A 144,179-nucleotide genomic window follows, 5' to 3' on the forward strand; every position below is an offset into this window, starting at 1 on the left:
TTAAACAAAAAGCTGCCATAACAATTTTTACAAAATTTAATTCCATAAAAGAATCAGTAGGAGAGTTAAAAAAATACAAGAAAAATGAGGAATGGATATCACACAATAAGATATACGTTTGTTTTCTATTGTTCAAGTATATTCCAATCATATACGCACGCATTAAATTAATTGTACGTACCTCAAGGAAAAACGAAATATTTTCTTTCATCGAATCCATAATCCATAACTTGATAATGGATGTTCACATGTTACAATATCTACTTTTAACTATTTTAATTAAAGATTTATTAAAAACAGTTAATCGTCATTTCAAAAGTATTTTTGTAAATTCTAGTAGTGTTGTGAGAGTAAGTTGTGCCGATAAACGACCAAAGTTGCAGACCATATTTAAACTGCAAAAAATGTACACGTCAATAATTGAAATATCTAACGATATATCTAATTTTTACTCTTTGAACACATTTTTATCTATCATGGATAATTTTACGTTTACTTTATTTTCCGTTAGAAGAATGATAGCAATTCTGATTAAAAGTCCTTATGCAATACACAACTTGAAAATGAGATTACTCTGTATTATTAATACTTTTATACCGCTTCTACTGTTGGTAAAGTCTGCAAACTCGGTAATCAAACAGGTAATATAATATGTATTATAATACTCAATAAAAAACTTTAATTTCTAATAATATAATTTTACATACCTTCTTAAATTATACAGAGTAATAAAATTAAGGTCACATTGATGAAGTGCTTGATGTATAATGATAGTGTGGAATACCAAAATGTAACATTTCAGGTAAGAATTTAAAGATAAAAAATTTTAGCAACATATAATTAATTAAGAGGAAACTTTTATTTTAAGCTACTGATATTTTTATACCGATGCAGAAAATCAGTTATCAAGTTTAAAATTTTCAATATTTTTCAAATAAATGAATTACTCATTATTTCGGTAAGTATTCTTTCAACATTCTCAATTAAATTACAATGTCAAATATCATTAGAGTATACACAAAAGTGTAACATTTATTTTTAACAAAGGGTATTAGTATATTAACCTTTTTTTTTATAGATGATAAGCATAAACATATCGTATGCGTTCACAGTACATAAAATATTATAAAAATACAATAAAAAATCTATGTTGGAATTAGTACAGATGGTAGATAGCTGAAAAATATTAAAGTATGGACTGTTTAAGCAATTGTTTATTTTTCGCACCGTTGAATAACACAACATCTTTTTTATGATGTTCAAACAGTATTTTTTATAATTGCACCCTTTAGTTTTAAGTTACTGTAATGTTTAAACCAACGTATTATCGTTTGTAAGACATGTCGTTTCCAGTAAATACAAATAAATCGTGTGAATCATAAAAAAATGTTGTTACTCTATTGAATACATCTTTTATTCATAATATTAATTTTTTTTTCTCACATTAAAATAAATCTAAATGGAATAAAAAATTTTCGCTTTGTCAAGGATGAACAAGTAATCATAACCATCAGTATTGTGAGCTAAAACAGTTATATCATCTAATTTTGATGTACAATTTTTGACTTGATCTTATCTAGTCTCAAGTTTTTGTACAGTCTGCTCTAAATAATTTATGTGAAAGTCATTACAAATATTTATCTAAACTACAGATCCTTAATTTGTTTTACCGTAAGTAAATGGCATATGAAAGTACTAGCAGGTGCGTTAGTTAGTTTACAATTGAACTATGAACAAATTTACTAAAATCTTTAATTATTGCTTGATTCAAGCTATCAACAAGGTTGCCTATTAATACCGTTTTCCTTGTTTACAGGCACTTTGTTGATAGCGTGCATGGCTTTTTTTATTCTTACGAAAGTGATTTTCTCTCCGTTTTATTGTAGCCTGTGTTAAAAAATGTTATCAACAATATCGAAAATTACAAAAACACTAAATTAGTGCCATTGTTTTTTATTATTAATTATTCAGAATCCCAAGCCAGCACCAACAAATAAAATCCACCGATCCAATCTAAATCACCCATCCCTCCATTAAAAAAAAAAAAAAAAAGCAACGCACCATCTACACCGCCTTTAAGCACGACCCACCTCGCCCCGTCGACAAATTGCAAAAGTATTTTTCAAGTCCCTCCTCGTCGCGAAACGATCGTCCCTTTCCTTCGTCGCCTGACCCAATTACGATTCCCTAAGATTGCGCGAGCGAAACTTTTGAAGCGGCAGCCGATTCGCAGCAAAATTAAAGCCAACTCTCGCGAAGAAGAACCGAAGCGAGTACATCCCGATGAAACCCCGCGATACACGCGTCGTTAGTAATTACGAGTTAACGCAAGTTTCCGCGGCTGCTGCGTAACGAGTCCACCCCCGCCGCCGATTTCCATTCGTATACTTTACCGAGTGAGCTCAGACGTGTATACCTATATACCCACACAACTTGCGAATATATGAACAACTCGAGCTCCTCCGTCCGTGTGGTTGGCTTCGAGTAAAGACGCGGGCCGCCGATAGCCCGACTCCGATCTCCTCCTCTCGGGACACTGCCAATTAGGTAAATTCAATATAATTAAGTGCATATGCCATCTCGAGCCGAAGATCTGCGGACCGTCAGTGGTCCGAAGTACGCCATTGGCCACTTCGTGAGCTCTTCTTCCTTTTGACTTGGTTGTACGTGTAGGTGGTAGAGAGAGAGAGAGAGAGAGTGCGACGTCACGATTTTTCATGAGAATGTAGGCTAATCGTTTTCTATTGGCTAAATAAACGCTTTTATTTTGATCTTTGACTGCTCTGTTAGCCGATGTTTTTATGTGTACCCTACTTCTAGATTGAGGCATCCGTGTGGTTGCTTTATTTAGGGATTCGGGTAACTTGCTAAATATTTGTTAAGTGCATATTATATCTTAGAATATAGATAATTTCGGTATCATATACTTTCAGACGAATGAAAAAAGGATTTCTCACAATTTTTTTTCTAAATTTGAACAAAATTTGAATTGTTCGCGAGAAAAAAAACGTTAGTCTTATGTTTTTGTGTACATCTTATACTTTACCATACTTTGGTATCATTAATTTAACAACGAAATACACCATTACCAGATAGAAAACTAGGGCTTTTACAATTCTATCTTCATGTTTATCCGATTGATGTATCCGATTTAATATGGATCCAACACTTTTTTTTCATAAAATAATGATGTCTTTGTTAAGTAGTTAATGAAATAATCATCGAACATGTTAATTTTCAGATTTTAAATTTTCTAACAAAATTATTATTATTTATTAGCCAGAGAAAATGTAATCAGTACAGAAAAATCTATTTAAAAAAATAATTTTTCTCCAATATCATTAAGTATCTCTTTTGCAATACGCTACTTCAAAAAAAAATGTAAAAAATGCCACTAACGATCCCATTGCAAACAGATAACATTAATCGCATTCAAAGTGCATTCGAACTACTTTCATTTACAGATAATTTATTTTTGATAACACCCTTTCCGGCCAAGATTAATAAAACCATTCGCTCGGTATCGCTGGAGTTCCCAGTAATCGTCATGAGAAGCGTATATTCTTCATGTTTTAATTTTGCTTTGAATACTTCACGATAACTACTGAAAAAAGAGTAACTCTCGTAAAAGTAGCCAATGCCCGATTAGAAAATTCTACATTGCAATGTATTGAATTTGCGAGTAAAAGGCGATTGCAGCCGATGTACCAACGTATACAACGTTCTTCGGGGATCAACGGATTTGGAGACAACATCTATTTTTGAGTCAGTATTGTTGTTCTTATAAACGTATTCCATTAATTTTCCATGATAAAATTGATGGATAATCAGATTGATTTTCGAAGTGTGCATCATCATGTGAACTTGCTCGTTGGAGGTGTTATTTTGAACGACGACTTTAACTTTTTGTAAAAGAGGTGCATACAATTTCGAATGGACACTGTTGAGTATCAATAGTTTGTGTCTAGCCCAGTAATCCACGTTAAACGTCATTTTTGAGTTTAAAATATCATCAATGGTATCGAACTTATCGAATTTCGATGCACTGTAACTTGCATTAAAAATCTGCTGTACGATTTCCGTTGTTAATGTTACCAACAGGCACACAAGGAACAAAAACATAATTCTTTTAACGTATCCCGTAGAAATTGCGGCTTCTGATCTGCCTATCAAAATGAGCATTATATTGTAGGCTTTCCAAAAATGCAAAAAAAGTTTGTTCTAATGACGTAGGGCATAGTTCTTGGCTTTTTGCAATAAAAATTGTGATGCGTCTCACTTGCATTTCATTCTTCATTTATTTTTTCAGTTCCACCCCAATATTGTTCTCGCATATAATGTTCCACATATTTGAAAAAGTAATGTAGCAAAATAGTGTAAAAAGCTTTATAATCGTTGTACTAGATTTTTGTTTTTGAAAGTTGCAAAATAACTTTATTTAAAGTCGTCAAATGTCACCAAAAAGATTTTTTGCTAATAAAAATTTTAGATGCAACCATGAAGCCACTATTTTTACTGATGAAAACTTTAACTGATAAGTTAGTTGTAGCATAAACAGTAAAAACAATTATCTCATGTAATAGCTACACAATAAACATGAAGACCACTAGAGTAACTATAAATTAAATCTAATAGAAGAGCAAGCTATTAAAAGAAAGCAAGAGATGTAAGGGAACTAAAACATACAAAATGTAACTCACAACTGATAAACCTCAAATAATTATGCTCGCAAAGTAACTAATCGATAACTCTTGATAAAAAGCGAAAATTATCGGTCAGTTTTTCAGATTTAATTAATACAAGTTAGAAAGTTCCAGTAATAATTAGAGTCAGAGATTACATTGATTCCACAGAATCGATTCTCGTGTGTGTAGGCGATGAGGTAGGCAATCTCTCATTCTATGCTATTCATACTATAGCTTGTATTAATAAATCAAACTCTATAATTGCATACTATTTTAACGTGTATGATTAATATGTATTCATACATTACTGTAAGTAACTGTTAGATCAATTTATTAAAACATTAACTGCACATACCTTAATAGTAAATGAGAATGATTCCATTTGAAAACTAACATTTATCAATAGGCTTTTCTTGGAAATTAATGGAACAATTAAGGCGAAAAAATTTGTTTCAGGTCATATCTTTACATAATCTGATTTCTGATGTAGGTAAGTTTGATGTCACGAAAATATGGATACAATGTTTCATGATTAAGTTTGAGCAAAATTTTTCAATGCCCAATAACCCTAAAGTTATTAATCTACAAATTAATGAACTATTACGATTTTTATTTTTGGACCAAAACTGTTTTGTATTTTCATTTACTATCAATTTTATTATCACATAATTCTTTAAAATTAAGGTTGTCTAAATTAATGTTACAATGAAAATTTCCTGTATACAAAAATATTAATATTACAAAGAATTAAAATTTTCGCTAATGATGGGCATATCTTCTACTGTAGGAAAAAATATGATGCTTAACGAAAAATTTTATTAAAATATGAGAATGCAAATCAGAAATCAAGATTGTTGTTTAGCGTTTTCATATCAGAAAAAGATACATAAATTTCTACTATCTCTGTGGATAAACCAAAATTTATGCGGTAAGATTAGATAGTACATATTTATTCAAAAAGCTGTACCGGATTTTCCTGTAGAAAAACTGTGTGTAAATATGTTTGCAAAAGAAATTTTTGGTGGAACTACTTTTAGTGAACATTACATTTTTACACTTGCTCAGCAAAGTACTCAAATTGTTGACGATAATGAAATTACAATACATTTTATTCTTTATTGTCGTTTTTGTTGCGGGTACTGTCACTGCAAATAATGGTAAGATTTTTTTTCAGCATAATATTTGTTTTATAAAAAATGTAATACGTTTCACACAAAAATTTCAGTTTATTGTGTTGGTTAATAAAGCATCTTATTTAACTCAGCTCAAGAAAATGCAGGGTATTACCAAATAGGATCGAAATACATCCTTGAACCCATCACAAATTTTGCCGGAGCTGCTCTAAACAGTACGAGGAAACTGATTGCAATTGGTAAAGATGCCTTTAACGTTGCGTATTATACATGGACAATGCGGGGAAAATAAAGTATTATTTTGAAATTGTTACTGACATACTTAGAAATTATTATAACTAAACTTTATACAGTTGCTGGAGTCACTTACATTAGAAAGAATATAAAAAAATGTTAATTCAAACGTACTCAAAAAAAAAAATACCTCGAATTGTTGAGGAAATCAAACATATTTTTTATTCTGGGTTTGAAAAAGTAATATAGTTTATTTCAACTTTTCTTTTTTTAATGAAACGATGATGCAAAGGTTTTTTTTTCTTATCCTGCTTTGCCTTTCAAACTTTTTGCACATTGATTTGATTATATATTTAATATTTAATATATATTTCCTACGGAAAAAAAAAATATTTTAACCTCATGTATTGTCAATCAAGTGTTGAATAAATTAATTGCTGCATTCAAAAGTTGCAGTTAATATTAATACACCAACCTTAATTATCCATGTCCAATGATCTTTTGTATCTATACGAGAAACGTCACGTGCAGTAAAGTTTTCAATGTCAAGGTCACCAAAATTTCTTGCACATTTATTTGGCACAGAAAATCATACTTTTAAATAAAATTAGATCAAAATAAGTTGTAACGTTACAATAAAAAATTTGTAACATTAATGGTGAGCTTTAAAAAATAAGGGAATAAATCTCAAACACTGCTGATAGCACTTTTCAAATCTTGAACTGTCAGTATCCTGAAAATTATGAACTCTGGAAAAGTAATGCTTATGGAATTTTGAAAAAAATTTTAGTACTTGTAGACGTACGAAGTAAGGATCTTCAATAATTTTATCCCCTTCCAGATCGTATTGGCCCAAAAGCTCGATTGTTGCTGAACTACCTTGGGGCTGTATCTGACCTAAATGCTGGATGTTGTAATAATCCATTCCTAAAATCCAATCGAAATTGTCAAAGTCTTCCTTGGTTATCTGGAAAGATAATTTTTTTTTTTCTTACTTTTCACTTGAATTTAAAAAAGGTCAAGCTTTATTCTTTTTTTAAACAATTTTAAATACTAACTAAGTAGAGTTTCTTATAATTTTTATCAAGTGAGACGTGGGTACAACTGTTTGTGCGAAAATTAAAGTTTTTACTATTTATTAGGTGTTAAATATTTTTTTTTAATTTTCTATCACAATAAGCCTTCTTTCTAAGATTCTTTAAAAATTAAAAATGTATGAAAAAATCAGATTAAATTTTGTTAGTGAATTTTCTTATTTTTGGAAAGTATTTACTGACGCAATAATAAATAAAGAATCAAATTCAGCATTGATTGTAAGTGTTTTTTTTTTTTTTTTTTTTTTCAACGAAAAAGAAGAAAAAAGACTTACTGTGCGAGCCAAGTGTCGATAGCTCGTGATACCGTGCTTTTCAAGGACTTCCCTTGATTTTGTATTGATGTTTTTCCCCTCGTGGTAATCGTATAGGGCAGCGCTATCGACTTCCCAGTCGTCTTGGATGTTGTGATCTTCTATGTATTTACGAAAAAGTGCTTCAGCTATCGGAGATCGACACGTGTTGCCTAAGAGTCCGAGTGATTTTTTTTTTTTTATGACTATATTTTTATTAAATAAGTTAAATTAAATTACATACAAATAAAAATATACGAGAAAATTGAATTGTCGGTGATTTCAGTGTTACCAATAGACAAGTGTACATGGTACAAGAGCAAGCTTACCATAGTAAAAAAAAATAAGTATCCTTATAGCAAAAGTTTAAAAATAAACAACAATTTTACAAATGGAAAAAAATCAATTGTCGATTTACTGTGAACATGATTGAAACAAGAAGTGTAAGTTAATCAAGGGGAAGATTATTCCCTTGAATTTTAAAGTAATTTGAAAGTTATGTTAACCTCAGATAATGAGAACCAGGCAATGCAAAAGTAATACATGTATGTATGAATGCATGCGTTGGTAAAACAAACATGTTGCACACTTATCCTTACCAAAACACACCATGAGAACTTTTTTTCTACGCGACATTTTGGTAAATACGTTAATTATTAGAAGTGAAAAACAGCAATAACGAGAAAGTTGACGATTGCGCAAGTTTGCGAAGTTTTCAGAGCCAATGGGCACGAAACTAGGCTAGATTCACAAGTTCACAGAAAAATATGCACCATCATCCATTTCGGAACATCATTTTCGAGCTTTCGCGCATTCGCAGATTTTTATACATTCGTAAAGGTATCTTGTAGATGTTTTTGAGAAAGAATTAGGGATTCTGTGCGTTTTTCTGGATAAAATAATTTAGAAAAACAGTCAAAATATTTGGAAAAAGTATTTAAACGTTTTAATTAAAATACTTCATGATCAACTTTCTTATCTAAAATGTATTGCACTAATCTGCTATAAGAACGTTTTTTTAGTTTTTTCAATATGAATCTAGTGGCAAAAAAAATTTGTTTGCAACAAAAATAATTTTTTTTTATGTTTACCAAACATTATTTTCTTCTAAAGTATTCAGATATCTATAAAATAATTGTGCCCATGTCTGACTAAAAAGAATTTTTTTGAAATTTCAGAAAAAAGTTAATAAAAAAAAAGCTTAAAAAGTTGTATCATGGCGGTTTTCTCCTATTAAAAGTCTCACAAACCTTAAAATATTTTTACTTGTGAAAAATACCGTACTTTAACATTGTAGTTTTTTTGATGTAGAAGTTGCTGAACATTTTTTAATCATATCAACTAGTTGAAAAATTTGGATAAATTATTAACATCGATGAGTACATTTTTATAAATATTTATAGAACAAAAATAATTTTCATGTAGTAACGATTGTAATTTTTTTGTGTAATAAAATATTTTTCAGTTACTTTTAATTAATTTTTATTAGTCTTTGATGAGGTACAGTTTTTAAATGACAGTTTCATTAAGCTTTTAGTTCTCTACGTGGGTGTTGACAAAATTTGCTTCGATTTAAGAAGTCATGCCTCTTAATTTTAATAACAAGTTCAACAGCTGAAGCAACTTAACAACGAACACTCGAACTGCGTAAACTATTGTAGTGATATCGAGAGAATTTCCTCCTCCTGGAATTACACCTCCATCACCTAAAAGTATGTAGAAAAATGTGTCTTTTGCTTGGAAAAGGTATAAAAAATTACTCTCGTAAATCTTACCTGAAGTATAAAAGTATAATTAATGTTTGGGCTAGAATGGTATGGAAATTACTTAAAAAATTTGAATAATAATTACCTTCACGCTGGGCTGAAATTTTAAAAGCCATTACAGTCAGAAAAAGAAAAGTTACCAAGAGTCTCGACATCTTAAATTTTTTTTGCAACACTACTTACAGATGGCAAAAGAAAAATGAATTTGTAGCCAGCGAATTTTAGACTAGTCAAAACCGCACGTACTTTTTACCACAATGCGAATTTAGTAAATGTTATCGCATTCGCGAAACAACTAATAGTTTCACGCAGACAATGTACGTACGTTTATAAAATTATTATTGTTTGCTCGTCAAAAAGGCAATTATAACATTTTTTAACTATTTTTGCACACGCAACACAAAATTTTGTACGATTACGTGCTAATTTTTTTTATCAGTGAAACATACATTTTTTTTTAATCATGCATGAAAACTTTTTGTTTCCTCACAGTTTTCTTCCAGGAACATATTTGTTTTTCTTACTATTTCTTTATATTTGCATGATAGTTTGATGAAAAAATGTACAAAAAAATCCATTAAACATATACTTTTATTACAAATGTATTTTTTATGATTGTTCATAAATTATTATAACTAAAAAATTCTTACTTTTCAAGCAGTAAAGTAAGCACTCAATATTGGGTAAGAAAATTATATTATTAAAAAAGCCGCCTTTTTCAGTTTTAAAGAGATAGAATTGCGCATGCGCATTAAACAATTTTACATTTCTCTCTTTTTGAGTAGTGCTTTCTGCTACTCTGTTGTTTTCAATGGACCATGTGCTTGGTTATAGCGTGATTTGTTGAGGAATAAAAAATAATTGCTAAACTCGTGTTACGAAAAAATGTCGTTTTTCATTCGAAGTGCCGGTAGTAGTAAGGGGGCAAAAAGAAAGGTAATTCTTTGCTTGCTACTCCATTGTCTACGTTAAAAGTACAGTGTTATGAGTGTATTCGTAGGTTAACGCGAGCTTTGTATCGTTAGATTCCTTTCACCTTTTTTTTTTGTTCTTCACAACTTGACACTTCATTTGACAGCCAAAAACCACTAAGCTTTGTTTTATATGCAATACGTTCACTATAACAACCAACAGATGACAGCCTTACTTGACAATAGATTACCCGTTGGCTGGGAAACCAAGTTTCTAAAAATTTTTATTGCAGGTCAATGGGATTGCTTCAAAGTTCAAGGGTTCAAAACCAAAGGGTAAACCCAGCACAAAGAAAGATGAGGATGACGAGAGCATTGCCAGTTCAGATGAAGAATTTGCAGAAGAACAACACAGGTATGCATTAATTTAATCATACATTCATCGCAAAAGTCAGGCATGTCTGTAGAGATGACTGATCTCATTTGGAAACTTTTTTAAATAGACAGACCTAACTTCAAATTCAACCTGTATGCTTTCAATTAATATAGCCCCTATATTATTTTTCAGGAACAAAAAGATTGAGGATTACGAGCAGAGTGATTCTGAAATAGAGGAAACTGCACAGGAAAAACGAATTAGGTTAGCGAATAAATATTTAGAAGAAATAGCAGAACAAGGTAAGCAAAGTATTGATAATGATACGTAGACTGTGGAATTACAAACAGACGAATGTATATGGTATTTCTTCTAAGAGAGGGACAGAAAGGAGTTTGAAGAAGGAGCTATTGAAAAAAGGTTGAAAGAAGAGTATCTGGAAGAAAAAGGGAGATTGAGAAAAGTTGTTGCCAACACTTACATGGGACATGGAGAACCGCAGATTCTCAAATGTAAAGACCACAAAAATTCGGTTACCTGCGTTTGTCTATCCAACGACGGTCAATTTTTATTCTCTGGATCGAAAGATGGCTCTTTGGTCAAGTGTGAGAAAAACCTCTTTCTATATCGTTGTATACTTTAACAATGTTTTTCTGTGTTGCTGCAATGTTTCACTCTTGTCTATAGGGTCACTATCCAATAGGCAAAAGCTTAAATCTCTGAAAGGGAAGACGAAAAATCAAGATGGATTGAAATGCATTAGGTGCATAGCAGTCAGCACAGATGGGAAATTTTTGGTCAGTTTAAATTAGATAATTGATGGTAAATTGGTCGGATTATTTTTTTAAAATTTTTTAAAATATTTTATGTAAATTTTTCACAGGTGGTTGGAGCGGAAGGGACCAAAAATATAACAGTACTCTCAGCATCGGACCTCAGTCACATCAAAGACTTGCAAGGTCATAGAGACATCGTCTCTGGGTTGGTGTTCCGAAAAAATACGCATACACTTTATTCAGCATCGCTCGATCGGTGTGTGAAAGTATGGAATCTCGACGAAATGGCTTACGTTGAATCTCTGTTTGGCCATCAAAGCAGCATAACTTCGATCGACGCTCTGGCTCGCGAAAGAGCCATCACCAGTGGTGGTTACGAATGTACAATAAAAATATGGAAAATAGTCGAAGAGTCTCAACTTACCTATAATGGACACACTGGCTCGATCGATGCCGTCAAGCTGATAAATGAGGAAAATTTTCTTAGTTGTGGAGACGATGGACAACTGTGTTTGTGGGGCTGTATGAAAAAGAAACCACTGTGTACTATTCGAGAGGCGCATGGCAGGGATGAGGAAAACAAATTGCCAATGTGGATATCCAGTATTGCCACTTTTCTCAACACAGATTTAGTAGCTTCAGGTATTTATTTATTTATTTTTTTTTTTTTTTCTTGTAGTTTAAAATCACCGTTTAATGATACCAGATTTTTTGTACTTTAATTATTCTCTAATGCAGATGCTAATAAAAGTAAGATACAAAAAATCCTTCGTTTCAATCATCAGTGGTTTTCAATTTTTTTTATTTATTTATATATTTAACTGAATATTTACAACATTAGTATCTCTTTCAGGTTCCAGGGATGGCATCATAAGGCTTTGGAAATGTGGAGAATCTTTCAGGAGCTTGGAACCTTTGTTCGATGTAAAGGTTACAGGTTTCGTTAACTCGTTAGTTTTTACACCTGATGGAAAATATCTCATTGCTGGTATCGGACAGGAGCACAAACTGGGGAGATGGTGGCGAGTTCCAGAGGCAAAGAACAGCATAGCCATAATACCACTGATACAGAACAAAGAAGGCACGTAATTCTTTAGAAAATTCAAACTTGAAATCGTGGTTATTTATTGCCTGTTAACATTTTGAAGTGCTCAACATTCTACTAAAAAAAGTTGTTTAATATTATCAAAATGGTCTCAGCTAGAACTTTACTGCTAAGGTCATGCTGTACAGTAGAATTTATGAATTTTTTTTTTAATCTGCATTTGTACATTATAAATGTAGTAAATAAGAATAAAATATAAAAAATGTTTTTCTTTTTTTTAACAAAACTATCTACATCTCTGTATTTTTATAAATCTTTTTGAGAATATTTAAATATGTTACTCTACGTGGTAAAGCATTTTTCCCAGAACTTGTAAACAAATTTTTTTAATACATAACAATTCTTCAATATTTTGTACAATGAAATACAAGTAATTTTAATAAATAAATTCGTACGAAATAGTGAAATTAAAAATAGATGTTAATAGAAAATATGAAATTATTTTGTATGGATGAGACGTAGGGTAAATAAATGCAAGAATAATGTTGAAGTTGTGTTTTTTTTTTATTTTCTTTCACTCTCATCGTTTTTTACATTCTCTTCACACTAACTTCTACGTGTTTTAGAAAATTATCAAATTTTTACAGTCGTCTTGTATAATATGTATACGAGTACGTAAATTTATTTATTCATTTTCCTCATATCGTCAAACCGTTACATCGTTTCTTTCATCTTTTACTTTTTATTTTTTAAGAAAAATATAAACAAGTTTCCACTTTATGAATGTATAATAGCAGATTACAAGCATTTCGCGAAAACAATTTATTTTTTTGTTCTTCTCATTTATCATGTTCGCGTCGTCACCATCGAGAAAACAAATATTGTTACATACGAAAATTCGTTTTCCATACGTTTATTATAATATTAATAATAATTATTATTATATCTCTCTCTCGCTCTCCCCCTTTTTTACTCTTTTATTTTTCGAAGAACACCGAAGATCTATATACGAATAATAATTACACATGCGAACAATAAATTCCTCGGTCTTATTTATTTTACTTAATATTTGTTTTTGTTTTTCCTTAATTTTCAAATAAACTTTCTTGACGTCGCCCAGCCGAGATCTCTCGTATTTTCGTTTTATTTTCCCTTTGTTTCTGTATTTTTTATTTTATTTCATTTTTTTATATTTCGCTATATGTAACTGTATAATCGCTCCCCTCGCGCTGTTGCACGTGTACATGCGTTTTTTTTTTTTTTTTTTTTTTTTACATTAAAAACGAGAAAAAAAGAAAAACGAAAATCTGCTTCCGGTGATAACCTGCCTTTGTTTATCGTGTGACCATAAAATTTCTCTTTATTTTGTTTTCCTTTTTCGTACGTGGACATGAATATTTTCCAAAAGTTATTTTTTATTTCACTCTAGTTACGTCATATTTATTTAATCATCAATACTCCATGAAGAGGTTTATATTATACGCGCGCGTTGATGCGCGCGAGACACTATTGAACGATCTGCTTATGCTTTGTAGTTTATTTCTTACGGTAATATAATAGTATAAGATACTGAGCTGCAATTTTTACTTGTGGTTTGTTGGGGGAAGGGTTGGATTTATTATTTTTTTTTTTCGTTTTTGTTTTTTTTTGTTTTTTTTGTTTTTTGCTTTTTTATGATTGTGTGTCGTATTGGGTGGTGGTTATTAGTTTTCTGCTTGGCTTTCCGGTTTCATTATTCATAATCATCTCTTTTTTTTTTTCGTATTTTCGTTTTTTTTTTTTCGTTTTCCGTTTAAACACTATTTCGCTACGATGGACTACTGTTTATGAACTCTACGCTATACTTTGTAATTCTGTTTAATTGTTTTAAATGCAATTGAATTGTTATTGAACGACTGTTAACTGCGGTAAATGTGCTGCTGCATCTGTTTCAACGTTTTTTATTTTTGCTTGAAAAAAAAAAAAAAAAAAAAAAAAAGAAAAAAAATGCTACTGCATATCTCTTGCGAGTATAAAATTACAAAAAAAAAACAAAATGAGAAATCGGCCCTTGCAAGCTGCTGACGATCCACTGCCGACTGCATCTGCTCCTTTTTTTCCCCGACTCGTTCTTCCTTTTGCTTCTGCGAAAGTATTTTCGTACCGTTGCGAATCGATCGATAAACCATCAACGTTTACATTATTTATTTACCCGGTCAAGTTCGGCTCGTGGCTTTCAAGTTATTTCATTTTTTTTTGCACAGGTGACCCTATTTTTTTCACGTTTAATTTTGCATGCTCGTAAAATTTCGCAACCACCACATTGAATTCTTGGTTTTTATACACGTACGAAGCCGTATACACGTGTTGCGCGCTGATGGTGAGTTTGAATATATCTTTGCGAGAATCTGCACCGTAGCAGGACACAAAGGGAATTATTCATCAGCATAAGTGACATTTGCCGAACGCGAAAAAATACACACGTACAGCGCTCGCTTGCACAAAGCCGATCGAATTGCGCAATCGGCTCCCGCGACTCCTGTACGCCGATCTGATCGCGAGTATCGTGAGAAATGTACCTGGTATCGGCTCATGCTCGCGAACGAGTGCACTTTTCAACGAGAGTTTAAAAAAAAAAAAAAAAAAAAGAAGTTACACGGATCCCGTGCTTTTGTCGTTCGCAGTGCACGTGCTTTTGTGTGCAGTAATTATCGTACGGAGTATCAAGATGGTGTACCGATGATGCCGATTTTGCGGGCTTTTATCGTCATTTGAGCACAACGGTTTTGTAGATTTTCAAAGCAGTTGAAGAAAAAGAAATTGTTTCTGATAATCGAATTAGTTTCTGCATGCTTTTTTTCGACAATAAATGCGTTTTTAGCGAATCGAGTGTGTCATACAAAGCTTTTTTTTTTTTTTTTTAATACGCATAGTGAATTAGTTTAGCGAAACAAGTTTTTTTTAAAACTGTATTACAAAAAAAAAAAAAAAAAATTCCAGCCCAAATTATGTATTAAATGTCGAGGGACGATTTTTATTGCCTGTCACATTTTTCGGCGGATCGAGCGGCTACCAGGGCAACAATATTAATTTTCATCTCGTGTTATAATCACAGATCGTTTTATTAAATTATTTTTCTTTTGCCCAAGTCCAAGCAAAAATGTATACGAAGAAACAAAAGCAAACAAAATCATCATGTATATGAGAAAACAACACGTGCACGATCGTTTTAACGTGTTAGTCCGATGCTCATTGCTGCACGGGAAATGCGAGCGTATGTCTTAAACCTCGGACTTTATCATTGCAGTACACATTTACTTATTAATTGTTCGGTGGAGGAGGAGGGAAAATAAGTACTTATATCATTGTTTCCGTTATTTACTCTTAATCATATATCGGCTGTATAAGTGTCACTGTATGTTTTGCGTGTGTGTGTGTGTGTGTGTGTGAGTGAGTGTGTCTATACTTTGTGAACTTGTCGATTTTATTTATAAAATTGAACGTTCGATCGATAAGATCTGGCTAAGTGTGACTTTCTTTCTTTCAATCACTCGCGCAAGCAACTCTTGTCGTTCTTATATGCTCTCGTTTAATTAGTACCTGCTGATTTACGAATAATAATTATATAATTAGCGGATGAGTCCTCTCCGAGACATATCCACGCCCGACCCTTCCCTCCCACCCACTACTGATTGTACCCCGAGTTTACTCAATTTTTATGTTCTCTTTCTCTTTTTTTTTTTTTTTTTTTTTTTTGTATCCACGCACCTTGTCGTTCTCCGTTACATGTATACATCTCCAGTGCGCCAATCAGTGTTTAATTGTTTCAAGGTGTGAAAGTTTGGTTTCAAGATTGTATCTAACCCCATGCCTGAGTTCAACTGTAGAGCTTCACAAGAGTTACGAGTAATCTGGGACTTACGTTGTATACTGTCTTAAATTTTAAGACAATACTATATAAGATTCGGGCTGCAGTTACAAGACAGTACCAGTACGACTATCTCAAAAATGTGTTATTGGTGGCCAATTATTCTCGTTTTTTTTTTTTTTTTTCTTTACTTCCGAGAAGTTGGAGGAACTTTAAAAAAAAAATAATTTTCGATAAAATTTAAGCCATAATTTTTATCAACAAATTTTATAGGAAGTACAATTTGTGTATTTAATTTTTTTCAATCGATTGTATACTTTGCGCGTAGGAATTACGTTCTTCAAAGGGTCACAACTTTTTTACTTTGAAAAATCAAGTGCGCCATCAATATTTCAAACATAAACTTCAAGTTTTTTAAACAAAAATTCTCCAAATATTGCAAGACACCTGTAACTGTGAGATCAAGACAAAACTCACTTTATCAATATTTTTCAAGAAAGTTACAATACTATTGTTACAAGTGTAGTATTGGTTGTGTTTTACTCTTCTGAAGCTCCAAGCCCAATCCCGTGAATGACTTCTTCGTATAGTAATATGCATATATTTATATATATATTTATCCCTCAAATATCCCACGGCGCTTTAAAAATCTTAGACATCAACGTACATTCACTTTTTTTTTCTTCTTTTATAATAAATCGTAAGTATAAACCTAATTTTGTATCTACTATGTATTTTAATCATATATATATTTATATAAACTTCGTGGCAATTACTTTATTTTTTTTCCTCCACTCTATTCTCACACTTTCTCTTTCCTTGCCTTTTTCTTTTTAATTTTTTTCATATATCTTTCATTTTTCATTTGTTTACTTTGTTATTATCATATTGTAATCCCTTGACGTTCACTCGATCTCCTTTTCTACATCCCTTTCACTCGGTTTGACGCATTTACTCCATCATACCTTTTTTATCTTCAATTTCACACAATAATAATAATAATGATCATGTTAATAATATTAATATACTCACACCTCGTCGTTCAATGCAAGTATATCTATGTACAAGTTTTCGACAATTCGTACGCTCCTCTCGATATTTATAATTGTATTTATACTTTTTTTTCGACTTTTTTTCTTCTTCTCTATATTTATATATATAATAACGTACATCGTTGATCTGACAAAACAACAATCGGTTGACATAATATGTTTGTTCCGTAAACAAGTGGTTCATTACGATTATTCGTGTAATCTCTATTCATTAATTTTCCCTTATTTTTTTTTATACTATTATATTTTCTTTTCCACTATTTTTTCATTTATTTATTTTTTTGTTCGTTTCACAAACGCTAGCGCCGTTTTATTTTCTTCTGTATTTGACAATTTTATTCATACTTATGTAACGTATATTATTATATTGTATAATATGACTTCAACTAGGTCAGACGTGGGCTGTTTTCAATTTATTTTACTTTATTATTATTTTTTCCTTCATCTTGTACACCATTAAACTCTGCATTTAGGTTTTTTTTTTTCTGTATATCGTTATATAGTGTATATAAAAATTTGTATGTATAAATCTTAATAGGTGCTATTTTTTTCGCTATCATATTTTATAAACTATTGGTTTTTAGAGCCTATACATATCTGTTTTATCCAGCGATGCACTAAATAATTTTGTACTCGTTCTGTTTCTATTGTTTTTTTTGTTTTTGCCATTAATTATTTTTTCCTTATAAAAAAATGTGAAAAAAAAAGAAAAAAAAAAAATAGTACTTGACGAGACAAACAATAGTTGCTCTGTGTAAAACAAATTAAAAGTCAGATGAACGACCTATTAATTGACTAGACTTTGTTAAACCGTGATTAATCTACAAACAGTCTTTTTTTATTTTTTTATTTTCACCTCGTCAAGTCATTCACAAAAACGGAAGGTTCAACTTCCGAGGCGTAAATTTCCCCCAAAAACGGAATAATTTTCGAAAGAGTTTGTCGTAACTTGAAAAAAGCAACATTTCCAACTTTCGAAACGATCGTATGTGCCCACGTCTGTTCTAGACGTTACTGCACACATCGTACCAAATATATATATATATATATATATATATATATATATATATATACATACACACATATGCAAAAAGTCGACGAAGCGCCATTGGATCATTGATATTCGGCAAAGGAACGGCGAGTCTTTTTTTTTTTGTTTTCTCTTTCGTATTGTTTCGGACGTGCAAGGATTTAGCAATGAAAACGACGTCAAATGCAGTTTTCCAATGAAATATTCGATCAAATGTAAAAAAAAAAAAAAAAAAAGAAAAAAATCATCCGTCCAAGTACACTACTTACTTTCAAAGCGTCAAGGTACACATAGGCCGTTCGTGAAAAATTCGTTATTCAACCGCCCAACTCGTTTTATTAGTCTCAATTTTCGCACACACCCCCGCACGCATACACACTCGGCGCGCGATTTCAAACAAAACAATCGGTGAAAAAGCTCGTCCACCAATCCAAGCGAGTCCTCATCGAATGCGTTTTTTCCCTTCGCGCGAATCTACGAAAATCGTCGTCGTCGCCGTCGTTGCGGGTAAACGAACAAATACATATTTTTTTTTTTTATTTACCACAACGAAACAAATTTTCATCACATGCTGAGAGTCACAAAACTAAGTAAAACCTCCAAGGCTGGAACAAAGATGTCACGAATTTCTAAATTGCACAACAAAGAGTCCAGTATCTAATAAATCAATCAAAGTGTATTTTTGTACGAAAATTAAAAAAAAAAAAAAAATCCAAATCCCGCGAGGATGCACTCACGTGCTCGCTCGGCTGAGTGGCAACAATATACCCTCTTCTGATGCAAACGGAGCACTCGACTTTATTTCTTTTTCGTTCCAATCACTAGATTAACAATTTACTTGAATAAAATTACTTGTGCGGCTGGATTTAAAATTTTTAGTTTGTGAAAACCACGTGAATTATCTTCGGTTGATTTATCAGTGTCGTACACATACAAGCGGATCGGTACGGGAGTGCTTTAGTCGGTGCACAATTGCGCTATCTACGTTTGTGAATGGACGGTTCTAGATATACGGTTTCAGTCATGTACTTCAATGCTTTAACAAAGATATTACGAAATTTCACTTTCCAATGTACAAGTGGTGCAAACTAGCTATCGACTACTAATCATCTATGTAAATACGAGTGTGCAAGAAAAAAGGGATGAAATGGATGAAGGATGAAAAATAAAAGTAGAATGCATGCAGGGAGTGCGTGGCAAGAGATGACGAAGCAAAAATAAAAACAACTAAAAAATTAATTTTTAAATAATAATTTTATAATTTCGTAAATATATATATTTTTTTTATGTATATACGTGTGGGTATGGGTGTGTGTGTGTGTGTGTGTTTGTGTTTGTATGTGATAATGCTACATATTTTACAATTTTTATGTACACATATAAAAATTATTTTCTAAGTAGGTAAGTGTCATAGGAGTAAAATAATTTTTATACATCCTAGATAAAAATCGTAAAATTTCGCGCGCGATTGATTTTGCTATAATCGGCGCAAAAACAGTCAACGACACCTCGAACGATATTACTGATAATTGAGGGGTGGAGAAAAACGATTAATAAAAAAAAAAAAAAAAAAAAAAACAATAGTCTTTTCAACAACTGTGGTCAGCTATTACAGAGTTTCATGCAAATACAATACTTTATTGCGTGTATGTGTTTTTACGGCAAAATGAAATCGCAGTGTTTACAATTACTTGATTATGATAGTTAATACTTCACGTCTGTGTGTGTATTTTTTTTTTAATTACTGTATCTAATATTGAGAATCGGCAAAAAATTACGTATTTATCGTGGTAAGCCAATAATATTATAATAATAGAGTTGTAGTATCGTAATGCAAAAACATCATTTTTATCATAATGTACAATGCACTGTTGCGAATAATGTTGATGGGCGCGTGTTTTTGTGTACAATATAGTTCGGAGTTTACATAAAATCGCATACGATGATGATCGCTCGGATGTACAATTATTGTTGTGTCGCTTTTACCCTCGTAAACGCTGAATAAATGAGAAAAAAAAAATTTTCAGGGGAAAAAAGGAGGCGAGGGAATGGGACAGTATAACAAAATGCCTCGTCGGTTTTTCAAATACGCAGTAAAAAAAAAAAAGGAAAAAAAAAATACAATCTCAACGAGAAAAACGGAGCAAAACACACACTTGTTTCTCTCGCTCGTTTGTTCATTTGGACGTGCTCCTTTTCTCACTCTCTTCATTTTCTTTTTTTTTACTAATATAATTAATTATAATATCGAGTAAATGTTTATTTCGTAGTTCTCGTTAATATTACTGGATAATAAATATAATACAAATCTATATGGATATAGATGTCTCGGTATATGTATGTACAACACAGCTATGATACAATTTCATTTGTTCGTTAATCCACCTTTTTTCTTCCTTTTTTTATTCTGCTCTCCCCCGCTCGCTCGTACATATAGTCTTCGGTCGACGCATTCACGCACTCACACACGTTCACTCGCACCGCGTAGTCGTCGCTCACTAAATTTAATTTGATCATACATAAATTAGAATGAAAAAAAAAAAAAGAAGAAACTAAAAATTAAAAAACAGTCAAGTTTTTTTGTTTCCTTCCTCTCAACGCGCGGGGAGGAATATCGCGAAATCGACGCGGTCCCGGAGAGTCAATAATACCTTTCAATTATCTTATTTTTTTTTTTTTTTAATCTCAATCGCGCGATCGATTTCGCCCCAATATTCATCCTCGCTTCGATGTTTCCCTATTTACACGGAGGCCTGCACTGGCGGCCTCGCGGGACCTCCTTATATTAATCACCTTCTCGCGCATGGAATGATGTGCGGTCTACCGATTTTTCTATACGCTTTTACACTCGCGCGCTTCGGCCGATCGAGTCGCTCTGTGTTGGGATGAAAAAGAAAGAAAAAAAAATCGGGATCTACAGGACTCGCGGAAATCGACTCGATCGGCCGATTCAGACAACGCGAGGCGTATCGACAATCGGTACCAAGGTTAATACATACATATATATTTATATATACTTGTGTACGGAGAGAGAGATAGCGCGCACGAGACGACGATTTTCGCGCGCATTTAGGAGCTTTCACGAAAGAGGCACGTTGATTTTGTTTTTTACCATTAAACAATACAAAATCGGCTTTTCGCTACTGGCGGCAATTAAACGCATACACATAAATATACAATAATCAATAATAATCGAAGTAGTGATCGATACGTAATAGTCAATAGCGATCTGGCGCTCGAGGACACTTGTGTCGGTGTGCATATGTGTACGTACGCGCATGTAAGTAAAACGCATAATATAATATGAGCACACTCGCGTGTACCATGTACAAATATACCTAAGAAAAACACACGCGCGCATAATCGAATGACTCGCGTATTTTTTTTTTTTGCTTTTTTTTTTGCGTTTCGTAAAAAAGTATAAGTAGTGCGTGACAATCATATGAATGGGCGTACCATGAAATGCAGTGCCTAACAACAGTCCGTCGCATACTCTCACGTTTAACAATTAATATGGCTTGTTTGGGGGGAGGGGGACAACGTATATAATGTATACAGCCTTTGGCCGAAAAAACCCTTTTTTTCTTTTATTTTTCCTCTCCCTTATCCATCGCGAGACTATCATCGGTTTGCTGCCGCCTCGTCTCTCCCGTTTTTCTGTCGAACGCGCGTACACAGTGTCATTATTCACGCGGTGTAGTACGATTGACGCCATTTCGATGTCTTCGAAGAACAAATGAACCAAAAACTGTGAAAAATCAGAGTATAACTTGATTGGGTGGGTGTCGCGCGTGCAACATCGTTGATCGTGTCTCTTCAGTAATTGACGGTGGCAAAGCGCTCGGCGACGAGGGCGACGACGGGGTACGAGGACGGCAGGAGCAGGAGCGTCAGGTCAACAAGATCCGCCAGGAGGGGGGCCCCTTGGCGTCGATCCCCTTGGCGTGAGTCGCTTCACCGGAGCATCAGCAGTTGGGGCAGGAAGGCGCTGCACAGCAGCGCGAGCGTCCACGCGGCCAGCCACTGTTGCTGCTGTCGTTGGCTCGTTGGGCTTATGAGGGCGCGCGCCGTGCCGCCGCTGTTGTACGTCAGCTCCTCGTTCTTCACCACTTCGTTCGGGTGGTCCGAGTACTCTTCTGTGGGAAATAACGATTTTAGATTTTTTTTCTTCTTTTTTTTCAATGGTTTAAAATATCATATATGTATAACACAAAAACGTTAATAATAGTAAAGCTATAGGGTCAGCCGTACAATTAGTATACCGTACAGCTTTACACGGTGTTTTTTTTCTTCTAGCAAAATCCCAGTCGGTTGTTATTTTTACTCCCGATTGACCACCAAATTCATCAGTGAGAGAGACACCGATCTTGTTCACACCGTTTTATTTATCCTCAATCGAGAGTAAAAATAACTGTGGAGTAGCTATACGGTAAAAATGACAGCTAAGATTCGTTGGCCACCCAAATTACCCCGCATGGTTATTTTCCCGGTGTGAGCAAAAAAGTTCCCATGTTTGGTTTGTGTATTACTTGTGAGCGAAATTGCGGCATTTTCCCTTACACCGAGTCTCGATATTTTTTTCTTTTCTCTGCGGAAAGCGGCTGTTTTTGTCGAGAGACGCGCGTATACTCTTACACACACGGGATCGGGAAACAATGAACTGGCTCCCTAATCAACAAGAGCCCCGTGTATAATACGTTGCAGGCCAAAAAAAGGACGGGCGAAAGGCAGGCTTTTATGTATTTATTTATTTATTTTTTTTCTATTTTCGCAAAACAGAAAGACAGAGAGAGAGAGAGGAAGAGGGAGGGGAAAAAAAAAAAAAAAAGAAGAAGCCGGAGGTAGTATGTGAAATGGCGCGGAAAACGTGCAGTGCTGCAGAGACGGGGAAAAATAGAGTAGCTCTCGTGTGTGTACGTGTCATCCCCCAGCCATGCAGAGTCTCGACGGCGGACGAATTTCGCAAGGGTCTCTCTTATATACTCGCTGTACACGGCACATGTGTGTGTGTACATTCATTATGCAGAAAAGCGGCGCAGAAGAGAAGAGAGACTACTCAGACTGTGCACGTCGGGGGATTTCTGACGTATACGGTGCTCTCTTAAATACACACGTATATGTATATAATAGTACTCGCTCTCTCTCTCTTTCGAGTCAGACACCGTATATATATATTATATAGAGCCACTGTGGAGCCGAGATTGAGCTTTTATTAATCCTTTTTTCCCTCTCTTTCTCTCGGTGAATTCACATGTTACCGATTTTCACGTTTCTCTACATGTAAGCGATTTATGGAAAAGAAAAAGAGAAAGGGGTACTATAGGGTTGCACGGGAGCTCGGTAGGTGCAGTGACAATGCAAATGAGGACAAGAGAGAGGTGGTCTCGGCCGCACTTGGAAGTCAAATTACCGGGCGATGATGACGAGGAAAGATCGATCGGACAGATGGCCGGCGTCCCCATGTACATACACCCGTGTGTATGTATACATGGAAGCACCACTGTGGAGCGTCTATTTTTTTCTTTCTGTTTTTTTTTTTTTTTTTTTTTTTTCGAGGTATAAGTACGTACATAGTGTACAAGAGGAAGGGCTACGCGTTTGTGTATATAATCGCGTGCTCCGTCTATTCTTCGGAAATAGGGCTTCTCTTTCGCGCACGCACGGGCTATTAAAAATGATTGTGCTCACTCGCGAGAGTATACATATACCATGTTATGTTACGTAGGTACATTCATTATTGCGAGGCGATGGCTTACAAGAAAGGGGCGGCCGATGGCTCCGTGGGTACGTTACCGATCTTGGACGATTTTTTCGCAGTTTCGTCCGAAAAACAAATAGGCCGAGAGAAGTTTTCCAGCTTCGAAAGCGGGGGTTTTTTGTTGAAAAACTCTGGGTGGCGAAAGGCCGTTCGATCGACTCGGCGAGTACCGTTTTATACGAGAGTATGTCCGATGCACGGGAGCGAGAATTTCTTTTACTCGTACGTTGAATAACTTCATCCAGTAGTTGGAGAGTTGCGTCGACTCCAAGGATCGGAGGGTGGACCCGCCTCTGTAACCCTCGTACGCAGGAAGGGAAGCAGTAAACACCCCCCCCCCCCCAACTTACTTTTTTGTACAAGACGCTCTTTATTTTTTCATCGTGGATTAATTTGCTGCGCCTCCACATTGATTCCTTCGCTCGCGTGTAACTGTCGTCATCGATTCAGATGGTGTCTTCCGTTGACCCGTAAGTTATACCCATAATGAAAAAAAACAAACTTGTGGCACGATATATATAATATCTTGATCAAAAGGAAGCTTTTAATCAATCAGTTTCTTATACCCAATTACACGACCCAGCGACAAATGGTTATCGCGTAGTAGTACCATGGAACTATTCGATGGTACTTGGTTAACCAGAATTGCCTCTCTTTTCCCGTATACCACAAGTAATACACAAACAGCAAAAAAATGATAAAAGTAAAGTACGTACTGTTCTTCTTCTTCTGCGTGACGGTGTTCTTGGGTGGCTGCGACGCTGGGGGCACGTAAGTCTGATGGGGCGGGTAGCCGAGGTACGTGGGCTGTTGGGGCACGTGGGCCGGGAGGTCGGGCTGCTGTTGGCTGTGCTCGTTGCGGTGGATGGGGTTGTGCGGGTTGACGGGGTACAGGCGCTCGCCACCCTTGTACACAGCGGGCGAGTTGGCCGAGCCGGGCTGCTGGTAGCCGTGGTTAGCGTTGATGTTGCCGTTCAACACCGCGACGCTCGTCGAGCTGCTGCTGCTGCTGCTGCTCACTGTGCTGCTCGTCACCGCCACCGCTGAAAAAGACGATTGGGTTATCATTGCGGGACTCTTTATCAAAAAATACAGCGAGTACTGGGATTATCTGGTACGATATATCTGTATACGGTATACGAAATTCAGGGTGACAGTGTCAAGTAATAACAATCGGACAGTAATTGGATGAAAAATTTGAAATTGCTTTGTTTATTTATTCACCACGTCAGTTTTATCATTTCAATTAACCCGTCAATGTCAAAACAATCATTAAATACTTATTAATAGTTATCAGTATCTATATTATGCTACAAAAGTTTAATACTATTTTTATCATAATTACGACTATGTATTTATAAATAATTATTTAGTTTGGAATTAGTTTTATGGATTAATGTACAATTCTTAGTATTGTAAAAATGTTTTTTTTTTTTTTTTAATTACTGCTCCTACAACGCTGTACTTGACCAAATATTAAAGTTCCTTTATTTCTCTGTGACCCTTTTTCCTCATTAGTTATGAAAATCTATTTTTTCCAGCATCAATGATACTCCGTATTTAAAAAAAAAAAAAAAAATTACATCGCACAAATATCGCTGTGTAAGTGTAGTTACAAGTACTGACTTGCGGCTCGTAAGATCGAGTGCTCTCGCCTGATTGACACTATTGTAATGGTTGCGCCACGAAACCAATTAAAGACGTCCGGCTTTTATCGATCAGAAATTATGTTTTAACGAGAGAACAGATGGAAAAAACGCGAGCGTCAAAGTTAACGTGGTGTATACCACAGTAGGATTGATTTTATATAAACCTGAAGGTACATTCACACTAATGCTTTGGGTATATATACACGTTATATACACTCGACTCTCGTCAAGGCACCAAAGTAATAATAATAAAAGGAAAAAAGAAAAACAAAATGAACCAGCACAATGGGATCGAGTGTAATGCCCGTACATATATATTCAGTTCGAAATAGACGTGAAGCCTCAGGCAATGTCGAACTGCGCCGAGGCGCATTAGATGATTCCGTCAAACGAAAGCCGCTCGCTCGAAAAAAAAAAAAAAAAGAAAAAATCATATAACCACACGTACACATGATGGCTTTTGGTTCCTCGTTAGGGTTACCTGAGCGTATAGGCCGTCCGTGGATTATAATAGAAAGCAAAGGCGGCGAGTCACGCCGAGGGCGAGGATGTGTATTAAAAAAGAGAAAAAGAAACGCGCGAGGGGAGAGCGAACGAATTTGGCTGATGGAAGCAGGTGTGTGCTGTCGATCGTACGCGTATACGTGGGTCTCGTGCATTCATGTAAGTGCATACTGCTTCGTGGCTTTCTTCTTCTTCTCCTCTCTTACATTTTTTTTTTTTTTTTTTTTTTCCAAAGGGAGCTCTCGAGGACCACTATACTGTGTGCCTCCTCGCCGCGATATTTGATCGATGGAGCTCGCGGTGGTGAGGAGCTTTCTTTCTTTCTTTCTTTTATTTTCTTTTTCTTTTCTTTTTTCCATCATACTGACTTTGTTTCTCTTGTTTATCATGAATTACCGAGAATTTCACATACTCTCGTGTACCAGAGTGCGCGTACTTCTTTTTTTTGCTCTGAATTTTTTTTTTTTTCTTTTTTTTTTCCATCTCCACTGAACTGAGAGAAAGAAGGGATTTTATGTATTCACGAGAAGAGCGCGTGCGTTGAAAAATGGTAAAGAGTTTTTTATACATTTTACCATCCTAAAGATGTAATATTTTATCGTTTTTTAAAAATAATTGTTGTAATTTTTCACGTGAGATCGACTTTATAGCTACTTGATCCTGTGACTTTAAACTAGGGTCCTTAAAAGATAAAAAAAAAAATAAATAAACAATTTGAAAAATGCTGTAATGCACATTAACTGTATGTTTTTAGTTAAATCATCGCATTATTGTTTCCTCTGTTTAACATAGGTAACAAAATATATTGAATTGTCAAAAAAAAAACAAAAATAACTTACAATTGTTGCGCGACGTCGCCGGGTACGAGGACGAGTCGGCCTCATTGCCGCAGCAGACCTTGAAAACGACCTTCATGTTGTGGGTGGTGCAGCGTCCGCCAATGCGCCTGTGCAGGTCGTCCTTCGAGGATGTGCTGATGAAGTAATAGTCGCGGCCGGGATGGAACTCCAGGCCGCCCGGTTGGGGCGTGAACGGCCTGAAGGTTATCGTGAAGTAGACCGTCTTGAAGGGCTTGTCGCAATTGGCTATTATCCGAGGCGTTGGATTCGTTATCCGGCACGTCTCGTACTCTTCTTTCGACACCTGCATTTTGGACCCCATGGATTTAGAAATATACGTACATGTAGGTGGGAAAATGAGCTAAGATTTCAAAGTGCTTTCATCGGGTAGCTTTTAGGAAAAAATTGAAACGATTATAATATTCAAGTCGTTTCACGCAATTTTTGTACTAATGACTTCCATAACGATTTCATGACGTATAAATGATTTTCGTCGGTTCCAGCCCGATTTCGTCAAGGAGGACCGCAAGATTTTAACTCGTAATACCCCCCCAAACGACTTTCAATCAAATAATCGTCCTTAACTACGAAATGAAAAAAAAATTTAAAAAAAACTATAGCTACTAGAAATTAAGCAGAGTCAATTTCGAATCTCAAGTGCAGAACGAAGAGGGGGGGGGGGAAGGGAATCGCACGAAAATCGCAGCAACGAAAACAATGAACGCGCAGCGAGGGGAGGGGGGTTTTGCAAGTAAACGTCGCGCTCCCGCTCTCCACGTGCGCACGGAGCGAAGGACGAAACAATCACCCGCGCTCGCTCGCGTTTTTTTCTTCATCTTATATGTGGCGTATAAAAAAACAAAAAAAAAAAAAAAAAAAAAAAACAAGGCGTGTGTCCCGAAAAGCCGCGCGACACGTGTTTTTCGTTAGGTGTATTCGTAAGAAGCCGTAATTTATAGCTCGGCGCGCGCAGCTGTCTAAACAAGCTCACCGAGCTTGAGCTTTTTTTCGTCATCTGCTGTGTGGGAACGGGAAAAAAAAACTTAATTTTCCAACCCAAGCTTATACGTGTCGGAGTTAATTTTAATAAGGCCGGGAGATCAATATCCGAGCTTTTTCCTCTCGCGGAGCGGATGTTCCGTCTATAGCTTTTTTCTATTTTCACGTGCGACCGATTGCCAAAGGCTCATTGGCAGCTGAAACCCTGCGCAGGGAGGGGGCTCCCGAGTTGCTACGGTAAATCAAGCTTACAACACCGCTCGGATGTATATTTGAAAGCTCACAGGGGTCGTTGTTATGAATATCATTGTTTTTTTTTTTTTCAAGCCGGCTATCTATTCAAATTTTTATCTATGCATATATATATATATGTGTACACTTACGTTGTAAATGATGTACTTCTCAGCTTCGTCATCGTACGTGCCCGGCTGGTAAACCGGGCAGATTATGTTCACCTGGTCGTACTCGAACTTTGCGTTGTTCTTGTTCACGTCTATTATGTGATCCGTATTGTCTATCCGAAATCTGAAACAAAAGTGAAAAAAAGAAACGCGTCAGTTCACTTGCTTCACGTGATTTGCATCAATTGGTACATTTATTATATTTTATTTTCTCTCACAGTATCATCGAACTCAACTTTTCGCAAACTCTTGAAAAACCAGGGGGTGTAACTGGGGGTGTAAAAACCATTCTAGCCCCTATTTTCTCTTTCTGAATGATTCGTTGAAAAAAAAAACCGGTACATATGAGATGGAGAATCCGCACTCCAGAAAAGGACGAGCGGGGTGTCGTTAATTACCAACTCATATATATAGGTATACACACGCGTGCAATTTTGAGCACTCATATGTGATATAAACTACATCCATATTACAGACGTGCAGAAGTAAAAAGAGATAAAACGAAAGAAATCCGGAGATGGGGGGCAAAGGGGGGCTAAAAGAACGAGATGTATCCCGATCGGCGCCAGCGAAGCGGACACAAGTGCTTGCGCAGAGGGGGTAGGGGGGGGGGGAGGAGGGCTCGAATTCCATCGGGCCGCGACAGGAGCAACAACGGCAGCATGTATGTAACCGGGAGCTGTGTGTATATACATACACACATGGGAGGGGGCTGGGGGGAGGCGGTGTAGTGTTTTGTTGGCCGAAAAAGAAACAGGGATTTTTTCTCGCAAGCTTTCACGACGCATTAACATCCAGCGCGAACGAGGAGCCAGGGATAAGGAAGGGAGTGTCGAAGGAGGAGGTGGGCCGCGGCGAAGGAATAACATCGTGAGAGTAGCTGCTGCGGCCGGAGAGATGCGGGTGAAAACGAAGGCGCAAAAACACGCCTGCACCTCCTCCTCCTCTTTTGTATGTATACCTTTTCCTTCCCTCTTTCGCATCCTCCTGCTTTGTATAGCATACCTACGCTTCTTCGTAATCCCGTACATGTATATATACATATTCGTGCACTTTATAACGAAAGTGCCCGGGAGATGGATGACCAACGGGGGGTCAAGGGTACATCTGGATGGATACAGAATTTTTTTTTCATTTTATTCTTCTATTAAACGAGTTATTGTCATGTATTAAACCTTCATGCGGTGTACTATTCTAAACAACCGATTTCAAGACGCTCGTAAATTTCAAATTGCCGGTCGCGCGCGCGCGCTGTACACCAAAAAAAGAGAAAAGAAAAGAAGAGGGTGAAAAAAAGGGTATACCTACAACAGCAGCAACAACGCCCCGCAGTAAATAAATCTCCCCTCCGGCCCTCCGAGTTACGCGCGAGCGCGTTGTTTTTACCCGCGGAATAATGAGGCGGGACTAGTTTTTGCCCCGCGTCGCGTTATGTTCCCCCACCCCCCCTCCTCGTGCGTATGTACACGTATATGTGTGTACTTAATACCCAATCGATATTTACAACTGAAAAGGAAAGACAGCGAGTGTAGGTATGTATATACATGCGAAGGGAATCAGAATCGAAAAAGAATACGTCGGGCGTATGATGTAAAAGAAGAAACGTATAGGAGAGAAGAAGTCAGGATGAAAAAGAGCGGAGAGGAGAAATGAGCGCCTGCATGTATAGTGTGCATGTATACTCTGGAAGAGGAGAACACCGAGGGCCTTTCTCGCGGGGTGAGAAAGGAGCTCCTGCGGGGCACAACCGGTTCTGCTGCTCCTCGCTCTCTCTCAACTATTATGTGTGTGTAAGGTACATTATACGTGTGTGTGGACCCCAGCACACCGTATACCCTAAGTATCCCCATATGTACCCCCTGCACCTCCTCGGCAGGATATAGAACTTATTTCAACCTCCCCCGCGACTTTTTTTTTTTCTTTTCCTTTTGGTCATCTTTGCGCTCGTGGCGAGGAGAGCTGTCCCTCCCTCCCTTTTTTTCCTTTCTTTTTTGTCTTGCCAGGTCCATATTATAAATACCGTGACGTGCTTGTGCGCGTACATTGGAGTAGGCTTATTTTTTACATTACTTTATTTATTTTATTTTTATTTTTTTATTTTTTTGCCACCTCAACTTGGTGCTCAATTTCCGCAATCAAAACTGCGAGAAAGTTAATCTCGAGTACAACTGTCTGGTATACACATACGCCCATTGCCATCCACTTGACAAAACTAGCAATCTCAAAGTGAATATCCCGCCCAGTCAGAGCTGACAATAGTACCTATAATGTCTAAATTTCGCAAAACACCATAATACTCCAAATATAACTTCCTCGAAGCTATTGTATATATATACACGTGTTGCAGGTCGAAGCCAACGCTCACGCGATGGCAAGCGGAAACGGGGCGACTTTGGCTGAGAAAAAGCGTGTAATTTTCGTAAAAGTGGCCTTAACGAGACTCCACGCGCAGTGGGCGATCGTAAAGGGGTATACCCGTCGTAAAAAAAAAAAAAAGTAGGAACAAAAGACAAACGAAGAAATACGAGAAAGGGTATGAATTTTGCAGACGTGCGTCCACGCGCGTGTCGAGTCGTCGGGAAGGGTGTATACTCGATGCAAAAGAAAAATTGGAAGGTGTGTACCAGCGAGCTCGCCCCTCTCGCGCGTGCTACGCTGCCATTACTTTTTTTTTGTGCGTCGACTATTCGCTTTTTTTATGCGCTTCGCTCATCGTTTCTCGGAAATGGGCGACCAATCGTGCTTGATCTAATTTTTTTTCTAGCACGTTGTAATAAAAATAACGACACAACTGTCCGCGAGCATAATAGCCGGGCCCTATAGAGAATACCTCGATAATTGCCACACCCACGGACGGAGCCGAGCGAGGGAGCGCGTACATATACGATACGATTTTAGAGAGAAAGGGAGAAACCTAAGGGGGAACGGGCGAGTATGGCTCTCGGATGCGTTTCTCTCTGCCCGCCCTCTTTTTTCTTTTTTTCCTTTCGGCATCAGAGTGTACGAGTCGGCCGAAAAAAGAAGAGCACGAGCGCACCCACTCGACTCTATACAACGCAAAGATGACGATCTTCTTTCTCTTACCGATTTCCCTTCGGTCCCACGTAGACCCAAAAATCGCTGTATAATACGACCCTCGTTATGCGACTCGCGCCACAGATGAGCCCGATAATCGGCGGCAGCGACTATGGGTCTTTTTTCCTCGAAACAAAAGAAAAAAAACAGAGAAAACTCGGGTGCAGCTAATGAAATATATATATATTACACCTCGGTGCGTGATCGTTCCTATACCTCGCAGGAGTAATAAAATAAAAAAAGGGGGATTGTTTTAATTGAAATCGCGGGCTCGGGACAAATTGTAAATACGCGGGGTTCATTTGAAAAATAGAGGTGTATGTGATCGTTATTTTTGTTGTTGTGGCGATTTGTTCTTCCAGCGCGTATAGGTTGATTAAATCGATACCGATCTCATCTGCGCGATGTACCGTTGCTCGAAGGACGCCGTATTAATTAGCCCTTCTTTCCCCCCATATGTATACACACTTCTTCGAGCGGATATGATAAGACGCCTATATAATTGCAGGGCAGGATTGATATTATATTGTAGCCGTACGTGCACAAATTGATATTTATACGTCTATATATATACATGTAGCACCTGCTGTGGCCCGCTCTCTGGGGGAAATTGATGGAGGTTAAGGCTTCGATCGGGTTAATGGGCTCGATATTTCAAGCTGATTGTTTTGGGCCGATGCCGATTTTCGAAGTTTCAAGCTACAGTATCGATTTGATTACATCGTTCAAATGACTCGAAAATTTGTCTCCACAAAAGGGCATATCAATTATCGCCAGCTAGTAGAACAAAAAAGAGAGAGAGATCGGTATATTAGAGGCAGAAGGTGAGCACTGGAAAATCGATTGAACGTTCACCTGGAGAGACGCGCGCGGATTTAAACGGAACGAAGGACGAACCGATCTGTACAAGAGGAGGGGTTGAAAAGCTGTGCACACGTGTGTATAGCATCAGTTTGACGGAAGAGACGAAAGGGAGTTCTAGAAATAGGAGGCACCGCGAGCTCGAGACTTGGAAAAAGAGGATGAGCTGCGAGGTATGCGAGAGCGAGTGAAAAGCAACACATGCGTCCCGGACCACAAAAGGTGAGAGCCAAGAAGGAGCCTTTGGTGCGCAGCTCTTTCATCTTGACACTGATTTCATTCCTTTTACTTGCTTTGCGAGTTTTCGGATGCACGTGGGTATATATATACACACATATCGTCCGGAGTCTTTAATTGCGCGATATACACGGAGCGAGAGAGGAGGATTATTTTTAAGCGCGTTGAACCGACTCTATATGCGTACCTATATACTCTTTCTCTCTTTCGAGGAATCGGACCAAAAACAGAGGGTATTTATCGAAAAGAAAAAGAATTACATCCGACAACAATGCTTTCTGTCACACATACATTCGCCATACCGATCACGCAAATAACACACCATATCATGCAGGACGATGCGAGAAACCCTGTCATTACACTGTATACCCACACACAGGCAGACAGAGTGCACACGTGTGCATGCCGAGTGCGAAAGAGCCGCACAGTAAATAACGATCGGCCGAAATGCCGTTTCCGCGTACGGTTAACGATCTCGGCGAAAATCGGTTTCTCTCCTCGCACTTGCCGCCGATGCGCGCATGGTAGCCGGGTCGAGGTGTGGCGCATCAGACGAGGATTTCGCGCCCGTTTGCACCTGCCTCGTATACATATATATATATACATATACATACCGATCATCGGTAGTTAAGGGCGCGAGGAGGGAGAGGCGGAGGACTCTTCGATTGCTTCCCTCGGGTATACATATATATGTGTATTGCGGACGCTCGGGTTTCGTTGAACGAAAACTGAAGGATGATGGAGAGAAGGATGCGCGCGGGTATAATATACGTATACGCGCCGATCCATTCCCACGGAGGCGAAGACGTCGCCACGGGGCAGCGCTGATGCTCCTCTCTCTCGCTTCTCATTCATTCATCTTTCTCTCTCTCTCTCTCTCTCTCTGCTTCTCCCTGTGTGTGTATAAATATATGTATATACGTGCGAGTATTATATTATATTATACCTTGGTGAAATTATCGCCGTGCCGATACATACATATATATATATATATATATATATATATATATATATATATATATATATATATATATATATATATATATGTATATACGTATATATTACATATGCACGAGAATGTGTCTGACTATTGCGCCGATATACGTGTGTATATGTAGAGAAAGGGAGGATGGACGGGAAGAGAAGAGCCCCCATCAAAGCAAAACGCACATAGTGTGTATATTATATATATTGTACACCGGATGCCTTGCTTCATTTTTTTTTTTTCTTTTTTTCTCGATTTGCGACGATTTCCTTGCGGTGCCCTCGAGGCTATATACGTGGAAGAGAGTCGTATCGCACTTGTATGTATATACATTTTGTTATAACAATAATAATGATAACAATGCGAAGGAGAGAGAGGGCGAGCGGTGCAATTTGATTTTGAATTATATAGGTGCGATGTATGCTCTCTGTGTACACCTCGGGCTCTCTCTTTTTCTTCGAATTTCGTGGTAATAATATGACAACGAGAGGGTTTTATTGTTGCACTGGGTACAACCTGCGGTGTAAATATATTTATATAGATACATATGGACACAATTTTTCCGTCGATGTGTCTTTGAAAACGCCTTCCCCTGAGATGATACGGAGTTTTCAGACTAATGCCGCGAGTGCACGTGGTAACTGTTTTGTCGCTCGCGCGAGAGAGAAAGAAAAAAAAAAAAAAAAAAAAAAAAAGGAACGAAGGCGCACAACGCTGGCAAAAGAGATGCAGCGGCGGCGCAGCAGAGAGGGGAAGGATGTAATACGAGAAACAGTTACGCGGAGTGTAAAACGCGGCGGCCTTTCAAGCTCCTTCCTCCCTTCCTCGTCTCGAGTCGTGGTTGTTACAGTTTGCCTTCAAACAACATTTATCCAAATATACTTTATTTCGGGTGTGACATATCTTCGGGTGCATACACACGTAATACGACACATGCACGCAAGTGTAGAGCACGTCTTTTCAACCACGAAAGTATATAATTATACACTCCAGGTCACCTCTCCCTTTTTTTTTTCATTTCTTTTTCTTTTCCTTCGCACCGGCCGCAATTCACGGTGCTTACTAAGCACGTTGCATTGTCTCTCGTGATTGGGATTTGAGGAGGAAAACAAAAAGTGACGAGGTCCGGCAAAAAACCGGTATCGGATGACCATCGTGTTTATCTCAAATTAATGATAACAGCGTAAATAACTATAGGCAACCTCCACAAAGGCACTCCCGAGCGTATGTATGTGTCGTTGGGGCACGGATGCGCCCGTGAAATTCGGCGAGAGCGCGACGGCTCATTAGCGGCGGCAAAAGTGAGACGTTTCTTTGGAAGAAAAAAAAAAAAAAGAAGGGGGACGAGATTAAAGGAGCCGAGCAGAGCTTTGGTTTGCTGATCGATCATGCGTATTTACATGCGTGTTGTACGAGTTAAGCGGACCGGTCGCCGAGAGCCACGGGTGCGCGTACGAGGATCGGTAAAAAAAAAAAAAATATATATGTATATTTGTGCGGTTTCTTTTTTAACGCGTGTATCAAAGGAGATACGTATGAGGCCCGGTATGCGCAAGTACGTATATATACCTGCACCACGGAATAATCGGACAGCCGAAAAAAAAAAAAATATATATATATATGGGGCGTCGATTAGTATACATACAATGTGATGCGCGTATACGTGGGGCGCGACGAGCCGGAAAAAATCGCTACTGCAGGCGAAGGCGCTCGGGCGCAAGATTCTCCATACCTGCGAAGGGACGTCTGAAATTTCGGGAGCCTATGGCACGCTTGGACGGACGATTCTCTGGCTCCGATGCTTGCTCTTGATAAGCTCTGGGGGGGAGAGGGGGGTTCTTATTTTTAATCCTCGGAACTTTTTTTGGGGGGAGGGTAGAAAAATTTGCTCCCACTTATGGGCACCTAATAAGAAACTAGTATGTGTACGGTTGATGGCTAGTTGGTTCGACACGGGAGAGAATATCAGCGAGAGAGAGAGAGGGGCCTTGTATCGCACGACGAGGGGGGAAGATACTTAGATGCACTATAGTGTAGGATAAAATGGCTCCCCGAGCGGAGGATGAGGAGGCGATGAAAGGAATATATGTATATATCCCCCTTTTTTTTCACCCTCGATCGGACACACCTGTCGGCTGTGTACTGCCCCAACGAAGACGGTGTGTCTAGTCCGTAGGGTATACATGTAGTGATGGGGGTTTTTTTTTTCGTTTCTACGAGACACGGGTACCATCGCAACGTGTAAGTACGGAACGGAGGGTACAAAAACACAACAGAGACGGGGGGAAACGAGCGCTCATTGACGCGCGTGTGGGTAGATACATGGATCTTTTTCTTTCTTTTTTTTTTTTACTAAAAAGTGAATGAGGCGGCTGAAGAAGAATAATCACGTGTCCCTATACATATATATATACACACGGATATTGTCGTCAGCAGCATTTTACACTTTAAAAGGATATAGAGAGGGGGATGGGACTTATTTTTTTTAAAAAGTGCAAGCATACGAGAGTACTGCTTTTTTGATTTTTGTGCTCCTCAAGGCAACAGCCTGACCCACCCCGCAAATGAGAATATCCTATGTTAAGTTTCTACTTCTTCTTCTAACCTCGTAGGTTTGCAACACAACCACAACAATGACTCGTTGTTCTGGTATACGTATACGCAGGTAGAGAAAAAAAAAAAAAAAAGTGTACTCGTAGGGGGAAGAAAAAAAAGCTCTCGATGGCGCTGGAAAAACGGAATGGCCGCGCTCTCCGTTAATCGGTAGGTACATAGGCCTGAAAGTGCCCCAGAGGGGGGGAGATTTCGCAATTGGAGAACGCGGACATATAATATAGCTATAGTATATAAGCGCGGTGTAGAATATATAAGCCGAAGGCGCGTAATTGACGGTTGCAGGGGTCCCTCGCGCGCGGAGATGGTTGTAAGCGCGGAGAGGTAAAAACCAGCCGAGAGCTGTACAGGATACTTTTCTCTCTCTCTTTTTTTTTTTTCACGAGGATGAGGGGGCCGTGAGTTTTTTTTGTTTTTTTACCGGTCGAGTTTTCCGCTTACCATTAAAATTTCGCAAGAATAACCTCTTGAGCGGCGATGGGGGGGGGGCAGAGTTGCGTAAAACCCCGGGAATTGGGGGGGTTTTTATTTTCCTTTTTTTTTTTTTTGCTATCCGCAGTGTATAATATATAATTACGTTTTTCCGTGAGCGGTACTATAAAACGAGGAAAGTGTGGTAACTGCGCGCATATCCTCCGATAAGTAAATTCGAGATCCAGATGGAAAGAGAGAAAAAAATTCCCAGATGTTTCATAAAAATAACTCGTCACGCGGGGCGAAAGAGAGGCATCATCGTCGAGACGCGCGTTTTCCTTGACAGTAAAAATAAAAAAAGGTGGAGGGTTGGGCGGGTAGGGGGTCCCAAGGAAAAACCACATGAAACGTTCCCATGCGCGGCAAAGATCTCACCCTCGCCACCGAGATCAATCCCCTCGTGCAACGTCATCATCGTCCCTCCACACCCCCCCAGTCGTATCCTCGATGTACACGCGATGAGAAAGATCAGAGACTCTCGCCGTCGAATATTTTTTTTTTTTTTTTTACGCGCACACACCCCAGCCCCCTTTTTCTCTCCCAAACGCGCGCGCACGCGTAAGAATCCGAAAAATTCTTTCCCCGTAAAGATCGAAATCTCTCGGTCTCGCGCCCAAACGAGCCAGATGCACGGAGATACATCCCCAGAGCGCTGCGGTCGAGGGGTTATCGATAAATCACGGCCCCAGTTTGGTCATCTCACCCCACCCCCCCTTGCTGACACCTTCATATTAAGCGTAATGTATAGATAAATTCTCCGTTGCACACCCGAGTTTTTTTTTCTTCATTTCTACTGCCTCTCGCGAGCATCCACGGTGTCTCTTTTTCTCACTGGAGAACAACGAAAGTAATAAAGCACACCACGCCAGCATCAAGACGTTCCAGGCGCACGATAAGCCAGGGGACACGTAGAGAGAAGCTGATGGTTGATACGAGAGGTCAGGTCTTCGGGCGGTCTTACCCTCGTCGTGTTTTCACATATACACATGGACGATGGCTCCATTGCTTACGTGCTCCATTGTCGTACATGGTATGCACATCATATTCGTATATACGACACGAGGAGTATGAGATCGGTAAATTTACGAGACGGTGGCGTTTTTGGGTCATACTCGTACCCTTTATACGTATATCTATATAATATGTATAAAAGAGGATGCGCTTACACGAGATGTACACCTATACGTACAGAGGGAGGCCAGAGATCACGAGAGAGGGTCTCTCGTGACCGCCGCTTCCTTAGGTGCCCACAGATGGGTAGATCGAGGGGGGGTTTCGCCGAGGCGCGAGAGCCTCTCTCCAGGGACACGTGTCATTTGTCGCCACGGCGCCGATAAATTCGCGCCGGCTCTTTAACGGCGTCTCTAGGTTCTTCGGGGGGGCTTTTTTTCACCAGAGAACCATGTATATATATATATATATATATACCTGCACAGTACACCAAACGCCAAAGACGACAGCTGAGGATGCTCCGGAGGAAAGATCGGTCAGTCCTCTCCTGCACGTGCATCGAGATGCTGGGGGCAAGTAGAGCCGAAGAGGAATCACCGTAACGTAACCCACTTGCCTATACACGTGGGTATATGTATAAACCCCTGTACCGATTTTTATCCACCCACCTAACCCATATATAAACTCCTCTTGCCGATCTCATCGGGCATGTATACAGTGGCGTCGTCGTACGATCGCCTTTTTTTCGCCCCCGTTTCCATTTTACCGGTAACTACCACTTATGTGTATACATATAGCAATAAGAAGAGAACCAAGACCGGAGATTTCAACGTGTGTCCCTCTTCCATCCGAACTTGGTGAGACGTGTGTGTGTGTGTGTGTGTGTGTGCATACAAACTTCTCGGTCTCTCTGTACTTGTGCGCGCCGTTACTCGGGGGTATATACATACCCTGAAATCCGGTAAACCGTGTAGCTATGCCGATTTTTCGTCTTACACTTGTACACCTGTACGTAGATATACCTATATCGGTGGGCGATGTACTGTGCTTGATTATATTTACGTACAATATCGAATGATTTTCGGCAGTGTCCGGTGACGCCTAACAACGCGCCATCGTGTTCCCCGAGAACAAAGAAAATCCTGTAACGTGCAAGCGCGACGGAAAACACGCGAGAGCCAAGAAACACCCGGACCACTTGGGCGACCGTGTGCGCGAGTGTCTGTATTATAGTGCACGCGTCTTCGAGGTGCCATCTCAGGATTGGTAAATAGCCCGTGTACGTACATAGCGGCTTGGTCAAACACGACGACGAGGACCTCTCGGAACGAAAGATGAGGAGAATATACACTTGGAAGTAGAAAAGGGACCCTGTTTTATTAACCATATACGTGTGTGCTAAGCGCACTCGTGTAGGTGTGCCAACAGGAGGGGCCCAACAAGAAAAAGCGTCCGATTATTTCGCACTTGCGGGGGTCGTGTGTTGAACGAAACGACGCCGACGACGACTTAACGACGTTCGGGATAAGGAAAAGACGGAGGGAACGCTCGAGTGGAATTTCGGGGGTTCCCCTTTTTATATCCTCCGTCCGCGTTCGCTGTTTCTTCGCGATCGAGGGGGATGATGTGTACATACTATAGCGTCATCTACCTCACATAATATATATATATATGAGACGCGAGTACCTACCAAAGTATGTATACTGTATGAACTCAAATCTCTTTCTAGAGCCTAGGACAAATGGGAAGCCATCAAGTACACGTGCGACCTTTCCTTTTGCTCCTTATTCTTTGGCTCCTTTTTTCCCCTTTTTTGTACACCCCACATGCGACAACGACGTCTTTTGGTGTACGTAATACGCATAGCTTTGCGCCATTGAGATCCGAACCACCTTAAAGAGAACACGCGCGTACAATATATTGCGTATATATACCTGCGTTTCTCCCTCGCCTACATGAGATATTCTCTATTCACTCCTGCTGCCGCTTTTATTATAAAGTGTATACGCACTAGGGGCATTATGAACTCTCCTGTGCTCTGCTCTCTCGAGAGATCTTTCCTGGTATTACCTATAATACGGGACGCTTGGATTTATTTTTTTTTTTTTTCCCTCTCCCTCCCCTTCGTGCACAGAAAATCGCCGGCCGGTGTGCGTCGTCTACATAATCTATACACACAAGCAACTTCTAAGGTGACGCGAACCTTTTTTTCTCCTCTTCTTCATTCATCCACCTCTCTCTTGGAGTCGATAAATGCTCGCATGCACTCTTGAAAAGCTGCGTGACAAATGTTACATGTGAACGTCGTTATACCCACACACGCGCGCGCGCTGTGTCATTGAGAAAAGCGTCTTGGGCCACTCGAGGAAACGCGATTTTGTGCGTGCGATACATCACGTGTGCGCAGTGTTCGAGAGCTTTTCACTCTCGTCTCCTCCTCCTTTTTGCCCTCGAGATTTCTCAACAATGGACATTGTGGAAAAAAAGGAGCCATGTATATAAGTAGCAGCAACTTTTGCTGCTCTGCGCGTATGGGTAACTCTTCTCGGAGCTCGAGTGTGCCTTTTTCTCCCCTCCCACCGATGTTTCGAGGAATGACGCTTTTGTTGCTGGCCCTCTCTTTGCGCGTGTGGGTGTGGATACACGGCGTGGGGAAATTTTTAGTTTTGATAAATCGATCGCAAGTATTTTTTTTCCACCGAGGAGCAACTGTGTCCATCGGTCGAGGGTGCCGATTTGTCGGGGAAAAAACCGATCGAAAGTATAATAACGATCAGCCGAGCGCGCCCGACGAAAAACCCCCTGTCGTTGACCCCTTTGACGACATTATCGGCATCGCGCGTAATAAATGGACTCCCGTGCCGCGTGTAATTAGAATTTCAATTAAAAAACCCGGCCGTTCTCGCTGAGGGAAGAAAATAAAAGAGGAGCGCCGAAGCTTCCGAGAAAGAGTCCCCCGATCGTCGATCCGAAAAACCGAGTGCCCGGCAAAAAATGCGCTCCCTGAAAGCAACGACAAAAAAAAAAAAAAAAAGGACTCGTTGGCCGATCGCGATTTCCCTCGGCGCGAGAGGGGACCCGGTCTGCGATACTCATCGGTAATTTCGAGTGGCTGGCTATGCCCCGGTGGAACGGGAAACGGTATACTCGTTAATCGCGCTGCTTAATCATATATTCATGCAAGACGTCCGCCTATTCTTCAAAATTATGTCGAAAAAAAGCGTATTTGGTCAACGGTGGGGCCCCCCGGGGGATTGCTCCTCGTCTGCTCCCTCCACTATTACGATTTTTGGGTTTTGGTCCCTCCGCGGGTGCTCTTTACTCGATCGGCCAAAAGATTCTCAAAACCGAAATTTTCGAGATCGGAAATTTTGGGGAAATTATTCACCTTTGAGCAGTTGATTGCAATAATTTTGCCGAACCGTCCCGTATACTACATATATACCGCGCAACTTACTCCACCTACTCTCTGTGAGGGTATTTCGGAACAATGCTCGTAATAAAAAATAATAAAAAAAAAAAAAAAAAAAAAAACATTGTAATTATACTTTGATCATTATGTATGAATAAAATCTACATCATCCATCGTCATTTTTCTCAGCGTTATCCAGATTGTATAAAAAAAAAAAGGTAATACAAACCCTTGGTGCTTCATCTCCCACACTACACGGTCAAAACACGAGTCACCGTCATCCACATCATAACGATTATCAAAAGAAAACGAGACGCTCGAGGTAGCGTGTATACGCACCAAAACATACACCGCGAGAGCCGCGTCATTTCGGCGACTTCATTCGTCATCAGAATATATAATCTAGAGCTCGGCTTTGCCGCTGCACCAAACGGGGGGGTTGGGGGGGGGACCACCCGAGGAACCTCTCCTCCCTGCCGATCGCGCGCTCCGATATTATAATACCCGCGACGGCACGAGCATATGTTACAGCATACCCACGCAATACTCCCGAGTCGGCCGAACGATTGCTCACCACCACCACGCGCACGTGGGTATATATGTGTCTCTCGCGAGCGCAGGAGGGATCCGTCATTAGGCATCTCTCTCCTGTTGCGGTGCAATATACATTTCTTTCGACAGTGTCCATTTCTACTTTAAAAAAAAAAAAAATAAAGCGAGGGATGAAGGAGAGAGAGAGAGAGGAGGGCTACAGATGCGCGCCGGGCCCTCTCGCATTAATCTTCGGGGGCGCTCGAAAATTCAAAGAATCCATTCTCCCCTTGGAAATCGCGGCCGGCCCTTCTTCTTTTTTTTTCTTCAACCTCATAATACGCCCTGTCCCTCGTCTTCGCTTCCAGGCCTACTATTTTTTCTTCTCCTAACGTTCATGTACACAAAAATCGGTCCGTTTCCCTTTGGAAACCATATATTTTTCGCTTCGAGCGCTTCACACACACACGTGCATATACGTCTCTGATGGCTTCCCCTATGGCCGTTCTCTCCCACAGCAGACGTGTATAATAGGTACGACCCATATATACATACATATCTCCCTCTGTCCGGCAGTGGACGTAGGGCCCAAAGTGGAGCGACTATACGTGAGGGTATAAATTTCGGGCCCTATGTAAGGGGAGCGCCGAGATAGTTGACCTGTATTGCCGTTCTGAAATAAATATACATTAGATACTCGTGTATTTAGGAGTGTACACTCCTTTCGTCACTTGACCCGTTCGGACAGCACGAATGATTCAGCTTCTTCTGTATGCCTACAAAAATAATCTCGAGCGTATACACACGCATTATTCCCCAACGATGATGACAACGGCGCCGAGCACCCACTCCCACAAATACCCACCGAAATGCACGACCACGCCTATACAGCTTGGAGGAAAGAAAAGAGCGGACGCAAAAACAAAGAAAAAAACGGCCGAGGTGTTCGTTAACGACTTTCTCTCTCCCTCGCCTCCTTTTTCGGGACTTATCGTCGCGCCGGAAATTTACTTTCGGCGCCCTCCTCCCCCGTTTTTTTCTTGATGCGCTTAATAAGATGATTGGCCACGGGGACATTTTTCAAACGCTAAGCGCGTGCCTCCGTCCGCGTGCCTTGGAATGCTCGGCGCGCAATCATCCCAAGTGCCGTGTATTAGTAGGGAATTATTGTTTTACACCGGGGAGGTTCGGTTGGCGCGCGATTAATTGAAATTACTCGACCGACCTGCCCTTCATTGAGCAACTCCTGCGAGTGACGCTTTTTGATTTATTGCGCGCGCGCGCGATGAATTATTACCACACGGCATTGATAATTTTAATACCATTGTGGGGGGGGGAGGGGGGTCCCAACTGAATTGAATCGTGCTCGCGCGCGGGCAAAGTGAGTCATCATCAAAAATCCTTTTTTATTTATTATTCATACGCACACGTGGCTCGTTATTACCCCACAGCGCGAATCGGATAAAAAAAAGGAGACGAAAAAGTGCGATCTCCCCACCACCCCCCGCGCGACGTAATAAACCAAGTTGTTGACTCGATAATTCAGCCACGTTTATGTACATTATATGTGAAATGTGTGTATACAACGCATACACGTGTATGTACATGTGAACGTGCGGCGCGCGAGTCGCATACTAAACAGAAAATCCTTCATCGCCGTCGTCATCATCATGCAGGTATTATCATCGCCCATCGTCAGTTCTCGCTTTATGTATTCGGATTGAAACGTCACGTCCAAGGGGGGCCCGTGCGTTCGGTCCAGTTATATAAATCCAGCATACTTTTTGGTTCGACATTGGGTGAAAAAAAAGAGATGGTCCGTTAAGTAGAAGGGGGTGGGGGGGGGGTTCTACAGCGGTGGCTAATGAAGCGTCATTAGAGTCGAGAGAGGCCCGTGAATTTACGGCGCGCGACGTCGGATTCACACTGTACATAGGAAGCGTGCACGGCGGTCCCATGGAAAACCGTTCGTTTATCGCTCGCTCACGCTGGTCTTTGCTATATGGCTGTGTGCTGTGTATACATGGGGGGAAGGGGGGGGGCTGTGGAAATAAAAAATCGCTCCCTACGGCGGAACTTCCCCGTAGCGTATATATGTATATACCTGCGCGGTTTATGGCTTGCACAGTTTGTGTATACATACGATGTTGTACCCTGTACGATGTGTGTACTAGTAAAGCTGAATCGGTTGATTCGCTAATTGTGCCTATATATAGGAACGCGTGCATGCGTGTGTTACGCGATCTATCGACGATTAAGAGAAAATTCGTTGGAGACTCATGGTGAATATCGATTTTGAAAGAATAACAGAAATCTCAACTACATGTAAAAGAACTGTCTTGGGGGAAACGAGATTTTTTCTTTATTAAACAAAAAGGAGGGTGGGGGGGGGGAGAAAAAAAACACGTGTAACAACACTGTGCGCCCACTGCAGCTGTCCGGCTTTTTCATCGCCTTTCCTTCGACCGCATCTGCCTTCCTTTCCCACCATAACGTGCATATGCCTCTTTTCCCTCTTCTCCTTTTGGTACCCGATACACGTATGTGTATATACATATACACACATGTATTATATTATTACACGCATATAGCAGCACTGCAGGGGCGCACTTGCGAAACGGCCCGGTCATCCTCATTATGGCTCGGTCTTTTCAGAAGGAATCCTTATACGCTTCAGCATATATATTACATACACTGTACGGTCCCATTTTAACTTGGCTGGTGTGTGTAACTATATGTACAAGACGGGGCCGGACATCGGCGTTACAGTGTATCTCGTCTCTTTCTCCTGTTCTCCCATACATGTATATTCTCCCCTGGGCATCATCTAAGGTTGTACACCGATGCCCTATTTACGTTACACGCGTTTTGTCGCCATTTAATCGTCGCACATGTATTAGGGAGATGATGGCCCTTTTTTTGCGCATGAATGGGTCCGACCTGCAAACGCGTGTTTGTGTATATATGTGTATTCCGGGAGGAGAGGCGAATATTATACCTTATTTGTCCAAGGAGAAGATGACCCCCTGTCTGTATACTATTCACACACTGTATTCACGCCTATGGCATTACATAAACACGAACGTATCAAACGTAGGTGAGGATGTTTTTGCATTCTTTTACTGGGTCGTGTTGTTTTTTTTTTCAAACATCTGATGAACATAGATTGATTTTTTATTGACAAATTAAAACAAAGGGACAACAGAATTCATTGTGTCGATGCAACGGAGACTCGGAGATTGCAGGGGGTATCGGTATTACGCGCTCAAATATCACATTGTATACACAAAACCTTGTTTATGGCTCCTATATCAGTCTTGGCAAATCAATTTTTTTCCTTTGGCTTTATTTATATACAAGTATCTTGCCGTCCACGTACGTACAATACCTCTCATGAAAAGCCCGACGACACACTGCATGTCCCTGTATATGTATGAAAACCAGCGACGAACTCTCGAAAAGTCGATCCCTGCACGTGTCACGGGAAATCGAATCAAACCTCCACTCCGCATGCATTATGCAAATATAAATGGACCCGAGGGATCATCCGAACTTTGAAAATCTCGGTCAACATCGCAGCCTCCCTATACTTACGTATACCCTATTCAAAGGGAAGAGAAGGAAGAGCATAAAAAGGAGGAGCGATCACCGAAAATCCGCCCGAGGCAGCATTGTGCGTTGCGCCGAGACTCACTTTTCCTTCATGTGTATATACCTATGCGTCGGAGTGGAAAAGCCGTGCGAGTACACACAAAAGCTTACACGCATTGAGGACCAGTACGCTGCGTTGTTGGGTTTTCCGATGAATCCTGAATCGTCCTGCGGGTATTGTATGTACACAGCAAGCATCACACATTGACTCCCCAACCCGCGTCCTTTTCTCCGGTGCTTTCGTTGTTTAAGCCACCTCCCTTTCGCGCTCTAACGTGCATGCATAATAATACTACCTTATACCATCCACACGAGTCCACTTCCTGTCCCCAGGACTCTCTCACCCTCTGTTATTTTATACACACTTTTTTATTTATTTTTTTTTTTACTAGCGAGTCCTGCTTGTATACGTACATCTGTCATCGGGACATCTCCTACAGGTAGACACAAAAAACCTCGCTCGCGAATTTTTCTTCGCAAGTACAAGTAACGTTTCCATATGATGCACCATCGCCTTATAGTTTAAAGGGGAGGAAAAAACCAGAGCCGAGCTTGAAAAATTCAGTGCTGGATTGTTCCCTTTATACCCGATACGGGTCCTTTTCGTTTTTTCTTACACGCAAGCTCCGTGTACTATAGCCCCATGCGCGCGAAAATGATGATTTACAATCCGACCTCGTGGAGGAAGGAACGGCCGAGCTCGTGATTTAAAGTTACGTGCGTATACACCTACATCGTTATTACCCCCTCCCCACCCCTAGAGGAGAGTGAAGGAAAGGAAGATATACCATAGATATTTCACCATAAATTGCGCGCTTATCTGTATCTAATGTGTATTTAATGTTGCGTATACAGAAGAAGTAGAGAAAAAGAAACAATCGCGCGCAGTGACCCCTAGGGTATAATAATATCACATCACCGCAGCTTTATCCGATGAACCGAATTATTAATTAACGTCTAATCTCGCTCCGCTGAGATGTATCAGTCCATACGCCCGGGATATATATAATAAATACCAGCCAAGAGAGAGTAGGAGAGGAGGGATGGGTTAAGTGATCGGCGCTTTAAGGCTAATGCCGGCCGGTTGCCGCGGCCTCGGTAAAAAGAGGTGGTATAGGCTATAGCCTTAAAAGGACCTTTTTTTTTTTTTTTCTTTCCTTCCTTCTTCTTCTCTTTTCATCGGAGAGTTGCATTCCCGCGGCGATGCTTCGTAAAAAGTATAGGCACATACAGGAAGAGCGTGTATACGAGACAGGCTGCTCTCTCGATTATAGCCGCAAGCTCAGGGGGGGGGGAGTGAGATACGAGGATAAGGGGAGGGAGGTTCTCGGGCGAGAAACGAGAAATAGCTGCTTCTCCGCGTGCGATATCGCGCGCACTATGGTCGGGGCGTCGGGAAACCTGTTGAATTAGACTTTGAATGGAACCCTAAGGAATAGGGCTCAAATGAGGGATCTTTGTCAGCCATGACAAATATTGCGACGAGCGAGGTCAGCGTCATTTGAATAATATGACTTTCTCCTCAATATATATCAAAGAAACTGTTGTTTGCGGTAAAAAAAAAAAGTTCAATATGGAAAAAGTTGTTCGGGTGCGAGGGTAGCCCTTGCAAAACCGTAATATGCATTGATACCTTTGGTTTAAGCCCTACCTCTTGGGGTTAGATTATCAGCACCATATTAAAAATTTCTGACGTTCCGGCTCTTTACCAGAATTACCACCAATTGTCGATAAGTTATCGCGAACCAGAGATGAATAGGGAAGGAGGGGGGGGTTGAATCAACTCCTCCCCTCCTTATTTCTGTCCTTGACGCCGGAAGGTGATGATCGAGCTTGCTATGTGGAGAGAGGGTATATCCACTTATGACTTATACCCGACAATTTGTCGGTGATTTACGGAAAGCCAGTTTTTCCTCGTTATTCCTTCCCTACGGCCTTTTTTTGCGCATGCGTTGATGTGGATACCACAGGATTTTATGCATTTTTTTTTTTATTTTGCTACCAGTGACGTGCCACAGGAATCCACAGCGACTTTTTATTTGCAGTCAAGTTCAGTGTTGTGATATTCTCGTTCGATAAGTTTATTCGTGGCGTGTTTGACAAATAGTAAATGCTGCGATCAACAATTGAAAAGTCTCTTTTTGGTACTCATCCAGTGCACGAGGCAATACCCTTCTAATCTGATAGTCTCTGGTATCTGCATTTAATTACCTACAAAAGTCACAATTTGCTCATCTCTTGTCATCGTGAGATCGTAGGATCTTTGACATGTTCCTCTTAAACGATTGACATTGTGGTACATTTGTTCTTTGCTTCACTAACACAGCGATCGATATTCCTCTGGCTTGTGGCATTAACTCAATGGTAACACGAAATTCTTCGATACTTGTTTGAATCAATGTTACTCTACGGACTAAACAAAAGGATTATTGTACCAGAAAACAAAAGTAGGAATAAACAAATGTTAAAAAAAAAAGAAAAAAAAATACATCACCAATGTCAGTCCCAAGCCACTGATAACGATATGGCTTATACCTCGTATCGAGAATTAATTGTACTTTGTTGCGTTCTCTTAATCCAAGGGGAAAAGTCCAAGGGGTCCCGCGCGCTCGGCTGGACAGGTACAACTACCCGCGACGTGTAAGCTGCCAGGCAGTGATCCTCCGCTCTCTCTTCATCTGCGTTTTCCGCTTGACGCGCACAATCGAAAACGGTACTCCCCGAGCTTGTGTATATATGTATACACGTACAGCTGCGGGCTGCGGACGCTCGCGTCTCCCGCGATGCACAGCCCAAACTCCCTGGGACGAGGAGGAAGAAGCGCCGTGATTGAGATATTACGGGATTGCATTCGAATTTAACGCTTCGCCGTGTGTGCCGTATACGCGAGCGCGTAATGAGTTACGTATCATATACGTGGTATATATATGTAATACATGTTAAGAGGAGGAGGAGTAGTCCCTCCGGCACACCCGTCAGCTCTTCTTAGGGACGACTCGACGTTTCATTCCTGCGCGATATCCTTTTCATTTTTTCCTTTTTCTTCTCGGTTTCTCGCTTTCTTTTTAATACGCGTTCGGGGCGATGCTCAATTTTCGTTGTCCCGTTTTATTTTCGGGACGCACGCTCGCTCGGCCGAACCATTCCGATCTCCCTTGCCGATTGCACCGCGTTTCTTTTTTTTTTTCTTTTTTTTTTTTTTTCAATATACGTACACCTTTACTCTTGGCACTCGAGAGCGTATGTATCTTGACATCGGTATTTTCGGGGCCCCATAACAGATCCACAATTGCATTAAAATTCATACGTTCGCGGCTCGTTAAATCGACGTATACACGCGCAGATTACACTCGTACACATCTCCCTGAGCGGCATCACGTTATTATCAGAGATACCCTCTCATAACTTTGCAAAAGGTCCACTTGATCGCACATGCGCGATTTACCATCACATCGGCGAATGACCAATCACCATAGAGTCATCTGCTTATTCGTTAAACTATAATGAAAAACCAACGCAAGATCCTTGAGTGCCCCCACGTGCATCATTGTACTTGCTGCTGCGTAAAACGGGCTTTATATTTTTTACGCGCATATACATACACTCGCTCGCAAAACGGTCCGTCGCGTAATTTGATTAATCGGTCGATCGGTTTTTCGATCTTGCAACGATACGAAGGCATTGCGCGCGAGACGGTCCGAGACGGTGATGGAACGGATGTCGGTATCCCTTTTGCGTGGTTTTGACGGTGAAGTGTGTCATATATATGCGCGTGCATCGAGACTCGGACAGACCTAAAGTGAATACCGCGAGCACCAAGAGTTCCGCAAGAGAAGCTACGAGGACTCCCGGAAAGGAACAGCTCACATGTATATTAAATACTCATCTCTCCCGAGTTTTTAAACAATACCGCGGTGCAGGGGCAAAGTTTGGCGAGCCCTCGAGTCCCTACTTTTTTTCTGGTGTACGTACAGATGCGGCAGTGCACAGCCCAAGGGATCTAAAGACATACATGGTAGTTCTTCCCCCCGACGCTGAAAAAAATGGGGGATGATATGTACATACATATATACGTAAGGTATGGTCGTAATTAGCGCTCTTCACCAATCTCGACAGCTCGCGTGTACGTACGAGTGTGCTCGTTATATGATGCACATATTGGAATTTCTTGTATGTGTATGTACAAGCGCGGTAATGACGTTTCGCTGTTCCCTATGTATGTACATACACATGAAGATGGCCCATTTGTATTCAATATATGGCCCATCCCTTCGCTCTTTTTCTCCGTCAGTGGAGCTTCTTGCGCGCCGGCGTGCCTTCGATCCTCGATGCGTCGACAGTCGCGTGATTTATATAAATCGGATGGTTTTGCTCTATACCTGCGTGTATGTATGTATGTATGGGGTTTTAGGTACGTCAAAAGAAGGGAACTGATGCACGCTCTCTCTCTCTCTTCGAGGCTCGAAGGCCGATTGATGGGCTTTTAATGTATTTTAATTTATTGTGATTATGCTCGTCGGCCCCTCCACAACCCCCCACCAGACGCCGCTTGAATATCATCGTCTCATCGCCGATTTAATGGGCCGTATCGGAGATTTAATTAACACTAGCCGTAGAAAAACGCGTACGTGCGCGGAAAAAATAATGTGCCCCCCCCAACTCCCCCTTTTTGGGGGGGAATGGCGTTGGCGCTTGCTTTTACCTTTGGGGATCGCAAAGAGCCAGCAAAAAACGATGGCTCCGGTCTCGTTCTCGGAAAGTCCGATAGTGCGCGAAAAACACCGAACTCGCCGCGTATTACGATATACCACGTATGCGACTCATCGTCGAACCGGTGTCGAATGATGCAGCGGATGAGCGAAAAAGGTGCAGTGTCGGGTATATAAATATATTGTTATCGCATTATGCGCACACAGGCGCATCGTTATCGGTATATACCGTATACCAATACGTGTAGAGCCTTTCGTGAAATTTTTGCCGCGAGAGAAGGGATCGGCCCGCGTGTAATCTGTATACCGCGTATGTACAATGCCACCGCGGATATGCCGTGCACACGGGGAGATAATCGGAGGCTGCTGTGTAGATGCCGGTTGACCACGAGGAAGCTGCTCGCTCACGCGTCGCGTATACACGTACGAGGGTGTATACTCATATATATAAGCATGTGCGGTGATCCGATATCGCGGCGGCTCCCGCGCGAGCGGTTACTCCCATACAGTCGCCGCGTCGTGTAAACGCCTATCTCCGTGAGAGAAGCCAGATATGCGTGCAGGCTCCGTTGTTGTCTACTCGTCTATCTGTCCTCTCTCTTTTTTTTCTTCCATTTTCATCTTAGGTTTTGTAGCTTTACGCGCTAAAAGCGATGCTACCAGGAGGTCTCTGTGCGTGTCTGTAGGTAATACCTCCCCCCACCCGCCCTCCTTCAGTGTCTTTCAATCTCGACTTTGAGGGAATACCTATCGGAGCGAGGTCTAATGTTTGGCCGCGCGGAATTTAATAGAGCTCGATTTTATCGGCTATGGCCTCTTTCCTCGAATTGTATCGCGTACCTGTGCTCGATTACCAACGAAGAATCTTACACGGGGTGGAGGTATTTTTTTTTCTTTTTTTTTTTACTACACGAGGACTATGTATAGTTTGATGCGCCACTCCCCTCCGTTTCTCCTCGATGATGACCACGTGTCACTGGGCCATCACTATTATACACACGACAACTCCATACGGACTAAAATCCACACGGCCCATCTGAATAACAAAACCCTGCACTCTCTTCTATATGGCGCGTTCAAACGGTTACGAGGTAAGAAACGTGTTTTTTTTTTTTTTTTACATCCTTTTTACTTCCCGGATCACTAAAATTCGACTATAATCTTATGAACTTACTTGGACGCCATCGAAAATTTCCATACAAATGTCGCATGTATGTACCTGCGTCTATGAAAAAAAAAAAAAAAAAAAAAAAAATGTAAACGACCTCTCAGCTGCACAGCTCCAGCGTCGTCGAGAGATGAAAAATGAAACATACATGTATATATAATATGCAGCCCGTCCTCTTCTTTTCCTCCCTGATGCCGCTTATTATGGAAATATATACGTGCCATCGGAATTAATGAAATGGCCTCTTACGGGATCTGGATTATGTAAATTAATCGTACGGGGTGGAGGGGGGGGGGGTGTCGCCTATGGGATTTTAATTCGCGACGGAGGAGAGGATTCGGCGAAAAAGGAGGCGCCGTGTGTTATTTAATTAGTTATTCCCGGCGTATACATCGATACGCGTGTATGCGACTGTGGTGGAGCGAATTGAAGAATTAACGCGAGAGAGAGAGAGATAGGGAGCTGATTTATAATACGGCGTGTGTATAACGGGGCGAATTATCAATCGACTCTGGGGGGGCGAGAAACGAGAGTCGAATTGTGCGAGCCCTAGTGCCGAGTAATTAATAGAAACTCGATAAAAATCTCGACACGTCGATACCACCCTCCTACTCCTGCTCTTTTTTTTTTTTTGCTCAATACACCTACAGGCGCTTCTCTCGCGATATTGCGACTATTCATCTTTTGAGACTCCAACTCCTCTCCGGCGGGAAGGAAATTAATTTCTCCCGTGCACAAAAGGCTGTACGGTGGGGGGAGGGGGAGAAAAAAAAGGGAGGGCCAAACGAAAAGAGATCGCCCCCCCGAATAATCCAAAAAGTGCAAGAGGAGGAGCCAATGATTGCCCGGCCTGGAATTTATCTCTAATTAAAATCGCGGCTGCCGCTTCATCTGCCCATGCTACGGTACATTCGATACATCAGACACACAAACGCGTGTATATACGTATATGGTGTATGAAATATATCGCGGACGCGCGGCTCCTTCCCTCGTCTGGATGGGTGGTGTGCTCCCGCAAAACTGACCCTCGGGTACTTTCATGCACGCACGTAAGGACGAACCCTCCTGTGTTGGGTGCTAGCCCCTCGGTTTTGTGTATATATATATTATATCGGAAAAAGGGGCGAAGCCCCACACGGTGGAGCAAAAATTTTTCCTGCCTTGCGGGAAAATAATACGCAAGAAACGACGACGTATTATAAAGTTAACGCACTACGTTTCCGCTCGAGAGAACTTTTTTTTCATCTTCATTTCGACTCAAATGGGTATAGAGTGTACACGCGGCCCGATGGGCAAAGTGGTCGTAAAAAAAGGGTACCGAGACCTGTGTTTCCCGAAAACCTCGACTCGCTAATTGGTCGAAGGAGCGTCACGTGCGCGTATTTATAACCCTTGGAAGCGCCCGATGGAGCCTTCACTTTTCGTGAGCCTGCACCGTAGAGGTAGGGGAGGGGTGAGGGGGGGGGAGAAAAAAAGGTAAACTCTCTCGTTATCAGGGTCTTGTACGGCCGCTTCGGTATCTCCGTGTGGCAGCGAGCAAAGTGGCCGAGGAGTAGGAGGAGGAGAACAAGACAGGGATCTCGGGGGGCGAGTATATATATACACGGGAGGGAGGGAGGGAGGGACGAAAAATCGAGGAGCCAGATAAAGAGGGAAGCGCTGAGGCGTCGTCGTCGCAGCTGCAGGTATATATATATATATATATATTCCATTATGGCCGCGCTGGGTTATCTAGATTATGGGCATTCCTGGCTTCGGGGAAGCTGTGGGGGCCCACGGAGAGAGAGATGAGGCCCAAATCGGCTGGACGGAGATGTAGGGGCGCTGGCCTCTGAGGATGAAAAAATCCTGATAAATATGAGGAGGGGGGCGGCTAAGAAGATGGAAGAATATAAAAAAAAGGGGTGGGGAAGGGTGTGTACGGCGCGCAAGATCCGAGAGAAAACGATGCCCCCCCCCCTTCTCTGTTAATCCGCCTCCTCATCCTCGCTCGAGCGAGAGTCCAAAATTAAGAGAGAAGAAGAAGAAGAAGAAAGCAGGGATTGCGCTCTTCTCGTTCTGCACGGGGACGTGTGTCAGAAGGAAAGACAGGAAGATTTACTCTTTCATACACGTATATACTTTTTTGTTTTTTTAGCTGCGAGCAGGTAGCTTCGCGATTGAACGCGTACCTATATACATGTAAGCGGCGACACACGACGACAAAAGTTGGCCGGAAAAAAACGAGGTAAGGTGTGTGTATTGTACGCATGTTTCGCGCATTCACGCCCAGATGGTCCGAACTGCTTGCCGTCTCGTTTGTTTGGTGTGAACGAGAGGTAAAGAAGAAGAAGAAAAAAAATGATGGGAGATGAGAGAGAGAAGAATTAGCACGTGCTTGAGGCCCCCCCTTCTTTGATTAGGACATTAGCGGTTAGGCTTCTTTCGTTTGGGCGGACGAGTCGTGCGTATTGTACTCCTTATGATGATGATGATGATGTTGGTCGGTCGGCTCTATGTGTACCACTGTAGTGTCCGCGTGGGAAAGTCGGACTGGGCGCTCACTTTTTTTTTTTTTTTTTTTTAATGGAGCTGGGTGTGTTGTTGTTTTTTTTTTTTTTTTAAAAAGGCTGTTTCAAGTTCTGGGTACACCACGATACAGGTAATGATCCTGCGACGGAGATACACACTCATTCGTTTTTATGCAGGTTTTTATTTATATTGCGTACTATGTATACTTCAATGGGGGGAAAAAAAAACCACACCGCCGCGGGAAAACGTTTTTCAAAGCTCTACGATGCATTAGCGGCTACTCAGGTTATTGGACCCATGATAATGTTATAACGATCCGATGCCATCACGGGGCGACGATTGGGTTATAACGAGATCGGCCGAGAAGAGACGATATTAATTTCTCGGGGAGAAAGGGACGAGCCGTGAAAAATCGACTAAACGACAAGGACCCGATGTAGAGTTCGTATGCATTATGCATTAGTTGGGAAAAACATTGTGCTCTCAGTGGGTGCACCTGTGAATCTATACAACGACGAAAACCACGTAAACCACCTACAGGTGTTGAGAAGAAAGAAAAAAAAAAAAAAAAAAGGAAAAGTTCCATCAGGGGCGCCAGGGTCTCCCTAATTACGCTATGAATCTCCGGTCCCGTTCATCGGAAGCGTCGAACGAAAAGATCGACGGCGAGCCTTTAGCGTATAATACACACACACACACACAGGCGCGCGTGCATTATCGATTCGGCATACGCAGGTAATAACAGCTCCCCGAAAAAGAGGCCGAGCGTGTAAATCCCCCCCCCCCCCGCCGGGAGAGCACATTACTTTTCGATCGCGCGCGAGGGAATCATACCCTAGGCGACGAGAGATCGGTAAAAAATATAAAAAAAAGGGGGGGTCGAGAGCGCTCCAAGTCGTAACTTTTTGTAAGGGGAGGGGGAAAAAGAGAGGGTCCGCTGAATTACCGCGGGCGTTGATTAACGATCGGCCGTGCCCGGCTATTGCGTCACTATTACACACACGGGCGGCATCAGCGGATAGTATAACACCGGCAGGTAACGGCCGCCCGGCCGGGGTTAGTTCGAGCAAGCGCCGAGAGATGGCGCCAGGGGTACCGATGCGGCTGCTCGTCATTCATGATCACAAACGCTTTTCTTCAGGTAAGTATCTATGATCATGTTTTTTATGTTCAAGGTGGGAGAGGATATGGGCACGAAATTTATTCATTAAATCGCAAAAGCGCCCTCATCATCGTGAGAGTGTGTATTCTTGAAAGAGAAGGAAACGAAGGAAGAGACAAGGAAAAAAAAGCCAAACTCATGCCCCAGGAATGCGGGTAAAGAGCACGCCGGAGAGAAAGGGTATCCATAATGCGAAGATGACGGCGTAATTTTCATGTAAAATGGTCATTTTTACCGTAAAATCGGGACGAGCGGTGTAATATGCGATACGCGATACCTAAAATTACACTCCTCAAAACGTTGCAATCACGCGGATCATTAAGAAAAATAAGATGAAAAAAAAAAAAGGGGGGAAACAAGAGGAAGGGGGGGGGGGAAGAGGAGGACTTGTCCGCGAAATTATAGCGGAACTTTTTCAAGAAGAAGGGGGGCCCTCCAATAAAAGCCGTCTCGCATCTCTCGCGCCGAGTGCAGTATAGTAGCCGAGCGGATGAATAATTTTCGCCGAAGCCAGAAAGAAAGAAAGAGAGCCGGACGAAGCGCTAAAGACGCGGATGCCGGCGCGGAGAAAATTATCAAGAGATGAATTGAAAAGGAGCTCACGCAGGGGTTGCAGGCCACTCGGTGCTCACGTATACACGTGTGCGTGTATAACGGGGTTTGCCATTTTTTTTCTCCATGTATATATACATACACACGCGTGTTGGCGATGGTAGCCATACGGTGCTGCTTTTGCGAATATACGCGCCGCTCATTACTGCAGGGTAATGGGTTGTTTTCGATCCTCCTCGAATTACCGAGTCGACAATGAGGGATTCAGCAGAGAGAGAGGGGGGGGGACAACCTGCAAAAAGGAATCCCTTCTCTTTTTCTTCAAAAACGATCGAGGGAAGAAAAAACCTCTGTGGCCCTTATATATGTATAATAAACACGAGGGCGGCATCGGAAGACAAATGGGGGGGGGGGGGCACTCCAGCCTCCACGTGCGCCAGGACACCATTGCCATCGCACTGTCTCCTCGAGCTGTAATCTTGCCTTCTCGTCCGAGTGATGATGATGCACAGCTTCACGCACGAGGACGCCGGAAGTCGCGTGTAAGACACTGGAGAGCGGAAGGTTCGTATACAGTTTGTAGGGATGCTAGACGAGAAGCAGAGAGTTGGCTCTCTCGCGGGGAAACGGGAAAAAGTCGTGAGGACTATAATATATACATATAATATACGGTGCTTCACTTATACACAATAATATACCCCTTCGATTTTCGTCTTGAAAGCTTTTTTATGTCGCGAGTGCATCACATAATATGCGTTGTTTATCGGCGTTGTACAGCTTTTGGAGAGGATGAGAGATGTTTTTGAAGCGCGTGTGTTATAGGTGTGGTTCTCTTTTTGTGACGAAACGCGATACAAGCGATGGGGGGAGACTAATAGACGAATCGGAGCTTTTAATGGACGCCGTCACGAAGGGAATTTTTTTTTTTAGAGGCGCTCATCGGGGCTTACATGGCCAAGGGAATTGGACTGGTATATACCAGTCTAGAGTGGTACCGTCAATCAACAAATTCTACCTTGGACACACACCCTTGAAACTAACACAGTTACCCCTTGATTTTACTAACCCATTTGTCATTTGACGGTACAGCTGCTGCAATTTGTCTGCTAGTTTGAGCTCTATTTAAATGCACATCATCGAACGCTATATATCTATGCAACGGCCGAATCGTAAAAAACACGCGAAGCGCTCGAAAGCAATCAAAATAAGCGTATGTACATACGCACGTATTTACATTCGCGTCGAATCAAAAAGGCGTCGCGTCGAGAGTGCGAGGAAAAACTCATTGGCACACGAAATATTCCCATCGGCCATCAGAAGAGCGAAAGGACAATAGAGAAAAACAAGGAGGGGGGGGGGACAGAGACCCCCGTGGCGCGCACACACACTCGAGAGAGAGAGGGATATCCTTCGGGCCCCGCGTCTTTTCCCCCGAGTGCCCTCGGGCTCTTTTTTGTGTTTACAACAGGAAACAGCTGGCTGTACGTGTACATCACTACATTGTGCGTAGTTTGTCGTCACTCCTTCGCATCCCTCGTGTCGTATATACAGAGACGCGCGACGATTATTGTATACTTATACAGCTTTCACGTTTAATCGCGAGAAGAAGTAACCATTACACCCGATATCGCGTGCTTTATTACACGCACGTATCTGTACCCGAACCATTATAAACGATAGGTGCGTGCCTTTTTTTCTCCATTTTCTTTCATTTTGCCACTATACGGTTTCCCACTGCAGCGCGGAATGAATGCGTGTGCAAGTGCGTTATGTATACACCCGTACATCGTTAAAAAGGTCTAGGAGAGACGCGTGGAGAGAGAGAGAGAGAGCGAGCTTATGGGGACTCTGGGCGAGTTTCTCCTTGTTTCGAGTGCCAATTATCGGCGCTGCTCCGGCTGTTGCTAACAACGAGCCGCGGCAACGAGAATGAACTGTATGTAGCTTTGGTAAATTCGCCGCTCTGGAATTAAAACGTCATTACCCGTACGGACGGGGTATAGGCGATCATTCGAGTTTTCCGCCCAATGATTATATAGGTATGTTTGTGTATAAAATGAGCGTTGCGTCAAAACCAAGGACGTGTGCCTTTTTTTTTTCGATTCACACGAATTATAACTAGGTGCATAGAAAATCGGTATCGCGTGCCCAACAGAGATGTGTAATGGCCGATCCCTTTTTTTTTTTTTTTTTCTCCCCCCTACAAGTACACATCATAGTAAGTGCAAGGAGGCAAGAAGAAGAGGAGGAGGAAACACCGGGGTGCAAACGATCGCGCTCCTCCGGTTAATCGATCCTAAACAAGGGGCCGATCGCGCCTCTCGGGGCTCCTGATTACACGCGTTGCGCAGTTGTGCACGTATACATATACATAAAAGCCAAGGAGCAAGGAGAGAGAGAGCGTTTATTGCACGGGGGTTGCACGGAGCGACGAGGATGAAAAAGCACGCGATGGGCCTCTTTTCCGATCGCGTGAGACGTTCCCGGGGACGGTACTTCCGGCGCGCGCGGGGAGATGTACTGTACGTGTAGTGGCTTCTCTCTCTCGCGCAACCTGTTCCCTCTCTGTCTCGCTCGTTCCATCCGGCCCGCCAGAAACCTCACCGAAAGACCGCCGTCATTACTGTGCCCCGCGGCTAGGGTAATGTGTGTGTATGTGTTGTCTATCCTGGAACGCAACCTTATATATATATATATATATATATATATATATATATATATATATATATATATATATATATATATGTACGTGTGCCCTTTGGCCGATCAGGGAGAAACCATAATAGCTAAGAGGGGACCGAGGGCGTCTATCTCTCTTTTTGGGACCGTTGCGCTTTCGGAGGTCATCCTCCCGGCCGATTCGCGGAAAGTGACACGATAGACGTGGTGCCATTTTTTATTAAATGTATACGGTGCTGCGAAACCGGGCATTATAATGATTCATGGGTTCTTTTTTTTTTTGTTTCATTCTCAAGAAATCGGTATACGATACACGCGATTCGGGGTCTCTCCCTCTCTGTGTATATATGTGCAGGGGTATCTTTGGCAATTTTCTGTGAACAGTCGTCACCTGCGTTATTCTCTCGAGCAGTCGAATTCGCTGCGTGTCGGCGTGTAATTTTGTGACCACATGCATGTATATACGGTACGTATACAGCCGATGCAGCAAAAGAAGCTGATGGTTCACGCGCGTCGTGTACGCGCTTAAATGAACGAGAGCCAAAGAGAGAGAGTGAAAAAAAAGGAGGAGGAGAGCAAGGTGACGGTATAATAAATGTAAATCGGCGCCGCGCACGCCATGCGTCCCCTCTGTGTGTACGTACAAGAAATCCGAAGGATGACTTTTTCACCGCTTGCAGCGAGCGTATTATACACATATATATGGGAGTCGAAATTAATTATTGAATTATTCCCTCGCACTTGCGTATTTTTTTTTTTTACATGTGTGCGTATGCGTATAAAGAGCACACGTATATAAAAGAAGAAAAAAAAAAAAAAGAGGGCGTATATAGGTTGACGGAATGCAAATTTGTCATTGCTACGGGGCATGATGTCGTCGAGCGAGGAAATTCACGTACGCGCGCGCGAAGAGTGCCGCTGGGGATTTTCTCAGTAATTTAATGTAATAAGGCGCGTATACCTGCGCTGCACTATCTCTCTCGATGATGATGATTGAATATACACCCGTGAATACACGTAGATGCGCGAGTTTTTTTTTCAATACCCATTGAACGCGACTTTTAGCTGTTGATTTTTTTTTCATTTTTTAAAAATAAAGGATGTAATGTAGAGCGATTGAGATTACATCGCGATTACATCGGTATATATATATGCTGTGCGAGTTCAATGGGTGTTCCGATGGTTAAGAGGAAAAGTCTCGTTTTATCTTATAGAAAGTCCCAACAAATCTCTCTTTCTATATAATATGTATTCGTGCTGCGACGTAACGAAATTCAATGTATATATATATATAACTGCACGGGCTCGTTTAAAACAACTGATTAGCCGATATTATCGTACACACGCACACACACATATATACATTTGTACACATTTATACATATATTATAGGATCGCGTTTAATTAAACGCTCACGTAACGATCCCATCCGTCAATTTAACGCGTGGGTCCACACACAAAAGAGCGCGTTATCGGCCATCTCGCGCTTACGTATACGTAAATTAATCGTTCTTTTTTATCCTCCAACTCGCCGATGGAGCGTGAAAAGTTTTCAATTTATACACACTCTCTCGAGCCTACATGTATTACGTTTGTGTATCGCACTACGGTTGAAGAAGAAGAAGGGCCTTTCGGACCCGTCGTTGTTCCAGCTACATTGAAGCGGAGGGTATTTAATTTTTTCCCCCGTATATTAAATACATACGTGCAGGTCCGTCGAGAGATTATGTTTTAAAACATTTTTTGTCCGTAATGATACGGGGACAGATGCAGCTGTGGAGTGAGGAAGGCTTAAAGTGCCCCAGGGCGGTCTAATTGACGGCAATTAGGATCGTTGACGCCGTTATGTAATTATGGACTGAGAGAAAGAGAGTCCGGCGCCACGACATGAGGAATCGACGAGATACGCGTGTGTTGGTACAATTGGTCTCGAGTGGAATTTCGATGCGTCCGCGAGGTCGCTGGGTGACCTTGTGCGATAACAGCTACCCCCATAATATATACTTTAATGTTTGGGTTTTCTTCGTATCTCCGAGTACATGAATTTTTATGGTCATAATTGAGCGTAAAAAACACATATTGTTCAAACTGTACATTCATACATACCGATCACAACAATGCGAAAGTGGAAGAAGAAGGTGTTGTCTGTGTGTGTTCCGCGATGGTAATTAGCGTATCGTTCTCTAATGAAGACGTTACACTGTCACCTTTTACGGGGGTCTTTCAGCAGCAAGGATTATTTACTATTCTTACAGAATCGAGATTTACGTGCTGTGTGGGCATGTTATGTTTACCAATTACGCCACGACCTGCATGTATTTTATTTTTTTTATTGGAAAATATCTCGGTGATGGATATGTATAAATGTACAGTCGTCGTTGAAACTATACGCGTTAATTGCGTATAACGAGGCAGTAACACATGGTTTTAACAGAGATGCACATAAACCGTGCAATTATGAATACACGTACTCTTTAACGACGTACGGTGTGCGATTCGTATGTACGAGTTTGTAATTTATGATTTTTACAATGCACACTTTACTTCCCCCCCCTGCACCACGATCGACGTAATGTACGTTTGTACGATATCCCACGTCGTAAATGTATATGTATCCATAAGTGGATCGAAACAAGGGGAGATTATTTTAATAAGCGACGCAGCGAGTGGGAAAAGTTTACTTTTTTTTGTAAAAATATCAGCGTGGGGCTAATTTCCACGGGGGGACGCACGAAATACGTAATGTCGTAATGGAGAGAAAATTACAATCCTACCGCGAAGAGTACCGTTGACGGGGAAACAACAGAGAGCGCCGGGAAAGGAAAAAAAAAAAAAAAATAATAACCGATCCAACGGTATACTCGACAAATCGATCCCAATTCGGTATAGGTGGCAGGAAAAAACAAGGGCCAAAATATCACACAAGGAGGAGGAAGATGAACTCTGGCCTGAGCCACCGCGTTTTGTGTCTACGACCGCGGAAGCGCACGAGAGGAGAGTTCAACCTCACTCGGTGCTCTGTACGGTACCGCTGCCTCTCGTCCTAGCATCGAAGTCTCCTGCCTCTCTGCACTCTATGTATACGTGTACGTGTGTGTGTTGGAACTTGCCGCGCCGCGCCTCCCCCCTGCCCCGTGGTATACGTGATAACGGACCAACTGTGTACGAGGCAAGTGCGCGACGGTGATTTTCCCGATGCCCCCCACGCCCCCCCCTTTTTTTTTTTTTTTTTTTTTTTTCGTTCAGGTGTGGGCGTAAGCGAGCTCGTTGACATGATATTTCAGTTGATTCATTTGGCCGAGTGTGCAAACTCCTTTCTTCAGTTTTAACGAGAGTGTTTTTCAGAACAAGGCCTCGCTGGGGCTTGGGAAAATCATACCGAGCACTCGACCTGTTCTCTTTTCCGAAACTTAACACAAGGATATTTATTCATGCGGGGAAATGGGGCGTTACGCGTAATTTTTCACCTCGGAGTTTCTACTTTTACCGGGACTCATGTAGATGGAGTTGATTAACAAGCTCCACACTTGCAAGCATTTAATTGAATCGGTTTGGCACATCCCGTGTGATGTTTGTCATTGTTCTCGTCCAAAGTGCAATTATTGGCGAATTTTAGATTTAGGTTTCAATTACGATCGTACAAATATTCGTAAGTAAAATCTGTCTTCTCTCTGTACGCTATACCGATACTCTGAGAGAGAAAAATTGTAAGAAATGGCTGTGCTAGAATGGTAGAGACTTTTTTCTATTTGAACAATCAGTTTTACCGATTACAACAGTGAGTACAGTGATTTTTTAATGTTTGTGTAATAGAATCAAACTAATATGATGAAAATTCCTTGCACGGCGGAATTACACCAGATTACCATTCTAGCACTGTCATTTTTATTGTTTTTTTTTCTCTTGGTGTACAGGAAGAGCATAAAGTGGCATACATCGATACGTGATTCACCAAGTCGCTGAACTGAACAAAACTCTAAACATATGTACGTCTTTGAACCTTTTTTTCCTCTCAAGCCTCCGCGAGCCTGTATATTTTTCACCGACGTGTGTACACCCCCAAAAATCCTCGCGATCCTTTTCTCTCTCTCTCTGGCGATACGCAAACGATTATTCGAGAAATAAGAGAAACAAAGTCACGCGCGCGAGATGTATCTTTTTCCCCATTGTTCGGGCGCGAGCACAAAGGAGCCCACATACGCGCTCTTTCTCCTTCTTCTTTCGATTTCTCTATTTTTTTTTTTTTTTTTGTTTTCGCATTGTTTCCTCCTCTCGGGCGTGTACGCGAGAGCCACCACCCCGCCCCTGTACGCGCATTATGTGTTCTTGGTCCCGCAGCAGCGCACCAGAAAACGATTTCAAAGGTCCGTATACGCGGCGGGAGAAGAGGGAGACGGTGAAAAACTCAATGGGGCGTAATTCATCATCGTTAAAAAATTTTGTAGGAATTAATCACAATTTTGCTTCTCGCCTCTTATTCCTTCTCTTTCTCTCTCTCTCGAGCGATATGATTGATGCCGATTTTTATTTCTTTTGGCCCATTTTTTGTGTTTTGTACGCACGCCGTGATGCTCGATTCGTCCGACGTAACAAGTGTCACACGAAGCTGACAAAAGTTGGTAAACAATTATTCATCAGAAACGCGTCTCGTTGCAGAACGGTACACTTTTTTCCTTTCCGATTTTCGACAGCGCACCGTCACCCACACCCGCTGTTTTCGATCGAAACTTGCTTCTCGCACAACCGACTCATTACCGAGGAGCCCGAAAAGCGTGGGTCTCCTAATCGCGCGGATTTGCATGCGAAGTTTCTTACGAACGAAAACAGGTCCAACACTGGTTTCGGGCGTTTCTTCCCGAGGCGCATTCCCGCGACGGATGAAAAAAAAAAAAAAAAATCCCCCGCATTCCACCTTGTCTTTTGACGCGACGGTGTACAACACGTATAGTACGCGCCTTCGCTTTTAATTGTCGGGTATTTGCATTAACAGAGCGACGCGCTTGCGAAACCCCGCGCCCTCGATGCAAATGCGACGCGGCCGATTGGCTTGTTCGCGCGCGTCCGACTCGCGTGTATACAAGAGAGAGAGAGAGGAAAGAAAAAGGGAGTCGAAAAATCTCTCGCGTTTATTGAATTTTCGAAAATGTGTGTTCACGGTGCAGCGAAGATCGGCCGGGGTTGTGGAAATTTGCCGTTCGGATATCGACACTTTTGCGTGTGAATTGGCTTTGCGAATCGTCGACTGAAACAGCAAAGTGAGGGCGCGTTTTTTGTTGTTGGCACGTATGTGTCTTTACCGTATCTATAGGGAACTTTTTTTTTAAACAAGCGCCTTGAAAACCGATCTTTTGCGAAAAAACGAAACTCTTTGGGGTTCAGTATAGAATATTCATGTTTTTCCGTACACTCGATTGATTCTAAGCGACAAGTATTGCAACTTTACCGTGTTTACTCAAAGTCGGGCCATTTCACCGAAACAATCGAATTTAGCAAACGGCACCAATTCACACGCGACATAGTGACCCAAAGTATCGTCCTTAGGAAAATTTCGACAGCCACAGATGTGATTTTCACCCCAACGAAGAAAACGCATAGTTCCCTCATCCCTGAGGATGCAGATTATCCTGATTCAAGGACTAGCAGTCACCACACCTCACCCACTGAAACTTCAACGAAACGCTGGATCACCAAACTCTCGCTTTTTCTCTCGATCCTGTCTCACTGTGGGGACCGATTTTCATCATACTCGCGCACTCAAGAGCTTTTTTGCCCTCGCACACATCACTTGAGCACTTTTTTCTCCCCACCCAACTTTGAGGGACAACTAATTCCATGGTGTTATCCACCACACACACATCAATGGAAGTTTGCGCAGAATCACCGCACCAGTGTACGGCGCGCGAATTTCCGAAGCAAAACCAGCGCGTACACCTCAAACAACAAAAAAAAACAAAAAACCACTACGGGGGCACTTACATAGAGTTCGTCGTGTTCCAGTACATGCTGATGGTCTTGGCGCAATTGCTGATTGTCGACAGCAGCACCGTTTGCAAACACACGAGGAACAACAAGGTGACTATGGACGAGGATACCATTGTCGCTCGCTCCACCTCCTCCACTTGGCTGCCGTTGCTCTCGCCCCGTCGTCTTCGTCCACCTCTGCAGGCAGTCACACCTGGCACCACTTTTTACGACACACAGCCACATCCACGGACACTCTGCACCCAACCTTTTGCCGAGAGATTTTTTTTTTTTTTTTTTTCTATTTTATTCCTCTATCTCTCGCGCAACGGAACATCCCTCGTCATCGACATCGTTTGATCCTCACTGAACTCCCCGCGGTGCACACTGTGTTACATGCTTTGTACTCCCTTGGACGATATCTCACAAAACCACTCGATTTCCTTCCAACAAAACGGAAAGGAAGAGGGAAAAAAAAAAAAAAAAACAAACAAACCACACTGTGTACAAAACAAACGTCACGATGATCCAGCAGTGCAGGGGTGGTGGCGGCTCGATTCGCAGATCAACGATCGTGGGGACCGTCGCATCAGTCGAGCCCCATACGCGCGCACAGACGCGGCATCCGACGGACCGCTGATGCTGCGCACAGCGCGACTCCAAACTTCGGAGCGACTGTTCTGCGGTGCAGTTCACCTTTGCTCTCGGAGCTTGCGCATCGTCTCACGTGTAAGCTCCGGATTAATTTAAAAAAAAAAACGAGGCACTCGCGCTATCAACAACTTCGACTGGCAGGTGGGTGTGATGAAACAAAAAAAAACAAAAAAAAGAAAAGTGGAACCAACCAAACAAAAAAAAAAAAAAAGACACGCGAGTGGTGAGCTCTCGCGGACTACATCACCGGGGAGCGTGGCCCGGGCTGTGGACCAGCTCTGGAAGCACACATAGCAGACACGAGCGGAGCACTGTAATTTGCACGACTCACCGAGGGGCAAGACCCTCACCCTCTCTCCGGGCGTGTGTGTGTGTACACATGTACTAGTCGCGGCAAAATATCCAAACCCACGGCCTCTTGGCACGGGCTCGCGAACGCGTCTGCCGGGTTGGGAGAGCGACTGGCTGCCGCGGAGCGCCGAGAGCGCGCGCCGCCGCCGCTCCCGCCGGAACCGACCGACCGGCGACGGAGACGACCGAGTGCCACGGGGTTTTTGTACACACCGGTGCGAGAGCCGCGGCGAGGGGGTGCGAGATATCGGAGGGGGTGGGGGGGGGTTCGACTACCTCGCGGTGGAGAGCCGGAGATCAGTCGCCGAGCGGCGTTGCGCCGCGATCCTCTGCTCCTCGTGGGGAGGAACTGCCAAGGGGTGGTTTTCGCGGAATCGGCATTATACTCGCCGCGATCCCATTATATACTCATGCGACAGCTTCAAATGAGGAATCAAAAGAGATGTCCAAGTGGCGTTCTGTACTTACCTATGCGTCTTGCTGAGGGTTGCGTCACTTGGAGCAAAAAAAGCCAACAGGTCGTCCATACCGATTTTCGTGCTTGGAAATTGTCAAAAAAACTCTTGCACCCCCCGCGATACTCACCCTCGGGATCGGCTTTCCCACGCGACGCACACCCATATCGAAAAAAACAAGACGAGGGTGTCAATGTTTGCGACAAAACGCGAATATAAAACCCGATTGTTTTCGGTAAACACGGCACAGGCACGCGCCTCGTACGTACGTAAGCGGAGACTCTGCCGATAATCCAATAATATTGAAAAATGGTACGGCGTGGGTGTGTATTGTAGAGGCTAAACCGAATTTCATTAACAATGTGTCCAAACACGACGGGATATGGGATATCATGTATGTAGAATAGCCAAAAGAGAGGATACGGAGCGCGCGTGTGTGTTGTAATAATAGTGCACAGTGAATATATATATATATGTATTTGGGGGGGGGAGTCGACCCATCCTCTTTGTATACGCGCGTACATGTGTATATAGGGTAAAGTGAAGCCAAACGTCCTAAACACACAAAGTGTCCCTATACACGGCAGCATCGAGAGAAAAGTGGAAGGCCAGGCGCGTGTGTAGATAAACCGGGAAATCGTGTATAGCACACGGGAAAAGGGAGGCGAGGGAAAAGAAACAGAGCTTCCTTCGATCTTCGTCTATGTGTGTGCGCACGGAAAACAACGCGCATTAATCTCCAGTCGATACATATACTCCTAAGTGGTTTTCCATCTCTTCCTCCCCCCAACCCCCCCTTTTTTTCGGCTTTCCGTCTTTTGTGTTATACGCGGATGATGACGGCACTCCCTCTACCCGCTGTTCTTTCATTTTCGGACGCTCGTGTGCATCTCCACAAGTTCTCGGGACCTGTTTTTTCGGAGACTGGAAGCAAAATCCTCCTTTTTTTTTTTTTTTATCACTCGTTCCAAGAGATCGAGAATACAAAAATGCCCACCGCGAACCGCTTCATCCGAGAAGAGCTCCGTCGCGATGTGTAACAAACGGAACGAAAAAAGAGAAAAAAAAAAAGTCGTTTTCGGTGCAGATCCGTGATCGTCACGTGGTGTACATTACTTGTAAGTATCATAAGCGAGAGAGGATCTATCGGAAATGGATGTGTGCACGAGAGGGGCCGATGCGTCTAAAAACGATGATTAATGGGCCGCTTATCTAATGATTGATCAATCGTTACGCGCGAGAATTCACGAGCCGCAATATTACTGCAGCACTGATGGGCTGTTTTTTTTTTTTTTTTTTCTGATCGAAAAAAACAGTGCGAGGGGCAGGGAGGGAGAATTTTGAGCAAAGACGATTATCGAGCGGAGCAGCTGAGCCAGACATCAGCGACGGTGCAGCTGAATGGAGAGAAAGAGAGAGCAGCCGCGGCCTTGGTCAAGAAGGTGGCGCCCTCTCGAGCGGCTTTCGCTTGCGGTTCGGCGAGTTGAGAGTTTTCTTGCGCTATACGCTTGCTCTCGCGCGTGCAATTGCAATCTTACGTACCCATATATGTATATCTATGATCCTCCAATGTGTCCACGCGTATAAAAAACGATTAAATTCTGTACGACAATTATTAAGGTGGTTCTTCACCTAACCCATTTACTTAAACTTACAGGGAAACTTGAAGGGATTGTTATTAAAGTTATAAGGCATCTTCTCTTAAAATTTCAAGTCCCTTTATCAGGCAAATTTTTGAAAACAAGTCAGTCAAAAAATGCACTTTTAACATGTATTCTTATGTAGGTTACTTTTCCATACTACGATATCATGTAATATCTCGTAAAGTAGACTTAAGATCGTAATAGAAAAAGTTTGTAGTGAAAGAAGAACTTTTCAGCTTTCTAATAACATAATAAAAGTTTGGGCTGATCAGGGAATTAGTATACGATATTTAATCGTAAACGAAATGTCTGCCGTGTAAACTGCGGCAACGTCTGCTTGAGTAGGAGCGTACATGCCATTTTCAGAACCTTGCATCAAAAAAAAATTTTTTCATAACTCTTACTCTGACTTTATTAGCTTGTTTATTTGTACGTAAATGCAATGATATTATAGTCAAGTGCCAGTAAAACATATTTTAGGTTGCAAATAATAAGCTAATTGAAAATTAGAAAATCACAGGGTCCCGTGTCGCTTTGATACGGCACCATCGTGAAGAACCACCTTAAACGTTTCGTTTATGCCCAAAAACCTTTTGTACTGTATCGGTATATCTCCTTTTTTTGGGTGATTTTTCAGAAAGATTAAAAGTCTCCGTCTATCGCTATATTTATTCAGTAGTCCAAATAGCGTCAGCAGAATATGCTGTTGTTTACGTTATCCCAGGTAATGGGACAGATCTAATATACCGATCTATATAATACAATTTGTTTATTGCAATCACGTGAACGAAATTACTAAAAAAAGTTTGATTGATTAATTGGGGCTGTAAATAAGGAGGACATTATAGGAATGTCCTATGTAAGTCGCTTGTCATGGCCGTGTCAAACATAATTTTTATGTATAAAAAAAGGGACTACACGGGTAAATGGAGAATCTTAATCTCGGGCGTATTCGTTGGTGCAATTTTTTAAACAAAAGGAAAAGAGAGAACAAATATAAAACAGCTTTACGATTAATGAGAATATCTTGCTTCAGGGAGCTTTAATACATAAAAAAAAAAAACGCCTTGGTTTGAAGATTTAGAATAACCGCTTAGCCTCAAGGTATGTATATATTTACAAACCAAGCATTATAGTATATACATTATCTGTCCTAAACGTTTAAGGGTACAATATTGGGAAGAATGCACTGTGTTATTTACAAATGAATATCACGTTATGGATTCTTAGGTGAACGATACTCTCTTGAAACATTATTTGGATTCCCATTGCAATAATCGAGAATAGAAATGGATATGAAATATTGCATCTATTATTATCGATTTTCTATGTCATTATTTGTACCACTTTTTTATATTGATCTATAATAAAATTTAATTAATCTAACTTGATGCTTCCAAATTGATTGTATCTATAATAATAATAGCACCCCTACTCATCAACATGCCACCGTCACTATCTAACAATTTGTCAGCAGCAGCACCGTTTTCCCGTGTACAATCAATAGTTCAAACGAAGCGACGTCGACACGCACTGTTTCTTGGGTGTATACATATATTAGGCACTCGTCGAGCGTAACAATCATTTATTGGTGTAATCGAATTGCCAGCGACGAAGGGAGAAAAGACTCGTGCACAAACGCGTGCCGATGAGAAATCGCTGCTATGTATGCACGCGGGGACCACTTAGTTCGAGGGTTTCGGGTGCACGCGGGGGAACAACCGTTACAGGGAGAGAGAGAGAGGGAGAGGAAACCCAGTGGCAAACTACCGTGTATTTACGTGGGGTGTATACATATACGGTGAAAGTATAGTTTTGTCGGAAAACGCTGGAATTTCTAGCCGCGTCGTCCCCCTAACGCTCGTACCATTTGGGGTTTTATGGGCGTGGTACAGGTGACGTCGGTGTGCGCATTTACGATGCTCTTTTGGCGCAAAGCTTATTAGTTTATTGTACGGAAAAACTTATGCCTCGTATTTTTTTAAGGAATTTATTTTTCCCTCGCCCCCTCCCCCACCTGTATATATACTGTTCTCGGTATATTTATGAGAAAAAAGACGTCGGATGTTGTTTTACCACCGTTTCTAGTCCTTTATGGGGACGACGGTCTGCGAAAAGCTAAGGGCCTGGAATGCGCGTACATACGCGTGTATACGACGTGTTTTAAATCATTTTCCAGGTGGAAAGTGAAATTTTTACAGCAGCGTACCCTTAAGTAACGGTAAGGCTGTTTTTTTTTTTTTTTTTATCGCACGGCACGAAGCGACAGTTCTATAAAAACTTCAATTACGACTTTTCAATCATCGGTGAAGGCATCGGAAATTTTTATCTCGGAGCACACGGACTTGGGCGCGGATACTTTTCGGATCTTTTTGCTGAGTAATATTTTAGTTAAACTCCATTGCGCTTATAATGGAAAAATATAACTAAAATTTATTTCAAACGCTGTAACTAATTTTAAATCTAGATAAGTAATTTAAATAAATTATCCAAATGCTTTGACTACTTTTCATTCCTAAATTGTTTTTCTTTAAATTTTTAATGCATTGTTTAACAAGTACTATGTTCAAAGCAGCACTTTTTTTCATCATAAACAATATTTCGGTGTTTTAACGATCATTGACACGTCATAATGGATCTTTTATTGTGAATAGTGACGAATAAATAATGTTTTAAACAATACAATAACGTATGTAACTCGGGAAAAACCAAGTCTTCTGTAAGACCTATGAACAATCGTGCCCCAATCCGCGAGTGCACTTTACACCTCTATACGAGTCCTCCCACCACACGTGTGTTTTTTTTCTCCTTTCGACGGTACACCAGCGGTGCAGGACAAAACTCATGTTTGGCGAGCAACAGGTGGTCGCGCGGAAAATAATGCACCCATCAGTGGCCAACTAGCAACGACTTGATCCGATAATCCCCCGACAACAAATGATAATCCGGTAAACGCCCAAAAAAAAATCCTCCCTTATATATACGTATACTCTTCTGAACTACCGAAAAAATGCGCACCAGCATTCTTCCGCGAAACCCCTATATACCTTTTGGGCATTGTGTCTCGTGGAGGCGTTCATCCGGATCCAAACAAAAACGCCCCCTTTTTTCGCCAAAAGCAGCGCTTCCTCCTATACGTATTGTCCTTCGGTAAAGGGTTTACGGGGAAAATCGGCAAAAATAAACACAGCCATCCACAGGACTCGAGTCGATGCGGTTTTTCCTCATTGTTTGCTCAGCCTGTGCGGACAAGTTATACCGATGAATCACCACCAACGCGTATACACACACACATATATAAACTACTTTTTGTTTCCTCTTTGGGGTAGTGTAAGCCCTTAAACGATGTCGCTTAGGTGCTTCTTTATCTCCGCCGCGCAGCATCGTGGTTGCACGGAAAGAGGTGGTTGGAAGTTAGGGTGTCGCGATCGAGGGAAGGGAGTGTCACGCTGGTGACGTTTTTGCGGCCATACACAGACCCCGACACGGTATATAATACATATATGTATATTATAAGCGCGGGGATTGATGATTCTCACCCGTACGGAGTGATGTATTGGACGCTTTCTACATCGAGTGTTTGTGCAGCGCGAGCGCTCGATTTTTATTAGAAAACCCCGTAACGCGTCAACCTTTCTTTTTTCCCTTCCTTTGTGTGTACATATTTTTTGGGGAGGGAGATGGCGGAATAAAAAATATCCAACCGAAGGGGGGGGGAATCGGAGTGGGTATACATGGCGAGATAATATTTTCCTTCGACTGCACGCGCGTTTAATTTTTGTACCCTGGAGGTGGTTGAATTTCGTGGCTTTGGTGTACCTTTTTTCTTCTCTCCGCGATGGAAAAGCGAGGCGTGACTTACCGAGAGATGCGGGAAAGAAGCTTTTTTTTTCCCGCGTTTATTGTGCAGGGAGGTGGTGAACTAGTTTTCGTGGATCATGTACGTACCTGAAACAGAAAACGAAAACGCCGGCTTTAGCCGAGGGTGCATGTATAGGATATACTGCAGAAAATTATTTTTAATAGCGCGCCGTCTCGTGACTCATTAAACGTAACACCGTTACACATATACGGTGGGGCGCAGACGCATGGGTGTAGTATATGTACAGTTGATAATTGTTCCGGGAAGTAAATGGAAAATTGTGCGCGGTCGTAAAATTTTTAGTGCGTGGGTGGAGTTTTCAGGGCTGATTTTATTGGGGCTGCGATGTAATATTGGGTTGTTTTTTCTCACGAACTGGAAATTCTCCCTGTAGGGTCGTTGTGTTGATTCTCAATGGGGAGGATGTGGTTTTCGAAAATCACACAATATATGGATGGTTGATACAAGTGTCAATGCCATGAGTCAAGTTTCGACGAAAAACCTTATATATTTCCATTAAGCCCTTGGCGATAGTTTGGTGGGAATTGTTTCAGCGTAAAACGTTGTTTCAAAGTTGTTGGAAGAAAAAGGTTGCACTGTGACATTGGTCAATATAAATCTTAATTTCAATAATTTTTTAAATCTATGTACGTATTTTCGAAACATTTTTTATTGAAATTTATGTAAAATAAACTATATCTACTGCGTGCAATAGTTAACATTCACACCCGTATAACGTCGAGTAATCATTATAAACTCTTTTTTTTTTTTTTCAATTTGTACTAGAGTCTTGACGATTCTGTTTTAGCATGTGTAAATAAAGATATCCACTCTCTGAATTTAAAATGGTTATTGGTACACAATATATTAAAATAGTAAATATGCACTGCTAAAATAGCGACTATGTACTTTTTCGTAATGAAATTTTACCATCCAAGTAATTTCACTTTCACGGTCAATTACACTATTTCCTAGTTGTGTATGTATAATTTTCGTAAAAATATTGAATCTTTACCAGCAAATATAGTCAATATTAACTATTCCTGCAAATTACAATCTCACTAATTTACGTATAGTTAACCAACTAATTGTACGTGGCACTCAAAACAATAATATTTGTATAGGCTGTACAGTTTTTTTCGATCGAACAAAGATTTCTTATGAAATCATCAATAAACACGTGGAATACAAAACCGTATTGTGTCTATAAACAGATAAATACCACTCCTTTTTCACTGCTTTACTACTGAAAATGTTCACTATTTCCAATTGAAAGAGATTTGATATTCAAATTCAATCTAATGCAATTAGATAAACGTTTATGTTATACACATTCATTTCGCACACCTGAAACCAGTTACAAAAATTATAAAACCTCGTACAACGTTTTTTCACTCTATTTTATCCGTAATCGTTTGTCCCCAAACAATATAATTCCCCAACGACGGTTCGTCACGTATACGCCGCGGTACCAAAAATAAGAGTCCAAACTGGGATCATTTGAATCATCACCCGCGCACTCGGTGCATCGTTAAAGAGTATCCCAATACACACACACCCGCGGCCGAAAAAACATATTATGGGGATGGGGTGAAAAAAAAAAAAAAAACAAAAGCCCTTCGCTAAAAATCTCTTCTGCGAAGCGAGTCCCGCGCGCACATCCCGCGAACCGAATCCAAGAATGCAGAGAAAACAGAAGCGGACCCACATACGTCCGCTCCCGCAAACAGGTTCGAAACCACAATCGGCTCGCTTGATACACCCCCTCCCCCCCTTGGATGCGTATACGCGTGTATAGTGTTCCTCTGCTCTCTCTCTCTCTCTCTCTGGAATGCCAGGGGATTAACTTCTCAAAAGAAGAAAGGAGACGCGCTACTGCCACCGTTGCACACACGGGCTCCCCGATCGAGCGGAGGAATCGAAATCGCAGAGAGAGGGACACCCGTAAGTGTATATGCATCCATCACCCCCTATGGCTGTCGTTCTGCGGCGATATCGCGATGTCCATGTAAAACATATACATACATGTACACGTGTGACCTCGCGGGAGGACACGCCTCGAATATACATGGGGTTGGTATATGCATACACACACACCTTGTGGACGTGGATACAGGATAGGGGGATATGTGTACGGAGACGCGCCCCTTCTCCCTCGCCGTAGGTACATATACCCGTGCGGATCGTATCTGAGGAGTAGCCGCGACCTTGCGTACATATATATATATACATACACCTTACCTTACTCGCTTCTCTCGACTGCTGTTGTTGCCCGTTGGCAAACATATATATACATTATAAGCTCGCGGTTACTACGTTTTTCCTTATTTTCCGTCCGAAGATTATACGTATGCATTGAGCCTGAAACTTGATTTTGTTCATGCCTGGTACTTTGTTGTTTTTGTTGTTTTCGACATCAGACCGGGGGGATAAAACTAGTTTGGGAGTTTATAGCGATAATCAAGTCACTCGTGTGGGGCACAATCGGCGCGGGAAGTGCGCGGTATATTCTGCTAATTTGTCGGGGAATAAAATGTTAATGAGACGACGAGGAGGCCGCGGATCCTCGGATAAGATTGAGAGATGCCGCGGCGGAGCGATACGTGTGCATGTGTACTCGGGGAAAGTAGTATCGTTCGGATGCGGATTAATTCGCTTGGTAACTTGTACATGTATATATGGGTGTAGACTCTTGGGTGACTCTCTGCCGCACGAATTTATCGGAGTATAAATTTGTAAGGAGATACGCGCACAGTGGCTTGAAAGGGCGTACGATCGTTTTTATGGGGTTTTCAACACTTTCGAGCGAAAATCTCTTGATGCGTGATTTTTTTACTGGAAATACACATTTTGTCGAGTACCGAGTAATAATACATCAGATTTTGGTACTTGCACTGAGAGGATAAAATAATAAGTATTATAGAGAAATTCGGTATGAATAACAGTGAGAATTACCATAATGGAACAGCAAACCTTAAAAGGATCGGTTGATGAATTTTACTTTTCCGCATAAAAATTTTTACTGTCCCTACTGTTACTCTTACTTTTTGAAGCATAATTTTAACTGTTAAAACAATAATTTTTACGATTAAAATTACAATCATTTTTTCCTTTTTTGTCAACTTGCAACTAATTTACTGTGCGGAATGGTAATTTTTGCTGGAATTTCTCTATTACTATTTTTTTTTTCTCCCCCAGTAAGGGTACGATGATTTTACAAAATGTTCAACACTTCCCCAGAACTGAATGAATTATTTTTCCTCACAAAAATTTGCGATACCATATAAAACTGATGAAATTATTTTAAGTTTAGAGTTCATTGTAAAGAAAAGTACTAAAATACTTTTTCTCCTCGTCCGGATTGTTTTTACTGGAAAAAGTTGTCGTTTCCACTGTGCCATGAGAAGTGCTGAAAAAAATTTTTTTTCCAGCACAAACCATGCATCACACTTTTGGCAAAAAATTAAAAAAATCATTCTTATGTGCCAAAATCTGCATGCTTGAAAAAAAAAAAAAAACACTTTTTCAAAGAACCCACAAATCGAGTCTGTGCGAGAGATGAAAAAAGAGTCGAATGTCGCGAGTTATGCATCTAAAATGGACAGCGAATAAAGCACATATTTACCAACTAAAAATAGTTTATTCAACAACGGGAACGACGTGACGCGCCATTAATCGCAAAGCAGCGTTTCTCAAATTCGGGAACCCCTGCTCGGCCCCTACATCAATTGTTTTTTTTTTTTCTCCTTCGTCCTCCCATGATATATATTATGCAAATCACGCGAGCCAATCCTTCTCAACGAGCAGCTTATTTATCCACTCCCGCCGTTTTTTTCATCTCTCCGAGCGACTATGCAGTTTTGCGCTCGAAAGCAAAAAAAAAAAAAAATGCGTGGGTCGCTAGACGACGTCCGTCCATTAGCCACATTAGCTAGCTATCCTATACCTATAAGTATATGTTATTATTATACCGGAGACGTGTCCATCGCTTTAAGAAACAGAGTTCGCGTTTCTCGAGTCTAATGCGACACTTTTCGGACACGGCCCCTCCTGTTGCTTCCACTCGCTTCGGCCTCCGCGTGTATATATTATATATACTGGATTTTAGGCGTGACAAGCATATATATATAGTCAGCGGACGCTAAGTAGACGATTTCTCTCTTGAGTGTCAAAAGAAAGAAAAAAAAAAAAATAGATAACGAATGGACACCCGAAAGACTAGTTTTTGAAGAAGCACCGCTGTGTGTACGAACGCGCGTAAATGTATATCGGAAAAAGCTAGCTTCGACGCCCGAGAGCGTTTTAATATACGACGGCGATAAAGTCTCGTCTATTTTTTTTTTTTTTTTTTTCGTGACTTCCCAGATATAGCGAGTGAATCAAAATTACTGCCCGTGATTTATACGATCCCCTCGTACGTACAAGGTTCACGTGAAATTAGATTCAAGATCCGTCAGGCTGCAGAGTGCACTCGCGTATACTTTCACCATATCGACTCTCCCCGGGCATTGTTCGATATTTGGGGTGTTTAATACGCGCGGGTGTCCTTTTCGGAGGAAAAAGGTGTTTGGTCGATTACATCGCGTATTGTTTCCTGGAGAAAAAGGGGGACACTGGCAGGGAGACAATGGGCAAGTCTCCGTTGCGGCACCGTTTTTTTTTTTTTCTCTTCTTCAAGTACTGGCGAGCGGAGGAAAATAAAAGGGATGGGGGGGCAGAGGAAGTCCGAAAAGTTGGAGCGAGAAACGCGAGATTTTGGGCTTGATTGGGCTTTTTTTGTTTTTTGATCGCAATTGTGAGATTTTGGCCTCTCCCTCCCTCGGCAACCCTTCTTTGTTTGGCGAGGGGAGGATTTTGGAGAAATATTGCAAACTGGACAAAATTTTGATCCAACCGTTACAAGGACACCGATTATCCTTGACTCATCGGTTCAAGCGTGGTGATCGAACTTCTTATTTCTGGGTTAGAAATGATTTCGTGATGCTATTACATACACCTGGACATTGTGAATTACTTTGATGCATCGAGGAAAGATGATTCCACATGGAGTATCGAGTATCACTTTGTACAACTTTAATGGGTTTCATGAAATCTCGGGTTCAACACGATACTAATTTACGGTGACGATATACTTTTATAAAGATAATTTCTAATGTTTTTGGAAAATAGTAGCCCCAAACTAGTTTCACCATATTATTCTTTATAAATAGCTCATGAAAACACACGTTTGTAATTTTTTTTTTCTTCCAAAGTAACCATAAAATGGTGATTTGATTTCAAATGATTCGAGCCCCACTCGAGGGTAGATTCTGAAAACACCAAACATATTATTCACGAATTTCAAGCCATCAGTAAAACGGCATTTAAAAAGACGGATACTTTTGAAATTCAAAAACGATGAGTGATTGGCAAAAAAATGAGAGAACTGAGAGAATCCATATACATATACGCTATTGAAATTGAAAAAACGAATCAATTTCCATGACCGTTGAGTTTGCCGAATCGAGAACATAATAGTAATAACGTTCGGAACAATGAGCGACACCGTCGAGAGCCTCCTGACCAAACAATGGTAATTAATTGGAACTCCCTCGCACGCCTCGTTAGCCGGGAAATTAATCAACCGAGGCGGGAGAGAAGGAAAGAAAAACAGATCCAACGGATCGCACGTAGCGCAAATACACATACCTGTGTGGAAGGGAAGGGAGGGAAAAAAGAGATAAGGGAACGAATGACGAGGCGGGAAGGAACATCCCACGCGTGCGTGAATCGATGGTTCGATATTTAAAAAAAAAAAAAAGAAGAAAAATGAAAGGGAAAGGAAAGATTCGAGGTGGCGATATGCGCTAGGAAAAGCCCCCGCAGTGGTCCCTTTTTTTGCCCGAGAAATTCGAGCATTGTGTCCCTTGGACCCTCGCTTCATTCGATGCGTATATATATATGTATTGATTTGTGAATCGGCCGCGTGTGCGTGAGGGCGGTCCATTATATACTAATCGCGCGTGTGGAGGAGAGTGGATTTTGGGGTTTCTTTTCTTCCGTTCGTTATACGCGGGGAGAGCGAGAAATCATACCTTTATTGAGGCGCGCGTTCTCGGCCGGGCCGAACAACAACTTCTCGAGAGGCAGCGGAAATTTATGCCCTTTTTCTCTCGAGAGTGTAATTTTAAAACGCCGTGGAAACTCCCTCCCTCTTTCTCTCCTTTTTCTTTTTTTTTTCTCCCTCGTCGCTTTTGACTGTATGGTCTTTCGCTTATTCTTTTTCCCGTGAAATCCCAGTGTGCGTATATGTTTTTTAAATAGACTCTCCGCCCCCCTTGGGCCACTCTCGAGTGCCTGACAAAGGAGGGCCGAGATGTTCAATGCGAGAATCCGAATTTATTTCGATTCGGAAAGTTTACGGTGCTCAATGCCGGGAGTTTGCTTTATTAATGGACTGGTATTGTGGGTACACCCTCCCTCTCTATGCGTTTCAAAGTCCCACCTGTTTTTGGTTTTCCATGGTCGCGTTGGATGGATTTCCAGTCACGTGTATGGGATTTTTCCAAGATTACCACACTCGCGCGGCCGATGGTGGTGCGTTTTCCGTGCAGATTATGGCGAGTCGTTGCTTAGGTGTTTATTTAAATTATAATTACTCTCGTAAAAGATTTTTCACTGGCTTTTCTTTTCCTCATTTTTCCCATCTTTGCTGTATTTATTTACAGTTGTACTGAAAATGAGTGTGCTCTATTGTATATACGTGTGATTCTTTGTGCAAAACATTACTTTTTTTTTTTTTTTTTCATCGTATCATTGTTTTCCATACGTGGCATGAAAACTTAATTGATGAGATAGTGGATCAAAGCCTAAAAGTTGGAATATGAAAATATACAAAACACAAAACACTCTAGAATACGAAAATCAGAGTATCATGTGGAATGACAAAAATTATTTTATACCTTACTTTCCTCTAAGAAATGGCATTTGTTTTTGCTTAAAATTATTTTTATTTATCACTATACACGATACAATTTTCAGTAGATAAGTGTAACACATCTAGTATATCATATATTATTGTAATGCATTTAAAAACAAGTAATTTAAACACTTCATCAAATACTTGGACCTCTTTTTTTTTTTACATTATTTTTGTTGTAAAATTTGTTGCCCAAGTCCAAAACTCCAATTCTAGTATACTTTTAGAAACAGAAAAAAAAAAGAAACATCGATGTGGACGAAAATCTCCGGCCTTGTTTAAAAACTCATCAAACTCTATAGGATGTACGAGAGCCCATGTGCCATCACCAATAGTCAAGACGTGCACTCGAGGCCCCGTGGCAAGGCTAAACGTCAGGAATACACCATAATCCTCAGTCGCAGTCCCCAAAGCAAAGGAAAAAAAAAAAAAAAAAAAAAAAAAAAACCGATCGCGCAGACATCGCAGGTATATATACATATACCATCAGCAGCGTTTTTCTCTTTTCCCCCGAGACACGTACACTCGAGAGGGGGCTGCGCGTCGTATAGGTAGGTTCTTTTTTGTCTCCCAAAATCTATGGCAGTAGTCCATAATGCCCTTGTAAATACACTCGGCCCATCGCCCCGGTGCAACAGAGCTTGGAATGCGCACGTATACGTGTATACACATGGACGAGGCGAGGGCGAGAAGAAGGAAACGGACCGTGGAAAAGAAGCACAATAACAGCGGTCCAAGGTCGGGGCCCACCTACGGGCGCACTTTGTGCGTGCGGGAGAGAGGGGCCCCGGAGGACCCGTCGGGAGAGGCTGCGACTCTCTCTCTCTCTTTCGGCTTTTTCCTTTCAGTCGAGCTATAATCGTGCTATTTTCTCCGCTCTCTCGAGCCTCTCGACCGTGTCCTCCTTTTCCCTATTTTTTTTCTTTTTTTTTTTTTTTTTTTTTTTTTTTCTCTGTATACATATTTATACGTGTATACGTGTGTGCATCTTTTCATTCTTGTCTTCCTCTCCTTATTTTTCCAAGGGGACTCTTTCTTCCTTTTTTTTTTTTCTTTTTATACTCTTTCAATATGGACCCTTCGCTCGTGCATACAGTACGTATACTTTTGTCATCCCCAGCGCCTTTACCTTCTCGACTGATTGTTGTTTTTCAAGGGCCATTCGTGCATTTCGATTCATTTCGTATACATTTTTAACGCTCCTTTAATCGACACGTAAGAGGATTTTCGTGTTGATCTTTTCCTTTTTCTTTTCTTTTTTTTTTTTTTTTTTTTTTTTTATGTATACCTGTACACATGAAACTTCTGTACCAATACGAAATGACTAATGCCTGATTTTGCACACTTTATCGTTTAATATTAAACTCAAATCGGAACAACTATTTCGATGTTCGTCAAATGACTGCTCTAGTTTGTCTATTACCGTGCAAAATCAATTAGTTAACGACGTGATTGAAACATAATCACGCCACCTTGATGACAATTTGTCGGATATCAATAATTGACTGATTTCGATAACTTATTATGATGATCTATGTTATATACCTATGTGTCATTTCGGAAGTACGAATTTCTATTAAATTAGCCATAGATGACATACATCACTTGTGGAATAATAAAATAATCCTGTTTTTACTGTAAATGTGATGATAAAAGGATTCTCGTTTTTACTTGAATCGATTATATAGTTTCCAATTTATCCCATTGTTTATACACGATTAATTCTTGTACTTTATAACTCGTTCAAATTATTCATTCGTACAAGATTTCATTCACTTTAATAACGACGATCCGTCACTTAGCATAACAATATCGTCAATGCACTCATCGCGTACTGCAAATCAACGAACCGATAAATATACTAAAGTACCAACCAAAAAAAAAAAAAAAAAAAAAATCCCTAACAGATCTCCGGTGATCCTAAACACATCAGCCTCCCCGAGCTGCAACAATGAAAGACAGCCCGACGAGCTCTACATATATAGTATATGTACCCGCGACCCACTAAAACCGTAAGGGTATATATACACTGCACATTCACAAGGCCCCGAGCTCATCTCTCTTTTTCCATGCTCTGCTCCACATTTGCATACCAGCCCTGCCACCGTCTCTCTCGTGTCGATCCCTCTTTTTTTTTCTCCAACACTCGCGCTCACATACATTATACGTACAGGTACGAGAAAGGAACAAAAAAAAAAAAAAAAAACGATTTGCATTATACCGCGTCGTCTAGCTTTCCCTCGAATTTCACGGCTGTAGGCTGCACTTCAAAACCACACCGCGCCTCTTCGCCCCTCTCGAACCATCACAGGACCATCCACGTCCATGTATAGCATTGTGCCCTACATACTACACACACATATATGTTATCCACTCGGTTGGAGCGGCGGAAATTTTTTTTATACACGCGTAGCCCCTCTTGCCTATGTATGGGGCGCATCTTCCCGAGATCACGGGGCAACAATGAAAAAAATGGCGCTCAACTGTCCCAGATGGGGCCCATCGGTCCCGCCTCTACACGTGTCTCCCTTATACTCGCTTTTTGCCCGGCAAGACTCGTGTCACATAGAATCGACACGAAATACGCGTACATCTCCAGACGCGCGCTTATCGTCGCGGGAATTTTCGCTCCTCTATACGCCCTTCTTCCAATGGCACCCCCTGATAATGGCCCACGCACATATACGCACTTGGGCTCCCTCGCGGTTATACATACAGCCGTGGGCGCCGGGTTCATTCATCACTCTCTCGTCTAATAATCCTCGGCGCTCTCTCCTCCGTATATTGTATACATCTCCCAAAGTAATGGTGCACGTTTAACGCGCAGTGTGTCTATCCCCCCAACCCCTCCAAAGTACGCGCATTCCACCCAATACGAGTTTCTATATGAGGAATAACATTGGCTCGATCGCGCACACAACGTGTATATATATATATATATACACCTATACGTAATAAAAGTATAGGTTGCTCGATAAATGTGTATACGTGTGTACACACAAACACATACCTATACGGTTCTTTCTTTCCGAAATTTAATCGATTTATCAAGAGCACACGCGGGAGATTTGTGGCCGTGACGAAATCGCGAGGAAACATCCTGCAGGGGGATACAGCAATATTGCCCACGTTTGCCTCATCGAGGGTTGCTCTCTTTCCTTTTTTTTTTTTTTTTTTTTTTTTTTTTTTTTTTTTTTTTTTTTCATGCATAGGGGCGAGTGTATGTACAGGGTGCGCGTGGTCTCATTTTTTTTCCTCCCCCGCCTGTCCATCTAATCGTTGCGGACGCTCAGTGCTGACCACCAATGTTTTTTTTCTTTATTTTCCCAACGAATCGATACGATTGGGTATAAGCGGCGCGTTGACGGGGCACTTCTGATGTGTATTCATGGGTTGTACGCACCACCAGTCGTTTTTTTTTTTTTTTTTTTTCTTTTTATTATCTCCGACGGCAAATGAAATGCTTGTACGTGATAAAGAGAGAGTCTTTATATAGCGGGTAATATATTTATTGTATCTGATTCGGGAAATCGTGTTGGAGTCGGTGTTGGGTGCTGCTTATACTTGTCTAATTGCCGTATTGCTTATGTGTACCTTATATATGTATACACGTGGCGATACAAGAGAGGATATGAGTGCATTAGAGAGGGGAGGGAGAAAATCGTAAATAAGCTCTTGGGAGTTTTATCGGAGGTAATTGTTTAATTGCCATTGTAAGCGCGACGCGTGTATGTATATATATGTTTATGCACCGCGAACGGTTTGCTTGTTTTTCGCTACTGTATAGAGAAGTGTACGTATAATGGGCATCGGGTGTATCGGTAAATCAACAAATGATAACGGGCTTATATTTATATATTATATATACACCCTGTGGCGTGCGAGTTGTATTGTTGTACGCATACAAGAGGCCCTGGACACTCTGGTTATGCAGTGGAACCGAGTGCGAGAACGCGATACGTTATGTGTGTATTATATAGAATCGAGAGATACAGCGTATACACAATGTGGTTGTAGAAGCCTGTGTCAAACATTTTTCTTCTTGGACACGCATCCAAAGGACTTTTTATTTGGTGACTCCCATCGAATACTCCCAGTACGCCGTAGTCCTTAGCCAACCAATGATCCTCATGTGAAATGAGTGCGGTGAAAAAAATGTTTTCGATTTGTCCAAAAACACGAGACAGGTAATTTTTATTGTTTTACACAAACAATTATTGGCAAAGATCGAGCTCAACTAATGATTGTATCTGTATGATATTATTTAGTAACAGTCTACTCGACGGACCTGATAGGTTTTTTTGGTAATTTTCCCTACTTATTAGGCATTCTTTAACTTTCTCACTTCAAACCCTCGATACCACACCCATAAGTTACCACAAAAACACCGAATAGTAAACATATATTGATCATTCACCTCCAACAGTGTACAACCACAAGCATTGAATTCTTAAATCAATCGGCCCTCATTCCGAAAGCACCCCCGTCCCAAAAGCCGAAAGAGCCGGGGCCACGTCGTCGTCGCCGGTGTAATTAAATTCCGCGCGCGCGCACAGGTGCAGCGTATGTACAACCATCACCTACATATATGTGATGCCCAATAAACGCAACTCGCATACTTACATACAACGCCATACCATCACGATCTTCTGGGGTGCACCTTCGTATATATATATACCATCGTGTGCTCTTCTTCTCACACCTGCTGTATCTACTTGTATACGACAAACGCGCTCTCCACTCCCGCGAGCGCAAGTGTTAAACTCCAAGGCGTGAGGATTTTTTCAAACGTAGGTTAAGTGTACGGTCGTCGCTTTCGTGGGACTTGGCCCGAGTATAGAAGGGAAATGTTTGCTTTTCTTCACTTTGAAATTACCTTTTTCTTGTAATAAGGTACGCTCACTTTAGAATACCAATGATTTTTTCTACAATTTTACTACCGAGTGACATGAAATGTAATCATTTTAATTATTACTGATATGTCTAGTCTTTTTTAATTGTCTAAAAAAGAGAATATATCAGTGTGGCTTTTAGTAATGGAACGATGTTACCAACGTATATGTCATTTGAATGAAGTTGGGACAGCAATACACAAAAAACTATAAAAATCACTATTTACACTTTTATCCATATGAGAAACGATACTATTATGAATCTCTAAAAACAAATTTCATTAGTTCTTGGCTGCATCATTACTAGAACAGAATACACTTCATCATTGATATTTTTACTTTACTTGCTCTTTAAATTTGAAATAGTGACAAATATGCACAACATGTTAAAATGCTGCATGTATACATTGTTGAAATAGTGACTATTTACTTTTTCGTAGTGAAATTCCACTCTGAAAGTAGTTCGGAGTAGTTTCACTTTCACAGTCAACCACACTATTTTCTTGTAATAGGTGTATAACTTGTATAAATAGTGGATTTTCATTAAGAAATATAGTCAATACTTACTATTTTTACTAGCTGTACTATTTACTAGTTTACTAAATAATATTGCTGTATACAGTTCTTTTCGATCGGATGACCGATTTTTTATGAAATCATCGATAAAAATTTGGAATATAAAACTTATGCAGTAGATCAATGCAGATAAATACCACGTGTTTCACTACATAATTTGTTAAAATCTTGTTCACTACGCAAATAGCGAAAATTCTTACTTTTTAAAATTTAGAAAGAGATAGGTGGATAAATCAAATGCTTATGGGTATCATGCGTTCTTTCACCCAACTTAACCTCACCTCATGCACATTACTCTTCCAACGACTATTTTGACGGCTCTGCAAAACGAACTTTCATACCGTTTGGGTGAATTATTCACGCACAGCCAGTCGCGATTAAGACACGTGAGGGTATTACATACTTTCAGCCCAAACAATTTTCCACCCATCGATTGTATACATTACCGACCATTAGCTCGCTCACTCCCGTATAATACCCGCAAACGTAACCTTTACAGCGACTTTTTCCAACGAATAAATTTCGCCCCGTTCGTACGTGTACATATATATATATATATATATATGTTTGTTCGTTCGTTAGTCAGTTGGTTAACTAGCCGCAGTCCCGCGAGCGAAATAAACGATCGCAATCCTTTAGTTAGCTTTTCGCATTTCGAAATTTCACGTCTCAACCGCTTGCCCCGCCGCACGCCCGACACTGCCGTATCAATCAAATCTGATCGAAGTATCCTTATACAGGTATACGCGCGCGGCGGTGCCTGGAAAATACATTTCTTCGCACGTTTTTCAACCTCAGTAACATTTGTATACACCAATATAATACACATATGCGAAAGAGACAACGGCTTTTTTAGGAGTGACGCTCAATTTTATTCTTGTCAATCTTTTTTTTCACATAATCCCTTATGTATATAAATATATGACCGACGTGTACACACGTGTATGGGTGCTCTCGGAAAATCTAAGGCTCGCGGTGATAAATTAACGCGGCGCGATCGAAATATTCGCAGCGCATGCGCGCGTCGTTAATTAATTTAAATCGAGTGGGGTCGTCTATACAGGGTATACCGGACAGTCGACTGCTACTACAAGTATTCTACTACGCTGCTGTGTACCCTAGTTCTTTTTTTATTCGCACCAGCTAAGAGTTGGGGGAGAAAAAAAAGTCAGCCTTATCTGGTCGCACGAACGACTCAATCACTCGCGGCGGTGCGGCTTAGAAATCGCTCGGCATCTACATTCATTGGATTTCTTTAACAACGGGTTGTGGCATTAGGTGCTCGCATGGGTATATCCAACGCAGCGCGCGTGAGCGCGGAATTCCTCGAACGGGGTGTCATAATCGAAATCCGCGATCTTTTTGGTCTCCGGGCAGTGCAGGCTGTCGAGATAAATCGGCGGATCTCCCTCTCACTTTTGCTTGGGTGCGTACCATTTTTTGGCGGAAAAAAATCTTACTTGTGGGGGGAATGTACATTTTTATTTTTCTATACTGTGCAGAACGCGGATAACGAAATTCACGTTTGAAATTTTGATTATTTCACGTTGAAACGTTATTTAAAACCAAGGATTGTATTTGCACTTAATGTTGATTAGTTCCATAGATCAGAAATGTTCAGCGTAGAGGTTATGTATGATGAAAACACCCTTTTCTTCACATCCGACAGTTGAACGGTTTTCCTTGTCACTTAATTTGAGAAATTTCATCCAATTTTTTCGAGTACAAGAAGAAAAAAGTTTAGAATTAACAGGTAAAACCCTTTCGATCAACATAACCTCTCTCTCCTACGTTCTATAGATGGCGAAAACTTTAAGACCGTAGAACACAGTGGCCAATCATTTAGCTATCAAATTCGTCACATCGATGAAATCCAATTAAAAAATTGTAAAGAAACTCAAACAAAGTTTCACAGACCCACAGGCAACAAAATATTCTAGACGGAAAGCAATAAATAAAAAAAAGAGTCCTTAAAAATGAATCTAGTAAAAATCGAAGAAACTCCGCACTTAATACACAGCCAAACTAACCACTCTGGGATTAATTGTTCAATCGAAGCGAAGGAAAAGTTTTATCGGCCGATCTTTCGTTTTCATCATTCGGCTCATCTGCAAACTCGCGCACAATGGCCATCGGATCGCGCGGATCGCGCCGATACACATAATATGTATATATATATATATATGTATACAACGAATAGTCCATCCCCCGTTGCTTTTTCGCCGAGAAGGTCACTTTGAAAAAGTTTCGACTCGTTATAGAAAAATGAGGAAGCCCACCAAGCGCAGGACAGCGGGATGGGGAGGAGAAAAAGGAAATGAAAGAGTCTCGAAAAGTAGAGCAACAACGGCACGATCATTACGAGGCACAAAAGTTCCTCCCTTCCCCTCCCCCCCCCACCTTTCTTTTTCTGTCTTGGCAGATAAATCAGGCCGCGGCTTCGTGCCTCCTCGTCGTCGTAACTTTGCTCAATACCTACCGTCTATACATACACGTACACATGCTGCCTTATTCGCATGATTACATTACGGGGAGACGATGTACACGAGCCGGTGGATCGTTTGCGTAACGACGCTACATCGTCATCGTCCATATTATTCCATTCGATTGTTGGATCGGCCGATCGATCGGCTCCCCGTGGGAGGACCACCTCGGCTTATTAAATGACTTTCGAGGGTACCGAGGGGGGGGGGGATTCAGGTGTACGTGTTTCGGTATGACCACATACATATATGTACACAAAGCGGCGGTGTGATGTAGGTATGCTTGCGTGAGAGATGCATGATTTACGAGGACGAAAAGTTGCTTTTTCTCCGTGGGATCGTTTGGCTCGTGTAACGATTACATTGGGCCATTAGCTCGCAATGTGAGCAGCTTGTTCTTCTATTTCGGATTTCGTTTACATTTTACATGGTATTGAATTGTTGCGCACGCGCACGAATCACGCGGGTGTTTGAGGTTATGTCGGGTTTTTCTGCAGCAGAGATAAAACACCGTACATTACACGTACGATTTCACTTTTGATCACCGGCAGTGTATCAATTTGATATTTTAATTTGCGTTTTGAAAGAATAAGAAAAAAAAAGTTGTAAGAAACGAGGCCGCACACCTCGATCTCGCCGGTTCGAATCGAGAACAGAAGGTGTAGTTCGACGCGTTGTATCGTTATGCCTATATGCCTCGATTTGATACTTTCCCTTGCATTCACATGTATGTATATACACGAGAGTGTGTATATATCGTGTACGTGTGGGAGTCGAAAGTATCCTAGTGTCGCTCGCATTGATAAGATCGACAGTGTGATTAACAGGGCGGATAAGGGGATCGAAATTTGTTGCACCATGGAAGCTGTATTATGGACCGGGACTCTCGAACGTCACAAATTCATAAATAATAATTTATTCGATGTATTATTACCATTGAAACCGAGCGAGAATAAATTCAAAACGGTTGTATGTATATATATCTTGGCACCATGGCCAAGAGCAAAAACGAAATCTCTACACGAGAGCGGAGGAAAAACGAAAGTCGAGTTCATTTTTTTTTTTTTTTTTTTTTTTGGTTGTCATTTTCAATCTCTCTGTCTCGTTGAAACTCAAAATGCATAGTTTGTTATCTACAAGACGCACATTGTGCATTTGCATTTACAATATACCGAAATCGTTTTTGCGTTTCCTCCTGATTTATAACAACAACATTTATCAAGAGACGTCGATAGGCCTCTGAAAAGTTGTTGCTGATTTTTTTTTTTTAATATACCCACAGGGTTGATTTATCAGTCGCGTTTTCTTATTTATTTCTCAAGAAAGTCCAATTAAAAATCAAATTAATTGATCAGATAAAAATAATCGACGGCAGCTGGTACTGATCGATACGTATACAACAGCGACATGACTCCCGCGCGATAAAACGGTGCACAATCAGTGTTTCGTTTTCGCGTTAAGATCTAATTATTTATCTCTCCCTCGATTGAGCGTTGCATTCGTATATGTATGGAATGATAGTGTCGAAACAATAAAACAAAAGGCTTCAAGGAAAAACCAATTTGCATAGTTCTATCATAGGAACTGTGCTCCACACCGAGATTTACATGGAGCGAGAAAAAACGGCAGGGGGGGGGCGCTAATTTCGGATTCGAACGCGATAATGTATCTAATTATCCAACGAAAACCACGGTCAGTGAGGTAAATTTGTTTTATCGATGAATTGGGAACCGATCATTTTTCAACGTCTATACAATTATTTTCCGTGTAATTTCTTGTACACGTGTTTTTTTTATTGCATAATCCAAACAATCTACAACGTATACACCCTCATGCTGTTTAAAAAAAGCACCGTAACAAAAAAGCCAATTGTCGCGGACGCGGCCCAATTAATTTACGTACGCCCGCACGAGTAAAAAAAAAAAAAAGTCGCTAGAGAGAGAGAGAGAGAGAAAAAAGAAGCTTTCTCCTCCGCGCATAATCCATCCTAACGATGCTGCTACAAAAGATACGGAGAGGAGAATCTGATGCTATACCGCTCCTGGTGGGCCATCCAAGCTCAAACGTCCTCGTACATATGGTACGTATATTGTTGTTGCAGGTAACACACATACACATGCTTAACCTTAATTAGCCCGCAGCAGCAGCTATATACGAGTACGAGAGATTCCACCTTTGTCTCCCGCTCTCTCGTGTATATATATATATGTACTGTACATGTGCACATAGATTTCCACCGCGCGTGTATACACACCTCCGCCGAGAGCGACACGGAGAAAAGCCATACGTACACCTTATATATTTATACATGGTCCGAGTGAGCTAATCGCCGATACCTGCATATAAATATGTATACACGTATATGCATTTATGTACGGCTACAACACATCGTGCCACTGCAACGCGCGGCTTATATTATACAGCTACGATATCGATAATACCGCGATTTATTGGCCAAAGGGGCCCCCCCTCTCTCTCTCTTCTAGCGTATATATATACACACTTGTGCTCAGCTCCGTTGCGTACAGGTATACTCGATACATTACATCTCCGGTGTATTATGAATTACAGCGGCGCGGTCATTTTAATAGCCGAAGGGCGTGTGTCGGTGGGCGTGGGCGAGGCCTTGCGCGCCAAGAGAGAACACCGCGTTGTATGTACGCGCGCGCGTGCGGCTTCCTTTCCTTTTCGTTATTTCTTCCATACATCCCAGCCACATTATCATTGTATATATATTGCCGATCTCTCAGTCCCGTGGACACAAATCGCACATTTTTTTTTTCCATCCCTCGCTCAACCGATGCTTGATACGCACACGGCTGAGTTTTCCCAGGTATAAGTATTGCAATTTTTGCGTTTACACGGTGGTTCCGTGATACGGTTTGTAAAAGTGCATGCGGGCCCTCCAGGGAGACATACGATCTTTCATTAATAAATTTACGCTCCGTGCAGTGGGTCGTTGCCGCGGAGCCTGTGGCGAGATTTCAAAGATCGACAAGTTTTTTTTGTTCCCTCTCACCCCCCTTTTCTCGTCTCGCTATTTGTCGGCCGAAAATTATAAAAAAAAAAAAAAACTCCGATTTTGAGTGGTTTTTCATGAATAGTGACAACAGGCAAGGTGTGAAAAAAAAAAAAAAGGGAGGTGGGGAGGAAAGTAGGCCAGCCGATTTATTCAGGTCCCAAATACCGATATCGCCCGAACAACTCGACTCGGAGTACATAGAGCGCCCACATATATACACACACACACGGATAGCTTGCGAAATTCACGGCGCGCTATCACTTGTGCACCCATAAGAGTGTATTTTTCTCCCCGGTTCCCTCTCGTGCAAGCACTGCAAAGAAAGAACTCGCGGAGTGTCAGTGGCAGCGAGCGCCCGTATAATCGACTATTTCACATCTCGACACCTCCGGCACAAATCCATACGTATATGTATATATATACATGGGTACGAACAGCCGGTGACTTTTGCTCTTACTCACAAACACCTCTCGCTCTTTTGCTCCGTGTGTACTAGAATCCGAGTGTCAACGTACCTATACAAGGTACGTATATAAATGTAATATGTATGCGCCGTGCGAAATTCGGTTAGCCGGTATATAAGAGCGCGAATCGGCGTTTCTTTAGGCAACTGCTTACTACCTTTTATTTGCTCCGGTACACCTATACTAGTAGGTCAGAGCTCGAGTTCTGCTCGTACGATGCATGCGATGTAAAATGAGCAATTACGTAATGCATGTACCACTACTGTGTGTGGTGACTCTCGCTGGCAGATACATGTAGTATAGGATAGATTTGCTATTGTATTTGCATATGTATGTATGCACATTTTTTTTTTTTTTCCCATCCTCCGTTTGACGAAACTCGTGCACGGGTGAACTGGTATGGGTGTATTTACAGGTATTTCGTTTTGTAAATTAATACATTTGTCGGTGCAAGGAGGCAAAAAAAAAAAACAGTCTTGTAGTAGAGCGCTAGATTTTTTTTTTTTTTTGAGTGTTTACTTTGTCAGTTGTTGCATGAAATCTATGATACAGATGTGCGATTCAAAAAAAGGATCAAATTTTGCGACCCTCGTTTGCAGTTGTTTAGTAGATGAAAAATTTTTTTTTTTTTCTCGGCTCTACCATTACTCGGTAGATTTCTCCTTGTCCACTTGGTAGCAGCGTGACCCTATACAAAGATACTGTTGAGTGATACTGTGAGTGTGCATGTTTTGCGCTCGGAAAATTAATCATCTTTGTGTTTTCTCGGTCCAGTTACGTGGTCGATGGATACTTTGGTGATAAATCTTATACGTTACGTGGCTAGATTCTCACTTGCATAAAATGAACAGGAAATATTTTTTCAGCTCCTTTGTGAAGATCGTTATCTTTTGAGAGACCAATACCGTCAATGGATCTCTTTACGATTACTATTTGAGAAAAATCACGTGCAACATGACTTTTTACAATTAGAAATAGTATAGCATTTGCGTAAGTTGGTATGTGGTTGAATCGTCAGAGGAGGCGCTCTCCATCATATAAAGCCCAGTTCGAGAGACTAAGCTTCTTTATCGAGACTTTAGAGATTTGACTTTAACGTCGAAGAGTACATGCACAATAATGACATAAATGAAAACAACAACTAATACTAGCGTGGTGTCATAGTGTTGTCAATTTTTCTTTTTTTCTATATATATAATCAAACAATCAGCATCAATGATAAAAAATCCAATCCAACTAAAGAGCTCCATGTATATAGTGAATTTCTAAAAGCTTCTTATGTACAAAAACTCAGGTCTTGAGTATCGCTGCTCAAGAAAAAAAAAGGGGGGGTTACACATGCAATACGAGAGAAAAGACAGCGATTTATGTGTCCGCGCTCGCTAATAACACAAAGAAAAATCACACGTGTACAAAGTCGGGCAATTCCTCCGCGAGAGAGGCCCACAAGCTCGCCGCACAGGAGCCCAAACGCAATGCGCGCACTCGTCTCTCTCTCAGTGGACGCGACTCACGCGACAGCCAAAGCGACACGGCGCATACCCGCGCTCTCGGGGATCCAAAAAAGGGGGGGGGGCGTGACGCGCAAAGCGATCCGAAAAGAAAGGGCGGAGGGGGGGGGGTACAATGAGCGCGCTTCTTTTCCAGATTCCTCGCTTCTTAATCAAAGGCGGCGCGCGATGTTAACAGCACGATTCACGAGGAACGGGGGGCTTCTTCGGGTGCAAAAAGAGGCGCGCGGCTTTACCTCTCCTTTTTTTTTTTTTTTTTTTTTTTTTTTTACTCTTCTTCCTTGCTCGAGCCCAGCTATGTGTGTACCATCAAGCGGATCTTTGGCACAAACACATGTGGTGGCGACGAAAAAATGCATCAAGCTGCAAGTAACGAGGGTTGGATGGGTGTGTGTGTGTGTGTGTGCAGAGTCAAAGGGGAAACGAGACGGAGAGTCAATAAAACGTCGGGGGGAAAAGGAAGGGGTGTGGGGTGCAAAAATAGAGCGCGAGGAGGAGACAGATTAAGAGAAATAAAGATGTATGAGGGACGCGAGGAGCGGGTATAGGCACCATATACATTTATAAAAAAAAAGGGCAAAAAGGGCCCGGGTTAAAGATAGGAGGGCCCGCGCTCTGACGTTGATTGAGCCGCGCGAGACGCGCTTCGGGCGAAGCGATTTTGTTATGCGCATAATATCGTTACATTGTAAGTGCACGTGTATTTTATATATATATACATGTATACACTTTGGTTGAGTGTGTACGTGAACGTGGTATATATACCCAGGGCACTTTTTGTCGGTGTCGTTGCACACACCTTACGGGCACTCGGTTTTATAATGGCGAGAAGTAAAAGTGCGGAGCTCCGATCGCGGTAATAAGCGCTCGGCCGCTGGGGAAGTTCATAAATAATAAGCATACGGGAGGGCTGGTGTTACTGGGTTCAAAAAAAATTTCTTACCCGCTCTGTGATTGTGTGTGTGTGTGTATGTGCGCTGTATCAATCTTTGATATGGATTAGCCATGTACTTACTTGCAAAGTTTTTGTGACGGCATAAATATGTACTTGCGTATACGAAAAAGTGCTTGCGTTGTATTTACACAAACTGAATACGACTAACATTTGATTTATTGTTCTCAGTGTGTAGTCTGCACATATATTTATATTTATTTATTCACCACCTAATAACAAATACGTACAATTTAATAAAAGTCACTCGATTACATTTTATAAGTATCACACAAGATCAGTACAAAAAAATCCAAAGAATTGCCATCAAGGAGACATACGTAATCCTTGTTAAAAATTTTTTTTGAGTTTAATATGTATACTTTGTGGGAATAATTATGTATTCAATGATGTATTAAGCGTATAATAATTACATTTGCTAATATATTATACACTACAAGTACGCTATTGTGTGCGCAAACGATGAATTCGACAAATCAAGTAAGCGGAAAGCACGAGATCCTTTAATTTATCCCGTTCCTTCAACCAATCCTTCTTTGCATCTAAGGTTGTTGGCTCGTATGAGAAAATTCAATTAGTTGCCGGTTGGGCGAAACGGAGAGAATGGGAGAGTCGAAAATTAACTACAAATTTTTGGTAGCGTATACGTATATACACACTTGGGTCGAATAGTTCGACTTGATTGAATTTCTGCGCCGGCCCTCGCGTGATTAAATAACAGGAAATGACGCGGTGAGTAATTGTATCGGTTAAAAAGTAACGTTCGTTTACACAAGCGCCTACGAGTATTCCAGAGAGGGAGGGGATAATTTTTTCTCGCCTCTCAAACTCTCTCTCTCTCTCTCTGTACCATCAATTATGAATACTTAACGCGCCATTAAGCAGCGCCGGTGCGACGTGATGTGCAAGTGAGATAAAAGTCCGATGGATTATTGGAAAATCGAGGGTCGATCGTTTCATTCGGACGTTGATTATTTATTACGACAAAACTATATGCATGAAGACGCTGCGGCGAACGAAGAGTTGTGCGGTCAGCTTCAACAGGAGAGGCGCGTTGATTTGGGTGCGTTTAGGGGACCAATTCGTTTGGGACAAATCCCTAGAGTTACGGTTTGACAATGCTAATGTTGGACGGTTGAGTCGTGGACCTTTCCTGATCAGAAAATGAGAGAAAGAAAGGTGTTTAGGCAACATTTGTGTCTCTACTATGTTTTTTTTTAACTGAAGTTTACAGTCGCGAGAACAGTACAGTATCCTTTTACCGATTGGGATGGTACTTTCGCCGATACCGAGGACAGAAAAGCGTTACACAATCGTATACTCAGAAGCGAAACATACAGAAAAAGAACAGAAAATCGGTATTATTTGTCAAAATGGATTGTACATATATATACACGCATATTTATGTATAGATACCCACCTCTACACCCATACGGTCTCGGGCCATTGTCTCGGGGTCACCTACACGTGTATACGCGTCTCGAATACAAGAGGGTAGACAGTGTATCGCCCAATCGAGCATACGCATATATGAAACGCGTGCATAAGTCGCATACGCGTGCACCACCCCCCATTTCACAAGTGTCAATGAGTATAGCATTATAGTGTGACTCATGGCATATAACTGCAGAATGATATCACACTCCTCCCCCCCCCATCACCTTTTTCCACACCACTTCTCTTTTCTTCTCTTTTGTATACGTATTCGCCATGTACTCTCCCGATTCGACTTCTGGATATATACACCTATACCTATTAAGTACACCCCGTATACATATATAGATGTGTATATGTACGTGCAGCAACTGCATGCGTGTCATAATTTAAGTGGCGCATACATATATACGTGTACGCACATGTTCGCGCGAGCGAGTAAGTAAAAGAGAATCATATCGATGGGGAGAAATTCCCCGATACAGCTGCTCTTGCTTCTTCTGTTCCGTGCGTGCCTTCTGCGAGAAATTGGGGGATGCGAGGTGCGGATACGCACTGGGGTGCAGTTTGGCTCAGTATAATTTATACCTACTCTTACGTGTAGTCAAAGAGATGGAAATGCGTTGACTTGGAATTTTTGTTCACGATTTTATTCCCATGCAAGTATGATTTTGTATTTTGTACGTTGTACCAGAGTTGACTTTGCGATTGGCGAAAACTTGTCTCAGATAATTCTGTGATTAATCGCCGATTAGTAGTAAGGGTGGGTCAAACGTTAAAGTCAAGAAAACAAAAAATTATTGGTCATCATAATATTAAACTCTAATTCATTAAGCAATTTTTTTAGTTTAATACCATTGTCAAATAAAGTTTTGTTCCTACGTGACAAGTTAAAAAAGTTAGGTGCAAGGATATAATTTTATTACAACTCTAAAACGACTTTGGCTATTTATAATGTTACAACGATACTGTAGAGAAAAATATCCTTTACAAGTGAATTTCTTTTTGAAAAGTTCCATATTGCAAAATTTTTATTCACTTCAGTCACGGACGAAAAACTATATTTCATTTTCTACGAGGCGCTCTAGTAAAGATATTCAGGAATCTTGTTCCCCTTCAGTAGAATCTGCCCAAACGTAAATCATCAGCTTCGATCGTGAACCCCAAGTTATCATACTAGTATAATCTTAATCAGATGATAATTACTTGGTTACGTACATACGTACGGGACAACTTTATATGTTAGTAAATTTGTTTTACATAAAAGACACATGATTCATACGAGTGGTTCCACTTTTTGCTCTAATAAAACAAATACAATGACTCTCCGTGTATTGGTCGTGCCTAAAAATTGGTACTCCTTACTTTGTCATGAAAATTATACGTTCACTGATTTTATTGGCTCGTTCTTGTGAAAACAAAAAGGCACAAGACGTTATTAATTAGGCTTTTGCTATTGCGCAATCAATTGGATCTCGCGAGGATCGTCAAACCGACGAGTCGCGAGATCGGTTGGTACTATATTCCTTTTTTTTTTTTTTTTTTCGCAACCAACTTCTTTATCCTCTTACACGAATCGCTGCGGAGATTAGTTCGAAAGGCCCCGTGCATGCTTCGTTGCAAAGGTCTAAAATACCTACTGGCACTAGGTTCGCCGCGTGGAAAACACGGGGAGCAGAATGGAAAATCGAAGTAATTGAGTTCGGTTTGGGGAATGCTGTCGATAAAAGGATACTGCGCGCGCGGGCGCACCGCATTGTTTGGAAATACTTTCGCGAGCTATCTCGATTTTTATGCACCGCGAATCGTGTACGTATGTGTGTGTGATTTTCTATTATATTGGGTATTTTAAATGGAATTTTTATCCGCGCTGCGTTAGAATGGAGAGTAAGTTTGTTACGATGTGTGCATTGTACGACTCCGATGGAGACAAGTAAACACTGATTTTTTATTTTTATTTATTTGTGCTTCGTCCATCAATTTATACCTTTGGGTGGTTGAAAAACTTTTCAGGAGACTTGGAGGAAAAAAACCACCCAAGGATAATTTAATTTAACGAAAATATCGCAAAAAAATGTTGTCATTCCCGCGCGCTTGTTCGCTAATTGAAGGAGACGCGTGAGCGGGAAAATAATATTTTTCAAGAAAACAATTCGAGCGCAATTAGCGGCGAAACAATGCAGCCGTTTCGAGAAAAGTTCTCTCTCCCTCCCTCCCTCTTTGTTATTACAGTATATATGCACACATGTAGACTTTTATGTGAGTACGACGTGCACACGGTAGCAGTAGTTCAAAGAAGGTAACGTCGACTTTTCTGAAAATAAAAAAAATATCAGGCACGCCTCGCGTTCACACGGGAAATCGGGTACTCTTTTTTATTTTCCTTACACAAACAGCAAACTGAAACTTTAGAAGCCCAAACTCCGTCACATATGTCTCATCAGTGAAGATAACCTTGATTAGAGCGGTGCTCTTGTATACCGACAGTCAAGCCGGGGAACCCCCTCCCTGAAAAACAACCGTTAATCGCTTTCGAAAACCACAGCACCGGCCACCGGCACCGGCAGCAGATGACGAACAAGGCGCCCATAAAAACAACAAAAAGTCGTCCAGAGTAAAGTAGGCACGCGCGTAAGTATACATAATACTTACAAGCGTGGGGCGTGGGTGTGTGTTTTACGGGCCCGTATACACACACATCAGGTATATATGTAACGCTTGCAGAGCCCGAAAGGAAAACTCTCGGAAGGAACGCGCTCGTCGAGTTGTCTCTCTCTCTCTTCCTCGGAATAATAACAGACCTTGAACAGCTATGGGAATGGAAAATAGTTGTGCAGGGGCACGAGTAGTAGGTATCTATATAGTAGTAGTAGTAACCGCCTGCGGGGGAGTCCATACGTGCCGCATAGGTTAGGAAAGGACCGGTATATAGGCACACACACGACGTCGCCTAAAGAAAGAGGGAGAGATTATGATTTGGCATTAGCCGAGTTTCGCCTCACTCGTGCGGCACGAGGTGAAAGTTGCCCACTGACATGTATATGTATCGGTAAATGCTTACATTTTTATACCCTGCGCCTCTATGTAGATATGGATGCACATGCATGTTATACATATATATATGGTACAGAGGGAGAGTACCCGAGAGGCTGCATCATGCGAACAGTCCTTCGATTTAGCGCAAAGGTTAAGTTGGCGATCGGCGAGTAGTCCGGCACACTCGAGTCACGACATCTCCTCTCCGAGACTCTCTGGGGCGACAACAACAACGAAAATTCTCTTGTACGTGCATATGGGTTATATGTACACTAACTCTCTTTTCGCTCGGCTGATATGGTCTCTTTTTTTTTTTTTCCTGCATACGTTCGCTGTATACCCATGCTCTCGATTCTTCACTACGTATACGTGAGTGTGTGTCACCCTACTTTATGCAGCACGATCTTCCCTCCTCGCACCTCCTTTTGTATATTTCTCAGCCTCTTTTTTTTCCCTCACGCGGACGCTACATAATCGTGAAATGCGCGTCCTCCTCTTGCCATTTTTTCGATATCCATACATGTTTTTCATGACATTTCGGTTGGTACGTGTATGTATAAGTAAAACGGATCTAAAAGTGTGTCTTGGATGCTATAGGTACATACGACCACCGGTCGATCGGTGAAAAATCGGCACTGGGAAAAAGGTCAGATACATCGCGGTGCTTTCAAATTAATTCGAGTAGGTGTATCTGTATGCACACATGCATATATAATATATACGTGTCTCTCGTGCCGGTTTATTAAAGGTTTTATTAATCAAGAGGTACGTGCGCGCACGAGACGCTCGACTATCCAATGGTTGTGTGTGATACTACTATGCGCAGCCGTTCGGGTAATTTATATCGGCCAGGCCTAAAAGGAGACAAGCGCTTTGGCGCGCTGGCCGATAAATCATAAAATAAATGCAGCGCGTGCTCAAATACAATAAATAACGGTATACTTGCGGGCCACTCGCGCCTCCCTTCTCTTCTTCTTTTCTCTCCGCTTCGGGACGCTATATATACATGCAGTCCTTTTTCATCTTTTTTCCCTTCGTTTTCGTTTTCATTATCCCTACCCTGTACTATCTACGGTCGCGCGAGTGCTTAGTTTTATTAGAAAGTTTTTGCCGATTCGCGTGCCCCTACCCATACACACGTATACATGCACGTCCATGCCATCGAACGGCAATCGGCACACTTGACAAATTATTAGATAAGAGCGTGATTCTTGCCTATACGTATATGCGCGCTGTCTAACGACTTTGGCAGGTAATAAGATGAAAAATGGCTTCGTATGATGTCGCACGTATGTGTGCCCGCCGCGTGACTATCCCGGGATTGTTAATACACTGGTAACCATACAGCTGCGCTCATGTTGCACACGTGTGCATAAATAATTTATAAATTTTGCGTCGGTCGATTTTTTTCGTAAATTTCGATTTATAACGTGTTTTACCGATCGCGTTGACAATTGCTTTTTCTCCCATACACATGGTGTATTTTTGTTGGATCGAAAAAACGTAATGGCTCTCTTGTATTTTGACGGTTTTCTTAAAGTACAATATAACGTTGCAACGCGTCGTTCTCTCATTCTCGAGCAATCAGACCTGTATCTCACCGGACCTGATAGACAACTCGATTTGATTTAAAAAAATTTTTTCTCCATCCATTACGGCTCTTTAACAGCTATAATCAGATAAGGCGGATAATTACTTGTCATTAGACCTGTAGTTAGGGAATTGGTTTCGCGCCACTGAAAGTTGACAATGTAGAAAGCGGGGTGTTTCAGCCGGTCACTCCGGTATCTAATTATTCTGCAAAGTTGTTATTACTCATTGGGAAATCGAAATTTGTTATTTATTATCCGGTCTACGGTCGCTGATTATTTTAACCTACGTGAGTTTGCACGCGTGCGGAGGTGCAAAAATTCCGGAGAACGATCCTTTGGAAATTTTATACGAGTCTAACGTGCCGATTTCTGTGTTGTTGAAGCCCTGCTAACAAGTAGAGTATTTATGACTTCCAGAAAAAGGATACCAGAAAACTTATGAAAGTCATTTTAGTGAGGAAAAAGCCACTTAAAACAATTTGGCAGTTTTTTTTTTTTTTGAACAAGATACTGTAAGCTTCAGGCTTACTTGTATTCTCCGATCGTGACCACTTGCTGGTAATTTTTAGTAAAGTGCAATAAGGGTATTAAGTTTTGCTCCAAGTATTGTATAAAACTGCAAGTCAAAGTAAATAAAAAATTTAATTAAAAATGCAGTGTGTCACGCAACGGATCATCAGATTCCAGAATGCATATTTAAAAGTTTTCTCGGTAAGCTAAACCATATATTTACGGTATAATTACCATTTACTCTGCCCGACAAAACATTTTTGACACCGAGATATTTTCACAGACAAACAAGCGTAAATCATCCCCAAATCTCTGCAGCAAGAAAATTGCAGACGTATTAATTCACGCGCTCGACAAAACGCTCTCGACAATTTCAGCGGCCTCCCGTTTGTCAAGCCTACAAGGCTCGCTGCAGCCGCTGTTTCTGTTGGTCAATTATCTCTCCTTCCCCCTAAAACCGCAAACAAAACAAGCAACACTATCCTAGTATACACAAATATTTACATCTGTCTGTACAATTTCATTGGCTCGCAGAACTCGAAATCGAGTTTAATAGTTGTTTTTATATATGTATAGGTGAATAGGCCCTATACAGCGAGTCGCGCATGAACTTATACGACTGATTTGGGATCGTTGTCAATTCTCCGTGTGACAAATCTTGGAGATTACGTATGGAACATGTTTCTGTAGAGGTAATGAAAATTTTTCCGAGTCACAACTTATTTTCTTTTCGAATGTGAAATTTTCATCAAATACAAACTACTCGCAGCAGTTTATCCGACGAGTGAACACTGCGGTTACAGGGTTGTCGCTCGTGTGCACGTACGTAAGGAGTGTCTGTGAGACAGTGATTCTTCAAACAGTGTATTGTAAAAAGTATAAGTGTTACTTCAATATTCACCAGTACAAAAAGTGCAACACGTATAGTTCGATCGTCTGTTCGAGGTAAGAAATAATCTTGAAATAATTATGCTTTGTTCATAGCGTTTTCTTGCAAAACATAAGAATTACTAAAAGAAGAGCGATTTTTGTCATTTAACTTCTAAAAGAATTGACAGAACAAAATTCAAAAATTCTAGCTCGAGTGGTGGTTTTGATAAAGAGCGAGTGGAACAAGTGTACGATCGTTTTCTCAATTTGAATTATCACATCGACAAAGCATGTGGTCAAAACATCAGCGATGCACTGGATGCCTGTCTACGATTGGGAGTATAATATCGTCAAAATGCTTCTGCAGGCGGACCTTCGATCTCAAAGGGAAGTCACTTAACCATCAAAATGTTTGATTTCATTTAAATAATTATAATTTTTTCATCGGTAGGGGTATGGTTCAAACTGTAACCGATAGAACCATTAATCTAAATAACGTAAGGATAGCGTGCTTATTCTGGGAATATGAGGACAGCTCGACTATTCATCAAATAACAGTTAACGTTTTTTGTAATGTCGTTAAATGTGCACCAACGTATGATTTGATGTTTCTGTTTGTTTTTTATTATGCAATTAACGTTCGATTGAACAAATTCAATGGGGACCTAAGCCTTTTTAAAATCTCATTCCTTGTTATCGGACATTTACAGAAAATGTAATAATTTGCTAAACGAAAGAAAACCAGAGTAGGCAAATTTCCTATGTTTTCCATCATCACGATGTCACTGGACTCGCTGGTGAAATTATCAAGTGATGAGGATGAATTTCAAGCTTGCAAGAAAATCTACTCAACCTTAAAACGAAGAGACTCGCTTAAGTTTTTTGATCACGTAATAGTAACTCGTTTTAGTCAAGCTATAGAGAGAAGAAAGGGATTGGATATTTTACAAGGTTTTTTAAATGTTTTTCGACGGGTTACACAGACAACGAATTATACGAGTTTGCCCAATGAAATCATGTCGAATATTATGCTTCATCTAAATGATGGAGATTTAAAAATCATTTCCGGTATTCGAGATCATAATGAAAATCGTACCATGAAAACTCTGTAATCATACATTTAAAATTATTGCGCTAAATCAAGTATTTATATAATAATTTGAACCAACTTAGTAACGACGATAAGGACGTCATTCTTTGAGATATATTGTATAAAAGTATTGTATGAAATGTATTGTAATAAAAAATTTTACTAAACACACAATCGACCATCACTTTACAACAAAATGTTTATAATATTGCAGAGGTTGTCAATAACACAAGTCAACACAAATCCTTATGAATTTGTTGTTTTATTTCAACTATTCCTAATTATTTTTCGCGTCAATGCATATATATTTGTAAAACTTGACCCAACATTTTATTGAGTTGAAACAATTTAAACGTAAAAACGAAAAAAAAAATGATTAGTTTGCATGAAAAAAAAAACAAAGTAGAGTAAAAAAAAAGGCTTTCGTTAACTTTTATTCATCAGAGACCTAAAAAGTATAACTTCACAAGAAGCGGTGCTCCACTCAGTCAAATGGTTTAGAAAAAAATTTCATATAAAATTTTATTGTCAATTAAACAGTTGAATCACCTAAATCCTTGCAAATACGACGGAAAGGTCGAGGAACCGCGTCTTCCAACGCAAGTATCGCATGGCACGCACTAACTCGCCTCTATACCAATGTCCCGCTCTGACCATAGGTACATACTTATCCTCCTTCGCGTATACGCGCGCGTGTGCTCGCGTGTGTATTTATGCAGGGCTCCCAGAGCAGAAGCTTGACCTCGCGATCTTGCCTTCCTATATGGCCATTAGTTGCAATTAGTCTCCCTCCCCCCCCCCCACTCTCTCTCTATCACCGTATTTTTCCACCCCATCGAATTTCCCGGGCCCAGGCGAATAATAATCCAGCGCGCGTGTACCGGTGCTACGCTGATTCCGTATCCCGAGCGTGCACTGCAGTCATGTATACGCACGTACATATGTATATATATATACAGTCGCGAGGAGAACCCGAGGCGAGTACCGTTTGCCCATCCCGCCGGGTCTACTTTCCGTCCAGCGCGTGCATATGCATGGACACGAGAAAACCCCATTACGATGCATACTTGGAGGAGGCTTGGCCCGGGAGGATTGAGATACTTGTCTACACCGGGAGTTACCAGCTACACGTGACCGTCGTATTGAAAAAAAAAAAAAAAAAAAAAGTTAGGGGTAGAGCCCCAGGAAAAATCCGAAAATTAGTCTCACGCGGTTCGCCGGGGATTCGAGGAGGCATAAGTGGAAAATGATAGGCCCCGAGCTGGTGTGGTCGTGTGTATATATTTATTATATACGTACCAAAGCGGCGTTCCTTCTTCTTCCACGGAACGCCAAAGTGAAATATTATATTGGCCGAGCGCGAATTATGTTGAACAGCGCTTTTATCGCGTAATGTGCGTTTTATCCGTAACGACGATGTTGGGTACGAAATATGAATGGTTTTTCGTGCCGGGCATACATACACATGTACATATCCATGTGGAGGATTAAACGATGCGTAATACGATTTGCCGAGCTTTTAAGAGAGCGTTGGTTAACACTAGGAATTCGATACTGACCGAGTGTGTGTTGGAACCGAGCAAAGTCACGTAGCTGGTGTCGGATGCTTTTGGCTTTGCGCGTTGCGCGTAGTGGCCACCGTTGCACCTTTTGATTAGAATTCGAAGAAAAGTGGTGATCAACGTGTGAACGGATGTACAAAGAATCAGAGCAAAACATATATTCTACGCGGAGTGAGATGCTGCGTGATAAGTGATAAGCTTATGCGACAAATTCACCACAAGTGTATTCTTTCTTTCGTGTAATTGCCTAGTGTTGAATGTGCCAAGAAATAAAATTGGCGTTGCACGAAAAGTTACAGTGGTAAAAAATTCATTTTCCTCCTTTCGGGCGGAAAGTGAGGGCCGAAAGTACTTTCAGTGCCTATTTCACGGGCGGAAAGTGGAACCTCCCGCCCTAGGGCGGAAAGTACATTCCTGCCCTAGGGCGGAAAGTACATTCCCGCCCGCAAATAAGAAAAATTAGTAAATTTTGTAGTTGGTGCTGTACATTATCAATATGTTATATGCGACATCTATCAAATATCTTTCCTTATACATCTTCAAAACAAGACTTGATTATTTTATGAAATTCTATTATAAGTATATTTTGTGTATAATTTCTTAAGAAAAAATATAATATTACAATAAGGGAGTATTATATCTCTGATTGCCATTTTTTGATACTCATACTCTCATTCCACCAAGTTTTTTTTTTTTCGGGAGATTAGATTAATTTAATTTATTTTTTTTTTTTCGGGAAATGGTTGTAAATTTTTTTTAATCGAACGATCAATTGATTTTTTGGACGAGGGGGGGGGGCTTTGCCCCCCCTACCCCCCACCGGGGGCTCCGCCCCCTGGACCCCCGCCGGGGGCTTTGCCCCCTGGTCCCCTACTAGGGGCTGCCGCCCCTGGACCCCGCACAACCTTTGATGCGAACTTTCGTTTATTAACAATTAACTCTTACTTATTTTAAAAAATTCCCTACCTTACCGACTACTTTTTTAGACTTATTATTTTATAAAAATAAAATCATACTCAATTTTAAATAATTGATGCAAAATACGAGTTACCGTTCTTCTTCATGACATCTCAATCAATAAACATAGTTTTATATATACAACACAATTTATAAATAGGGAAGTTCACTAATATCTACACTGCAGTCAAGATATTCTAGCATACCAGCTTTAAGTTTTTGTTCGTACTCAACTATTCTAGTCAATACACTATTCGAAACACCTCGGTTATTTTTTAACAGAGGTTGCAATATCTTAGAATTCATTTAAATTTACCGCTGTGAATCAACTCATTAAATTATAAAAAACCATTTCTTGCTACAGCGCCACTACTGCAGTACTAATCAAATTGCTCCGTTCTCTTGATACAGGCCGCGCGCGCATTCCTTTATTTATAAAATCTTAACTTGCACTGTTCTTGTTTTTCAACACTAATTTGATGTAAGTATCAGTTATTTTCACAAAACTTATAAGTATTAGAATACTAAACATTAACTAACGCTTTTTTGTCAGCAGAAGCTTTTATTCTTACTGACACAAACATCGGATGAACTCATCAGACTATAGTTAAATTCAGTGATACAGCGACGTTATTAACCTCTACTTCACCAAAACAAACTTAAGAGGTAAACTTTCTGTTCCTTTTTTTTCACTTAAAACTACATAAACTTTACAATACTCATAAAAATTTCTTATTTCATATTTTTAGTTGAAAGAGATAAGATGAGTGAAACATCTGATGAAGAGACAATCCCCCAAAAACTTCTTGATGCTGCCAACGAAGCCATCAGTAAATCTTTGCCTGACACTTCAAAAGAAAGATATCAAGCAGCATATGATTTATTCATTCAATGGATGGATGAAAATAAAACTAACTCGTTTAATGAAACTGTGTTATTAGCATATTTTAATGAACTGCATAAGAAAGTATCTCCGCCAACTCTATGGGTGAAATACTCAATGCTGAGAACAGTTATTAACGTGGAAAAAAACGTAGATATTTCCAACTATATCAAACTAAAAGCATTTATAAAACGAAAAAATGTTGGATACAAAAAGAAGAAAGCAAGGTGTTTTACCTCCAACGATATCAAACAATTTTTCAATGAGGCTCCGGACAAGGACTTTCTTTGTATCAAAGTGAGTTTTTACTCTACGCTAGACCAAATTGTAATTTTTCTTTCTAAATACAAAAACTTGATTTTGATTTTTGCAGGTTGCATTGATATTTGGGTTAACTGGTGCATGTAGAAGACAGGAGTTACATGATTTAAGCACTGGTGACATCAAAGATCAAGTGACCCATTTAATAATTACAATTCCGAATACGAAAACTCATATAGACCGAGTTTTCACAGTTACGGAACCTTTTCGTTCAATTGTCATAAACTATATGAAATTGAGACCGTCAGATGTGACTAGTTTTTTTGTAAAGTACAAGAATGGAAAATGCATGAAGTAAGTCATTGGGAAGAATACATTAGGAGACTACCCTCGTAAAATTGCAGAGTTTTTAGGCCTACCCGAGCCCACAAGGTATACGTTGCACAGTTTTAGGCATACTTCGACAACGCTGCTTGCAGATGCTGGAGCAAGTATAACAGAACTAAAACGTCACGGAGGATGGAGGTCAGCACAAGTGGCTGAAGGATATGTTGCAGACTCTATTAACAATAAAATTAAAATTTGCAACAAAATTGTTGGAGACCTAGGAGAGGAATGTCGACCCCCAGCATCAAAACTGTTGAAATTAAATAACAGTTCTCAAGGTTGTTCTGGGAATCAACCAATACCGAATAATACTGATGCTAGTACAAGTATTAAAGCTGTAGTTCAGCACCCTGCTACCATCACAACTAGGGACATCCCACTAGACGAGACATCGTGTGATTCATCCTCAGCTGCAGCTATGCAAAATATCAAAATATGTATAAATACTGCAAACCTCGAATCAAATTCATCAAATAGCAAAACCATTAATGTAAATATCTCCTTTTAGGTTTTAAAATCATTTTAAATTATAAATTGAATAGAGTATCTCTTTTAAAGTTTTAAATGACAATAATTTAAAAATGTTGACATTTATTATATTTTTAAACAAGAAATTCACTATGAAAATAGTTTTCATAGTTTTAAAACCATTTTAAATTATAAATAAAAGAGATTATCTCGTTTTATGTTTTTAAATTATAATAATTTTAAAGTGTTGATATTTATTATATTTTTAAACAAGAAATTAACTGTGTTAAAATATTATAAGTGTATAAATTGTTCATTACAGATTATTAATTTTACATATGTTCAAAATAATTTGTAAATGCATAAAATTGTAAAAATTCTCATCATTTATCTAGAAAAATAAGCTTTGTGTACATTAGATAGACATTGAATAAATATTTTTCATTTTTAATCCTGTAGTTAAATTTCTATTGAAGTGATCATTAACCAGACAAAATACGTTCTCACTTTGCGCCCTTAAGGAGAAAAATAGGATACGCGACTCGGGCGGAGGCCTTCCCGCCCTTGAGCGCACTTTCCGCCCTTCGAGTACTTTCGGCCCTCGGGCGGAAAGAATATTCCCGCCCTGCGGGTATCATCTTTCCGCCCTTGGGCCGAAAGTACTCGGCGGGCGGAAAGTGCGCCCGCGGGCGGGAAGAAGCACTTTCCGCCCTAGTGGCGTAATATACTATTTCATACCTTTTCAAACTTCTTATTTTTCTTACTTTTGATTAAGACTTGATAGTTTTACAGTTTGTTCGTAAAATTGATTTACAACTTGTTAATCGCACGCACGAAATTTAACGAAGATACAACGGGTAAATAAGTTTGTACAATTAATTGTATAAAATGCATTTAGTACAAGTCAGTCGGTTATTTGTTCACGTTTTAATGATATCTTTTAAAACTTGTGGGTGATTAATATTTTTCGGTGCGCCAATCTGTTCCGAGTCATGTCAGCTTTCCCGATGGCTTGGTTTTCTGTGATTGTGGTAGTACTATAAATGAACTTTCTCTTCAAAATGAGCACGGTGAAAAATATTGAACAAATTCATACTGATTTCTGATAGTCCACTCAATCACACTTCTAAACCTCCTTCACTTGGTAAGTTTATAAAATGTGCGAGGCTACTGAAGAAAAAGAAAAGTTTGATAAATAAAATTAAGAAATTTTTTCACACGTGTAAGAAAAAAACAGGTATAGCTGTCCACGTTCACAACCCGAACCAGGGAGCTAAATCACCCGCATACGAATCAACAATGCATCGAACCATTTCAAACTCTCCATGATCCCGGCGGTGCAACATAGACTCGTCGCCTGGAAATTTGAATCATCCGCGCCGCACAAAGCGACAGAGCTCCTGCATATAACATATACACACACGCGTCCAACCTCTCTCCACATAAATTGATGCAGCTACTTATGTACAGCTAAAGCTAAACCCAACACGTACACATGATACCGTGCACCCTCCTCCTCTCCTCGATACCACAAACTCATAATTCCAGTCCATCCAGTTTGACTCCCTTCCTTTACCCTCGGCTTCGGTCACGCGAATATCATCATGCCCATACGTGCTTTTTGTTGTTCATACACACACACACACGTGTATATATACATATATTATGTATATCTCGTAGCGAAAGCCTACTAATTAGCCGTCGATTACGTAATTAAACGAGAAGAGGCCCCGAGCCTAGCCTTTTATTTATTCTTCCCAATTCCATCCTCCACCTCTCCGACGATAGTACAATTGCAGTGCGCTCCTTAAAACCTCGGCAGATATGCATACAAATGCCACAGCCAACATACCCACAGCAGTGAAGTCGATCGAGGAGTGGTGTTTCAGAAAAGAAAAAAAAAAAAAAAAACAACATGCACCGCAGCTTCTGTGCATCGAGATAATATGTACACACGCGTTGTATCTCCTAATCATACATTCATAGGCGATCGGCATCTCCTGACTTGTATTTATGCCCCACACGTTTGTACGTAAGCAACGCGCGCATTTCTTCAACGCACCACGCGCATATTAGTGCAATTTCGTATGAAAAAAACAACCGCCATGCATATGCATGTGAAACAGCGACAAGTACGCGGTGCATTAGGAGGCGCGTCTTGTGTTTGTATACTTATATATATGTATAGTGGACGGCTTTTGAATGATAATTGATTTCCTCTTCTCCTCAACCGATTTGCCATATACTCATCGGTACAAGGTTTTTCGATACTCACGGGGGTATTTTAGGCACGCATCCTTCCTTTCTTTCTTTTTTATTTTTTTTATTTTTTGTCTTTCAAAATTAATGGCTCGCAATGCCATATACATTTATGCACGAGAATCTAGTTTGGCAGTGCAATTTCATGGCAGTAGGTGTATTTGTTTACACCCCTACGCCCAGGAATCCCCCGCGTGCACGCAACGCTCGCTATCTCAGCTTCTTATCAAAGAGGGAGGTAAAACTCGGTAATTTCACGGGGCCGTTTGATAACCCTCGCATCAACCAGCGCAATGGTACGCAGCATACCTACTAAATGTAACTTGCATGAAAAGGAAGGGGAGGGGGTGTACAGGGAGATCTGGACGCGGAAAAAGTCATTTTTCTCTCTTTCAGCGCGTTTTCCTCTTTTTCGCGACTTCAAATGAGAGAAACTTTACGACCGAACCAAGGAACCCATAATAGCCGCGCTGTTTATACGCCTTTTGGCCATACGCACATTCCGCGGAGGTATACTACACGCATATATATACAGTTCGCGTCTTATCTCTGATGAAAAAAGGGGGGGGATAGGGAGACCCGGACTCGTCGACAATATAAAAGGGCGACTCGATCTCTCTCTTTCCACGAGACTGACTTGGCTACGTTTATATGAATCTCTCGCGCGATAAGATTATACACGCGGACGTGGGAGTTTTATTGGGGCTCACCGTGGATTTTACGTATATAACGTCTATTTTAAAGTGTCCCTTTTGGGAGGGGGGTTTTTTTTGTTTCGTACACTCGCACGCAAATACTTAATCGTCGAAAGGGCGAGAGAGTGATTCTCGTTGCTTGTGCCATTGTTGCGATCGAGTTGTCGATGATGTAGCGATCGCTACGATCTGAAATGACCGAGTGCTATTTTTTATCCGATTAACCAAGTAAATAAATAAATATCCGCATGTGCTGTATAATTTATGGGATATCCAGCTGGTGGTTGTGGGACACGCGAAATTTTCTCTCACTCCTTTTTTTTCCCCCTGCGAGCGAAAGGGTACACAACATGTGTATATGTATATAAACTAGTGTTATAGGTGAAAGTCACCGCGATAGATTTATATCACCGAGTCTATATGGTGCGGGGCTCGCGAGGGAGTGGATTATTATGAAAAGCCGAGTGTAAATCAATGATTTTTCGTCGCGAATTTATGCTCGTATTGAAATGAATTGTACGTAGTATGTTGTATATGCTGTTTCTCTTTGCCCTTTTACACCCGAGTAGCCTCGATTCCCCGAGACAAACGCGAAGCGGTTACACTCGCGAGATCGATAATCCGGAAGCAAAGAGGGTTTCTCCTAAAACCACAATAACACGACAAAGAGACCGCGCACGCGAAAAAACCCAGTCACTCATAATTAATCCAAGCGAGCGACCACTGCGCTTGTCTTGTATACACACACGTACCGTGTATCGCAGACACGCGAGCACTGCGATTTTACCCTCGATCGTCATTAATTATTTAATCATGTCCCGTTTACACGCGTAATCCAGGTATATATACATGCCCTACGCCGTGATCGATCTCCTTTTCTGTAACCCGTGTGTGGTATATATACATATTATACATACTTTTTTTTCCTATTCAGAAATTCAGAAAATTTTTTGAATGCGAAAAACTGAAGAAACATATAACATGAAAATGATGTACGCAACGAAAGCTCTTTCATTTTATTTTTAATTCTATATAGTTTGTTGATTAGGAAAACACTAATGTTTGATGATTTGTTAAAAGTATGATCGTTAAATGTATTAAAAAAAAAAAAAAAAAAAAATTTAACAGAGACCATTGAGGGTTTTGCCATGTATGGGATAGTCGAAACTTTCGTAGTTATTATGAAAAACATTAACTTTTTCTGCGTAACTTTTAATGTTTACTAATTAAAACAATAACATAAGGCACATAGGTCTTAAAATTTACTATACACAACAGTAAATACATTATTACGCTGAGGCGGTGAGCCATCATAGCAAGAACTATTCAAGTATACAGGAAAAATAATTGCAGCACATAAAAAATGTGACGGTCGATCCAATAATTGTACATCAAAAATGTGACAGTCGATCCATTTAATTATTAGAACACTTTTCTCAATGGGTATTGTCACGACGATCTGCTTAGCTTTTACCATGGTAAAGTATACAAGTTTTTCATCGATCAGCTCAAAAATTAGGTTTGAGTAAAAACCATTAAACTTCTATGAAAAAAAAAAAAAAAAAAAAAAATTAAAAAAAAAATTGTATCAAGTATTTTTACTAATCAACGTACAATTAACTGAAAATTCAAGAAAATCGTGTATGAGAAGTATCAGACAGACGCACAAAAGTGAATGTCGCAAAAGGTGACAAAAAGAGGAGCTTCAAGGAAAAGGAGAGAAAAATAAGTACAAGGCGGGACGGCGCTTACGCGATTCACGCACTTTTGACGGATTCATTGCGCGAACACGCGAACGGATGACAGTATATCGCTGCGCTCCGGATGCGGTTCCAACTATCGCACGGAATGGGTGCGTGGAAGCCTATATTTTTTTTTTTCTTCTTTTTCTTTGCAATTATAATTTTCCCCGAAGGAATATGAGAGACACCGAGGATGTGCGAAATCGCTGGTTTTCTTCGCACGTACGGCCCAAATCGTTTGTAATAACTTTCTGGGTAAAACACCGGCGATTAACTCACAGCGTGAGATACACGTGCATCACATTAAGACACTTTTTTCTCTCTCTTTTTTTTTTTTTTTTAACTTTAGTCATCAAAAGAAACCGATACCACACGCACTACAAGGCACACGCTTAATATGCCTCAAAAATGGTTGGCCATTACACGTAGGAAGGAAAAATAAAGTCACCGTTCCGCAATGAAACGTCTTCATCGTCAAAGCTGTCGCAAGCTAGAATTTGCTCAACAATGCAGAGGCAGTAAAAAAAAAAAAAAAAACACCCACGAAGAAGCGCCACAGTTTCGTTGACAAACACCAATCTAGCAGTTAAGAAACACTCGCACCGAGCAATAATGTAAATTGACGAATTAAACGACGAGCCAATTATTGTACCCACAGCCATCCCTCCTCGAATTAAAACGCGCAACTGCGAGATTTCGCGCGCCCCCCCCCCCCAGAGAAAAAACCCTCCTTCGTTTCGGACCGTCTCTCATTTGTGTAATCTGCATAAAAGAGCAGGTGCGCTGCGTGTAACCAACCGGCACGTGTGCGCAAAAAGTATAACCAGCGAACACACGGGTGGAGGAGAAAGTTCAGGCTTCACCTGCTAAGAAGAAAAAAAAGTAAAAGTACGTACGACAAAGGGGTGATGAAGAAAGTAGCGGCTGACAGGATGATATAGTGTCCGGCGTTGATCTCGCAAAGACATAGAAGCGAGGGAGGGGGGTGGCTCTCCTCCCCGGCATAATTACGCAAATCGCTCGGAGTCACGTGCGCCGAGGGCAATTTCGCGCAGTTCTAATCCGCGATAACCTGCAATCATCGTCGCCCGGGTGGATCTTGCCCCGTGTCCTATCAGCAACAGAAACAAACAAAAAAAAGTGTGCACTCGCTTGAAGTGAGGAGTAACAAGTGACGCGGGGCGCCTCGTTTTTCACGCTCGCGCGCAACGGGAGTGAGAGAAAGACGATTTAATTGCACATTTGGGAGACGCGGATCTCGCGCCCGGCGATAGTTTGATTATAGGGCCCTTGTCCCCCCTTTGCTTCGCACCACGGCCGGGTACAATAGACATCACACACGCACGGGAGGGCGTTTTAAATATGTATGTACTTATGCGTGAAAGACGAACCTTCGTGTGCTCCTTTGAACTGACGCGCGAGCGTCTTGAGGTGCCAAGTGTTGCCGCTAACGCAGAAGTCCGTCGTGCTTTCGAGGCTGATTACGCCTGGGAACGATATCGTTTCGGAAGAGCATCTGGAGTGCGCTGGATTTTTTTTTTTTTTTTTTTTTGCTCCGAGTAAATGGGTTGCTCGTTGCTCGTTTACCTTTTTGATGGGGGATTTTAGAGCTTTGTGTATATATAAGTGATTGGTTACTGAAACAATAAGTTTATTCGATATTATAAGCAATTTTGTTTTTATAATTATTAGCAATATAACCCTGTGTTGTTATAATTTTATTAGAATTTTGGATGGCAATGAAAAACTTAATTGATGAAATATATACTATTGGGTGAGTATCGACAAGTATGAAAAAATAAATTTTGAAGGAACGTTTTGTTTATAAATTGTTCAGTTGTACACTAAGTACAGGCTGTAGTGGGTTATATTACACAGTTGCTTTAGTTGTTCAGCGGTTCCAGAATAAATTAAGTTACTAATAATGAGGTCTGGCAATTAATTTACAAAGTAATTTGTGTTGTTTTTATTTTTAAATCAATAGCTTACGCTTTAAAAAATAGATTGCCCAGCATTTGTCAGAAATTATGACGATGAAATTAAAACAAAAAATCAAGTCTTTTTCTGATGTAGACATCTACTAATTCATATAAAATTAAACACAAGTTGTTGGCTATCCCCGCTGGATAAGGTATTAAAAATTCCAAAAACATTACAAAGAAAACCAATATAAAGTTTAACTCTAGAGTATGTATGTTACTTACCATTAAAAATCGGTGAGTCTATAAAAAAAAAAAAAAACAACTATTTAGTAATTACAGCAAAGACTCTTTTTTACGATGGAATCGAAATGGATACCTCGAGGAATTCCGACGAGAGGGGAAATTTCAACAGTTTGCCCGATGAAATCGTACGGAACATCATCTTCGCTCACCTTAAAAGTGAAAAAAAAAAAAAAAGCTCAAAACGCATTCCACAGAGCTGTGCAATGGCTTTTTTTTTTTTTTTTTTTTTTTTCATTGTAAAAAAGAGTGCATCACCGGTACGAGTTCTTTGTTCAGCAAATGCAAGAAAGCGCGCGAGCAGCATCAGCCGGAGCCTAATTTCAACTTTTCCACAAACCTTTTTCCCCTCCATTTCTCGCGTTTGCAGTCCCTCTGCACTGCAAAACAGTAATCTCGCAATAGCACACAGCGAGGCTGGTCACACGTATACCTGCATCATATATACATACACACGTGTACAGTGTAATGCGAGCGAAAAACACACGAGTCGTATAATAGCGGGCTCTTTCTCTCTTTTCTCTTCCACAAACTCGCTGCACCTCCGAAAACCAGACAGACGGATGGACGGACAGTCAGTCAGACCGAAAAAGAGGGCTAGACGCTAAAGCCGTAAGGTATATGTACGGTAGGTAAAAAAAAAAAAAAAAGAGTCGAAAAGAGCTGGAAAAAAAAACCAACGTCCGCACACGGGTAAGAGAGAGAGAGAGGTGTATATACACATATGTATGGGTAAGGGCTCAATGAACTCTTTTATCCCGTGCTACGTAAAACACACACACACACGCGGTGCAGCTAACAATCTGCATTCTCACGCTTCTCTTTGTCGAGATGATCCTTCCATACCGATTTCCGCAGATTTCAGTTCCAAGAGCGAGTGCCGTGTAATAAATAATCGCGTTTTGCGAAAAAGCACCACCCACCCGGGCTCTGTGTCTTTTTTTCCAACCCCCCAATAGCTTCGGGGCGCGTGTATCGACGACTGAAAATTGGCCGCATAAGCCCCGAGGGCTCGCACGTCGATCGCCGATTCGTAAAAAAATTCCTGCGCAGCCTCTTGTCTTTCTCTTCCTCCCACTTTTGTCCGGAGCGCGCTTTCGTCTGTTTAAACATCGGGATAGCCCCGGCCCTAGAGAGCGCCTCCTCTGTTATTTGCCGATTTTATACGATCGGCGGACGCGCCTATTACTATTCCGTTTCGTTTGTCGGTTACGAGTGTGTATCATACGTCGAAATGAGAGTGTATGGGGGGGGGGGAGGGGGGCGCGTATGGCGTTCTTGAAATTGCAGTGTCAGTATCGTCGCAACCGCGCATTTCGTTGCTTTCACCGCTCGCGGGGGTTTGGTCGGTTTCGGTGCTCGTGCACGGGCTAAACACACGCGGCTACCGATCTTTCGCGCGGGCCGAACTTTCGCTCACGAGAAATGGTAATGGAAACGAAAATTGACGGAGTCGTGCGGCTGGTTTATGAAAGCCCCGCCGCCGCGCACACCTCACCGAGAGCGTGCCGAGCCGATTTTTTTTTTTTTTTCTTCTTCTCTTCGCTCCGAGAGCCATTGGGTGGCTCTTTTTCTCGTGCACCACACGTGGGTATGTATGGACACGAAAGGGGAGAGTTTGGGACATAGATATATATGTAGCGTCTACGTGGCCCGGGTGGGCGGATACGCGAGAAAGAGGGGGACACATGTGAGAATTAGCCGGTGCGCTTCACGGTATAATAACGCGGGGCATGCACGGAGAAATTTCGGGGAATCCAGCGCATCCAGGGGCCCGGAATTTCGTCGCCGCTAATAGGGGCTCGAGGTTTCGCGTGTACCTGACCTGCGCCGGGTTCCTAACAATCCGGACTATTTTTCGGATTCTTCCGATTTATCTGGTTTTTTCTTTGTTCCTTGCGGTGCATAGTTGCAGACGAAATGACCACGCTAGGGGACGATTATTGACGGAGGGGCGGTGCACCTACGTGTGTGTAAACGGAATGGGTGTACGGACGGGGCAAACGATCGGTTGGAAATTCGACCTCTTCGGAAATTACGGGCCATTCGTTGTCCCGTCGTTTCCTCTTCTTCTTTTCCTTCTTCTACGGTGCAATTATTACATTATACGCGATGCTTGTGCCTTTGTTGCTTCTTTATTCGACTCACCTATATGATTTGCTCGGAGTTGCAGACTGCACGCAACTTGAAAAACTTTCATCCTTCTGAGGCTTTTGTGGTTTGAAGTCGATCGATTTCTTATTTTTTTATTTTTTTTTTTTTTATAACTTTTGGTGACTTTGAATGACTTTACAATAAGTTTAAGTCAATGATTTCAAATAACTATTAATCTCTTGGAAGGGTTTTAAAAAAAATTTCAAAGGCTTCAAAGTCACCAAATGTCTTGATTATTTCTTAAAGTTTTTAATGACTTTCTAAAGTTATTCAAAGCCTTCAAAAATCCTTTCGTTACTTTCAAATGACAATTTTAAATGGCCTTAAAAGACAAAACTTTGGGTGTCCCTCGATGACTTTTAGACTCTTTGAATCTGTCTGAAGGACTCATCTAAAGTCCCAAATGTTTCCAGATGACTTCAAAAAGTTTCACGAGGTTAAACATTTTTAAAAGATTTCCTTAGGTTATTCAAAGACTTGAAATAATTTAAAGAATTGCTTCAAACTCATGAAAAGTATTGAATATTTCTAAATTTTATCCATTTCTGATACTTGTTGATGTCTACAAGTTTTTTTAAATATTTAAAAAGTCTATTTGTCTCTTCAAATGACGTAGGCATCGAATAACTTTAAGGGATGATTGCAACTAGCAAAAGACAAGTCCTTGCAATACCTTAAATGTCTCCTGATGACTTTAAAGGACATGTAGACTACTTGATTTCGAAGTCTCTAAAAAGTTTTGGAAAAATTTTGAAAGGAGCACGAGAGTCTTTCCGTAACTTTGAATGATTTTAAATCCTTTTAGCAATTTTAAGTCACTTCAAAGGATATAACGGCGAAAAGACTCGGGAAAGCTTAAAACACGCTTGGTTGATGATCAACCAATTTTTTTCCTCCGGTCTTTTATCCCCACGAGCTTTCACTGGGCGATTCGTCAGCTCTCGCCTTCGACGGATTCCCCAGAGTCGGTGTCCGCACTCGGTCGAGCCACCGTACAAAAATCGAGTCAGAAAAAAAAGGCAACGATCAAATCACCGTTCCATCGATACCAACATCGTGTCCCACCGGCCCAAGGTTACATCATAAAATCTCCTTCCATGTCGCTCGGCGCCTAATTTGATTATCCACGACGCAATAAATACGTACAGGATCAATCCGTCGCTCTTAACTGATGGCGACGCAAAAATCATGTTTACACTAGCCTTTTTTTTTTTTTTTTCTTCTCTTCCTCCCCGAGTCCTGTAACGCACCGGTGGTATCAAAGCTAACCGGCTATTGAAAAAAAAAAAACTTTCTCGCCGTTGCTCATCCCAAAAACACAACAACGACATGGTATGCCTGTCAATTTCCGATAACACGCACGAGCGCGAAAGACAAACTTAGCATACTGTGAAGTAGGTCAATATACATGCAAGCACCCTATGATAGAGCGTGTGCCATATTAATACGCGTGAAGTAACAAAATCTCCCGATGTCCCTCTCCTCTGAGATACCGACACGCGTCATCCGCGGCGCCTCTATCATGGGTAATTTGCACATTGCATATTTAGACCCCGAGAGAGGGATAAAGTCGTTGTGGCAAAAGTAAACGCATTCTTTGCACAAGCGTTGCATAGAAGAGAGAAAAGCATTGCTATAATTATGTCCTCGTCGTCATTGAAACGTCGCTAAATATTAATATGCGTATACAACCTGTCCTTGCGCCGCCTTAGAGACCTTGTAATATCGAGTGCTGTGATGTATACTCGCATAAGTGGGTTTTTACCTTTCTATAACGTATCAAGGTGTGCATTGTATGGCCACCTGCGAGTAGCTCCCACCTTCATCCATGAGAGAGCTATTAAGGTTCTGATCAGCTCCCATCAGTACTGAGAAATAATCAATGTAAAAAAGCTGTTTGGAAACTAATGATATCTCGTTTCTTTTGTTTCTATAGAGTATTTATAGAGACAGAAAATTTGATTTTAAAGATTACTCTGCTCAAACATGCTAATTTGGTATTATTCGGTCACCTACGGAATTTTCACTGTTTTTACAATCATTTTTACTTTTGTAAATAATAATTTTCGTCAACAGTACAGTGATTTTTAGAATTTTATAGTAGAAATAACTTTAAAGCATATAAACAAATAAGTCTGCTTATTGTTATTCTTCAAAATTTATGTCAACTTTGGCAAAGTCTTAAAATTTTTTTAGTTGTAACCAATAAATACACTCTTTTCCTTGGGAGTACGCGTTGAATAAATTAACTTTTTGAAAAAGATGAAATTAGGGCATGCGAAATTTCGGTACGATGATTAATTCGGAAACATTTTTCCAAGTAACTCCGAAATTTTTTATGTTTGTGACACATCTTCCCGATCACGATGCGACCACGGGAGTCAGTATAGATATTATTCCTGACGGCACGCAATAGCCCGCTGAACCACGTTTTCAACAAAGTTTGAGTCGACGTCGCGTCATACATGACTTACTCGGGCGGAGCCGTACTTATTACAGCTTCGGCCATTTACGCTGCATTGAAGCGTGTAAATGTATATACATTGTACTTCTACATCCGTCTAAAGCTGTAATTCACCGCAGACACGATCTCGGCAAATGCTCTTGTCGCCCCTCAAATTGTAGACACGCGTCGCGTGAAAACCTCGCTACCAACCAAACAAAAAAATAAATAAATTCCCAACCATCCACATTTATACTTATCACAGCCATACAAAGTAGTTATCGCATCGATTGAAATTTCCCACAATCCCCATAAATCAATCGCGATGGCTAACAATTGCGCGACATTTTTATCAGCATCGATCTTTGTAATGAGCGCGCGCGCATGATTTATCCACCCCTGCGGAGCAATTTGTCCGAACCGCACAATCACACACCCACGACATACCAAGGCTATACATCGGGTTATTATCTCAACTAATTCACTTAGAGCACTGCACCATCCTATATGCAGTGTACTCTACTGAAAAGCGGCTTGCAACGGTGTATCCAAGTGAATTCCACATGTGTTTCAAACCAAGATCCATACCACGGCTCGAAGGGGGAAAAAAGAACAAACAAACGTTTGCCCTTCCTTAATTGACGTAGGCGGGGATCCACCCGAGATGATGATTCTATAACACAGTGAAATCCCCATCGCTAATGCTACGATGTAAAAACATTTGATCAACTTTTTCCTCCCAAGCCTTTCATATGAGCCACACATACATACATACACGTTCTCTCCGGGATGTGTTGTTCTTACCCTTGTATAAGATTCGGAGCGCGTTGAAAAATTAGATAAGCGCTATCGTCCCGTGGATGTTTGCACGATCCGCGCGTGTGTGTATACTGTGGGGGGGTCGGCGCTTGGATGGAAAAACCTCCGGATGGGGAAAACGCGTATTAGAAATATAAGCGCGGACAAAGACGCGAAAGGGAGATAAAAGAGGGGATGAGGCCAAAGTGGAAGGGGGAATGTGGACAGTGCTCGGAGAAAAATAGAGGAGAGACGAAAGTGGACGTGCATGTATGTATACGTATGGGGAGGGGGGGGGGGCAAAAGATGGGTTCAAAGAGAGCGAAAAGGCCGGGGAGATGGACAAAGGGAGGTGGAGTCATCGGCGAGTAGGTGATGCGCGTCTGGAGAAAAAAGCCCGGCCGAGAGACTGGCGGAGCAAAGAGTTTTTTGGCTCGGCAAACTGACGATTAACAAAAATTGCCGGGAGACGGCGAGCAAACGAATGTGTGCGACTTTTTTTTTTTTTTTTTTTTTTTTCTTCCTCAACCGAACGTTACTGTTTTTGGGTGACTGCTACTTTGTTTAAATATCTTGAAAAGGAAGCGGGGACGCGAAAAAATCGTCTAGGAACATCCAATCGCGTGTGGCTTTGATATTTTTTATAAAATCTGTTGCGGTTGCATTGATAAGAAATTAACCAAATTTATGGTAAGTCAAGCATTCCACCAATTTTGCTATACTTTATAGACACTTTTGAAAAAAAAAAAATCCATGTAAGAAAACTGAAGAGTAGAAAACATCCACGAGAGATACATACAAGGATTAAAGTTGAGTGATTCTTTTTTTGGGTCAATCGTTAAAAAAAAAAAAAAATTGTTTGGTTCATTAGCACAGACGAAATAGTTCACGAAGCATTTTTCAATTAACCGCACAGAGGGGATTACAGTATGGAAAAAGAAATGTTGGGGGTTTTGCAATTTGGACTAGACCAGTGCCTAACATTTTTTACACCGTCATTTTTATCACGTCGATTCGCACCAGTTGAATCACACAAAATAAAACGAGTTGATACAGTTTAAAAAAAAAAAGGTCAAACAAATAGCATTGGGTAGATAATCAAATGGTTTTTTTTCCAAATGCTAATTACGCGTACATAAATACACCAATTAACAATCGTGAAATAAATCAACGTGGGGTATATCATAAAAGCAGGATACGTGCCAAACACCTCGAGTAAAGATACCATCAATTATCTTAATCAAAGTGATTTGTATAAATTAAATGTAACGTGGTGTTATGTTATTGTTGTCTCTCGCAGACTCACGTGTCACAGGAGCGGTTGATCGATAAAGTGATAATTTTCCGTAACTCACCTGTAACAGAAAAAAAAAAAAAAAACACAAGGTTGCCATTAAATATACGTACATACAAACTTTCTCTTAAATATAATATGTATATTATATATAAGCATATGTGAAATATTTGTACAACATGAATATACACGTATACGAGTGTTGAATAGAAGCGGTAAAAAGAAAAAAAATATTATTCTCCTCGTCACGCTTCCCTTGCGCAACGAGTCCACGGTTCCACAGCCGAATAATTTACCCAACCAGAAATCGTGAGACGTGCGCAAAAAAAAAAAAAAAAAAAAAACAGCAACCTAAGCAGGTCCTTGACCAAATTAAATGTACCAAGCCCAAACAAAAAAAAAATCAACATAAGCATGTGGGAAAAAAGCTCGGTATCATAACATTACAAAAATTTGAGGTGTCGCGTATACGTTTAAGTCCTGAAAGTTGCGTCTCACCCAAACTTCGCAATAACTCGAGCTACCCTAAGGTACTTAACGGAGGTATATGGAAAAAATTTGTTTGCTTTACTTGTTCATGAGCTCGCGAAAGTGTTATTGAAAGCGAGTCCGCGTTACAGGCGAGTTTTCTCCCGATCGATTAACCGATCGGCTGCACCCGCGGGCGCGGATTTACTTTCCATCCGCTTCAAGAAAGCCGTGACGTCACAATTTATCGAGAAATTGATACCTCCTCCTCCTCCTATTGTGCACTTCGATCCTCTGGATGCGCGGGTCGAAATGGATCGTTTCGAAATGAGCATTAGGGACCGAAAGTATGAATTGCTGTTTAGACGCGTCCTGGGCTCTCGTGTATCTAATATGCGTCTTTCGATTCAAGTTTTGTGCGCACGAGACAATGGGTCGATAAATTTGTTGTTTATTTTCTCTTTGCTTTGTGCATATTTGCATTGATGGAAAAAAACAAAGATCGGTAATTGATGACCGGTTTTTGGATTTATGCATGGGTGGGTGAGTGAATTTGTCTGACAAATACTCGTTTGCTCATGACGATCGATCGTAGAGAAAACATTATAGAATCGAGGATTGATTCGAAGAGGCGATCGGTAGCGTTGAGGGTTATTCACTATTATTTTGATGGATTTCATCAATGGATTTTGTCTGGAAAATGAGAAACAGTATTTATCTTTTCCATCTTCTCGACTTGTACGTGTATAGTATTTCATTTTAATTGAGAATTTACATACGCTGTAAGTGGAACTCAAATTAGATAGTATACAACAACTACTATACTGTAACTCACCCGAACCACCGGAAAACAGAGTAAATACAAACTTAATCGTTTCTCTCATGAATTAAACATTTATTTTATCACACTTTACTATGTCTGAAAAGTCAATTTCTAGATGGAATTCTTTTTTTTTGAGAAAATTATTTGTTGTTTTGTAAACAACGTTGGTTACTTATTGTTTATGATCGTTTATAGTTTTTTAATGCAACTAACCAAGACGATGAAAAAACCTCGCATACTTTTAACATTAAAATATGCACTTATTTTATTGGGAACAACTACTATAGGTACACCTGTTTTATACATAGGAATCAATATATATAAACCTATACATGTAAATTTAATAATAAAATCAAATTAGCCTATGTGTTTTTTTAGCATAGATCCCCTACTTTTAGAATACAAATAATAAATGCGGACCCGTTTTCATTTAACTTAACAGAAACTTCGACAGAAACGGTAAAATTGATAGATTCATTTTTTCCTGTTTATATTTTTTATATCGACAAAAGTAAGTATTTATGGGCTTAAAAACAACTATCTTGTGTACCAACATATTTCCAAGTCAGATGATCTATCTTTATCGAGTGACTAGGAAATTATCACTTATATATATATATATATATATATATATATATATATATATATATATATATATATATATATATATATACAAGCACGTTTACTTATACTGCACCAATAATCTCTTAAATCGCCATTTCAATTATTATGACTACTTTTATAATCACTCATAATAACATTTCTAAATTTTATGAATCAATGAACACAATGCACTACTTGAATAAAAACACATTTCTTGCCACGAAAGTGGACATCAAACCGTAGTCAAATTAAATGTATGGTAAAGCTGTTTTTTTTTTAAATAAACAAAAAATTATTTTCACATTAAAAACATTTCAATGTCATGAAACAAACCACATGATCCATCCTAACCAATGACACGACGAACAAAAAGGCTCCAGTCACGTAAAACAATCAATCTCTTACTAAAGGATTTGGTGTTTTTTTTAAAACAATACTTAATTGTGCTCCACACGAAATTGTTAGTCTCGGCCAAGACACGACGTACCAATATCCCAACAAGTATTTGCCGAGTCAGTGCCAAGCAAATTCTTGGGCGCAGCACATCGCGGATGTATACGAACGTTATAAAAACTCGCCAGCGTCACAAGTATAACTATACGCGTAAGCGCGACAAAGTCTTACGCAAGACACGTTCCACCTCCCCCCGTTTCAATGAACATCAATCAAAAGCGTTAAACGCGCGTCTCGTAAAAGCCCTCCCATGTACGCCGAGAAAGAGAGACGATCTTTTTGCTCATAGGGACCGGCAATGAAAAAACCCGTCCTGCGATTAGAAAATTAAATTTCCCCGGCTACACGATTACAGGTCTATAATACCGTATGGACTCGATAATCCGGTGGGGCCTCCCGCTTTCACATTTATTAAACGCGCGAAAGCCACCGCCGCATCGAACCTCCCCCCCTCCGCAGGTAATACCGCGTGGGCCCTCTCTTAATTACGCGGCTTAACGGACGCGCGTCTTTTGAAAAAGAGCGACGAAAACTCGCAATCCGGAATCGATCTAAATTCCGTTTTTTTTTTCTTTTTTCCTCCTCTCCTCGGGTGTGCGATACGAAGTCTTTTCCAATCGGCCCAAGGGGCTGTGTCAATTAAGAGCGAACTGAATCATAACATCATCGCGTGTACACAAGCCGATCGAGGACAAATCCGTCAGTTGGCCATAAATCGCGAGGGCAAAGTGATTTACGCCGTGTGCGCGACACGCTGGACTCTCTAGGCGTGTGTTGTATATTGTATCGTATAGGATATCGATTCGCGCGGCTGTTGCTAATTTATCGACCAGATCCTCGGGCTGGGTGTATCATGGATCGGCTAGCGCGTTATAAATTATGGATTTATGCATTGTTCGGCCTAGATCTTCCTGGGCCTGTCTATACGTGCGTGTGATCTGCTTTTTTTTTTCTTTTTTTTTTTTCATTCTCGTCTTTTATTCAACGCTCGTTGCGAAAATTCCGAGAGTCGAGAACAACGCTGATGAGTTTAATGGCGAGGAGTGAGATAGTTTCTTGAAAAAAAATGCAGGTATGTGCGTTTGTGGGGATTTCTTTTTTTCCCCATTTCGAGAAACGATTCTTAGTTTCTTTGGAACAGCGTATTGACTCTTAGAGATTATTACTGCGCGTTCAGCTTCCTTTTGAGGTTTGAACGATTAGTTTGATGTCTTGGGAGACTCGGTGGTGTCATTAGTTTTAATGAGGGCAATCGGCGCTACCTCCACTTGCGTCATGGAAAATTGAGTGCAGTTATGTGTGTACTATTTTTATTTCAAATCAATGCCTTTGAACCAATTTTGTTGATTGTTTGAAAATAGCGTGTTACGTAACAATAGTCCACGAATCCGGTGATTTTTTTTCGGACGAACGTGAAACAGTTGTGTCACCCCAACAAAGCGACAATGGATACCAAACAAGTGTGACAAATCGCTATGCGCACGAATTAGACATGCATATGCTATTTTTTTACACTCTATGTTTCACTTGTCTGATTTCACCACTACTGTGTGCAAAGTATTGTTTTTGATACACAGCGTACGAAGTTCAACTTCTCGTTTCTGTGTAAAGAACACAAGGTGTCTGACTCTACTACTGTTAGCAAAGTACAACTTCTCGTACATATTTTGTTAAGTGTCAGACTGCACCATTATGTACGAAGTTCAACTTCTGGTGCCTATATGTAGTCTGCAAAATGTCAGATTCTATCACTGACATTCAGTGAGCAAAGTTTAACTTCTCGTGCTTGGGTATAGTGTACACCCAAAGAGTTGGGATTGTATCACTTACTGTGAGCAAAGAAGTTAAACTCAGTATATCAAGTTCAACTTCACGTATCTGTACAAAGTGTTTGAAGTTTGATTCTACCACAATCATCAAAGTGTCTGGTTGTACGTTGCGAATTAGTTTGTGAAGCACTGACTTTACGAATATATATCCACGCACGAATGCACTAATCGTAAATTTTAGTTTTAAACTCTTAGAAATTATTCGTAATTCGCAGGTGCCATAACCGTCGAAGATCCTTTGCATTGAGCACTTGTTGCGTAATACTTAATTAGCGACGACTTTTTTTTGTATTGAATATTTTTCATCCAAAGCAATTAAAGATACAAGTAGTAGAGTCATTTTAATTTCATAAAGGCCCGTGACAAGCTACGTCGTTATTGATCTGACAACGTGAAATAAATGACAAGTGTACGATAAATTGACAATTTGCGTTTTATAAGTATTGTAAGTTTTGATAAACCCAATTGAGATGTCAAAAAACGACCCAACATCGAATTTCACAACGATTTCGTCATTAAAAATCATAACCGTAATAGACACATCACGCAAAAAACCAGGTTCTTCGATTCTCAAGATAATACCTACAGACGAGAACATGTTTTTCCGTATCAACGATGTCATCTCGGCAACGTGTAGGGTATACATATAGTTTTTTTTTTTTTTTTTTTTTTTAGAAATTGTCACTAGGCATACGATCGCGTGCGCTGCCTCGGAACGAGAGATTGCCCAAGCGAGAGCAGAGTGATTCATTCGACGAAATATGCGGTTGCGTGTCGCAGACACAACGTATACACACACAGTGCATTAAACTTTATTCGAGCGATCGTACGAAATTGATCGGCCGATTGTTGAAGTATTTCTTTCGAATCGCGATTTAGCGAAACGCGTGGAAAAACACGAGACTCTTTTGACTTGACGATCCACGAGTCGAGTTAAAGGAGCGAAAAACCACAGTTAACGTTTATCCAAAAGGGGAGGTACAACTTTTTTCCACTAAATCCAATTTGCTCTCCTCCGACTTTTCATTCAGAGTCACTTGGAGAACAATAGTTTCACGCTCGATCGACCATTCACCGATCCAACGAGCCATCGACGACGAGCTCGACCGCACGGGAAAAAAAAAAAAAAAAAAAAAAAACCTCGAACCCTATATACAAACAAGCGACCCCCATCTATACTCCTACATTTTTCAACGCAAGTACAGAGCAAAATTTCCGCGTTATTACGAAATTCCTCGGATTTTTGGACCAAAGCACACAATACACGTGCATGTACGTTATATACAGGCTGGATCGGTAGCAAAGGCAGCATGTCGCCGAGGAGGGCAGCCTTGGCCCGGTTGCGCGAGCGATCGGGAATAGAGAGAAAGAGCCCGCGCGCGCTCGCCTTGTATAAGCAAGAGACCGAGAGAGAGAGGGGAACCCCCGGAGTTACACGGCGCGCAACGACTCCCTGAGAACAAGGTAAATTGGAATTTAATACAGGAAAGTTCGCCGTTTAGAGGCTGCTGCACGTATACACCTACATACCCCTCTGGTATAGATACACACACACACACACACACTCGGAGAGCCGAACAAATGCCTTGTAAAATAAACTCGTGGCTCCTTCTTCTGTGTTTTAAAATACAAGGCGATCCGTAAGGGGGAGCCAGCGTATTTATATATATATACACGTACGAGCGCCGATTTAGAGGAAAAATGGAGACCTGCGGCATTGTGCAAATCCCACATTACGTGTATGTGTATACATACAAGCGCCGATACGAAAAACTAGGCTCGCGGTGGTCGCGCGTGTGCGTGATTCAAGGGGAACGTGGGGAAATTTTAATTGTGCAGGTATATCGAACCTGCAAAACTGAGGAGGGGGGGGGGGCTGAGAAACGAGCAGTGCGTTGTCGTTGTTTCGCAATCCACGGCGAGGGAGACGCATTTTTTTTTCCTCCGACAAAAGCTGCGGGACGAATGCCATAAACCTCGATTCTCAAACTAGATCACTGAATTAAATATACACCCTGGGAGGGGGAGACGCCGCAACCGCGCAAAAAGTGGCTCGCGCGTTTTTATTGATTTATTAATTTAGGGGGGTCCGAGGGGGGCACAGGTATAGAGGGGGGGAAAAAAATGGTTGGACGAACCGATCGTTGAATTAGCAAACGCGCGCGAACAAATCCCTGCGTACACGTACATATAGGTATATACACCTCCCGCAAGGTTTTTCCCATAAATCACGCTTCGAAACGCCATTACGGGCACTGAATGGGCGACGAGATTAATAAAATATGACTGGTGCTTTTTTCCCCGTCGAGCGTAATTTCTTTTTCGATTCGGGCGGCCGGCGCAACACGTTGTAACGGGGCGCTTTTTTTTTCCTCCTTTTGGACTCGAAGGTAAAGAAAGGAGCTCTGCTTAACTGTACATACAGTGGGTAGGACAAAGGCCGAAAAAAAAAATCGGCTCGGATCGATTTGGACGCAACAAGGAGAGAGAGCTCGCAATAAAATCACTCGGCCCATTCAAGTGTTCGCTCCACGTGGGCCCCCATTCTTCCGTATGGAAATTTTTTCGCGCTGCACTTATACGTGCCAAAAAAAAAAAAAAAAAAATAAAAGGCTAGTCTATATACACACTCGGAGAGGAAACGATCGGCGAGAAAGATCGAATAAAAGGAGGAGGACACAACAGCCGTGTACCCACATGTATATGTGTATAGGTATACCCCAAAATCTCTCTCTCTCTCAACCGTATGTATACATACAAACACTCGACTTTTGTTTGGCTGACGCTACTAATTTCGCTCAAGCAGCCGGATTTTCGGGTACCCCCTTCTTGGCCCTTATATTCGCACGTCGTGTCGTTCCCGAGTGCAGCGTTGGACAAGCCACCGGTACAGTGGAGGAGAGAAAAAGGGAACGAAGGTGTGTGCCGTTGTCGCTCGCCTGATTATATATATATACATACGAAGGTGGAGAGGAAGAAGGCCCGCATGTATATATACGTATAATATGTGGATTCCTCGGGCTCGGGCTCTTCGCAACGAGTTAGCCGCCGCGAGAAAGAGCACGGCTCGTTTGTTCGCTTTGCCTATCTCGCTCCCACAAAAGTGCGTTATTCTTTTTTCTCTCCTTCGCTTCCTCGCTCGCCTGGCAAATTTCTTCTTTCTTTTCGAAGAAGGAGGGAGGTGCGAGAGAAAGAGGGTCCAGCGCGTCACCACGTATAGGTGGAAAAAAGGGACGCGCGTGCAGTAGCCGGCACAACGGACCTGTTGTCCGGTAACACGTGTTCGCGCGATCCGTCGCTCCGGCGTTCCTTCGTATACACATATTATATATAGTTACGTCCACTGTTGCTCGTACCGATCGTCCCTGCTTCTTCTCTCTCCCGTTGCTTTTTTTTCGCGGCTCTTCCTCCTCCTCGTCTTCATTGCCTTTCCTCCCTTAATGCATGCACTCTTTTCTCTCTCTAATACTATATCAATCCTTGCTCTATTCCTCCCTGCCTTCTCGTCCGAGGGGACGTTCCTGTATATAATATACTTGCATGCGTTGTCCTTTGGGTCTTTTTTGGCTGGACGTTTCATTTCTTTCTGTCCTTTTCGAGTTTCCAAACAATGCGTTGCACTTGAACGTTCAGATCGAGGGAAAGGAAAATTGGATTTAGACGCGTCACCCCAAATGATATTTTAGTCCTTTTAGTCCTCGACGTTCGGGGGGCCCTTTGATCGTTTTTTCTAAGTAAGTATGTACATGTACTTTTTCCATCGGTGGACGAATTTTCGTCTTATTGCTTATTTTCTGCGATTGTTGGGTAATTAGTGGCTGGACACTGGTATAGCTATGGCTCTATGGTGTCTCAATGCTCTAGTTTACTTTTTTTTTTTTCTATCTTCTTTTATTAACTACTATAATTGTAGTTGGACTTATCTTTTTCATGGTTTGTTTGATTAGACTTGATGTCACTAGTTCGAGCACTAGATCCAGGAATCTGACATTTTCGAAGACATTTTACTCTGTGAATCATTGAGATTTTCCAACACGTCAAAGAGTACACATTACTGTTGGAGCCTTTTAGTCGTTACTTGTGTAAAATATCTTTTGGGCCATATAAATAATTGTTACTACTTGTACGTGATGCACATGCATCATTTAATAAACATATCAAAACACACCATTTCGCTTATACATTCTTTCCCCCTCATTTTTTGATTTTTAAATAAAAAAACGTTTATTTACTGTACATAAAATATATGCAAAAAAAAATTTTTTTTTTACGCACATTTGAAAATGACGGATGATTTGATTTCATCTAAATTTCAATCAAAGTATAAATAAATCAAATTGTATCACTTTTACACATGATTTGACCCGTATATCTATAATGAGTACCATTTTATAATTATGAAATTTTTTCTCTCTCCAAGTATCTTACTTCAGTTGGAGTAACATTTCTAAACTATATCGAAACTACTGAAGAAAAAAAAAAAAAAAAAAAAAAACACACGAACCTGGGATCTGCAAGCCGTTTCCTAATAAATCCATCGTAAACAGTATCCTTGCACAAACGCTTGCAAAGCGCCGTTTGATTCCAACGCCCATGTCAGTTTGTATAAGCATATACGTAGGTATACAAACGCGCACACAAGACAACGAGAAGCGCGAAGAAGGAAACAAAAAAAAAAAGAAAAAAAGAAAAAGATCTCCCTGCAGAGACAGACAGATAGACACACACCCGCGGAAGAATGACGAACGAGCTTCGCGTGTGCATAAAGCTTAACAATGCGCCCCACATGCGCGAGTTACTTAACGCCTGTCGCGCGATATTCAGCGTGCATTGGCACCTAAGAGGCGAAAACAGGCGTAGGAATTGGTGCACCGGAGAGTTCCCTTTTCTCGAAATGAAAGGAATATAATGTAAAGTCTTTGGCGCCTCCGGTGACTCAGAGGAGGAGGAAAGAAACCGAGGGGCGAATCGAGTGCTGCTGTGCATATTGTGTACCATACCGTGCGAGAGCACGTAGGACTCGCGGGTGAGGAAACTCACGCGAATGCATCGGAGGGAAGTTCCTCGCCCGCGCCAAAGAGCGCTGTACTTACGGCGGCATAAGCGTTTGAGTACTCTCTTTTTCGCACTCTCTAGATGTAAAATAATACGCAGTGTCTTTCTTTCTTGTTTTTCTGTGATGTGACTTTTATCTAGATGACTGAGTTATACACGGATGCGGTGCGCGAGAAATCATCATCGGGGAATATACTCATGCGTGCACGTTTCTGGGTTAATGCGATGCGTCAAAACGAGAAATGCATGTTTAAAGGAGGATGTATTGAATTAGATCGCGTCGGTTTCAAAAGTTTAATGGTTTCCGGAGTTGTGCATGAACTTTTTTCTTTCTTTTTTTTTTTTTTTTTGCTACGCGGTTTAACTTCCTGAATTTGGTTTCCGTGGGAAATGGTCATTTTTTACTTGTTTCGTACATTCTTTTGCAAAGTAAAATTTCATCTCCATACATTACTCGATCTAAACTTAACAACTTTTAGAAAATGTCTATTTTCGGAATTGATATACAGTTGTTGGGATTTATTCGTTAGCTCAATTAGGTAACGAAATTTTTGTACGCTGCAAAAAGTCGTGTGTAAAATTTGAGCTCCATGCTTATCTCGTAAGTATATCTATGTCTTCATCAAAAAAGGAAATGGGCCGTGTGAAATAATTTTGTCTCTGGAGCTTTGATAGATTATTATCCTCAAGTATTTTATCAACTTTATCACAGTTCTATGGTAAAAACTGCTGTAGCTCATCTTTTCTTCGTGTACTACAAACGTTCATCTATCATAAAAATTACATGTGTTATCAGAAAATAAACCAAGATCTAACAAGATGGTCAATAGGAACAGGTCTTCATTCATCCTAGCTATCAAATAATGCAGATCCTGAAAGTTGATGCCGTTAATACAGTACATGGTATCATCAACTCAGTTATGATACTTGCAATATATTAAAAGCCTTGGGAAAAAAACTTATTTGCGGGTTCAGCATTTGATTTAAAGATACTTGTTAACACTATGGTGTAATTTTTCACGTACAAGCTTTTAACTAATTATCTCGACACACTAATAATTTGGGTAATGCAAGGAAAATATACAAACGGCACAGCACGAGTTAAATCCCAAGTTCCCATCAACACGCATTTCCCAGTGGAAGTCCCTGGTTATAAGTATGTAATACATCGTAAGCCGGCTCATTGTCACCATTGAAAAAACGTAACGAGCACGGGCAACCGCGTATATATATACATATGTATGTATCTCTAAATTCACACAAAAAAGGTCCCTGAGGCCAAAAAGTACGTACATGCGTGCGCAACGAGAGCCATTCGAGCCAGACGAGAGGGAAAAAGGGCCGATTTAATGACTTTCATTCTCTATTGATGCACGTATGGGTATATACATATAATTGAAAATCCTAACGTGTAAGCACGCATACACCCAAACGGCCGCCCCCTCTATTTTTTTTTTGCAGTATTTCTTTTTATCCGCGCGCGAACGCACACACACGTATATATATATATGTACGAATCTCACTAATTGATCCGCATATGCATTACCTAAGAGAGCGCATGTAGCAGCCTGCGTGCCACTGCGATGCATGTATAATGTATATATATATACCCCTCGCTGGGCTACTCTTCTCAGTCATCAGCGCTGCAACGCTCAAAATGGCACTCTTATAGCGACGCCTCGCGAGTGACGCGTACAAGGGACCACTGTATATAGTTTCGCATACGCGTACAAGTATTACATATGCGCTGATGGAGCTCGGGAGTAAGCAATAATGGACAAGAAGAAAGGAAGAAACGAAACTTCGCCACTGGCGTCGAGACAACGAGAGAGAGTCGCTCCCGCGATTCGATTGGAAATTGAGATGCGAAAACCCGAGGGAACGGGAGAAACAAAGAACCAAGAGAGGATAAACGAAGGACACACGGGACGCACAATGGAGAAAAAGAATGGCGGGGGGGGGGGCAGAAGGGAATGACCCGCCACGAGGCTCCACTTTACATCCATCCATCACACACATGGCGCAGCGGTACACGCACAAGGAGAGGAGGAAGTGCGCAAGAGAAGAAATCATTGACGAGAAGGAGAGAGAGAGAGAGAGAGAGAGCGTCGTCATCATCATCGTCGCCGAGGGACGTTGAGATGCGGCCCACCGATTGGTCGTCTCTGCCCTACCCCCGTGCATCCGTGGGCGTCTCGTACACGCGCCACATGTACGCGCGCCCTTCCCCACATGCATCCCTATACGTATATACACTTTTCCCTCCTCCCTTGTGCGCCACCTCTTCTTCCCTTCGCGCACCGGGAAAGGGGTTACTGTACCGTGTGGTGGTGGTGCAACGGGGTGTCAGAGACTGCAGCAGTCATTCTTTGCGCCTTCGCTCTTTCTCCCTCGCGTACTGCACTTTTTTGCTCTCTCTCTCTCTCTTGCCTTTGTTTACCTTAGGGCCGATCATTAAAATGGCCGCCGTCATCGGGGCGCGCTCATTGGCCGAGGGAGCCTCTCGCGTCGGGTGGCTTTGCACACACGCGACCCCCCCCCCCCGCCTACCTCCTTGGCGTCGTCGTCACACATTTTTGCCCCCGCCCTCCCTCCCCCTTCGCGTCATTGCTCCCTTTCTCGAGCACCACCGCTGCGCTGCACTTTGGTGTGTGCCCTCTCGCTTTTTTCACTCGTCTGATGCATGTGTCTTCGTGTCGCACCCTTTTTCATCTATATATACACGTGTGTGCGGCTCATCGCGCTGCGACTCGCGTTTCATCCCCGGTGCGCTCGATACAAACGCGAGTTTTTTCTCACACCTACAAGGGCCATTCCATTGTACAAATACATGCTCATGCCGGGCTTGGAAATTATACGCGTTTCTGATATGTATGTGCGAGCACGGCGGCCAATCTCAAAAGACGCCAAACGCCACGCGTGCCCCACGGGTTTGGAGCAAACTGATTTGCTAATTTGGCCAATTACTCATTTCGTTCTTTGTTCGACTGTATGGAGTGTCTGCTTTTTTTGTGTATGGAGCACTTTTGGAAAATTGGACGCTTCGAGGGATTATTGTCAGGTTGGACGGGGTTGCTTGGGAATGGGGGCGTTACGGGTTTATGTCAGTACGGGCTTGCACGGCATCTGAAGAGCATCGGACTGCTTTTGGATGGACCCTGTCGAGAGCAAATGAAAACTTGCTTGTAGATATAATTGTCCGTCATTGCAAATGATCGCCACAACAACGTATAGTGTCGAAAAAAAGCTCGTCTTTCATTGGCAACGATTTCAAGGCTCTAGCGATAAATCATATCCACCACTGTTGTATAACAAAAGCAAATCGGAAGTCAAACGTGTCCCCACTTGGTCTTGAGACAAATTCTTGCTACGTATGAGAAGAAAAAAAAAAGCCGAGTCCCCAACATCCTGGAAGAAAAAAATCCTTTGGTGCGCCCGACGGATATTAATGGCAAAAAATCCAAAAAGAAATACCCACGCATCTGCCGTGTACGACTTATTCGCGAGTCCTTAAGAATTGGAAAAAGTAAGGAGCGCGTGTATAAAACAGCACGAACAAATAGAGGAACGGACGGACGCTGGCAGAAAAAGGGTTCAGCTCGTAAATCTTTGTAGATCAATCTCGTCTTTGGGAACGTCCGCAGTCAAAGCCGCGAGAAAGGGCCGGAATAGAGCGACTCCTTTTGGCAAAGAAAAAAACCAAAAAAAAACAGGGGAGCCCTTTTTCGGGCCCTCCTGTCTCTTCCTCCCACACCTCGGCGAGAAAAAATGAAAAAAAAAAAAAAAAAGGAAGGGGTGCGGTGGTGTTTAAGGTGTCTCTAAAGGCTAGAACAAAGGCTCCTCGCGCCCGAGAGAGACACACACACGTGCTCGTTCGTTTAGTCGTGTGATATTTAACGGGTTGACGAGCGGAAGTCCGCCGTCCTAGTCTCCGGCTGCAGTGGCACCCACACGCGTGTAAAAATTTTACACGAGGCGCATACTTGGCGTGCACCGGCGAGCCAACGCGTGAGAATGGGGTATTGGGTTTGCTCCTCCTCCTCCTTTGCATGTCTCGGCTTCAAACGACCTGGGCCCTGATGGCTGGACGGCTGGCGAGGGAAGGGGCAAACGCAAGACGGTAGCCGTGCCACGTCGCCCGGTAAAACTGATGTGATTTGACTACGTTCACACCTACTCTGTACCCCTTCGCCCTGGTATCTTTTTGTTCCCTTGCATTCTCGGCTCGTTTTGTGCGGCTTTTTTACAATACTTGGTGTTTTTTTATTTTTTATTTTTTATTTTTTGCTCCTTCTTCGTCGTATTTTTCGCAACAACGGCTACGCGTGTGCACGTGACGCAATAAGAAAAGAAAAAAAGGAGCAGCGGTGGTGCACTGGTCGTCAGCGAGGCTGTCCGAGTGAAAGGGACGAGGTGCAGGCTGTCGGGAGACAATGCGGATAATAAAAAAAAAAACGAAAATAAAAATAACCGTTGGTATACATATACATAGGGGTGGAGAGGGTGGGACAGGTATTATGAGCGACGCGAGCCACCGCGTTTTCTTCATTTTTTATTTTTCTCTTCTTTTTCTTCTCCCCCTGGTCCCGCGAATCTCCGTGTGTTTATGCGCGTCTGGACACTGCGAGGAGAGAAAGACGGCTCTGATTACCTCGGAGGCTCTCGGTTTGCCCCGCTGATGCGGTGGCCGGGTATATATAGGTATACAATGGGCACCGCTGATGCTGCAACTATATGGGCCTCTCTTTCTCTTTCCCCGTGTTCTTATTTCTTTGCCGGGATGCACGTCATCTGTATAGGCAGAGGCTTTGCTGCTTCTCCTCTTTTCGCTGACGCGTCCTTTTCTTCCTCTGCTCGTTCGCTGCTGCTGATTTTCGTCCTCCGACGCGCCACTGGTTCCTTTGGCTCCTTTTTTCCGATGCTAACACCTGCACGGCCAAAAATGATACGTGGCCCATATAATTTACCAATGGTGGTGTGTCAAAAAAAAAGAAAGATGTAGATCTCCAAAATTTGTAACGAAAGAAGCACAACGGCGTTATCTTCATACTTTGGGACTAACTTTGGGGTTGTTTATTAAAATTAAAATAACCCATCAGAGTAATCGAGTAGAAAGAAAATTGAAAGCAAAAAAACTCATTGATAAAACCAATAAAAATTCCGATTCGATGATAAACTACCCTTGCGGAGAATTAGAAATAAGATTGCTCTTACTGCGTTAATGAAACAGCATTTATAATGAATTTTGTAAAAAAATGATGAGGTGATGCAGTGGGCCTTACGTAAATGTGTATGTGTGGAATTTTAGTCCAGAGTGCGATACCAGAACAATGGCCATTATATTTTTGCTTAAAGTATCCTTCACAGTACCATCCGCATAAGCAATGAACTATCCTCAAAAAAGCTCTATCCATGTCAGTGCTTCCCTTCCGATCCCCAACCACTTCCAAAGATCGTCACTTTCGATCGCAAGCGCAGCATTGTCTCTGCATTCCATTCCCACATCAGCGCCTTCCGGCCGCTTCCACCCCGCAGCCTCAGCAACAAAAGTGCTCGATCGAAATATTTTCGAGAGTGTGTACATATACCTCCCGTCAAAAGCCGGGTCCCCGTCACCCGCGATCTCCCTCACCCGAACAAAACACACGTCCATCCGTAGTACCCACACGGCGCATTCACGTCGATACCCATTACGCGCAAAGACTCTTGTTCCCCACGACGGACGTCCACTACTCGTTGCATTATTCGCGAGACGGGAGCTCCGCACGCACGCACGTATGCACGCATCGGGTGAATTCCGCCTCCTGGTTACGCTCCCCCCCTCCCCTCCCGTCTTGAGAGATTCCTGTGGATACAATATATGTGTATATATACACCCCTCTGGCCGAGCGCACGCACCTTTTCTTTCCTCCTTCGCTCCGCGCGCGATTAATCCTATTCACGGGGAGCCCCGCGCCAAGACGACGGCTCTCGGGTTTCAGAGGAAGCGTCCCCGGGCTCTCGTTGTCGCGCGCACTCGGTAAGTACAGTACAGAGAAGTACAGCATAGTAATCTTGTATATGAGCGAAAGCTTATCTCTCTCTCTCTGTCCGTGTGTCTAGCTCGCTTTTTTCCGAGCAGTTTCTTGGAAAGGCGCGTCGATTATTGCGCGACGCGATCAAAGAGGGACACGTTTTTTCTCTCCCTCCCTCTTTTTTTTTTTTTTTTTTTTTTTTTTTCCCTCCCTTTGTGCTGCTTCGTCCTTGTATGGCTTGCGTGATGGTGGATTTTCTGTGCGCGTACGCAGATGACAAAGTTGGGGCGATGAGCACTCGGAGGGCGCTTACTCGGTGATGCAACTGAACTATCAACTTGGAGTTTTGGTTTATTGTATACCTCAATATAGCTTCTGACGGTCCAAGAACTTACCCGATCTCCTGGTATGGCTCGCAAAGTTTTCGTCACTTTTACATTTGGAAGTACTCGTGACAAAATTTTAAGCATAATAATTGACGATTCATCACAATGTGCACAAAAAATGTACGACAAGGTGAAAATGGACGTAAAAATATATACTTATAATAAAAGTAGACGAAATTTTGTGTGTTTTAGAAATTTTTTTATTTCATTGCGGTAAAAATTACGTAGTTAAAATGGTGATGGACAAGAAATTGGTTTATTAAGTATTTTAACCGATTTTTTATACCTTGTAAACGGTTAAAAAAGTATATTTCACTCACGATTCAATAGGCATTCAATGTAAGCTTTGATCTTTAGTAGACGAGATATTGGCAATTTTTCGAAGTTCTCTCTTATTCAGATAACTTAAAATATTCCAAATGATTCTGTTGGGTAGACTTTTAAATCCTACAGCTTCCAGAATCGGTCGAAAAGCATTGTTCAAACTATCTTTTGCGGAATCCAACAATTGTCTCTTCTCTACAGCTAAGTCGATGCGAGTTTTCACCGCGTGTTCGTAATACTCGAGCTCTTCTTTTTCTTTGAGTGACGAGCAATAGTTCATGCAAGCATCAACGAGATTCGTGTTGTTGAATAATTTTACAAGTGAATTTTGTGGCATCGTAATAACGTCATAGATGGTAATATCTCCTGCTTTGATGGTCATCAATTCATCCAACTTCTCATTGCAATCAGAGAGAATTTGTGCCAATTCATCATTCAGCTTGAATAGATTTTTTGCTTGGATCAACAGCTCATTTAATTCATTCAAACGTAGTTGAATGGCATAGTAAAAAATCATCAAACATGTGAATTTATTTACTAATAATTTTTGCACAACTTCGTTCAAGGCAGTGAGTATGGCAAATGTAACAATTACGCTATCTTGAAATTCCCAAAATAGGCAGGCCACCCTTAAGTAATATCCTTTTTGCTCTTTCACGAGTGAAAAGTGTGGATTGAATTCCGAACAACTGATGAAAAAAAAAAAAAAAAAACACGGTATTACATAAATGCAACAAGTTAACAGTAAAGATAATGTCCCTTATTTCTGGACTTACAAATCAGCTCGAAAGTCAGCCTCTAGAAGCATTTCCACGGCATTGTATTCGAGAGTCAATTGGTGCGATTCCATAGCTAGAATCAGCGCGTTGTTGACGTTTTGACCCCTATTTTTGCTAACTTTGATGATAAAATCCATGTTTAGCAGACGATCGACAATGTGAACTTGATTCAAAGCCATAGCAACGACTAGTTCGTTTAGTTCACATTTATCTATGTGAGGCAACAACTGTAAATCACGAAGTGCTTGTTTACCAAATTTATCAAGAGACTTTACGTCTACTTTAGCCATTTTCGCCAGCATCAAGTTCACTAACGGAACGTTGCACGATTTCGTGGCCATGGAAAATGGGGTTTCATTGATGTAGTTGTGTGCCCAGCAATCGGCTCCTAAGATAAATGGATGATAAATATTATTTGGACGAAGTACCACGCAATTGGATACCAACGAAGGACAGTCAAGAAAAACACGCTTTTCCACATAGATTAAAAAAAGTTGTACCTTGTTCTATTCCTTAGATGTTGGTAAGCTTTAACTTACCATACTTAACAAGTAGATTACCGATTCCTTCGTACATTCGAACAGTCTCATCCTCACCATCCGGATCTACTTGCTTGCAAACCAAATGCATCGGGGTTTCACCAAAGACGTTTGCAACGTTAGCGTCCCATCCATTTTTTAGAAGTGCCTCGACAGTTGCCTCATCTCCGTCGCGGGCAGCTACGTGTAAGTCCGAGTGACGTATGGCATTTTGGACACATTCGAAGTCAACTCCATTTTTCTTCAACAACTCCATAATAAAGCATTTTCCGTCATTGCCATGATCTTTTTCATGTTTTTCGGATATCGCATAATACACAAGAGCTTCGAACGAAAAATTATTGTTAAAGTATATTTCAGATGCGTGACTGACTATGTGTTCGATAACGCGTTCGTAACTTTGCCTCTCATGGTAACGGAAATCATTTTCCACGGAAATGGGGATTCTGTCACACGTACGTAGCAAAACCTCGTAGAGTTTTCTGCTCTTTGCCCTGTAACAATTCAACGAATCAACAGTGTGCCAATAGTGCCCATAACAAAAATTAGTTAATCAGTCCAAGTCTCACGAGCTCTGAATAAATGCGTTAGCAGATTCAAATGCACCAGCTTCGATGGCGTTATCCAACGGTGTCTCGTTCTTGTGGTTCAAAATATTGACGTCTGCTCCATAGTCCAGTAATAGCTTTATAATTTTTTCGTTGTTTTGCCACGTTGCCAGATGCAAAGCCGTGTAATCAAACATGTCCCTGATATTTGGATCGGCCTCGTTTTCCAAGAGGAGCTTCACCCCATTGACCTTGAAATTTTCAAATGTCAGATTGTTTGCGAGTTCCTTTGGTTTTGCGAGATTTTACTTGCTGCTTTTCGACGGCCAGGTGCAGCGCTGGTTCGGAAGCCAAACCTTCTCGGGCATTGACGTCCGCCCCGTGGTCGATGAGCAACTGCATAATCGGTAGCTTATGGTCTGCTTGAACAGAATCATATCCATCGCAATCGTAAACCATGTGAAGAGGTGTTTTGAAGTTCAGGTTCCAATCGTTAATTGATGATGGATTTCTACAAAATTGGTTTATCACGTGATGTACCATTTCGGTTATTCGTTCGTTTGCATGTACATGTCACAACATTTTTTATCGTTTATTTTGTACTACGACTTAATTATAACGTAACAAAGAAATGTTTCATTAATTTTTTTATTGTAGTATCAAGTTTTTTCTACGTTAATGAAAAAAATTCCAGAGGAAGATTATGCTGCATTATTAATTGTAATAAAAGTTATTTTTGACAGTAGTGGTGTTTTTTAAACCCGTTACTATCCAAGTTGAATCACAACCACCTCTGTGGTTTACTGTGACATTTTTGCATTTTTTTTTTATTTACTCCTACCGATGAAAATCAAGTATTTTCATACATTATGAGTATACAATATACTTACTAATATAATGTTATGGGTTATTAAGTGGAATTGTCAAAACCATACTCAATCTACTCTACCTCCAGAGAATTTCTTTAACGGTGGCAATGTCACCGAAGCGAACTGCTTCATGAAGAGTTTTCCCTCTCTTATTGTTCATCACTGGTTAAAGCTATTCACTTGCAAGAGAGAAAATGTGATTGTAAAAGATGAAATTTTTAAAATTTGTATTAAAGACTATTTTATTTTATAACATTTTGTGATTAAATAAATGGAAGTACCGAGTACATTTAAGTTCGACACGTCGATACTTTGAAAATAGTAACTGCTCAGCATGAAAGTGCCCGATGTCGGTGATGCCAGAGTCGTCGTTCAGATATGATGAATCGTAACGATAACGATTTCTGGGGCTCATCAATAATAATAATACAAAATATCTAATCAACTTTTTGATGCTATTAGTAAAATAGTCCATTTTACATTTGTATTTTAACGAATGAATAATCGACACAGAAATAAAGTATCACAGCGCTTACAAAATAAAGCATTAGTAATAAGAGATTTTTTTATTTTTCTGTAGCAGCCTCATCATTAACTGCTAACATAAACGATGAGTAACTATACTTTACTGATGTAAGACACTTAAAATAAATGAGCTCTATTTCCGCGCATTTTTGATGACTTTCGACAAAATACGTTCAAATATCGTTCTGCTTTGGCTCACTGTGTTTGTAAATTAGTATGATTATTATTTTTACACCCAGATCCATGAATTAATTATTCCAGTCTGAGTATACAGGATTCTTACCTCATGCGTGGCCATTGTGTGCATGTCTTACCGTAGGACGGCCAGTAAACATCGTAAAGTCGTGTAAAATCACTCTGTAACGTGGAACGACAACTTTTCGCAAATCTGACTTTGAAAAATCCTCTCAGAAAATTTTTTCTCATTTTAAATAAGGTGTGGTCAAGGGTACGGTAGTATTAGGGTAAAACATAAGTATACGTGATGTAATTTTTGATGATTATTTGTATCAGTACTGTATGTGCGTACAGTCCTTCATTTTATTTACCAGAGCCATTTTAATATAACCTTTTACTAAAAATTATCCCTTTATCATTATATGGCATGTAATTCAAACAAAAAATTATTGTGATCCACGTTGACAGTGGAATATCACGATAGTCCATACACAATGTCAGAGATGTGGGTATATACGTAATCGAGCTCCAATACTCTGAAAAGCTCAGTCAGTGCACTCTAAATGCCACGAAAGTCCGATTTTCGAAACCCAGTGTTTTTCCTCGCCCACACGTATCCCTTAAAACATAAAAAAACACACACTCGCTCCTCTCTATCCTTAAACGCCAGCGCCACGCAACGGCACACACGGGCTCGCGAATATTATCGGCCCCATAACAATATCTTTCATTGCAACATAACGCGCCCTCCCGGTCTCTCCGGCACATCACACGCGTCCGCACAACAATGTTCCCTTTCGGCACTTCGCTCCACCAAGCAATACGAGGGCCGTGCGCGCTTGTATCCGAGGGGGGCTTAATATTTCTCGTAAATCAAGCCGTAATATTCCAACGTTGGCGATATCGCGACGCCAAACGGCGTGTATGCACACTGAGACGCGAGGAGTCGTCTTGGAGGTGCACGTTTGGCTGTTGGTTTATCTACTTTTGTAAATAAATGGCACTCGCAGGGAAGCTCGATGAAGCAGAAGTGGGTACTCGTTGGAGAAAAATCTTGAGAGAGTCGATGTTACAACAACAGCTTTCGCGGAGCGGAAAACAACGAGTTATGATCTCGGGAAAATTATGCCATTACGGAGCGCCTCGGGACCATTTGGATGCATGTATACATGCGAGCGAGTGGTGCTCGGGTAAACAATAAGCGCGAGAAAACAGACGGAAAGTATAACGGCGCTACCATCACGCGCCCGAGCGTTTTGCAAAATCATTGCTATACGACTTTGTATAATACACGTGAGCTCGAGTTTTCGCAATAATCAGCGGCTTTTAGTCGACGATTTTTATCCTCGGCTTACGTAAGGCCACTACAATGTGTATTTACACTCAGAGAAACACCTTATCCCGTCTCTTGATCTGCGAGATCGTTCTCTTTTGTTGATCTTTCGTGGGGCTCGCTCTTTTTTTTTTTTTTTCTTTTTTTTTTTCTCGAGCGCCAAGTGCCTGTACTGCACGTAACTTTTCAATAACGCGGCTTCTGGAGTGAAATTCCAATTGATTGAATCCGATGGAGCTCCGGCACGGTAATGCTCGTGTTATTTTAGAGGAAAACAAGACATTAGTGGTTCATAAATTTGTACGAAATGCATGATGGAACAATGCGATACCACCCGAGGCAATAAAAAATGGCACTTGACTCGAGACAAACCCAAAACCCTTACGGGCGCCTCAATAGAGAAAATAAAAAAAAAAGAAAAATCCAAAACAGTTTAGAAACACATAAATCTCTCAAAGATTTCTATGCTTGTGATTCAAGAGATCTTACACAGCTCGGGGGTGTGCCATTTAAATCTCCCGAGCATTGCGAAACGGGGCCTCCATCAGCACTTATACTGTGCGGTGCATATTCGTAACGCCAGTGCAGCAAACGACAGATCTCGCGTGGTCGTCCTTTACACGTGTATACAAAGTGCACGGGAGCGCCGACACTCGTGTGTGTTTGTATAACCGCGTATATACATCATACGATATCCCCCGCCTCTTTCCATATTACGTTCCTATTATGCGCGAGGATAAAATGGCTCTCCGCACGCATTGATAGCGAAAAAAAACAGGAAAGAGAGGCCTGATCTACTGACACATTGGATTCATAAATTACGTCCTCTCGCAGCTCAAGTTAAGTAGTAGGTCACGGTGTTTTGTGCTGTCCGCCACAGCACCCACGCGTCTAACTATCATACACATTATTTATATGCGTTGGATAATCTGTTTTTTTTTTTTTTTTTTTTTTTTTTTTTTTTTGACATTTCAGGGCAAAGATCCATTAGCTTTTTGTTCAAGTACAGAAATGTGTCACTTTGGTGCTTGTAACAAAAAGAAATCTGTTTTTTATTATTCCGCGCAACGAGCAGCACCCGACAATCAGGAAGACCAGATTCGTACTTGTATATATACCCACAAGCTATTCGTAGACTTGCCCCCAGTGGAAAAAAACGGAAAAATCCATCCAGCACCGACCACCAACATATACCTCTGGATTTTTGTAACAAAGTTTTTACAGTTAGACCCGCAAGTGCGTATACGTATAGGATGATGTTCCTACACCAGAACCGTGAGATTCCCGCGCGATAGCGATTGTCCCGCAGAGTTGGGGGAGTTTTTCCACGTAACGTCTCGCATAACTGTCCTTTAAAGGATTCGGGGAAGAATCGGCCGGATGCATTGTGCGGCACGCATTTGTCTACTGCAGTCCTGTTCCAACTGATGCGATACGAAAATCCAACGATGGTACACGAGGGACACGATTGATCAAGAAAATCGAAAGGGAAAAGGAGTCGCGTAGGGCACCTGTAAGTAAACCAGAAACGGGGAAAAAGGAGCGGTGTCGGGTGAACCTCGTCGCAAGTGTGTGTATATACAATATAATAATGCAAGGCGTATACAGGAGCAATGAGGCAGGACGAAACTCGAGGCAGGGATGCGTCCAAAGATGGCCGATGCCCGGTGTAACTAATACGCGCGTATATGGCCGGCCGACGGCCATTCGCGAGAAATCCGACGCGAGGGTTTTGATCTCCGCGTAAGCCCACCCTCGATCGTGTTACCGGAACACACCTCGTGCTCCGTTTTTTTTTCCTCCCCCCCTTTTTGGGTTCCCCCTCATTTTGCGCTCCGTCTCTCTTTTCGCTGCAAAGATGGCCTCCGCTTCATGACTCTCTCGCCATTGTGGTGCCAAGTGCGCTCGGGAGGGAAGACGAGAGATTCGTCTCTCGAGCCGAGTCGAGTTTGCCGGTGTGGCTGGCACTACTTTTTTTTTTTTTATTTTTTCCATCCAGGAATATCGGGTTGGGAGGAGATGGTTAATCAGCGGTGACGCGCGGCCGGCCCTTTGTCTTTTCGACGGGGCCCCACGTTTCGTCATTCCTGCGTGGTTTGCACGATCTGTCCCTTCGAATCTCGGTTTTGGCACTTTGGCGAACGTCACGCGTTTTTAACATTCTTCGAATCGCCGTATCACGTTGGGATGGTTTTGAGGGGGTGTTTCAGTCGTTTCAAACTATTTCACGAAACTTAATTGATACAAAAACTGAAAGAGTGATATTCTTTGGCCACAAGTTAAAATTCAGGTGTTTATTGAACACTCTGTGAACGTCTTATTTCACCTAGTACTTTTTCTTTATCAAGCAGGGATATTTTTTAGTTTTTAATCGATTATCAATGGAGAAGGTAATTGATTTGGTGTTGACCTGATATTAATCCTTTGATCCTAATCATAGAAATAGATAAAATGACCCTTGACCATATTATTTTACTTGACTTAACAAATAAATTGGATCTGCTTGAGTAACATGACCACATTGTAGCTATTTGTTTTGGGTAACGAGGTTGTCGATGGTATCAACCATATCAACTAGATTGGTGAAAACTATTGGAAAATTTTTTTTTAGTAAATGTCAGGATAGACAAACATTATTAAAGACTTTCTTTACAGACATGAGGTACACCTGTGATGGTAAATAAAATGTTACACCTGACTAAAACGGCTGTTCACTGTGCCCGTAACTTGCGTATTAATGATAAAACAAAAACGTTATCTGACCAACAACGGTGTGCAAATAATTTAATGGATCATTGAATGTGCTCTTCCATTAGAAAGTTATGGATACAGGTTTAGCAATATATGAAAAAGTACGTAGTATATTCAGGTTTTTGACATCATGAACATGTGATTGGACCCATTCATTCAAATGTGAAGTGCGTCCAAAGAGGAAATGATGATCTTTAATATCGTAAATGATTATTTTCACAAAATTCTTAGATATGCCCTAACGTAAGTAAATATTTACAGATTGTATGGTAAAATATTAGTATTAGGTATATTTTATTGTGTTACGAGTAACGTCTAATCTCTCCTAAGTCAAATCAGTGAAAAATTGAAACTAAATTTTTTCACGCCAAGAGTAATATTAACTATAAAAAGTGTCGATTTCAGATGGATACTAGAAAATTTGTTTTAAAAATGTTAATGTGTAAAAACTGTAGTAACTTCGCTTTTTTCGGGTGAAAAATCGATAAAAACAAGATTGTCCTTTTAATTTTCAATTGACTACAAAAAAAAGCATCAATAAAGTAATTTAATAGGTTGTTACCAAATATTGTCATCGTTATAATTAATGATCCATTATAAATTGATGCATTAATATAGTAGTTATCACAAACTTTCTTAGCGCTGAGCTGTCATTATTTTTTGGGCGTCGTTATTTACACTTGAATACCAAAAGTGCCTCTACAGGCGGCAGTATTTTACTAGTTTTACAATCCTTGAGTACAACACAGAAAGAAAAAAAATGTAACTTATAAATCCTACATTCATACCAATTTTGATCTCGTTCTCCATCTAAAAGTGAAATAACAATAATAGCTATGAGTGTTCCAACGGAAATAAGTATCCACGAAGCGGTTCGTTCCGGTGATCTTATAATAGTTGAAAAAATTCTCCAAAGGTTACATTTGTTTTTTTTTTAAATATATTTGCACTTTTTTATCCAACTTTTCGCATATAAATCTGTCATTGCGTCGGTTCAGAGATCCATCATGTGTCAATGATTGGGATCTTGACTACATGGCACCTCTGCATCTGATTTACGATGACGTATACGGTACCAGAACACAAGCAGACCATAAGCTTCCGATGATGCAATTGCTCATTGACTACGGCGCGGATTTAAATGCTGGAGGAGGCCTGTGCCTCAACACGGCACTGCACTTTGCCGTCAAAAAACAACAGGTATTTTGAAAATGTAGAAGCGAACAAACATTTTAACAATTATAAATAAATCTCAAGGTCAACGGTGTTAGGCTTCTTTTGGAGAAAAAGGCTAATCCAAACATCAAGAACGAGTTTGACTACACAGCTTTGCACCTGACAACAAACAACGTAACTATTCTAGAGCTATTGTTGGATTACAATGCTGATGTCAACATTCCCAATTACAAGGACCAAACACCGTTGGACACTGCTATTCTGGGTCGTTGTGTTGATTGTGTGGAGGGACTCATTAGATCAAAGTAGGATGTTTTTATTATTAATTTGACATAATATTTACGTACGGCAACTGGACAAAATAATAATTTTTTATAAATTCAAACGGATCAGAGCAAAAAGCAAGAAAATCTACGAGGTTTTGCTGAACTTGTGCAGTAACATGTCAAAATTAACGCAAGAGGAAGAAGACATTGACAATACAACGGCACAATGTCACAGACACGAGCAAGTCTTATTTTTCGAATATGTACTGGGCCACGCCACTGAAATAGATTTTTATGACAAATTTTCTTTAAAAGCTCTATTGTACTATGCGGTATCCAAAAACCACGAAAAAGACCACCTCGAGTATGACAAATGTTTACTCTTCGAGTTGCTGAAGAAACATGGAATCGATGTAATCAACGTCCGGAGTATCACCAGAGATTCGGAGCTACATCTGGCAGTACGTGATGCAGATGATACGAAGGTCGAAGTTCTCCTTCGAAAAGGTGCAAATGTCAATGAAACGAATTTTTTTGGTGAAACACCGATGCACTTGGTACTGAAGCAATTGAGATTATGTTATGAGAGCGAAACCATCAAACGGAACGAGAGAATCGCTAGTCTTTTGGATGAGTACAGTGAGTTTGACTACATTTTCTTGATTTTTGCAGTAACAATAGTTGTTTCTGTTTATACGGTACAGCTACTTGTGACAATATTCAAAGTACTGGTAAAGGCCATTTTGTCATGTATGCGTACAGAGAGTTGGGTTATCCTTACAGTTCTAATTATTATTTTTGAAAGATAAACTGAATTTGTTTTTCAGAAACTGATTGGTGGATACACAATTATTTCG

At 41.2% G+C, this 144,179-nt stretch overlaps 3 protein-coding genes across 6 annotated transcripts; 1 reads left to right on the plus strand and 2 right to left on the minus strand.

The window, feature by feature from the left end:
- Positions 1–6,532: 6,532 nt before the first annotated feature.
- On the minus strand, positions 6,533–8,142 carry LOC106643977 (low molecular weight phosphotyrosine protein phosphatase-like). 3 transcript variants are annotated; one of them, XM_014359315.2, is made up of 4 exons: positions 8,039–8,142; positions 7,422–7,561; positions 6,858–7,019; positions 6,533–6,785 (listed from the first exon to the last, which is right to left on the minus strand). In XM_014359315.2, the coding sequence occupies exons 1-4, from the start codon at positions 8,073–8,075 to the stop codon at positions 6,705–6,707; spliced, it is 420 nt and encodes a 139-aa protein (XP_014214801.1). In that variant the 5' UTR covers positions 8,076–8,142; the 3' UTR covers positions 6,533–6,704. The 3 variants fall into 3 exon arrangements, with proteins under 3 accessions (XP_014214801.1, XP_014214800.1, XP_014214804.1); XM_014359314.2 differs by having other exon boundaries at positions 7,422–7,612; XM_014359318.2 differs by having other exon boundaries at positions 6,775–6,801; positions 7,422–7,612.
- A 1,875-nt stretch (positions 8,143–10,017) lies between these two features.
- On the plus strand, positions 10,018–12,821 carry U3-55K (U3 small nuclear riboprotein factor 55K). 2 transcript variants are annotated; one of them, XM_089588643.1, is made up of 7 exons: positions 10,018–10,141; positions 10,410–10,531; positions 10,685–10,794; positions 10,870–11,097; positions 11,180–11,289; positions 11,376–11,910; positions 12,110–12,821. In XM_089588643.1, exons 1-7 carry the CDS (start codon positions 10,091–10,093, stop codon positions 12,355–12,357), a joined length of 1,404 nt encoding a protein of 467 aa, XP_089444769.1. In that variant the 5' UTR covers positions 10,018–10,090; the 3' UTR covers positions 12,358–12,821. The 2 variants fall into 2 exon arrangements, with proteins under 2 accessions (XP_089444769.1, XP_014214805.2); XM_014359319.2 differs by having other exon boundaries at positions 12,122–12,818.
- Positions 12,822–21,621: 8,800 nt separating this feature from the next.
- Ephrin (ephrin) lies at positions 21,622–64,788 on the minus strand. Its single transcript, XM_089588888.1, has 5 exons — positions 63,940–64,788; positions 28,375–28,516; positions 26,993–27,296; positions 24,717–25,043; positions 21,622–22,378 (listed from the first exon to the last, which is right to left on the minus strand). Exons 1-5 carry the CDS (start codon positions 64,056–64,058, stop codon positions 22,197–22,199), a joined length of 1,074 nt encoding a protein of 357 aa, XP_089445014.1. The 5' UTR covers positions 64,059–64,788; the 3' UTR covers positions 21,622–22,196.
- Between the last annotated feature and the right edge of the window lie 79,391 nt (positions 64,789–144,179).

The sequence above is a fragment of the Copidosoma floridanum genome, unplaced genomic scaffold (genome assembly GCF_036245765.1).
Source record: "Copidosoma floridanum isolate Cflo_tuat_1 unplaced genomic scaffold, Cflo_Japanese_pri ptg000007l, whole genome shotgun sequence".
In the NCBI taxonomy this organism is placed as follows: Eukaryota; Metazoa; Arthropoda; class Insecta; order Hymenoptera; family Encyrtidae; genus Copidosoma; species Copidosoma floridanum.

What these genes read in the sequence shown, in the direction of transcription:
- U3-55K (XM_089588643.1), top strand. Translation starts at nt 10,091, where the DNA reads ATGTCGTTTTTCATTCGAAGTGCCGGTAGTAGTAAGGGGGCAAAAAGA. An exon ending in GTAAGGGGGCAAAAAGAAAG is followed by an intron (nt 10,142 to 10,409) that starts GTAATTCTTTGC and finishes TTTTTATTGCAG; the next exon opens with GTCAATGGGATTGCTTCAAA. An exon ending in AGAAGAAATAGCAGAACAAG is followed by an intron (nt 10,795 to 10,869) that starts GTAAGCAAAGTA and finishes ATTTCTTCTAAG; the next exon opens with AGAGGGACAGAAAGGAGTTT.
- LOC106643977 (XM_014359314.2), bottom strand. Translation starts at nt 8,075, where the DNA reads ATGTCGCGTAGAAAAAAAGTTCTCATGGTGTGTTTTG. An exon ending in ATCGACACTTGGCTCGCACA is followed by an intron (nt 7,020 to 7,421) that starts GTAAGTCTTTTT and finishes TTATCTTTCCAG; the next exon opens with ATAACCAAGGAAGACTTTGA. An exon ending in TTATTGAAGATCCTTACTTC is followed by an intron (nt 6,786 to 6,857) that starts GTACGTCTACAA and finishes CATAATTTTCAG; the next exon opens with GATACTGACAGTTCAAGATT.
- Ephrin (XM_089588888.1), bottom strand. Translation starts at nt 64,058, where the DNA reads ATGGTATCCTCGTCCATAGTCACCTTGTTGTTCCTCGTGTGTTTGCAA. An exon ending in AGAAGTACATCATTTACAAC is followed by an intron (nt 27,297 to 28,374) that starts GTAAGTGTACAC and finishes TCCAAAATGCAG; the next exon opens with GTGTCGAAAGAAGAGTACGA. An exon ending in CACGCAGAAGAAGAAGAACA is followed by an intron (nt 22,379 to 24,716) that starts GTACGTACTTTA and finishes TATTTCCCACAG; the next exon opens with AAGAGTACTCGGACCACCCG.